This window comes from Notamacropus eugenii, chromosome 5 (genome assembly GCF_028372415.1).
Source record: "Notamacropus eugenii isolate mMacEug1 chromosome 5, mMacEug1.pri_v2, whole genome shotgun sequence".
In the NCBI taxonomy this organism is placed as follows: domain Eukaryota; kingdom Metazoa; phylum Chordata; class Mammalia; order Diprotodontia; family Macropodidae; genus Notamacropus; species Notamacropus eugenii.
In genome coordinates, this window is record NC_092876.1 from 18934757 (window position 1) to 19078935 (window position 144179).

The 144179-nt window shown below is 41.4% G+C and overlaps 4 protein-coding genes across 6 annotated transcripts; 2 read left to right on the plus strand and 2 right to left on the minus strand.

Moving 5' to 3' along the window:
* Nucleotides 1-1372: 1372 nt before the first annotated feature.
* On the minus strand, nt 1373-38641 carry LOC140508285 (uncharacterized). 2 transcript variants are annotated; one of them, XM_072616084.1, is made up of 9 exons: nt 38513-38641; nt 32872-32959; nt 30907-30949; nt 30617-30733; nt 29486-29581; nt 26112-26194; nt 22238-22432; nt 14605-14731; nt 1373-11486 (listed from the first exon to the last, which is right to left on the minus strand). In XM_072616084.1, exons 7-9 carry the CDS (start codon nt 22337-22339, stop codon nt 8521-8523), a joined length of 3195 nt encoding a protein of 1064 aa, XP_072472185.1. In that variant the 5' UTR covers nt 22340-22432; nt 26112-26194; nt 29486-29581; nt 30617-30733; nt 30907-30949; nt 32872-32959; nt 38513-38641; the 3' UTR covers nt 1373-8520. The 2 variants fall into 2 exon arrangements, with proteins under 2 accessions (XP_072472185.1, XP_072472186.1); XM_072616085.1 differs by lacking the exon at nt 22238-22432 and having other exon boundaries at nt 38513-38640.
* An 11500-nt stretch (nt 38642-50141) lies between these two features.
* Nucleotides 50142-82721, plus strand: LOC140508283 (uncharacterized). Its single transcript, XM_072616082.1, is given in 8 exon segments — nt 50142-50254; nt 53926-54039; nt 64161-64248; nt 66179-73391; nt 74592-74674; nt 76992-77118; nt 79500-82433; nt 82436-82721. Coding segments are annotated over 5 exon segments (3402 nt in total). The 5' UTR covers nt 50142-50254; nt 53926-54039; nt 64161-64248; nt 66179-73222; the 3' UTR covers nt 82525-82721.
* Nucleotides 82722-115168: 32447 nt separating this feature from the next.
* Nucleotides 115169-118070, minus strand: LOC140508315 (uncharacterized). Its single transcript, XM_072616135.1, has one exon. The coding sequence runs from the start codon at nt 116662-116664 to the stop codon at nt 115927-115929; it is 738 nt and encodes a 245-aa protein (XP_072472236.1). The 5' UTR covers nt 116665-118070; the 3' UTR covers nt 115169-115926.
* A 3073-nt stretch (nt 118071-121143) lies between these two features.
* LOC140508301 (uncharacterized) lies at nt 121144-139907 on the plus strand. 2 transcript variants are annotated; one of them, XM_072616114.1, is made up of 7 exons: nt 121144-121266; nt 124499-124550; nt 125959-126020; nt 129483-129565; nt 132859-133003; nt 133893-134019; nt 134787-139907. In XM_072616114.1, exon 7 carries the CDS (start codon nt 134866-134868, stop codon nt 136687-136689), a length of 1824 nt encoding a protein of 607 aa, XP_072472215.1. In that variant the 5' UTR covers nt 121144-121266; nt 124499-124550; nt 125959-126020; nt 129483-129565; nt 132859-133003; nt 133893-134019; nt 134787-134865; the 3' UTR covers nt 136690-139907. The 2 variants fall into 2 exon arrangements, with proteins under 2 accessions (XP_072472215.1, XP_072472216.1); XM_072616115.1 differs by having other exon boundaries at nt 132859-132990.
* Nucleotides 139908-144179: the final 4272 nt, after the last annotated feature.

Sequence of the window (144179 nt, forward strand, 5' to 3'; positions counted from 1 at the left end):
TTTTTCATGTAATTCCAAATTATTATTGTCCAGAAAGTTTGGACAAATATAAGGTTTTACCAATCATCTATTAGTTCATCTTCCAGTCTGACCATAGTACCTTTAACATGGTTAGTTTCCAGTATTTTTATTAGCATTTTGACAAGCTGCTGGGTATGAGACAGAGGTGAATTTTTAAAAAATGTTCAGATTTCTCTTATTAGTAAATGATCATTTTGATAAGGTTATTGATCATGTCCATTTCTTCTTCAAACTGTTCAATTCACTTACCCAATATTTATAAATGGTTTTGGGGCATAAAAATGTGAATCATTTCTCAATATATCTGTCACATCAAGCTCTTGGGGCATTTTGTACAAATTTTTTTTTTCCTCAATTAGCAGTATGATTTTTTTAAGCAACTGAGTTAATTTTGTTTCTATGAAAACTTTTTAAAAATTTTACATACTTAAAGCTGTCTCAGCTTCTACGATTTTCCCTTTATTACTTAAGAATTCTCCCCTCAAAGCTCCTCGGAAATGAAAAAAAATAGATATGATCAGGAAGGATGAGAAACAGCTGAACTAAACAAATACAGTGTTTCATGAACCTGAGAGCAGAACTTCCTTGAAAAACAATTTCTTATCTGATAAAAATTGCTGGTAAATCAAGAAAGAGGCTTAGGAGAAAACAGGTTCCTACTAGCATCTTATATTACATAGGACAACGAAATCAAAGTAAGTCCATGAGAGGGGAAAAAAAGCAGCAAGATCTGAATTTAAGGAATACAATATGGAATGTTGAAAAAGGCCAGATAAGATCACTTTCACTACTTTGACCAAGAAAAGCATTTTCAACCTTCAAAAAAAAGGTACAAAGGTACAAAGAAAAAGTCGTTTCAAATGCACCAAACCAAAACGATTTCACACAGATAAAAACAGCAATACAAGGAGGATGAGGACTTAAACAAATAGGCCAAAACAAAAACAACAAACCCAGAAAAGCGAACATTTGCATTAAATATTTCAAATTAGGCTCTGCTCTCCAACAATATCTGGGTAACCAACAGAAAGACTTAATAGCAAAAATCATTACCCAGTGAATAAGGTGGTCAAAGGTTATGTCCAAGATTCCAAGGGTCCCGCCACTTAAATGACTTACGGTAAATCCCATCAGCCTCCTTGTCAATCACTCACCTGGACAAGGGCAACTTGGAGCCCTGGTTTCTGGGATGCATGGTGCTTCTGTTCTCCCCAGCTGGGAGAGGACAGCTATTTTGGGAACTGGAAAGCCTGCTCATGGGAATAGAAATGGGAAACCATTGGGAAAGAAATCCATTTCAATTCAATCAGCCTGTAACTCACAGATTGTGAATCACAAGTGAAGAAATTAATAGATGAATAAGGCTTTATTAATAATTATTACTTCTTAGTGGATAATTTCAACTATACAAGTATCTTTGTAGGAATACTCATTGCATTAAGCTCAATACTAGAATGCTTTTTCTAAAGGCTAAGTTCCTTTCTTTTAAGTGGGTAAGTTCCTCTTTCCAGTAACTGTAGAAATTGACATGTATCAAAAAACTAGCATCCCTAAATATGTCTTTCTCCAGAACAAGATTTCTAAGGCAATCTCGCCTTGGCAGGAAGAATGATAGACCGTAACACCAATCATGACAGTACATCTGAAAACTGCTGCAGTGAGTAATTTCAAGGATCTACTCGCGTCATATAAAGAACTCTATTCAGCAATAAACTAAACATTGTTCAACAAAGCATAACATTCATAGCAACATCCTTAATCAATACCAAGTATCCAAGTAAAGTCCGCATCATCCACCCCTAGGTCATGCTAAGAACAATCTTCTTAATCCGCACCAAGTGTCCAAGTAAAATCCTCTTTCATCTTAACTCCTGCTTGACTTCCAAGTCCCATGGCTCTTCCTCTGTGGGCTGACCACTCCTGACTCTCGCCTGGATTCACAGGTAGGCAGCTCTCTGCTCCTGTTCCATGTCTCAACTCAGGGAAACTGCTCCACTCCACAGCTTCTGCCTCTGGGAAAACAGAGCTTAACAGGACAACAAAAATATTGACACACACCACCAGCACCGTCGTCTCAATTCAACTCCAAAGTCCAGAACAGCTCTCAAAAGAGGCTTAGCCTCATGGGCATACTTCTGCCCTACAGCTGAATTCACTTTCAAAGTTCCCAGGCTCCTTCAGTAAGTCTGCCCCCAGAGGTCTCTCTCAGCCCAGAGGTCTCCACCAGCTCTCTTGTTCTCTCCTTCTCATCTACTGCTCACCCCTTCAAAGCTGGTTCTCTGCTTGTTTGCTTTCTCAACACCAGCTCTCTCTTTATATACAGTTCTACTCAGTATCTGATTGGCTAGAACCCACATGTACATATCTGATTGGTTAAAACTCAAGCCAGAAAAACATCAAAGATCCTACTTAGCTTGCCTTTACGTAGACCTTTACAGGTCCTAATCCCAAAGAATCCTAGTTTTTATAGTTGTTACACCCTAGAAATATCCCATATGCCCCCCAAATACCCACATTCCAAATACTGGCTATGATCCCAAGGTACACTCAACTTGCTTCAGGAGGAACCTGCCCATGAATAAATGACATTTTCCCAAATATTTAGATCTAACTTTATTTGTATAAAAAAGTGTTTTGCAATTGTGTTCACAGTTCCTGGGTTTCTCTTGGCACATAAACCCCCAAATATTTTATATAGTCTAGTTATTTCAAATGGAATTTCTCTATCTCTTGCTGCTGAGCTTTACTGGTAACATAGTAATGCTGATGATTTCTGTGGATTTTATATTCTGCAAATTAACAAACTAATTGTTTCAAGTCAGTTCTCAGTTGATTCTCTAAGTATGTCATATCATCTGCAAAAAATGAGTTTTGTTTCTTCACTGCCTATTCTAATTCCTTCGATTCCTTCTTCTTATTGCTAAAGTTAACATTTTTAGTACAACATTGGATAAGAGCATCCTTTCTTTACCCTTGGCCTTACTGGGAATGCTTCTAGCTTATCCCCATTACATACAATTCTTTTCATTTTAAGGCCAACTCCCATTTATTCCTATGCTTTCTAGTGTTTTGAATAGGAATGGGTGCCGAATTTTGTCAAAAGCTTTTTCTGAATCTATTGCCATAATCCTATGATTTGTTAGTTTTATACTGACAGTTTTCTTAATATTGAACCCCTGCATTTCTGCTAAAATCCCACCTGGCCACGGTGTAATTCCTGATGATAAATTGTTGCAATTTCTCTGTTAATGTTTTATTTAAAATTTTTGCATCAATATTCATTAGGGAAGCTGCTGCATAATTTTTTTTCTCTGTTTCGGCTCTTCCCAGTTTTGGCATCAGCACCTTATTTGTATCACAAAAGGAGCCTGGCAGGACTCCTATACCTATTTTCCCAAATAGTTTACATAGTATTGGAATTAACTATTCTTTAAATGTGTGGGAGAATTACTTGTAATCCATCTGGCCTTGGAGATTTTTTTCTAAGGGAGTTCATTAATGACTTGCTTGATTTTTTTCTAAAATGGGATTATTTCTTCCTCTTTTAATTTGAGCAATTTATATTTTGTAAATATTCATTCATTTCATTAAATTGCTATAGAGTTGGGTAAAATGGCTACTAATCATGGCTTTAATTTCCTCGTCATTGGTGGCATATTCGCTCTTTTCATTTTTTGATACTGGTCATTTGGTTTTCTTCTTTTTTGTAATCACATTAACCAAAGGTTTATCTTTTATTTTTTTTCCTGAAAACCAGCTCCTAATTCTATTTATTACTGTAGCATGCGTTCAGGGAAGACTAGTACCTCTGCTGTGAAAGCTCCCAAGCCCTTCTCGGCAGGGCTTTCCACCTTTTGTGTCCACTTGTATCTAACTTACACCTGTGACTCCAAGAAGCGGTAGCATGCGCAGTAGCCACAACTGGGAAATCATTTGGCACATGAGCTAAATGAGGCTGACATTAACCAAGGAGTCTCAAAACCACTGGTGAATGAAGATGTCCACTCCAAACATGTGAAGAATTCTCCTGGTGGAATGGGTGGATGAGAACAATTTGTTTCTACAGCCATGAAGGCAGCTGAAGCAGGTGCTGTGAACAACCCAGAGCTTGATTAAGCCAAGATATACCAAGATCATTCACTGGCCATCTTAAGCTAAACCAGTCATCTTGATTCAGTCCTGTCACTCGACTGTGATGACTGGAGGAGAGAGGAGGCCAATGACTCTCTGTACAAGTCTGCCTCACTTAAATCCAATTTACCCACAAATCAAGGTATCACCCATGCCATTTTGCCAATCTCAAATTCCTGTGGTGACAAGCAGGTGTGGATACACTGAGAGCTCTAGTCACAATCCTGAATACAGGGGGCCCAGGTCATATGCTTGTTGTCTCACTGGAAGCAGCAGTGGGATTTGCCAGCCCCCCCAGGTAACTGAACAGTCTATTAAGGATCGTATTGCTCATCTCTTGGTGTGAGGAAGTGGCTAGAAAGAGTGCCATAAAGTCAATGCAACTAAGATTAAGAGGGAAGCAGAAAGCAGGGAAAGAATTTTAACAACCAGTGCCTCTGATATAGGTCTCATTTCTAAAATATACAGAGAATTGAGTCAAATTTATCAGAATACAGGTCATTCTCTAACTGATAAATGGTCAAAGGATATGAACAGGCAGTTTTCAGATAAAAAAAATTAAAGCTATATATAGTAACATGAAAACAGGCTCTAAATCACTATTAGAGAAATGCAAATAACTCTGAGGTACCATATTACATCTATTAGACTGGCTAACATGACAAAACACAGAAATGATAAATGTTGGAGAAGCTATGGGAAAATTGGAACAGTAATGCATTGTTGGTGGAGTTGTAAACTACCCAAACATTCTGGAGAGCAATTCAGAACTATGCCAAAAGGGCTATAAAAATATGTGTAACCCTTTGACCTGCAATACCATATTTAGGGATCTATCCTAAAGAAATCATAAAAATGAGGGAAAAAACTCACATGTAAAAAAATATTTACAACAGCTCTTTTTGTGGTAGCCAAGAATTACAAATTGAGGGGATGGCCATCAATTGAGGAACGCCTGAACAAGTTGTGGTATACCAATATAATGGAATACTGTTGTGCCATAAGAAATGATGAGCAGGTGGAATTCAGAAAAACTTGGAAGGACTTAAAGGAATTGATTCTGAGTGAAGTGAGCAGAACCAGAAGAACACTGTACACAGTAGCAGCCACACTGGGTGATGACATGGCTCTTCTCAGCAACAGAAGGATCTAAGGCAAGTCCAAAAGGCTCAGAATGGAAAATGGTATCTATGCACATTCAGAGGAAGAACTATGGAATCTGAATGCAGATCAAGGCAAACCATCCGTTCTCTAGGTTTTCTGTGTTTATTTGGGTTTGTCCTTCCTTTTTCGTGGTTTGTACCATTGGTTCTAATTCTTCTTTGCAACATTACTAAGATGAAAATGTTTAATATGAATATATCAGATTGCACAGTGTCTTGGAGAGGGGAAGGAAGAAAATTTAACACTCAAAAGTTTATGGAAACGAATGAGGAAAACTAAAAATGAATTTTTTAAAAAGGGGGAAAAAAAAGGAAATGTACCCTAAAAATCATCTGCTTACCAACCCTGGCCTGACTACCATGGAAGATAGGGAATACCACTCCATGGTCAAAACATACACAAAAATGTACAATAATGTTTGCAAAAAAAGATTCCACTTTAAATCAGTACATGGAATGCGTGCACTAAAAGTCATTTTCCTAAAGCCCAGCTCTGACCATATCATGCCCCTCTCCCACTTAATAAACTCCGGTGGCTGCCTACTGTTTCTAGGAGCAAATACAAAATGCAGTAGGGCATTCAAAACCCTGCATAACTAGGCCCTCTCCTATCTTTCCATTCTTCTTACACCTTTCTCCCCATTTCCTCTTCCATTCAGTGACACTGGCCTCTGGGAGATTTCACTGACAAGACCCTCCAGCTCTCAGCATTTTCTCTGTCTCTCCCCCATGCCTGGGATAATCACCACCCTCTGCTCTGATCACTGACCTGCCTAGCTTCCTTTAAGGCCCTGGTAAAATCCCGCCTTTGGGAGCAAGTCTTCTCCAAGCCCTCTTAATGCCAGTCTCTTCAATGCTATCTATGCCCCATCTGTCCTGTCTATACCTCACTTTGTACAGATTTGTAGGTTGTCTCCCCCTACATTGTAAGCTCCCTGAGGCCAGGGACTGTCACTTTTTCTATCTTCAGTGCTTAGCATAGAGCCTGGTACATATTGGGGTTGCTCTGGTGTTCACTCCTGTCTGACACTTCCAAGGACCACTGGCCAGAGGCTTCATTTGACATCATTTGATGACCTTGCTGAAGTCTGCTGGGATTTAGAAACATCTGATTAACAAGTGGCACCCCTTTCACTGGTTGAGGGTTCAGTTATGACATTCATGCAATACATGTGACAATCATTTGCCTTTGATCATTTCCCCATTTCCTTTAAAAAGGCACATTACCTTAAAAAAATCAATAGGTCTCAAATAAAAGAGTATGATTTACAACATCCAATGCAACTGGTTGAAGAAAATGGGTTTCCTCTGAGTATTAAGCAATGTGAGCAAATTTCCCGTGGGTAAGATCTGGCATTCTGTGTCTCTGTGTCTTTCTCTTTTTTATCTCTCTCTCTCTCTCTCTCTCTCTCTCTCTCAGTTGAGCTATACATGATTTAGCCAACTAACTTTACTATGAGACTAAGGATCCAAGGAATGACAGGCATGAAAATAGTCAGTATGTCCATACTGATTTAATATTTGCAAAGCACTTAACAAATATTGTTTAATTAAATCCTCATTTCAACTCTGAGAGCTAAGATGCCCTTATTGTCCCCATTTACAGAAGGGGAAACTCAGGCAGGATCAGATGACATAACTTGTCCAGGGACATGCAACTAGGAAGTACCACAGGCTTAATTGGAATTCATGTAGCCCCTTAAAGAAAGCATTACAGAATTAAAGTCCAAAAGATACTAAGACATTTAAAGAAAGAATTTTTCTGCCAGCAAAGAACAGGAAACAGTATGAGTAGCAATTGATGGGGGAGTGGCTAAAGAAATGAAGTCTATGAATGTCATGAAATAAAGAGGAGGGATGGCAAATAATAGGATTGCAGAGAAAAAAGCTTAAACGTATATGGTTTTATGTACAGGATGAAATTTGGGGATGTTTAATGAGGTCTCTTTTGGTGGAAGGTCTAATGAAGTCTGTGCTGCAGCAGGAGGCTTTCCCTTGGTAATCCAATCCCAAAGCTTTTTCTCCAGCATGATTTCTCCAAAGTACAGTTAAGTAGAATCTCACGTGGAAGCCCTTTCACACCCCCTGCCTTTATCCGCCTTCATTCCACTAGGAACAAGGTTGTCTACTGATCACCATCCTGCAGAGAAAAGCATGACCATTTAAGCACATTGGTGAGGCTTCTCTCCACAATGAATCCTCTGATAGAAAGTTAAGAGGTGATCTCTAGCTAAAAGCCTTCCCACAATGAGACCAAAGGGAATTGCTCCTCAGAATAGTTTCTCTAATTCTCAAGAACCTCTGAACTCCATTTGAATGCCTTTTCTTCTTCATGACAATGATCAGATTTCTATCCCGTAAGACTTCTGAGAAGGGAAATGATATGATTGTTGCCTAAAGCCATCACCACCTTGATTATATTCATAAGGTTTCTCCCAAGACTGGAAGCTCGTGATACATATGTTAAGAGTGGTAATTAAAAGCTGTGACACATTCATGACAGTCATGAGGGTCACTTCCAGTGGGGAGTCTATGATGTTTCACTAAATCTGAGATCAGTGGAAATCATTCCACATTTATTACATTCCTAAGACTTCTGTTTACACTACACATTTTCTGGTGAATAGCAAGACTGGAGGCCTATCTAAAAGTCTTTCCACATTGATTACATCCATAAGGCTTCTTGACTGTGTAGATTCTCTGATGTGCAGCAAGAATGTATCTGTGCAAAATCATTTCCATGCTGATGACATTCAGAAGGCTTCTCTGAAATGTGGATTATCTGATGCACAGCAAGATACCACCTCATTATGAAAGGTTTCCACATGGATTACATTAAAAAAAGTATCTCTCCGTTGTGGATTGTCTAATGTGCAGCAAAATGGAGATCTTTTACGAAAGTCATTCCATCCACTGTGGATTCTCTAATGGTTATGCAGCCAGACTCTGCCTCTTTGTAAAAGTTTTTCCACATTGATTATACTCATAAGGCTTCTCCCCAGTGTGGATTCTCTGATGGTTACAAAGATGGCACCTCTGTAAGAAAGTCTCTCCACACTGATTACATTCAAAACATTTCTCTCCATCCTGGATTGTCTGATGGTAAGGAAGAGGGAGCTCTTTCTGAAGCGTTTTCCAAATTGATTATACTGAAAAGGTTTCTCTGCACTGTGGATTACCTGCTGGGCAGCAAGATACAGTTTAATTATGAAACCCTTTCCACATTGATTTCATTCATATGGTTTCTTTCCAATGTGGATTCTCTGATATGCAGCAAGATGGGCGCTCTTTCTGACAGCTTTTGCACACTGATTACATTAAAAGATTTCTCTCCACTGTGGATTCTCTGATGGGCATCAAGACTCTGCCTCCTTTTGAAACGCTTTCCACATTGATTACATTCAAAAGGTTTCTCTCCACTGTGGATTCTCTGATGTGCAGTAAGACTGGATCTCGTTCTGAAACTCTTTCCACACTGATTACATTCAAAAGGTTTCTCTCCACTGTGGATTCTCTGATGGCCAGCAAGAATACTCCGCTCTCTGAAAGCTTTTCCACATAGATTACATACGTAGGGTTTCTCTCCAGTATGGATTCTCTGGTGTACAGCAAGATTGCCCTTGTCTGTGAAAGCCTTTCCACAGTGATTACATTGATAAGGTTTCTCTCCAGTGTGGATTCTCTGATGAGCACTAAGTTTGCTTCTGCTAGTGAAAGCCTTTCCACACTGATTACACTGATAAGGTTTCTCGCCAGTGTGGATTCTCTGATGTGCAGCAAGATGGTACCTCTCTATGAAAGTCTTTCCACACTGATTACATTCAAAAGGTTTCTCTCCACTGTGGATTCTCTGATGAACAACAAGACGGGAGCTCGTTCTGAAACTCTTTCCACATTGATTACATTCAAAAGGTTTCTCTCCACTGTGGATTCTGTGATGGACAGCAAGACTGCCCCTATTTGTGAAAGTCTTTCCACAGTGATTACATTCATATGGCTTCTCTCCAGTGTGGATTCTCTGATGTCCAGCAAGACTGAACCTATCTCTAAAAGCCTTTCCACATTGATTACATTCAAAAGGTTTCTCTCCAGTGTGGATTCTCTGATGTCCAGCAAGACTGCCCCTGTCTCTGAAAGCATTTCCACAGTGATTACACTCAAAAGGTTTCTCTCCAGTGTGAATTCTCTGATGAACAACAAGACGGGAGCTCGTTATGAAAGTCTTTCCACATTGATTACATTCAAAAGGTTTCTCTCCACTGTGGATTCTATGATGGACACAAAGACTCTCCAGTCTTGTGAAAGCCTTTCCACATTGATTACACTCATAAGGCTTTTCTCCAGTATGGATTCTCTGATGTACAGCAAGACTTCCGCTGTCTGTGAAAGCCTTTTCACAATGATTACATTCAAAAGGTTTCTCACCACTGTGGATTCTATGATGGGAAATAAGACTCTCCCTCCTCGTGAAAGCCTTTCCACATTGATTACATTCATAAGGCTTCTCTCCAGTGTGGATTCGTTGATGTGCAGCAAGATTGCCCCTGTCTCTGAAAGCCTTTCCACAGTGATTGCATTCATAAGGTTTCTCTCCAGTATGGATTCTCTGATGGGCAGCAAGATGGCACCTCTGCAAGAAAGTTTTTCCACACTGACTACACTCAAAAGGTTTCTCTCCGTTGTGGATTCTCTGATGGGTATCAAGACTCTCCCTCTTTGGGAAAGTCTTTCCACAGTGACTACCTTCATAAGGCTTCTTTCCAGTGTGGATTCTCTGATGTGCATTAAGACTGGAGCTCTGTGTGAAAGCTTTTCCACACTGATTACATTCAAAAGGTTTCTCTCCACTGTGGATTCTCTGATGGGCAATAAGACTCCGCTTTGTTGTGAAAGCCTTTCCACATAGATTACATACATAAGGTTTCTCTCCAGTATGGATTCTCTGATGTACAGCAAGATTGCCCTTGTCTGTGAAAGCCTTTCCACAGTGATTACATTGATAAGGTTTCTCTCCAGTGTGGATTCTCTGATGGGCACCAAGTTTGCTCCTGCTAGCAAAAGCCTTTCCACATTGATTACACTCATAAGGTTTCTCTCCAGTATGAATTCGCTGATGTCCAGAAAGCTGGGAGCTCGTTCTGAAATTCTTTCCACACTGATTACATTCAAAAGGTTTCTCTCCACTGTGGATTCTGTAATGGGCAACAAGATTCTGTCTCTTTGTGTAAGCTTTTCCACATTGATTACATTCATAAGGCTTCTCTCCGGTGTGAATTCTCTGATGGGCAGTAAGATTGGAACTCTGCGTGAAAGTTTTTCCACACTGATTACATTCAAAAGGTTTTTCTCCACTGTGGATTCTATGATGAGCAACAAGACTCTCCCTCCTTGTGAAAGCCTTTCCACACTGATTACATTCAAGAGGGTTCCCTTCCCTGTGGTTTCTCTGATGACCAATAAGGAGAGATCTGTAGCAGACAGTCTCCTCACATTCATGGTATTCATAAAACTTCTCCTCAGTATGAACCTTATGAGATTTATTAAAATCTGAGTTACAACTGACGGCCTTCCAGCACTGAGGACATGCATAACTTTTCATTCCAGGGTGAAATCTAGTATAACAAGGAAAAGAGGAGTGACAGGATGAATCTCCTTCCCATCCATTATATTCACTAGGCTCCTCTCCAATAGGAATTTGCTGATGAGTAATGAGCGCAGAGTTCTGACCCAAGGCCTTCCCAGCTTCATTTCTTACACAAAGCATTTCTCCAGTCTCACTTTTCTGACGTCTCATAAGGTCTGAACTCCAGTTCCAGGCCATTTCCCATTGATTACCTGGATACAGTGACATTTCAGGAGCCTTCTCATAGGACTGAAAAAGCTCTACCTCTTCAGTAAAGCATTTGCTGTATTCACAGTCCTGAACACAGTCATTCCCTGAGGTTATTTTCTTGTAATCATTTAGGATACAAGACTGTCTGAATCTCTTTCCAATTTCATCAATTTCACAGTCACTCTTTGGATTTTTATCTAACTTGACATCAGAGTCACAGATTTCTCTCAGCTTGAAGTCCCAGGGACCATCACTCATGAATCTGTGCAGACCATGTTTTTGCAGAAAAATTTCAAGATTTCTAGTTACTTCATCTTCTTCAAACCTGCTCTCTGAATCTGAAGAAAACAAACAATCAAACATATATACACCAAAAGATATACACATATAAGTATATGCAATAGCAATGGTTACTGGAGACTTAGGTGGATCATGACCTTCTCATTAACAGCCTAAATGCAATAAAACTTTGTGCACTCTCAGAGCAAACACTAGCATTTAATAGACTGTATCAGCGTAAGGAGAAGAGACAGATTCTGAGGGTGACAAAGCAGGTGTACACCACAGAGTTCTGGACCCATCAGACGCTCATTTACTCCAAGCTAACATTCACTTTCAACAAAAGCAACAGCCACAAGGCAAGATGGTGACCAGACTTAATTTCAACATTTTAGGGTGATTCTCCATAGGACAAACATTTGTTGGAGAGAAACTTGGAGAGAAAACTGAGCCAATACAGGGTCTGCAACCTTCCAACACAAAGGTGAGGAGCTTTCAGAGATTTGCTGAATAGCACCACACTTATGCATCTAGGCCAGAACACCTGTAAACATTCAAAGCGGTTTGATGACAATGGTGAGGAAATGCAAAACCTAATAAAGAAATAATGAAAATGCTATAGGGCCTACGAGTCCCTGGGTTTGTTCTTGCAGCTGTTCTCCCAGGAATCACATACGATGCAGAGTTTTTCAAATGGGGTTATCGCTTACTATCTCTTCCTGCATGGTTTTGTTGGTGATATAGAGGAATGCTGGTGATTTACATAGGTTTAAATTATACCCTGCTTCTTTGCTAAAATTATTCAGTGCTTTAATAAACTTTTTGATTGAGTCTTTGGGATTTTCTAAGTATATCACCATATCATCTGCCACAAAAATTGAGTTGTATAAGCTCATTCCCCATTCTGATTACTTCTATCTCCCCTTGTCTTCCTACTGTATTTCCAATATAATAGTGAATAGTGGAGGTGACAGTGGGCATCCTTGTTTCACCCCTGATCTTCCTGGAAGGCTTCCAGTTTATCCCCAATGCAAATAATGCTTGATGATACGTTTAGTTAAATGCTTTTCTTTTTTAAATCAATTTCAGGAAAAATCTATGAATGCTTATAGTTTCAAGGATTTGTAATTGAAATGAAGGTTGCATTTGATTGAAAGCTTATACTTCAGTTATTAATATAACCCATGATTTTTTGTTACTTCAATTGATATAATCAATTATGAGAAATTTATCAGTAAGCTTAAGCAGCCCCCTCCATTCTCTGTATAAATCCAACTCAGGCTGAACTTGCAATCTTTGCAATATATTGTGGTAATTCTCTCTCTGGTACCTTACTCAGGATTCTGGCATTCATATTCATTCATGACACTGGTCTATTATTTTCTCTTTTTTATTCTTCCTGATGTGAGTATCAATACCATATTTCATAAAAGGAGTTTGACGTACCCCTTCTTTGCCTAGTTTTTCAAATCACTGATTAAATATTGGAATTAATCTTCAATGTTGGGTAAAATTCCCTTTCAAATCCCCCTGCTACTGAGGGCTTTTTCTCAGAAGATTCATTTATGGCCTGTTTGATTTCTTTTTCTAAAATAGGTTTACTTAGATGTTCTATTTCCTCTTCTGTTAATACCAAGAGAATAGGGTTCCAGCACTAAATGCCTGCACTCCCAGCAAATTCCAACAGGATTAATTTTTATGTGATAATTGCTCCATTTTACCTCTTCCTACCTAATTTTACTTTATTTTTTTACCTCTTCAAACATCTATTAATGTGCAATATATCCTCCTTTTGGGGTGATTCCTGGGGTTTTGTTCTTTTTTTATGTTAACATATATTAGCATTCAGTTCATATACTTTGAAACATATTCCATAAATTGTCATGAAAACACAGTTTCCTCATATCAGTTATTAATCATGCCTTAGACAAACTGTCCATTTGGCCTACACTAGTGTTGCTTATACTCCATCATAGGCTTGCAAAATGCTTAGGTCATATGAATTCACAGACCACTGAAATAAACTATTTTCACCACTTTGACAAATTATTTTTTAATTTTTTTCAATTTATGTAATAAAACAAGGATTTCTGTACTATAAATAGTACTATAAAAATGATGATTGTACATGAAACTGCAAATCCACTATGGATAACATCCTATTTTTTGCAAATTTAGAAGAGAATTATCATATAAATTTTTTTTCTCCCTCCCTTCAGTGTTGACTACAATGACATAAAAATAGGGACGTATGTGTCTGTGCAGGCATTTGTGTGTGCATGTACTTAGTTCCAGACACGTGGCTTTACAGTTTTCCCAACAATGATTTTTTACCAAATAATGAATTGTTATCTCAAATGTTTTTATACTTCTCAAATACAGGGTTATTAAGTTTATTTGCTGCTGTATCCATACGCTACTCCACACTAATCTATCTTTTTCTATTTCTTATCAAGAACAAGAGAGTTTTGATATTTATTGACTTACAATAAAGCATTTACTGCTAAACATCCTTTACTGACATTTTTCTTATTGTTTCCTATATTTTTGACTTTTTGCTTTTCTCAAATGAATGTTCTCATTACTTTTTCTGAGTAAAAAACACTTTGGGTATTTCAGTGGAATGGTATCAAATATCAGTTTGGATAAAATTGTAATTTTTACTATATTGGCCCTGCCTACCCATGAACAATTAATAGTTCTATAATTATTTAAATATGATTTTATTTGTATATAAAGGTTTTTATAGTTTGGTTTACATAATTGCTGTTTTTGTTCTGGCAGTTGGAATTCCAGGTATTTTATACTGACTAGAGTTGGGGGTAATTTGTTTTCTCCTTTAAGGAGATTCTTAGAGAGCCAAGTACTTCCTGTCCTGTTCTGCCACACTGCCAGAATCTCCTCCCATTCTATGTAGCACAACATTTTCAGTGAAGTTATTAGACATCTTCACTGAGGACGAATATGGCATTAAGGTCAGACACCTGACTGGTGGTAAATTATTTAACTTAAAAGGTGACAAGCCAAGACCAGTGGAGAGGTGGTACACACAGAAGAGTGTGCACTCAATGAAGCTTCTGAGGCTGAGAGGCATCAGAATAGGGATCCATTCTCTGCCACTTGTGAAAATTTTGGCCTGACAAGTAACATCAAGAAAGGAAAGAAAATGGTCCTTACCCAGAGACAGCAGGTTCTGGACATTCTCCAGCGTGACTTCCTTGTACAGCTCTTTCTGAAAATGGTCCAAGAGGCCCCACTCCTCAGTAGTGAAGTCCACAACCACATCCTTGAATGTCACCAACTCCTAAACCATCAAAAGTCACACAATTTAGAGTTGAGAGAATCCAGAAAGCAGCTAGGCCAACCTTCATCAACTAGTAAGAGAAAATTGAAGCCCAGACAAGGAATCTGCCTAACACTTGTATAACCTTTATGAGCGTCAGAGCCAACACTTGAAATCAGTTACTAAGAGCACAATGGAATATGGAAAAAGCATTTTACATTTGAAGGGAGAATCATGATGGAATAATCAAAATGAGAAAAATGTTTTAGTACACAATGCTTCTCCTGAAGGAATTAGGAACAATAAATGTGCTTTATTGGTGATATACAACAACCTGTACATAAGATAGTGGAGTCATATATAATTTCCCTCTGTCCTAAGTGACATATTAAGAATATTCTAGAGGTGGAGTCAAGATGGTGGAGTGAGAGCAATGACTCACCTAAGCTCTTGGACAAACTCCTTCGGATACCTCTGAAAGGAGAATCTGACTAAATTTTGGAGGTGTGGAATCCAGTGGGAGATAGACGGTGACGGATTCGGAGCCCAGGTTAGACTGGAAGGTCCATGGGAAGGATCTGTTCTGTGGAGGCGAGCCCTCAGCGCACAGTGCAGCACGGTCAGCGCAGCAGAGCGGAAGGGACACAAGAAACCTGAGAGCAGCAGGCAGAACCAGCGGAGCAGCACCGAGGGCGGGAGACAAGCCAAAATGAACCAGTGAGAGCCACTGAGCACCGGATATCAGCGCAGCAGCTCCTGAGACCTTCAGCCCGAAGATTAAACTTCGGTAAGTCACCTACTTGAACTTCCGGGAGCCAGGATGGCGGAGTGATCAGTAAATGCTCTCTCCTCCCCCCTTGATGACCATGAAAGAACCATAAAGTATTTCCCTAGAAAAATCTTGGATCAGCAGGAACAGCAGAAGGGGGCAAATAGTCTCATAACACTTGAGGCTAGGAAAATAGCTAAGGGGGATTCCGCCTACTGTGGAGGAGGCAAACTGGAAGGACAGAGGACCCAGGGCAGAGAAAACTCGCACATGGACCCAGGCAAGCCTCAGCACCAGGAGAGGAGCCCCGGGGGGGGGGGGGGGGGGTTGGAACAGGCATTAGCATCTAGGCGTGCCTCAGCCCTCCAGGGGAAACAGGAAGACAATAGGGCAGCTGGGATCACCATCCCCTGAGCTTGTCTTTGCCTCAGTTCAGCTGAGGAGATCTCCTGTGACCAGACCACTCCTCCCCCACACTTAACAAGCCAACCCCAAGGCTGATCAGAGAAACACAAAACAAAAACCTGCTCTTAGCTTTTTCACACATCAGCTCAACACAAAGTTCTGTAGCTTCTGACTGAAAGAACCAGAAGCCACAACACTCAGTCAACATCATGAACAAGAAAAAGCAGATGAAGTGTGAAGAAATCATAGAATCTTTCTACAGGGATAAGGACCAAAACACAAACACCAAGGAGGTCAGAGCTGAGACTGTACTTCCATCTGAAACTTCAGAAGGGACTATGAACTGCTCACAAGCACAAGCAGCTCTCCTGGAACAGCTGAAGAAGGAAATAGAAGAAAAACTGGCCAATGATTTTAAAATTATAAAAAAAGAATTCACTGATGAGAACATCTCTTTGAAAAGGAAAATTGAACAAATGGAAAAGGAAGTTCAAAAATTAACTGGAGAAAATAACTCCCTAAAAGGAATAGTTGATCATACAGAAAAGGAAACCCAAAAGGGAAAATTGGTCAAATGGAAAAGGAAGCACAAAACCTAAATGGGAAAATTGGTCTAATGGAAAAGGAAGTACAAAAATTAACTGGAGAAAATAGCTCCTTAAAAGGAAAAATTAGTCAGATGGAAAAGGAGATGCAAAAGTTAACTGAAGAAAACAATTTGATAAAGATCAGAATTGGGAAATAAAGGGCAGAACAGTTAAAAAAAAAAGATTAGAATTGGGCAAGTAGAAACTAATGACTCAATGAGACAGCAAGAATCAGTGAAACAAAATCTAAAGAATGAAAAGATAGAAGAAAATGTAAAATATTGAATTGGAAAAACAACTGACCTGGAAAATAGATCCAGGAGAGAAAATCTAAGAATTATTGGCCTGCCAGAAACCCATGATGAAGAACAGAGTCTGGACAATATCTTCCAGGAAATCATCAAGGAAAACTGCCCAGAAGTGCTAGATTCAGAGGGCAAAACAGTCATCGAAAGAATCCATTGTTCCCCTCCTGAAAGGGATCCCAAACTCAAAACCCCAAGAAATATCGTTGCCAAATTCCAGAGCTATCAAGTGAAGGAGAAAATACTACAAGCAGCCAGAAAGAAACAATTCAAATATCAAGGACATACAGTCAGGATCACACAGGACCTTGCAGCTTCTACATTAAAAGATCGAAAGAATTGGAACCCAATATTCCGTAAGGCAAAGGAGTTGGGACTACAGCCAAGGATCAACTACCCAGCAAAGTTCAGCATAACATTTCATTCAAGGAGAAAGTCATTCAATGAAATAAGGGATTTCCAGAGCTTCCTGACCAGAACTCAATAGATAATTTGATCTTCAAATGCAGGTCTCAAGAGAATCATAAAAACGTAAACGGGGGAAAAAACAAAAACAAAAACTTGTTACTCAATTGAGGCAAACTGCTTACCTCCCTATAAGGGAAGATGATACCTGTTAATCTTGAGAATTGTGCAGCTATTATGATAAAAGAGATATACATAGAGGGTATAAAGTAAATGATGTCATGTAAAAATATGATTTAAGTATGAGAAGGCATTGTAATAGGAGGTGTAAAAAGGAGGAAGCAGAAAACGGCAAATTACATCACAGGAAGAAAAAATTATAGTAGAGGGAAAGAGGGGAGGGAGATAAGCATTGTTTGAGAGGTACTCTCACCCGATTTGTTTAAAGGAGGGAACAATAAACTTAAGTAGATAATCCCACCTAGCTCTATAGGCAGTAGCAGGGGAAGGGGGAAGAAAGAGGAGGGAGGCTAAGAGGGAGGGAAGAAGCAATAAGAGTAAAGGGGAGTAAAAGGGAGGGGGGCTAAAAGAAGGAGGGGAAGGCTGCAGGAGGAGGTGGTGAAAAGTGAATATTATTGAGGAGGGGAAGGGAGACGGGAGAGATAAAAGCACAAATGGTGGGAAAGAGGATGGAGGGAAATATACAGATTGTAATCATAACTGTGAATGTGAATGGAATGAATTCTCCCATAAAACGGAGACTGATAGCAGAATGGATTAAAAGCCATAATCCAACAATATGCTGCTTACAAGAAACACATTTGAAATGGGGGGATACACATAGGATAAAGGTCAAAGATGGAGCAGAATATATTGTGCTTCAGCTGATGTAAGAAAGGCAGGAATAGCAATCCTAATCTCAGACAAAGCAAAAGCAGAAATAGATCTAATCAAAAGGGATAAGGATGGAAACTATATCCTGCTAAAAGGCACCATAGACAATGAAGCAATATCATTACTAAACATGTATGCTCCAAGTGGTATAGCATCCAGATTCTTAAAGAAGAGGCTGGGAGAGTTCAAGGAAGAAATTGACAGCAAAACTATACTAGTGGGGGACCTCAACCTCCCCCTCTCTGAACTTGATAAAACTAACCTCAGAATAAACAAGAAAGAGGTTAAGGAGGTAAATAAAACTCTGGATAAGGTAGTTATGATAGATCTTTGGAGAAAACTGAATGGGAATAGAAAGGAATATACCTTTTTCTCAGCAGTACATGGAACATTTACAAAAACTGACCATGTACTAGGACATAAAAATCTCACAACCCAGTGCAGAAAGGCAGAGATAATCAATGCATCCTTCTCAGATCATAATGCAATAAAAATTGTAATAAAAGGCCATGGAAAGATAACCAAAAATCAATTGGAAACTAAATAATCTAATCCTAAAGAAGGAATGGGTTAAAGAAGAAATCACAGAAACAATCAACAATTTCATTCAAGAGAATGACTATAATGAGACAACATACCAAATCTTATGGGATACTGCAAAAGCAGTTCTTAGGGAAGTTTTATATCTTTGAATGCCTATGTAAATAAAATAGAGAAAGAGGAGATCAATGACTTGGGCATGCAGCTGAAAAAGCTAGAAAAAGAACAAATTGAAAATCCCCAAGTAAATACCAAATTAGAAATACTGAAAACCAAAGGAGAGATTAATAAAATTGAAATTAAGAAAACTATTGAATTAATAAATAAAACCAATAGTTGGTTTTATGAAAAAACTAATAAAATTGATAAACCTTTGGTCAATTTGACTAAAAAAAAGAAAGAAGAAAATCAAATTACTAATATTAAAAATGAAAGGGGTGAACTCACCTCCAATGAGGAGGAAATTAAAACAATAATTAGAAACTACTTTGCCCAACTTTATACCCACAAATTAGATAATCTAAATGAGATGGATGAATATTTTAAAAAATACAAATTGCCCAGATTAATAGAAGAGGAAGTTGAATACTTAAACAACCCCATCTCAGAAAAAGAAATTGAACAAGCCATCAATGAACTCCCTAGGAAAAAACCTCCAGGGCGAGATGGATTCACAAGTGAATTTTATCAAACATTTAAAGAACAGTTAATTCCAATACTATATAGACTATTTTTGAAAATTGGGGAAGAAGGAGTCCTCCCAAATTCTTTCTATGATACAAACCAGGAAGAGGCAAAACAGAGAAAGAAAATTATAGACCAATTTCCCTAATGAATATAGATGCAAAAATTTTAAATAAGATTTTAGCAAAATGAATACAGCATCTTATCACGAGATTAATACATTATGATCAAGTAGGATTCATACCAGGAATGCAGGGATTGTTCGATATTATGAAAACTATTAGCATTGTTGATCGTATCAACAACAAAACTAACAAAAACCACATGATTATCTCAATAGATGCAGAAAAAGCTTTCCACAAAACACAACACCCATTCCTATTAAAAACACTGGAGAACACAGGAATAAAGGGAACTTTCCATAAAATAATAAGCAGTATCTATCTAAAACCTTCAGCAAGCATTGTATGCAATGGGGATAAGCTAGATACATTTCCAGTAAGATCAGGGGTGAAACAAGGATGTCCATTATCACCACTATTATTCAATATGGTACTAGAAATGTTAGCTGTAGCAATTAGACAAGATAAAGATATTGAAGGAATAAGAATAGCCAAAGAAGAAACTAAGTTATCACTCTTTGCAGATGATAAGATGATATACTCAGAGAATCCCAGAGACTCAAGTAAAAAACTACTTGAAATAATAAACAACTTTGGCAAAGTTGCAGGTTACAAAATAAACCCACACAAATCTTCTGCATTCCTATATATTAGCAACAAAGTCCAACAGCAAGAGATAGAAAGAGAAATCCCATGTAAAGCTAGGGTAGACACTATAAAATACTTAAGAGTTTACCTGCCAAAACAAACCCAGGGATTATATGAACACAATTACAAGACACTTTTTGCACAAATAAAGTCAGATTTAAGTATGTGGAAAAACATCAGTTGCTCATGGGTAGGCCGTGCTAATATAATAAAAATGACAATTCTACCTAAATTAATTTACTTATTTAGTGCCATACCAATTAAACTATCAGATAATTATTTTCTAGAGCTGCATAAAATAATATCAAAATTCATCTGGAAGAACAAAAGGTCCGGAATATCAAAGGGACTAATGAAAAGAAATGCTTGGGAAGGTGGCCTAGCACTACCAGACCTCAAATTATCAAAACCGCTTGGTATTGGCTAAGAAACAGAGAGGTAGACAAGTGGAATAGACTTGGCACTCAAGACACAGTAGGCAAGGAATATAGCAACCTCCTGTTTGATAAACCCAAAGACCCCAGCTTCTGGGATAAGAACTCACTGTTCAACAAAAATTGCTGGGAAAACTGGATAACAGCGTGGCGGAAATTAGGCATAGACCCATGCCTGACACCATACACAAGAATAAAGTCCAAATGGGTACATGATTTAGGTATAAAGATTGATACGATGAATAAACTGGAGGAGCAAGGAATAGTGTATTTATCAGATTTATAGAGAAGGGAAGAATTTTTTACTAAAGGAAGAGATAGAAAGCATTATGAAATGCCAAATGGATAATTTTGATTACATTAAACTGAAAAGTTTTTGAACAACCAAACCCAATGCAACCAAAATTCAGAGGGATGTAGTAAATTGGGAAAGAATTTTTACGGCTAAGCTCAGGGATAAAGGCCTCATTTCTAGAATATATAGAGAACTGACCCAAATGTATAATCATACAAGTCATTCCCCAATTGATAAATGGTCAAAGGATATGAACAGGCAATTTTCAGAGGAAGAAATTAAAGATATCTATAATCACATGAAAAAATGCTCTAAATCACTATTGATTAGAGAGATGCAAATCAAAACAACTGTGAGGTACCATATCACACCTATAAGATTGGCAAACATGACAGAACAAAAAAATGATAAATGCTAGAGAGGATGTGGCAGAGTTGGAACACTAATTCATTGCTGGTGGAGCTGTGAGCTCATCCAACCATTCTGGAGAGCAGTTTGGAACTATGCCCAAAAGGCTACAAAAATGTGCATACCCTTTGACCCAACAATATCGCTACTAGGACTGTATCCCCAAGAGATCATAAAAATGGGAAAGGGTCCCACGTGCACAAAAATATTTATAGCAGCACTCTTTGTAGTTGCCAGAAACTGCAAGTCAAGGGGATGCCCATCAATTGGGGAATGGCTGAATAAAGTATGGTATATGAATGTAATGGAGCCATAAGAAATGATGAACAAGACTTCAGAGAGGCGTGGAAGGACTTATATGACCTGATGCTGAGTGAAAGGAGCAGAACCAGGAGAACTTTGTGCACAGCAACGACCACAGTGTGTGAGAGTTTTTTCTGGTAGACTTGGAATTTCGTAATAATGCAAGAACTTCTTAAAAAAAAAAAAATCCGAACCGTGGTTCTCTAAGGCAAAATGCCTTCCACACTCAGAGAAAGAAATATGGAAGTCATTCGCAGAATGTAGCAGATCATGTTTGTGTATGTGTATGTTTTTGTGTATTATGTTTTGATTTGTTATATGATTTCTTCCATTTATTTTAGTTTGACTACACAGCATGACTATAGTGAAAATGTACTTAATAGGAAAATATATGTAGCACCTATACAGAATTGTATGCGGTCGTGGGGAGGGAGCGGGGTAGTGGGGATAGGTGTGGGGGGGATAAAATCTTAATTTTCTGGCAGTGATTGTAAAACATTAAAACAAATAATAATAAAATTAAATTAAAAAAAAAAGAATATTCTATCAAGAGTTTGTGAGAAGTTGGTTACTACCGTGTATTCTGGGAGGAAAAACAAAACAACTTAACCGTGATCTCTCAGGAGTCAACGAAGAACTTCTCAAATAAATCTGCTAAATGTCTGTAAAAGTAAGTAGAGAAAAGTAGGAAACGAATTATGAAGAGATTATTCACAAGATGGCCTGACCTGAACGTTATGAGACTGTTTCTGGCCAAATGAGGAAGAGTTCTCCGTTTTTATACAGAAGGGCTGAGATTTCCCTGGGTGTGATGAGTCATACTTAAACATCTTCTGTCTTTGCTTTATGATAGCTTTCAATTGTTCATGGAATAAATGTACTGATTCATTTTAATATTCAATTATGGAGACATAAGAGTAAATCTGTGGGGAAAGAAGGGTTCCTTCATTAAAAATTAAAATTTTATCAAATGGCGTTAGAGATTATATATTAGTATAAAAAAGATAGTGACAATCTATGAAGAATAGATTATTTCATGATGGTGCCACAACTCTAGACCACTGGGCTTACGTTTAGGGAGTTAAGAAGCAGACTGATGGAGAAGATACAAGAAAGTGATGGCTTCTTCAATTGTTTTGATGCTTGGGAGGGCACATCTATTGTCACAAACTGGTACATACAAAACGTGTGTTTAGCCAAGGCACTTGGAGTTTAATGCATCTCATTTCCAGCAGAATGGTGGGTCTCACTGGTTAAGAAGTTGTATTGTTGTAGGGCAATTCTCTTTCTTGCAGACAAAAATCTCTTCACCTTTTTGTCATTTTGATTTCAGTGACAACATCTGATTTATCTTGTTCATATATTTCACTTAGAGCTTCCTTTATTTCTATTTTTGAACTTCTAAGCAATTAAGGAATTTTTTAGTCTTTTCCTGATTTTTTAGACTCCCAAAAATTTACAATTCTTTTCATTAGGTCTTCTGACTCCTGACTCTTCAGTGCATCTTATTCATTCTGACTGTGAACAATCACTAGAGGAAGGCCATGCTTTTCTTCACTCACCATTCATCTCTGGAATCCCTAACTTGTTCTCATCAGAGGCTCTTTCCTTCCCCATCCTATCACCTTCTCTCTTCATGGGGTGAGCTCATGTCCTCCAAACACCTACATGTGAAGTGTCCAGATCACACATCTCCACATTTCCACCTGGGTGACTTTACTTTGGAACATCTCACTGACTTTTCCACCCTGTCCTACTGCCTTTTGCCCAAAATCTCTTCCTTTGGTGTGTTGTCTTTCCATTCAAAGCATAATCTCTATGGGAACAGGACAGTTTTCATCATTTCTGTTGGAATCACCAGGCCTTAACACAGTGCATGGCATTACTCAGTTGGTTCAGTTGTGCCTGACTGTTCTAGACCCCACTTGACATCTTCTGAGCAAAGATACAGGAGAGGTTTGTCATTTCCCATTCATAACAAAAATGATGACCTGAGGTGAACAGTTAAGTGACTTCAGTGACTGAGGCCAGATTGGAACTCATGCACATGAGTCTCCCTGATTCCAAGCGCAGTTCTCTACTCATTACTTAACCCTTTACCCAATTGAGCTTTCATCCTGCCTTTTTTGAAAGGGCCCTGTGCAAACTTAGCATGGAAGCTTAATTGCCAAATCTGACAAACTTGTTCTGTAAAATTGGATTTAGTCAAAAAACCGCACTTAGGGATCCAGAAGTCACATGTGGCCTTAACTCCTGCAGGCTCCCCACCCCTGCTCTAGATGGATTGTATTCAGATCCCAGGATAGTGTCATTTTAAAGCAATGATGGTCTTCACTCTTATCTTATAATTTCTGAACATATGGCCTTTTTACCAAATGTTAAGAGTATGTTTGGTGAATTTATGACCCACTGATAGAGGGTGAAACATCACAAGTATCCTTGTGACTTCAGAGGTGAAAGACCACATCATAATTTAGTTTAGGACACACTCAGCTCCATTTGCAGCCAGGACCTCATAGTAGAGGGCTCACTCCTTTGAATTAGTCTCCTGTCAGAGTTTTAATGTGGCAGTCTTTCCCCTCAGAAGCAGAAGGGACTCAGCCCCAAAATAGAGTGAAGGAGGGAGAATGGGAGCTGATAGACAGATGAGGGAACAGGAGCTCTCAGGAGGAACCAGTGTTTTACATTGTGGCCCAGGCACAATGTCAGCCTTAGAGAGGAAGTGGGTGCACCAGGACAGGGTCAAGGAAGAAGAGGGGCCATGGCACTGCAGCTGATGGAGACCAGGAAGAGGAATAAAGAAGTAGGCAGGGGCCTGAGTTTCTGGCCATGAGTGTGAATGGACTAAGAAGATGATCCTGGGGCTTCAAGACTGAAGAAGAAAGGCGTTCTTCTGCTTTCCGTATGGCCCACATTTCTAGACAAATTCTGCCTTGGACTCCTCCTCCTGACAGACTCCCTGGCTGGCAGAAGCCTTGTCTTTCTTGACATAAAGATGTCTCCTAAAACTCCTGTGCTGGGCTTGCAGTTCCCAGGAAGGTCTGAGCTAGGAGGTCAGATGGCCTACCTGTAATCTAACTGACTAGGCTTCAGAGACCAAGAAGTGGTCTTTGATGCCACCTTCAGCCTCACTCAGCCCTCTAGAGCCCACCCCCAGAAGCCCTGTCTCCTAATTGGAGAGAGTTCACCTCACTCAGCCCAACCTGTATCCTATGACTACTATGACTACTGCTCTCTGGTCACCCCACACCTCCCCTCCCAATCCCTTTCTTTCATTAAGAAGGCAAAGCACACTCACACCTTTGGCACTAATATCCCCCAAATCTCACCACTAAGAATTTCCCGCAGAAAGGTGTAATGGTTTTTAACAATGAATTTTGGAGAAACCATAACTGACTCCATTTGATTCCACACTGATGTTCTGAGGTATGTCAATATCCCCTTCAGTACCGCCCTTTCCCCAATCTCTTTGAGAAAACTCAGGACTCATTTCCAAGTCACAAAGGGCTTAGAAAATGTTCATGAACTACCTGACAAATCAAGCAGCTACCATTTTTTTTGGACTGGCCTAAGCAGCTATGGTAAAGACCTTTGTAACACACCTTTCTAACTCTAAATCTACACTTTGATCTTTTCCTAAAACTGTTCCTTTCCGTCTCTCTGTCCCCTATCTTGATCTTACCCAAAACTTCATTGTAAGCCTGCCTAAAAGAGCTCAGAGATCCTACCCACAAGATGGGTCATGTATACCTCAGGATAGGTCATGTACCTGTTTCTATGTCCTCTGTGGAAATGAGAGACATGCATGTCCATCAGGGAGTGTGGCACACTCTTGAGTGGATAAATAAACCACACTACACTGTCTGTGTGTAACCTGTACTCCCATATTCTGCCTGTCCCTAGCAAGGATCCTGACAATTCTCACAAAAGAATCAAGTGAGATAATACTGATATGGCTCCTGGCACATAGCACACACCATGTAACCCTTTCCAGCCTTCTTCCACCTTGGTCCTCTTCTCTCTGACCCAGGGACACTAGTCTCCTGGCTGATCCTGGACCAACAACTTCCATCCCCTGACCCTGTGCCTTCCCAATGGCTGTCTCTTATGCTAGGAATGTCTGTCCTCTCACCTGGGCCTCCTGGCTTCCTTCACATCTCAGCTAATATCTCCCCTTCTGAAAACAACGTATTTCTGGTCCCTTCCCTCCCACAGTGCCTCCCATCCATGCCCTACAGAGCTTGTTTGCACACAGATGCTTACATGTTTTCTCCCAATCAGACTGAACTCATGGAGAACAAGGATTGTTCGTTTTATAAATTTTCTTTGCACAACCAATAAGTTAGCGCAGTGCTTGGCAGAGGAACCACTTTCTGAAGGCTAACTGATGTGACCTAAGAAATGGTAATTGGGAAGGATTCAGGGAGACCTGGGAAGACTTGTGTGACCTGAGACAGGAGGACATGAGGAGAACCTGCAGGACAATTTCTCCTTGGCTGTCAGCACCTCTAACAGGGCACCTCTAACAGGATAAAGTTTCTTTGGCTCTCTTAGATTCCCCTTTGCTAGTAGTGATCAGGTCTGTGGATGGACTGCACTCACCTGGGATGAGGGTTTCTGGGCCATAGGAATCATTCTCCTTGGTCTCTCTTCCAAGAATAGGCTGTGATCCTCTGCAAGTTAACCTGTGGAGCGAGAAGAACCTCAGGGTGGGCGAGACCTTGACTTTGCCTTCTCCTTCCAGGGTGGATGCTGACTTACCAAGAATGCTAGAGGGAAAGCTCCCAGAATGGTTACAAAGGTCCTGCTCTGCCCTCAGCGGAGAGACTCCACCTCAGGAGGAGGGCAGCAGGGAGTTTTTTTTCCCAAAATAAAATGAAAAGAGATTGCACACCAAGGGAAGAGGGTAGAGACATCTCCATTCCAGGAGACCTCAACTTGAGGGAACATGAAGGGTTCTCTGCTCTGAATGCAGAATACAGAGACCTTAGCTACAAAGGAAGAAGGCAAAAAGACCTTAGCTCCAAAGAAGGTAGAGATCTCACTTCCTAGTGCATCTCTTCCCAGCCAACCTGCTCTAGCAGGGTCTTCCTAATGCCAAGAGTCCTACTGAGCCCTGCTGTCCATCTTCTAGGTTGACCCCTCTTCTCCCCTGCCCTCCTCCCAGGGTTCCAAACATCACCCCAGGGAGAGAATTCCACCAGGGCCCTCACCCACCTGGCTGATCACCTGAGCTCCCCTCTCCCATTTCTCTACCACCTCCTTCCTTCCCCCTTCTCTGGGACTCCAGACCTCATCAGCAGAATATCCTGGACTTCCAGCTCTCCTCCCACTACCCTCAACTTCCCCACAAGGATATGTGCAGCCTAAATCCATGCTGGTTCCCTCCCCTCTCACATACCGCCCCCTCCCCCAACTTTTTCTCTACAGCCTGGGCCCAGACCTGCCCACCCCCACTGAGCTCTCCTCCAAAGTGGAGACATCTGCCATCTTGGCCCATCTCCATTCCTGACCATCCATATTCCAATGGTAACACCAAGGGGCCCTTTCCTTCTGTAATGTTTTCATCTGCCAAGAGATCTTTTCTCATAGGAATATAGGTGGATCCTAATGAGGAGTTGAGGCCAGGACATTAGAATGCCTGTGTTCCAAGTCTTATGTTACAGCTCATTTTATATAAACTTTATCTACTGATATAAACCTTCCCACCTTCCTCTAAGTCTAAGGGTTTGGCTGTTACCAGATTTAGTAATTTGATTAGGCCTGGGAGGCCTAACTTTCTCCCACCCCCCCACCTCCAAAACTTGAATTCTAATAGTAAAGGGAGAGGTGCAGGAAGCAGGACATGTTGATCCTGCAGCACAAGGACAGCAGGAAATTAGGAAGGAGACCAGAGAGGGATTGCTGTTGGGGATGAGGGGAGCACATGAAGCCAGCACTGAATCCTCAATGATCCTTCTGGTACCTTTTTGTTTCTTACAAAAGTAAAGCCAGTCCCACCCTGAGGGACCTTGTCTGGCAATGGGGAGTGCTGCGCAGGGAGGGGCTCTGTGGTAGAAAACATTACAGGGCTGGGCAGTGAGGCCTTAGGAATATATCTTACCTACCTACAGATTTATATATTCACATACTTACATATATATCTATAAACTTACTTGACTTGGTGATAAAACTGACTACTCAGTTGAGAATTAAGAGCTTTTTCAGAGCTTTCAAGGGAACTCAGAGAATTTAAGAGCATTATAACAATGCCCATTCTAACCGTGGGAACCGCCAGGAAAAAGAAAACACCTGGGATGGAGCATCACCAGGGGGGAAAAGCCAAAAGGCCAGTTTGGCTACTCAGTGCTGTGTGAAGAGGAACTCTGTGTAACGAACTTGGAGAGGTGGCTGGGGCCCAGTTCTGTAGAACTCTTAAAGAGTAAACAGATGCATCTTTAATGACACATAGATATTATGGGAGGCACTAGAATTTACTGAGAGAAAGTGATGTGGGGAGGACTGAACTTTAGACATATAGATATCTGTCACCTTCAGAGTAGATTGCCCCTTCTCCTACCCCCCAATGCCTACTAAGGTAGTTAATTAAGTTAATTAATCCAGTTAATTAAGTTCACAGTCAGGTCTTTTGAATGGAGGTGGCTCACATGGGCAGTTTTGTTTACTTGGCCCAATTACAGAGAATTCTTCCTGTAGTCAGTATTGCAAAGGAGTTCAGTAAAATAGTAGAAGGGAGAGAGACAGATAATTCTCCAAAGTAGAAAATGAAAGGCAAAAATAGACAGTAAAACTGTAATACTTGGAGATAACAACATACCACATTCAGACTCAGACAAATTAAAAGGACAATCAAAACGATTTAGTAACTAATGCTCTATGGGGAAAGAGAGCCAAGACAGAGGAAAGAATTAGGGATGGCTTCTAGGTTGCTAATGTGGAAGAAATAAACTGAATTTGGGGGACACAGCTTCTCTCCACAAAATTACCTTGGATGTCAAAGAAACTGAGCTTCCTTATAGGGTTATGAAAATGGAGACAGACCCTCAGTTGTGCTGTTTTTTCCACAGCCTAAGCACCTCCTGTGCAGACCCCACTAAGATAGTGTGACCACACATTCTGGGAAAGGGAAAACATCCCCACTGAAACAAACTTTGCAAGTTCTGAGACCAAGGTTAACATTCTCCCCAAACCCAAATCACCTGACTTCCTGTTTCTATTACCCAACCACCCCAATGAGGAAAGTGGCTGCCCAGCCTCCCCAAATGGACTGAGGCTGGGAGAACCCCTAATTATGCCTCTACTTGCCCTTCTACCCTTGAGGTACTAACCACAGGGTAATTACCAGGGGGCTGAGGCTACTTTATCTTCTGGGAGGAATTCCAAGTAGTTGGAACAGGGGAGGGAGGCCTGAGCCTGGAGTCAGAAGAACCAAGGGTTCACATTTGACCTCAGACTGTGTGATTGTTGGCAAGTCACTAGACCTGTTTGTCTCACTTTCCTCAATTATAAAGTGGGGAGAACAATGGCACCTCCCCTCAAAGGCTGCTCTACAGATTCCACTGATGAAGTGCTTGGCAGTTCCGGTCACATGGGTGTGATAAAAAGGTGAGCTATTATTATTTTGATTTCTGTCTAGGAGGTTCTTAGGACCTCTAGGCTGAGGAATAACCCAAAACTAACTTCAATGTGCTTAAGACAAGACACTGTTTCTCCTCTGCTCCCCAGTGCAGTGTCTCAAACATACAGATGAGGAAACTGAGGCTAAGAGATTGAGTGACCTGACACAGCTGACAGGTATCTGAGGGAGGGTATGAATGCAGGTCTACCTGAGGTCCAGCACAACAAACTGTTCTACCCAGCCAGTTAGCATCATGCAGAAGACTGATAGCTACAAAAAGGCAGAACCAGAATGGAGGGAAGGGAAGAAGGCGGGCAGGGAGTAAAGGAGACCAGGTCAGATCAGAGGAAGGACTTACTGAGGATTTATGTGCCACAGGCAGGGGGAGAACCAGGACCGGAATCTCCAAGGTCGTGTTTATCCAACAGGTGAAGATGGGGGACAATAATAAATTCTAAAGAGAAGTCAGGAAAAAGCCAATGAAGGGGCTACACCTGGGTCTAATCAAATCAGGCTGCATTCAAGAAACCTCAATTAGATATACTTAGAAATGTACGTTTTCTTGTAAAAGTCTAACTACTATGAATAATTTCAAAAACTGAAAACTATTTGTTAATTTTAAAGGAACAAAGGTCACAGGTTCCCCACCCCTGGGCTAGGGTCTTCACAAATAAGGACACCATTGCCTTTAGCTGTCAAAATGGTTTGCAGGTGTTGGAGATGGGAATAGAGGGTGGAAAAAGGAGAGACCATCCAGTAGAGGAAGCTTTGTCTGAGAAGTGACCAGTGAAAAGGAGGAATGTGTGTTTGTCTGTTGTTGATAAAGACATGACTTGCACTTCACTTTGTTGTGAGTGAGGGAGGGCTGTGCAGGTCACCAGCCTTACTTCTCCCCCAGAGCCATCTGAATCCAGTGACCAGATACTCATCAGGATGACTGGAGATGACCCAGGACGAGGCAGTTGGGGTTAAGTGACTTGCCCAAGGTGCAGAATGATCAGTGATTGGCCTAAGGCTGACAAAGGCATTAAGGCACAACCAGGATTCCAGCCTGGGTCACAGATTTACACCAGCAGGAAATTCCAAGATCATTTTATGGCATCCTTCCAATTCCAAAATCCCTTAGTTTTGGGGTTTTTTTCCTGAGCTGATTTCCAGATCACAAAAAGGCATATATATTCAAATCCTGAAAGGGGCTTAGTTCCAGGTTATCAAGTCCAGCCCCCTCATTTTACAGAGGACACTGAGGTTCAGTGACTTAGCAGGCAAGGCTAAGTGGCTAGAGTCCTGGGCATGGAGGTCAGTTAGAACCGAGTGAAGAACCCTCCCCTTGACCTGTCCTAGCTAAGTCTCTGGGAAAGTCACTGCACCTCTCACTCTCAGGTTTTTATCTGTGAAATGGGGATACTAGCCCCTACCTGGCAGGGCTGCTCTGAGGATCCAATGGGATCACACCTGTAACCCACTTTATAGACTCTAATAGTGGTACCTGGGAATCTGGATTCAAATACAGGTCCTTCCTCATTCCAAATGCAGAGCTCTTCCCCACCTCTGACAGGCAGCCTCCCAGCAAGGGGGAGGGCACAGGCCAGTGGGGACTTCTTTCCTGGTTGGAAGGGAAAAGGATTCTTGGGAGGGGGACTGAAAGAATTCAGAAAAAATGCTTCCTTACCTGGTCAATCTACTTAAGGAGGTAGGGGGAGGGTAGATACCTGAGGGGCTCAAGAGAGGGTCTGGGAGGACTTAGGGGGAGGGAGGGCACCTGAGACACAGACTTACTTTCTCTAGCCAAAGACTCCAGGTTCTTTGATGTCTTCTCAGTCTGGATAGAGAGGTAAATGAAGAAAGTTAGTAAATGCTCCCACAAATGTGCCCTATAACCTTCCATAACTCCCATAATGTCTCTCTCTTCTCTCTCCACCCTTTGGCTTTCTTAGCCAGACAAGGTTCAACTTGACTCCACCCTGGCCCACCTCCTCCCAGCCCAGGGGTGTGTGTGTGCTCCAGGTAGGGGGAGGGCCAAGTGGCCAAAGCTCCCTTTACCCAGCCCCAATAATGCAGAGATGTCTCCAAGCAAAGACCCTTCCTTCCTTGAGTCAGAGGATCTGTTCCCAGACCTCCCCCAGGTTGAATTAGGTGGAGGACTCCCCAGAGATCTATTATTCTTCTATGCCCATGGGGAGGAGTCAAAGCCATATAACCTGCTACCTTCCATCTGGACCCGGGTCCTCTTTTCTATCAAATGATAATGAACTAGAGTCATTCACATTTATTCTCCACACTAAGGTTTCTCAATCAGCTTTCAACAAAACACCATCACCTCACCCCTGGACTATCACAACAGCTGCTGAGGGAAGGGTTCTGCCTGCCTTAAGTCTCTCCCCATTCTGCCCCAGCCCCAGAGTCTAAAGTGTAAGTCTGACTATGTCACCCCATCTCCTACTCAGTAAACTCCAGTGTCTCCCCATTGCTTCCAGAAGCAAATACAAAACTCTCTGCTTGGCATCCAGAGCCCTGCATATTGGCCCTCTGCTACCTTTCCAGTCTTGTGACACCTTTCTCCCCTACCTGTCCTCCTGCATCCAGTGAAAATGGGCTCCTGATGGTTTCCCTCAGAAGACTCTCCATCTCTCTGGCCATCTCTCTTGCCTGGGACATGCCCCCTCCTCTACTCAGACCACTGCCTTTCCTGCCTTCCTTTTAAGACCCAACTAAAATCTTCCCTTTCCAGCCCCTCCTCACTGCAGTCTCAGCTATTTCCTATTTATACCCAATATAGCTCACTTTGTAAGCATCTTTATGTTGTCTCCCCCAGGTGACTGTGAGCTCCCTGAGGGCAGGGACTGTCTTCTGCCTCCCTTTGCATCCCCATGGTCAGCATGGGGCCTGGCACTTCCTTGTTGGTCAATCTTCTTTCACTTTCCCTATCCTTCTGGACCACACCACACATCTCCAAGGGATTTCCTTGGCAACTATTCTCAGAAGGTTTCCATTTCTTTCTCCAAGGGCTAAGTGACTTCCCAGGGTCACGCAGCTGGGAAGTATCTGAGGCCAAATTTGAAGTCAGGAAGACTCCAGGCCCACAAGTCTATCCACTGCACCAGCTACTTGCCACTAAGAATTAGAGAAATCCAAATCCACACAATCAGAACAAAGATGATGGGAAAAGTAGAAGCTGAAAGGACTGTGGAAATCCAGGCCCACTAAGACACTGTTGGTGAAGTGAATTATTCCAAGCACACTTTAAAAAAATGGAAATACATGAAGGGATTAACTAAAACATCTCTACACTGGGAGTCAGAGATTCCACTGGTGGCCATATGTTACAGGAAGGTCAGTGACAGAAGCAAGGACCCCCACATGTGCCCAGAAATTATGGCCGTTGTTTTTCTAGAAATAAAGACCTGAAAACAAAGCAGATGCCCATCAAGTTTGGAACTGGTGCAGTGGATATGGTGCTCTACCTGGAATCAGGAGGACTTAAGTTCCAAACCTATCTCAGACATTTACTGGCTGTGTGGCCCTGGGCAAGTCATTTAACACTATTTGCCTCAATCCAATCTTTGGTGAAGAAAACCCCAAATGGAATCATGAAGAGTCACAAAGGTCCCTACTGAAATGACTAACAACAAAGAAAGCTTTATTACATGAATGCAATGGAATAGGTTACTGTGCCCCAAGAAAAGTGCAACACAGGGACTCCTGGGAAGGCTCCCAAGTGGCAAAGTGGATAGAAGGCTGTACCTGGAGTCAGGAAGGCACGAGTTCAAATCCAACCTCTGACACTTGCTGGTTTTAACTCTTAAACCTGTGTCTGCCTCAGTTTCTGCATCTGTAAAATGGGAATAATGATAACAGCATGAATCTTCCAGGGTGCTGTGAAGGTCAAATGAAATACTAGTTATAAGGTGCTTTGCAAATCTTGCAATCCTGTATACATGCAAGCTGTTATTACTGCTGTCATTACAGTTACTGCTCTGACATATAAAGTAACGACTTTAAACAGAACCAGAAACAAGACAAAGCACAGCTCCAATGGAACTGGAAAAGAGAACCAGGACAACATGCTGTGATATCATCCTGCCCAACCTTGGCCTGAACCTGGAGATGTGAGAATGCCCTCTCCCTTCCCCATTTCTTTGCAGAACTCCACCAGCTTCAGTGGAGCCCCAGGGAAACACAGAAAACCCACCTGGCCTCAGCACATCCCAGTCACCACCACTAGGACCCCACCTCAGCACCAGGTAAGCTGCCATAGCCCTATAGCCTCCAGAGATCAACACTACGTCAGGCCTCAGCTCACAAAGCTAGTGACCATGCTAGTGACCATACGCTGTGCATGGCAGACTCTGGTACACTTAGCTGTCATAAGCAATGCAATCATCCAAGACAATTCCAAATGACTCAGGATGGAAAACGCTGTCCACATCCAGACAAAGAACTGTGGAGCGACAAATCCATGTTCAGTGGAGTACTGCAGGGTCAGAATTCCTCTCCTGCTCTGGGTCTTATCCCCCATAGAGCTGTCTTTCTGGCCCATACCCACCATCACACCCTGATGCCTGGGGTGCCCCATAATGGAAGGGAAGACCAGCCAAGGGGCACTGTCTCCTGCAAAGCCAGCTTTGCACAATCTGGAGCAATTGTCCACCATGGGGGCAGCAATATCATCTTCCAGGGTGAACTTTGAAGTTGCAAGTTTAAACCTTTGAGACAGAGGAGGTGGGATGGTACCCAGAGGCAGGGGGAGGCAAGTGCAGGCTGGGTGCAAGACCTCACAGCTCTCAGAAATTCTTTGGGAGAAAAGCCAGGCATGTGGTACATAATCTAGAAATAAACTATTATGACTCCTTGAATTGACTATACTTACCCACAGTAAATACTGAGTTAACATATGTAGGCTTAACAGAAGAAGAAATAGAACAACTAGATAATCTTTTTTACAAAAAGAAATTCAACTGGCCATGAATGAGCTTCCAAAGTTGAGAGGATCAGGGTCAGGTGGATTTCCAAGGGAATTCTACAAACACTGAAACATCACCTCATTCTAATATGCAATAAATGCTTTGAAAAAATTAGGCAAAAAGGGGTACTGCCCAACTCCTTTTAGGAAACAAACATGGTATTGATTTCAAATCAATAAGAAACAAGACAAGGAAAATTACAGACCATATTCATTAGTGTATAGGGATGCAAAAATTCCAAATAAAATACCAGTTAGGGGATGACAACAAGAGAATCCAAAATAGCACATTGGGATCAACTGGGATTTATGCCAGGAAGGCAGGGAAATTATGTATGTGACTTACATCAATTAAAAGAAACCCCCAAATCATATGAAAATATCAACTGCTGAAGAATTTGCTTTCGATAAACAATACTCATTTCTATTAAAAAACCGTGGCAAGTACAGGCAAAAACGGATTGTATCTTAAATAGGTGAAAAGCATTTACCTAAATCAATCAGCAAGCATCCCTTGTAATGGTGTTTACCTAGAAGTCTTCCCAGTACAACCTGATGTGCAAGGAGGGCCACTGTCACCAGTGATATTCAATACTGTATTGGAAATCCCAGAATAGCTATACGAGAAGAAAAAGAAGCACAAAGAATAGGGAAGGAGGAAAAAGAAATACAAAGACTAGAGAAGGAGGTAATAAAAATGTCTCTTTTTGTGGATGATATGATGATATCCATGGAAAATTCCAAAGATGCAACTAAAAAGTTACAATAGTTTTAGCAAAGTAGTAGGATATAATGTAAACTCCCCTAAATCACCAGCATTCCCATATATCACCAATGAAAGCTTGCAAGAAGAGACAGGGAGAGATACCCCATTTAAAATAACTCCAAACACTATCAAATTCCTGGTGGCACACATTCAAGAACAAAGCCCAGAACTACATTCATGTACAAATGAAACTAGATTTAAATAATTAGACTGATATTAACTCTTCATGGCAAATAGAATAATAATGCCAACTTTACCAGAGACTGAAGATACAAGTATCTTCAAGACTATCCCAATTAAATTATGAAAACCTTATTTGATGTGTTTGAAAAAAATTATAGCCAAAATCATTTGGAGGAACAAAAGGTCAAGAATATAAAAGGAACTAACAAAAATGAAATGTAAAGGAAAAAGGCTGAGCAGAGTCTGATATTAAAACTGTCTTATAAGGCAATAATCATCAAAACTACCTGGTACTGGTGAAGAACAGGAAAGGTAGGTCAATGGACCACAGGAGACATGCAATTTACAGCAGCAGATAAAGAAACCTTGTATTTGACAAGTAAAAAGACTTCAGATTTGAGGACAGGAATTCACTGTCTGGTAAAAATTGTTGGGAAAACCAGAAAGAAATGTGGGCAGAAATTATCCAGAGGCCAATATTTTAAATTATTTATCGAGATGAGGTCAAAATGGATACATCAGCTATATCTAAAGAGAGATACAAGAAAATCCGAAGATCATGGAACATGGTACTTACTAGACTTACGGACACCAGAACAATTTATGGATAAACAAGACAGAAGGAACAGAGTGAGATGTGAAAAAGATCACTTGGATTACATAAAATTAAAAAGGTTTTGTACAAATAAAAGCAATGTAATGAAGATCAGAAGGAAAGCAGGGAATTGGTGGGGGGATATCCATACACTTTATCAGATAAAGTTCTCATATCTCAAACACGCAATAGAGACAAAGATCTCTGTAAAATCCATAACAATATGAATCATTCCCCAACTGATAAATGGTCAAAGGATATGGACAGAAAATTTTCCAGTGGAGAAATCCAAATAATTTACACTCAAATAAAAAATGCTCTAAATCATTATTGAGAGGAGAAGTGCAAATGAAAACAGTCTTGAGATGTCATTTCACACCTATCAGGTTGGCTAAAATGATTGAAAAGGAAAGATACAAATGTTGGAGGGGAACTTGAGATATGAATTCATTGTTGGTGGAACTGTGATTCTGGTGCCCAGAAGCTCTCTTCCAACCATCCTTCTTACATATGGAATCCACAAAACTACCATCAACTCAATCATGAAGTGTGAAGTTGACATCTGTAAGGATTTGTAAGCCATTACAGTATGGTCTGGAGATACCACCATGGACAGAGACAATGCTGACAGGATGCACAGAGAGATTTCAGCCCTAGCCTCAGTACAATGAAAATGAAGACTTCTGCCCCACCTGAGCACCAATGTCCTGTCCACTTTGGAGTCTCCATCCTGGCCTCTCTCCAACTTCTAACACATGTAGATCAACAAGCAGGGCTATGATGAATCTGGGCCCACCACTGTCCAAAGACAAATGCTTCTGAAGGGACTGTGTGGTTTTTAATGGGGTTTTTCTTGTAGTCAGAGAGTGAGACATCATCAACGGGCCTCCAATAAAAATGAGATTGGCATGGCTTTTGGAAGGGAGGGCACTTGACTAAGCATTTCACAACTGGAAAGGTGAAGGTGATGAGGACTCTAAGTGTGCTGGAGGTAAACATCCTCAAAGTTCTGCTGTGGTCATAAGGAGTCTGACTGTACATTTTTACAATCATCACTCCAAACGCTGTGTGATACATTGTTATAGAATTATTTCCCTCTAGGAAGGCTGTCATGCTCCGCAAAAAAGGACAAAATGAGCCACTTAAGATAAACCCAGAGCAGGGAGAGGAGAATGGGGCTGGGAAGATACTAGTATACATGCTTTACCTGTAACCTTGGGGGAAAACAAAACACTTTGTATCTTCTGCCTTAATACTTGTCCTTTTTTTCAATTGTGGAAAATTATGTTAAAATTTGGTTGCATGGAGAAGTTCATTAATATTGCACGTCAACTTCATGATGGCATGTTTGCCCGGATTCTGACAATGCTCTCCTGCCTTCCCAGTCACCCATGGAGTGAAACAGGGCTGTGTGCTTGCTCCCATGCTTTTCACCACGATGTTCTCAGCCATGTTGACAAATACTTTCAATGAGGATGAACACGGCATCAAGGTCAACTACCATACTGATGGCAAGTTCTTCAGTTTTTCATTGTCAGAAGCTAAGTGAATGCCCTCAACACAGAGAGAAAGGAAGACTTTACAGTCTCCCCAAGAGTATTATGAGGTTGATGGCAGTATTTGGGGCAGAGAGGAGTTGTACTTGTTCACTGATCTAAGATCAGGTCAAATAAAAGCAGGCACTTTAAAGAAACTTAAAAGAACTTTAGAGACCTGCTTCCTATAGAACTTTAGAATGTTTCCCTTTGATTTCTCACTCATTCCTTGAACTACTTGCTAACTAACTTATCTCACATCATAGGGTGGTCATAAATACTAAGTCTGAAGTCTTTCCTGTCAAGGGGCTAGTTTAGAGGAAAATATAATCCATTTATTTAAGTAGCATTTAAAAAAAAATCTTGTTGTTTTTAGCAGTCCATTTCATAAGACATTAACCTGACTTTTGCCGAAGAACAACAATTTAGTCCATCTCAAAGCAACCTGACCCAAGCAGAGCTAGAAAATTTAAACCACATCTCCTTTTATTGGCTTAGAAGAACTGAAGGCAAAAGGCACTTCATTACTAGTTTCTAAAAGATGTTACCACGTTCATTTTAAAACCCAACAGGCCACCGGCTGCCCTGACAGCGTTCTGCACTATCCAACAAAAATCCGACAGAACAGCCTGTTTTTAAAAGCATTTTCACACGTCTAAGAATGTGCCTCAGACTGCTCCCAAACTCCACAAGAAAACTCTTAGTCTGAAGAATATCGTTTGTTGTTAAACACGAGCCTTTCTCACGTCCAATCTCCCCCACTGAGTCAGACAGAACGTGACCGTCCCGGCCGTCCTGTACTCCAAGGTCCAGCCACTGCACCCAGCCCTTCTCCGGGCTCCTCCGCCCAGCACGTTAGGATGACGTCACTCCTCCAACGCCCCCGGGGGGAGGGGCCGTCACCCTCACTGTCATCCCCTGCACGTTCTAAGGCTGGCCGGATCTTCTGCGTTCTAGAGTCACAACGTCCCTTCCAGACACAACGCTCCCTCGGACCGGGGCTTGGCCGTTAGGAACGAGCGGCCATAACTAGACTCCTTTGTTCACAAGGGTCCCGGGCCCCCGGAGGCTCATTCTCAAAGAATCCCCGGGTTTTATGCTCATAGGGACAAGCTCCTCTCCCCCCGCACAACCGGGTCTGCCCCCCCCTCCCCTCACACCTGGTTCTGCCCCCCTCCCCCTTCCCCCCACATCCGGGTCTCCCGCTCCTTGTCTCCGGGTCTCCCTGGGCTCCTCCCCCTCCCCTCCCTCTCCCGGTACAAGTTCCCGGGTGCCCCGCTCCGGCGGAGGAAATCTCGCGGGATTTCCCTTCGGGGCTCCCCCCGCTGGGCCCCGACTCTCACCTGGTCCCGGTTCCGGGTCCGCCCGAACCTGCTCTTTATCTCTAGGGCGGAGGAAAATCTGGAGAGCTTCAAGCTCGCCGACCTACGCCGCCATCTTCCCAGAATCCTCTGCGGGACGTGGTCTCCTAGGCAACGGCAGACGCTCTTTACGAGCCGGAAGCGGAAGGAGTCACGTGGAAAGGATTCCTGCCTCCAGAAAGCCCGAGAAACCTGAAGGATTAAATAGGGCCAAGTGTCAGGAATGCGAGAGGCAGAGGCGGGGTGGTTAGAAAGACCAAAGAAAGAAGAGAAGTCGGGAAAAGACTTGGAGGGAAAGGCCCAGGAAATGAGAATTTAAAACAGGGATTGCACGTGACAGGGAACTGAGGGGAAGAGGAAGAGGAAGGTTAAATACTTGGAGTGAAAAATTAAAAGGGATGAAGGAGCCAAAATCTGAGTCTAGGACTCACTTTAACGTGAGAGGAGGCGAGAAAGAGAAACCAGACTCAGGACTTTGAAGGAAAGTTAAAAATAACCCAACACCCGCGGGGGAGGGGTCAGAAAACAAAACCCTGCGTTTCTTGTTGACACCAAACACGTTTAAAGATTTTAAAACGGCAATGAATAAAAATAAACGTCTGATAAAACGTGTTCCACTTCTTGGGTGAAACCAGACCAGCAGGATCCCAGTCTTGCTGTCAGACTCAGCAAAAACCATCCTGACAAACACGGGAAGGGATAAGCTAGGAAAAGAAGATTCTGCAGCATCCACAGAGAGCCAAGCAAGAGCCACACGGACATGCCAGGCTCCCCAGCCTTGGCCTTTCCCTTGGACCCAGAACCATAGAAGGACAACACTTTACCAGTCCTGTCACCTCTGGATTAAGTCTCTCATGCAGATGAGAAAAGCAAAGCAGACCTGAACAGGAGGCCTGAGAGATGAAAGCAAGGAGACTTATGTGTCTGCTGAATGGGGACTGATCAATAGACATATTTCTCAACAATATGTAGAACTGATACAAATATATTTTTGGGACAGACAGTAGAGGAATGTTGCCCTTGCTTACACATATTTTCCATGGGAGTTTTTTTTTCTTTCTCCATTTGAGGTGGGTGAGAGGGGCACATGAAATTTGTTTCTGATGAAAAAATATTATTTAAATATTTAATATTGAAATATGTATTTCAAAATACAAGTAACATACTCAGTAAGTAAGCACTAGGTTAATTTCACAACTGTGGCTGGGTAGATCTAGGTAAAAATATAAAATTGCAACCACATAGTACTTAAATATTTTAATAAAATAAATGCAGACCAAATTAGAAGAGAACAATGTAGCATGCAGAATATATCAAATATTATATAATTAACTACCCCAATAAGTCATTTATATCCATGGTAGGGAGAGAACTGATATCCATATCTATCAAGGAACCAATGCCAATACACAACTGCTGAAAGGACAGGAAGTTTTCCAAAGTTCTAACAGCCATAAATGACACATGAAAACATGCTCCAAAGCATTGATTAAAAGAGAAAGTCTCCCTTGCCTTGGCGGGCAGTCGCCATGGCAAGGAGTAATAGCGGCCAACCTGAACATGGCGAGGGAGACCGTGGACGTTCTGCTTGAGATTTCAAGAATATTGAATACTCGCTTGGATGTGGAAACACTATTTATGTACATCTGTGTGAGCAAGGGATAAACCTAGAGGCCTTATCTCCATCATTAAAGAACTTCACAAAGCCACAGAAGGACTAAAGGCTGCTGAAAATATGAGAAGCTGACTTCATGGAGGGATATCTTGACGAGATGAGCATGAAGATCTGGAAGATTTGAAGTTCACATACAGGAATGAAATTACTTTTTACAGTAATGTAAAATTACAAATAGTGGAAAGGAGCTTAAAGAAATATTATCAGATAAGTGTTTAGTTCAATCTTTATGTTTTTTTAACAGTCCTAATGGTTAGAAATAATATGTTATTTATGTATTCTTTATCTATAGCTTTAAAAGTTTTTATTTTGTAAAGTCTTTCAAATACTGCACATTTGCTGTGCCCAGTTGGAAGTATAGTGGAAACTATCAACACTGGTGTAATAGTTATGACTTGTTGACATTTCCATTATAAACTCTAATTTTGAATTATTTATGTATAACTGCATGGTTTTACTTTTCACTGGGCTGGAAGTTGGCAGAATTTCCGAGATCCTTTGAGTGTGTCAGTTTTTATTTAAATCCATCGTGTATGTCAATTTTGTTTCGTACAAAAGCATGTCAATTTCTTATAGTCTCTACTATTGTAACTAAAAGACTTAGTTTTTTATACACAGTTTAGCTGACATTGAATAATGTGAACTAGATCACTTTTTTATTAAAAATAAAACTTTTGGAAACAGCTTTTAGTTTCTGTTTGAATCATCAAAAGCTAATGAGAGTATTTTAGTTATGTTTTGCTTTTTAAGATTTATACTCTCATCATTCAAAGACTTCAGTGATAATGTATTTATGATGAACTAATGTGACCAACATGCAGAATCTCTTTTATTTAGTAAAAATAGTTTGGTTGCTGAATAAGAAATCATCAAATCTATTCATTGTGTGAAAATTCTTTTAAAGTTTAAATTTAACTTTTTTTAAGGAAAAAAGATTTCAAGTCATTGTACAAAGATTAAATAAAATAGGCCAAATATCAATGGTTAAACTGTGCCTTTTTAAAATCACTTTTGTAATCTTATTTGGTTCTGATAATTCTGTTTCTGAGTAAAGCAGTATTTTTAGAAAGGATAGAGTATAGAAATAAAGAACTAGTGTAACTGATTCTCTCTGTATCATTACTTATTTTTATGGCATGCTAATATACTTCTTAAAAAGGTTTCTGCTTCCTCCACTATTGTTTTAAAAACATAAGCATAATTTTTTTTCATCATTTTATCATTCAAACACATGTGAAATTCAACTGGAAAATTTCTTGTGTATAGGAGGAATAAGTAGCCAAATCTGTTCTACAGTTTCTAAAGTTGTCCAGAGAATGGGAGGTGAAGGAAAGCAGGGATTAATAATTTTCAATATCAAGGACATAAAAACTGCATGTTAATATTTTTAGACTCCTAACATCTATAGAAAATGAACTCTTTTGGTTTGCTTTTAGATAAAAAATTTGTATCCAGCACTTAGACCTGAAAATGAAAAACAATTTAGTGCATTTCAGTCTTATTTTTTTCTTCTCTTGTAACAGCTCAGATTCAGTTTATAAAATTATAATGTCATAAATTAAGTTATATGGGAAATACAGGAAAAATATGTGGGAAGAGGTCTATGTTTACAGAGGGCTTCCTGAATGTGTTACATTTCTGAAATGTAAATCTGTTTTTTTAATGCATATTCATACTCTTTCAAAGGATATTTAAGGAAATGAAACAAACGATAACTATGAAATTACAATCTTGTGCAAGTCATCACTGACAATAAAACTAAATATTCTTGAAAGGTAAAAAAAAAAAAGAGAAAGTCATGTAAAATTATTTTATTATTTGTTGTCATGCCTCCAAAATTGGAGAAAATGACAAACAGGAAACCACTGATATCTGATTTTTTTTTAATTTTGAAAATCACAACATGACATAAAATGAACATTCTATATACAGCTTAAAAACAGAAAAAGAGAATGAGTGAAACTAATATGGTTAGCTTGAATTTCTTTTTGAGTAATAATGAATTCAAAATCATATTTTTCAAGCATTCCTTTTAGCCTTCTTTCTGTTCTATTACATGTATTATTACATCAATTTCCTTCCTTAATATTTTGGGGTATGAAGGATCAGGGGCAGGACCAACCTAATGCTAGTACCCCTCCCACTGCCATCTTCTCCTACCCAAAACTGGAAAAACAAAACCATCCACCAAAATATTTGTAATGAAAGCTCATAGTGAAGGAACACAAACTGCCACACTCTCCATTTCTCAAACGTGCTTTTTATTCCACATCTTTTCTCCATCATCCCTTGTTAAGGAGGCAGGTTGCACAGATACATCCCTGATATACGGGTTAACCATTACAATGATAAGAGGTGGAACTTCCTGCCAAGTTGTTGCCCTTCACTCTGTTGTGTGCTAACAAATATTCCCTGTAGGCTGCATTAGCCCACCCAACTGTTTCATGTTTCACTGAAATTGCCTGGGTTTCATGGCATGTGACTGGTGCATAATATTCATGCACCTGAATTTGCTCAGTTTTGCCTTTTTAATTGTAGGACATCACATCTTACTTTCCAGGTCTTGGACATACCGAAAGGATGGGATCAATATCCTTATACACTTGTGTTCCTTTCCCATCTTGAAAGGTATATGTGTTCTAGTGGTATCACTGAGTCAATGGTTTTGTGATTTGGGTGAACGTCACAGTTTCAACAGGAAACTGACTATTGTCTTTTCTGTTCATGTTTTCACTTGGATAGGGGTTGAGTAGAGCCTGAGAGTTGATTTAATTTCCATTTAATTAATTATTGATTTGGACCATTTTTGCTCAGGAAGTGGCATTTATTCCTTTTCCAGTGATTTCCCATTTGTGGCAGAAAAATAATACAAAGCTTTTGTAACAAGTACATAATTAAGGAAAACAATTCCAATTACAGAATTTCTGATGCTCATTTTCTTACCACCTTTACCCATCTGAAAATCTTTCTAATTATTAGTAATTTAGATTAGTGAATATAGATGTAGGGTTTGTGCTTATAATTACTGATTACTGGCATTTCTTCCTTTGAAAACTGGTTCTTCACAGCTTTGGACCACAGAAACTGTAGTCCTTCTTTATATGCTTGTATAATCCCAGTCTCTGTCCTTCACAGACACTAGACCTTTGGAGGGAAACACATCATGCACTGTGGGTTTTTTATGGGATGAATTGCCCACTTAAGTTCTTTGTGATCTTTTTCTTCCTGAGTGTGCAAGTCAGCTCTACCACTACCCAATAATGAATTTTCCTCAAGGTTCCTCTAAGTCTTTTGTGGTGACCTTTTCTAAGTCACATACTCATCAGGAGTTTATCTTGGTCTACAGTGGTAACCATGTCTATTTTCTGCCAGACTACTTAGCACTGTTTTCAAGATTTTGTAGTGCTTAGTAAGTACAGGCAGTGTAATGGAGGTCTTTGGAATGTCTGAACGCAAGGTTTCTCTACTAACCTTCTTTTCTACATGACATAGGTGATCTTGTCAAGTTCTCAAACTCTATTTCTAAGGAGTCTGGTATAAATGGAGATTTGGTCCTCCTAGACATCCTTGTAGAATATAACAAGAAGTTACAAGAAGAAGACATATGAATGTACTTTTGATGGGAAGACGTAGCTAGAGTTGGAAGGTACCATCAAAGGCACTGACTCTAACCACCTCATTTCAGAGATCAGCAAAGTGAGGCACAGAGAGGTTGTTCCTTGTTCAGAATTATAGAAGTAGGGAGCATCTGAGTCAGGATTGGAACTCAGGTTTTCCCTTATTCTAACCCCTATGCCCTATCCATTAGAAGTTATGGCTTCCTGAACTCTGTTTTGAATTTCAATGGGAATGAAAAGAAATGTGACTAAACAGTCCATATGTTTTAGCCAACTGACTTTACTATGAAGATGAATGATCCAACGAATGATAATTAAAAGTAGCCAGTACTCCTATGGTGATTTAATGTTGGTGAAGTATTTGGCAAATACTGTTCAATTTAATCCTTACCTCAGGGCTGGGAGCTGGATGCTCTTATTATCCCCATTCTCCAGATGGGGAAACTCAGGCAGGATTGAGTGATATGACTTATCTAGGGACATACAGCTATGAAGTGCCAGAGACTGAATTGGAGATCAGGCCTTGTGATTTCAAGCACAAAACCTCATCCACCATGCCACAAACTTGTTAAAAAAATCCTTTTAAAAAAATGAACATCCAACAATAACCAAAACATTTACACATGGAATTTTGTTGCCTATAAAAAACAGGAAAAAAAATGAGTCTCAATTAATCGGCTAATGACTGAAGAAATGATACTCTGAATGCCAGCAAATATTGAGAAGTAATGACAGACATTAGTCTTGCAGAGAAAAATCATTACATTTATAGGGTTTTATGGAATTTGGGATGTTTAATGAGGTCTCTTGTTGGGAGGTGTGATGAAGTCTGTGCGGCAGCAGGAGGCCTTCCCTTGGGAGTTAGATTCCAAAGCTTTGTCTCCAGCATGATTTCTCCAAAATACAGACAAGTTGGAGCTCTAGGGGAATCCCTTCCCACATTTGTTGCATTTATCCACCTTCATTCCTGGAGGAATAAATTTGTTTACTGATCAGCCTCCTCCAGAGCAAAGTACGTCTAACCCCTCTCCTCCCAGCACCTTTGTAAATCTTCTTACCACATTGTTGTGACTGTGTACAATGTTCTTCTGGTTCTGCTCTCTTGACTAAGCATCAGTTCATGGAAGTCTTTCTACGTTTTTCTGAAATCTATCTGTTCATCATATCTTACAGCACAAGTATACCCCCTTGCATTCATATTCCACAATTTATTCTGTCATTCACCAACTGATGGCCATTCCTTCAATTTGCGTTCTTTGCCACCAGAGAGTTGCTATAAATATTTTTGTCCATATAGGTCCTTTTCCCTTTTTTAATGATATTTTTGGGATACAGAAATAGTACTACTGGTATTGCTAGATCAAAGGATAATCACAGTGTTTAGCCCTTTGGGCATAGATCCAAACTGCTCTGCAAACTGGTTGGATCAGTTCACAACTCAATCATTATTGTTCTTCTCCAGCATTTATCATTTTCCTTTTCTCTTATAATAGTCAAACAGATAGGTATCAATTGGTACATGACAGTTGTTTTAAATTGCATTTCCCTAATCCATAGTGATTTAGCCATAATCATTTGCCTATAGATAGCTTTAATTTTTTCATCTGAAAATTGTCTTGATATCCTTTGATCATTTATTAATTGGGGAATGACTTGTGTTCTTATAGATTTTATAAAGATCTTTGTATATTTGAGATATGTGAGACCTTTATCTGAGAAATTGTCTATATTTTTTTTTACCCAATTTGCTGCTTTCTTTCTGGACCTTGATTACATTTGTTTTATTTGTAAAAGATCTTTTTTTTTTAATTTAATGTCATCAAAGCGATCCACTTTATATGTAACTGCTTTCTATCTCAAGTTGATTCATAAATTATATCCTTTTCATAAGTATGATAGGTAATATGTTCCGTGTCTTTCAAATGTCCTTTTAAAATCTCTGTTTATAATAAATTATGGTATATGAATGTAATGGAATACTATTGCGCTATAAGAAATGATGAACAGGAAGACCTCAGAGAAGCCTGGAAGGTCTTATATGAACTGATGCTGAGTGAAAGGAGCAGAGCCAGGAGAACCTTGTGCACAGCAACAACCTCAGTGTGTGAGAGTTTTTTCTGGTAGACTTGGAACTTCGTAGCAATACAAGGACTTAAAAAAATTCCCAATAGTCTTTTAAGGCAAAATGCCTTCAACATCCAGAGAAAGAACTATGAAATTCAATCACAGAATATAGCAGATCATTTTTGTGTGTGTGTGTGTGTATTACGTTTTGGTTGGTTATATGATTTCTCCCATTCATTATAATTTTTCTATACAGAATAACTATAGGGAAAATGTATTTAATAGGAATGTATGTGTAGAACCTATATAAAATTGTATGCTGTCTAGGGGAGGGAGGGGGGAGAGAGGGGAAAAAAAGTCTAAGTTATATGATAGTGATTGTAGAACACTGAAAATAAATAAAATTAATATGTAAAAATAAAATCTCTCTTTATCTCGATCATTTATCCATTTTGACGTTATTTTGTTAAATAGTGTAAGGTATTGGTTTATGCCAATTTCTGTTTTCCCAACAATTTTTACCGGATGATGAATTCTGATCCCCAAACCTTGAGCCTTTATATTTATGAAATCCAAGGTAACTATATTTATTTGCTATTTTAAATTGTATGTCTACTCTGTTCCATTGCTTTACCTTTCTATTTCCTATCTAGTACCAGATAGTTTCAATAATTACTGCCTTATAATAGAGTTTAAGATCTGGTACTACAAAATCTCCTTCCCTTACATTTCTTTTCCATTGGTTACTTTGATATTCTGAACTTTTTGTCCTTCCAAATGAATTTTTTTTTCCAGCTCAGTAAAATAATTTGTTGGTAGTTTCATTTGGATGCCATTGAATCCATGTATTAGTTTAGGTAAAATTGTCATTTTTATTATATCGACTCTTCCCATGCACAAACAATGAATATTTCTTTATTTAAATCTGATTTTATTTCTAAAGGAGTTTTTTTTTTTAATGTTCCTGTAGTTCTGGGTTTGTTGTGGCAGCTCTAGTTCCATGAGTTTTATACTGTCCAGAGCTATTTTTAATTGCGTGTGTCTTCTTCCAGGGATGTGTTGGTAATATAGAAGAATGCTGTGGATTAATGTGGGTTTAATTTATCTCCTAATTATTTGTGAAAATTATTAACTGTTTCAATGAACTTTTTGAGTCTTTGGATTTTTCCAAGCATATCCTCCTGTCATCTACCCCCCTCCCCAAGTTAGTTTTATTATCTCATCTCTATTCTGATTCCTGCCATATCTTTTTCTTCTCTTACTGGTAGGATTTCCAATACAATATTGAATAATATTGGTGACAGCAGGCATCCTTGTTGAACACTGGATCTTCCTGAGAAGACTTCTACCTTACTCATGTTACAAATAATGCCTGCTGATGGTTTTAGGAAAAATTAAAAATCAGTTTAAGGAGAAATCCATTTCTACATTTACTTTCAACTGTTTTTAATAGAAATGAGTGTTGTAATTTTCATAAATTTTTTCTACACTGCGATATAATCATATGGTTTTTGTTACTTTTATTACTGCTATAATCAACTAAATGAATAATTTTTCTTATGTTAGTAAGATATTGTGGTAATCTCCTAAGTAGTATTTTATTTAGGATTTTTGCATCCATATCCATTAATGAAATTGATCTATAATTTTTTGTTTCTTTTTTACTCTTCCAGGTTTGAGCATCAATATCATATTTGTTTTATAAAAGGAATTTGGTAGTACCCCTTTTTTGCCTATTATTCCAAATCATTCCTTTATATAATTTTGGCATTAGTTGACCTGTAAATGTTTGGTAGCATTCCCTTGTAAATCTGACTGATCCTGGTGCTTTTTCCTTAAGAAACCCAATCATGGCCAGTTCAATTTCTCTTTCAAAGAAAGGATTATTTAGGTATTCTATTTCCTCTTCTGTTCAGCCAATGAGAATAAGGTTCCAGCCCTCAATTCCTACCTGTTTCCTCATCTCAGTTTTTCCTTTCAGGATTTGTTTGTTTGTAATAACTGCTCCATCTTCCCTCTCCCTACCCAATTTTTTTTTTTTTGGTATCAAGCCATCAGTCAACTAAGCTTAAGCTGTTCTTTCAAACTACCCAAGTAATAACATTTTTAAAAGAGTAATGAAAACATTTGCACATGGAAAAAGTAAACAGCTTGACCTAATTGAGTCCCTTACAACTGCTCTTTAATATTTACTTATGTTTCCCCTGGATCTTCTATGTCTAATTTTCCACTGAGTTCTGATCTTTCATCATAGATAACTGAATGTCTTTCAGTTTATTACATGTCATTTTTTCCCATTTGGGATTATATTCAGAGTTGTTGGGCAAGTTATATTTGGTCAGAACCCAGCTCCCTTGCTCTGTGAAATATGATGTCCTAAGCCCTGTGGTCTTTAAATGTAGAAGCTGCTTGGCCTCGTGTAATCTTGATTGTAGCACCCCACAGTATTTAAATGTTTTTTTTTTTTTTGTTGTTGTTGCTTCTAGTATTTTCTCCTTAATCTGGGAGCTTCGAAAACCTTGCTATGATACTCCTGTAAGTTTTTATCTTGAGATCTCTTTTAGGTGGTGCAATGTAGATTTTTCTTTCTCTTTTACTAAATTGTTCTTGAACTTCAGGGAAATTCAGGGCCCAGTCCTGGTTTTTAATTATCTCATAACAAAAAGACCTGTTTCTTCCAACCATGGGATCTGCCAGGAAAAGGATTCCAAGGCAGAATTTTCCTAGTAAGGTAGGCCATATGGCTTCAATGAGTCAACCCTTTTCTGGTAGGGTCTAGGAGGTCCTCTCTGCCTGGTCCTGGGTCCTCAAGATGGGAATGACCCCTCTTCTGCCTTGGCCATCTCTTAAGTCCACCAACTTCCACCCCAGGGCTCAAATTCCACCTGGGCCAAAATGGAAAGGGCTGGTTCCCTCTGAAAGCTCCTCCTCCCTCATCCGTCCATCCCCTCCCACTCTCCCTCCATCTTACTGTGGGACTCAGTCCCTTCTCCTTCTGAGTAGAAAGACTGTCACAAGAAAACTTTGGCAGTAGAGTCACCAAAAGGAGTGGGCTCTGTATCTTGGTGTGGGGCAGGGAATGTCTCCTGGGAAAATTGAAATTCTGTATGATACCACCTGTAGCAATAAATCCAGGTTTCATGGGACAGAGTTTGTCCTAAACTAACTTATAATGAGGTCTGATTCAAAGTTACATGTGTTCTCCTAGAAGGATAATTGTGATGTTTGACCCTGTATATATGGATCATATATAAATGACGAATACTCTCAAAATTTGGCAGTAAGGCTGTACGTTTAGAAATTATAAAGATAAGAATTAAGAACATCTTTAGATCAAAATGACTGTCCTGGTGCCTGCATGCAATGAGTCTAGAGTATCAAACTGGTAAATGGATAAAGTGACTTTTTGTAACATAATTCAGAGATGTATTCAGCTGAATTGATGTAATTTGATTAGCAAGCAGGTTACAAGATTTCTATTACCCTTCTGATGTAACTTTTATTGCGGAAAAAGTATGTGGTTACAATGTTTAAAAACTTAGAGATGCAATTGTATCTACTTTGCTTTAAAATCACTTACAATAATGGTAACTTTCATTTTGGGAAAATTACAAAGGAGCTTGTAAATTGTCCTTGTCTGGGAAGGTCTTTAGGGACTCAGCAGGTAGGTCCCTGGGGACTTTCTTTTGGGAAAGGTCATCAAATCTTATCAGCCTTGGAAAGATGTTGCCTAAGGAAGGTAGCGAAGTGATTTAGGAAAACTATTGAGATTCCACCTGGAGGATCATGTTTGACAGTTACATATTGGATCCAAATCAGAAGCCAGGAGGTGTAGTGGGTAGAGTTGTTGGCTTGGAGAAGGGAAAGCCTGAGTTCAAATGTGCCCTGAGACACATCCTAGAGAGTTAGTGGCAAGTAGACCTACATAACAGGTAGTGTGAGGATCAGATAAAGAATATTCATAAAGTTCTTGTGCCTGGCACATAGCAGGCACTTAAGAAATGACGTGTTTCTTTACAAGTGAGGTTCAATGACTTGCCCGCCTTCACATAGCTAGTCAGTTTCACCTGCCTCAGGTCACAAGTGAACACAGCGCCTTCTAGTGCTCTATCCACTGCGCCACCTAGCGGCCGCTCCTTGTCTCTACACACAAAATACACACAAGGCCTTTCAGGGGGCGGGAATCCTTTCCACGTGACTTTTTCCTCTTCCGGCTTGTAAAGCGCGTCTGCCGTTGCCTTAGAGACCACGTCCCGCAGAGGATTCTGGGAAGATGGTGGTGTAGGTCGTTCCTCCTTTGGCTCTCCAGATTTTCCTCCGCCCCAGAGATCAAAGAGTAGGTTCGGGCGGACCCGGAACCCGGACCAGGTCAGAGTTGGGGTTCAGCGCGGGGGAGCCTCGAAGGGAAATCCCGCGAGATGTCCTCCGCCAGGCCGGGTCCCCCCGGGAACTTGTACCGGGAGAGGGAGGGGAGGGGGGAGGAGCCCGGGGAGACTCCGGGGGACAAGGAGCGGGAAACTCGGCTGTGCTGGGGGAGGGGGCAGACCCGGCGGTGCGGGGGGACCGGGGGGCCTCGCTTTGGGGAGCGGGCTGTCCAGGGGACCTTCGTCACCAAAGGCAGGGTCCGAGGTCGCGCGGCATCATGGGAAGGCGTGAGAGGCAGGAAGGGCCCGCGCGGGGATCGGGGGCTGCTCAGACCCCAGGGGGTCCAGTGCCCGGGAGCCCGGGACCCTTGTGAACAAAGGAGTCTAGTTATGGCCGCTCGTTCCTAACGGCCAAGCCCCGGTCCGAGGGAGCGTTGTGTCTGGAAGGGACGTTGTGACTCTAGAACGCAGAAGATCCGGCCAGCCTTAGAACGTGCAGGGGATGACAGTGAGGGTGACGGCCCCTCCCCCCGGGGGCGTTGGAGGAGTGACGTCATCCTAACGTGCTGGGCGGAGGAGCCCGGAGAAGGGCTGGGTGCAGTGGCTGGACCTTGGAGTACAGGACGGCCGGGACGGTCACGTTCTGTCTGACTCAGTGGGGGAGATTGGACGTGAGAAAGGCTCGTGTTTAACAACAAACGATATTCTTCAGACTAAGAGTTTTCTTGTGGAGTTTGGGAGCAGTCTGAGGCACATTCTTAGACGTGTGAAAATGCTTTTAAAAACAGGCTGTTCTGTCGGATTTTTGTTGGATAGTGCAGAACGCTGTCAGGGCAGCCGGTGGCCTGTTGGGTTTTAAAATGAACGTGGTAACATCTTTTAGAAACTAGTAATGAAGTGCCTTTTGCCTTCAGTTCTTCTAAGCCAATAAAAGGAGATGTGGTTTAAATTTTCTAGCTCTGCTTGGGTCAGGTTGCTTTGAGATGGACTAAATTGTTGTTCTTCGGCAAAAGTCAGGTTAATGTCTTATGAAATGGACTGCTAAAAACAACAAGATTTTTTTTTAAATGCTACTTAAATAAATGGATTATATTTTCCTCTAAACTAGCCCCTTGACAGGAAAGACTTCAGACTTAGTATTTATGACCACCCTATGATGTGAGATAAGTTAGTTAGCAAGTAGTTCAAGGAATGAGTGAGAAATCAAAGGGAAACATTCTAAAGTTCTATAGGAAGCAGGTCTCTAAAGTTCTTTTAAGTTTCTTTAAAGTGCCTGCTTTTATTTGACCTGATCTTAGATCAGTGAACAAGTACAACTCCTCTCTGCCCCAAATACTGCCATCAACCTCATAATACTCTTGGGGAGACTGTAAAGTCTTCCTTTCTCTCTGTGTTGAGGGCATTCACTTAGCTTCTGACAATGAAAAACTGAAGAACTTGCCATCAGTATGGTAGTTGACCTTGATGCCGTGTTCATCCTCATTGAAAGTATTTGTCAACATGGCTGAGAACATCGTGGTGAAAAGCATGGGAGCAAGCACACAGCCCTGTTTCACTCCATGGGTGACTGGGAAGGCAGGAGAGCATTGTCAGAATCCGGGCAAACATGCCATCATGAAGTTGACGTGCAATATTAATGAACTTCTCCATGCAACCAAATTTTAACATAATTTTCCACAATTGAAAAAAAGGACAAGTATTAAGGCAGAAGATACAAAGTGTTTTGTTTTCCCCCAAGGTTACAGGTAAGGCATGTATACCAGTACCTTCCCAGCCCCATTCTCCTCTCCCTGCTCTGGGTTTATCTTAAACAGCTCATGTTGTCCTTTTTTGTAGAGCATGACAGCCTTCCTAGAGGGAAATAATTCTATAACAATGTATCACACAGCGTTTGGAGTGATGATTGTAAAAATGTACAGTCAGACTCCTTATGACCACAGTAGAACTTTGAGGATATGTACCTCCAGCACACTTAGAGTCCTCATCACCTTCACCTTTCCAGTTGTGAAATGCTTAGTCAAGTGCCCTCCCTTCCAAAAGCCATGCCAATTCTCATTTTTATTGGAGGCCCGTTGATGATGTCTCACTCTCTGACTACAAGAAAAACCCCATTAAAAACCACACAGTCCCTTCAGAAGCATTTGTCTTGGACAGTGGTGGGCCCAGATTCATCATAGCCCTGCTTGTTGATCTACATGTGTTAGAAGTTGGAGAGAGGCCAGGATGGAGACTCCAAAGTGGACAGGACATTGGTGCTCAGGTGGGGCAGAAGTCTTCATTTTCATTGTACTGAGGCTAGGGCTGAAATCTCTCTGTGCATCCTGTCAGCATTGTCTCTGTCCATGGTGGTATCTCCAGACCATACTGTAATGGCTTACAAATCCTTACAGATGTCAACTTCACACTTCATGATTGAGTTGATGGTAGGTTTGTGGATTCCAAATGTAGGAAGGGTGGTTGGAAGAGAGCTTCTGGGCACCAGAATCACAGTTCCACCAACAATGAATTCATATCTCAAGTTCCCCTCCAACATTTGTATCTTTCCTTTTCAATCATTTTAGCCAACCTGATAGGTGTGAAATGACATCTCAAGACTGTTTTCATTTGTACTTCTCTCAATAATGATTTAGAGCATTTTTTATTTGAGTGTAAATTATTTGGATTTCTCCACTGGAAAATTTTCTGTCCATATCCTTTGACCATTTATCAGTTGGGGAATGATTCATATTGTTATGGATTTTACAGAGATCTTTGTCTCTATTGCGTGTTTGAGATATGAGACCTTTGTCTGATAAAGTGTATAGATATCCCCCCACCAATTCCCTGCTTTCCTTCTGATCTTCATTACATTGCTTTTATTTGTACAAAACCTTTTTAATTTTATGTAATCCAAGTGATCTTTTTCACATCTCACTCTGTTCCTTCTGTCTTGTTTATCCATAAATTGTTCTGGTGTCCGTAAGTCTAGTAAGTACCATGTTCCATGATCTTCAGATTAACTTATATCTCTCTTTAGATATAGCTCATGTATCCATTTTGACCTCATCTTGATAAATAATGTAAAATGTTGGCCTCTGCATAATTTCTGCCACATTTCCTTCTGGTTTTCCCAACAATTTTTACAAGATAATGAATTCCTATCCCCAAATCTTAATTCTTTCTACTTGTGAAATACAAAATTCCTTTATCTGCTACTGAATTTGGCTTTGATTTTTTTCCAACTCATATCAAATAAGGTTTTGATAATTTTATTGGGATAGGAATCAGGTAAAATTGGAATTATTGTTCTATTTGCCATGCCAACCCATGAAGACTTAATATCAGTCTAATTATTTAAATCTAATTTTATTTGTAGAAATTGTTTTATATTTATGTGAATGTAGTTCTGGGCTTTGTTCTTGAATGTGTGCCTCCAGGAATTTGATAGTGTTTGGAGTTATTTTAAATGGGGTGTCTCTCCCTGTCTCTTCTTGCAAGCTTTCATTGGTGATAGATGGGAATGCTGGTGATTTAGGGGAGTTTACATTATATCCTACTACTTTGCTAAAACTATTGTAACTTTTTAGTTGCATCTTTGGAATTTTCCATGGATATCATCATATCATCCACAAAAAGAGACATTTTTATTACTTCCTTCCCTAGTCTGATTCCTTGTGTTTTTTTCTTCTCATATAGCTATTCTAAGATTTCCAATATCCAGTGTGACAGTGGCCCTCCTTGGACATCAGGTTGTGCTGGGAAGACTTCTAGGTAAACACCATTTCAAGGGATGCTTGCTGATTGATTTAGGTAAATACTTTTCATCTATTTAAGATACAATCCGTTTTTGCCTGTACTTGCCATGGTTTTTTAATAGAAACGAGTATTGTTTATCAAAAGCAAATTCTTCAGCAATTGATATTTTCATATGATTTGGGGGTTTCTTTTAATTGATGTAAGTCACATACATAATTTCCCTGCCTTCCTGGCATAAATCCCAGTTGATCCCAATGTACTATTTTGGATTCTCTTGTTGCCATCCCCTAACTGGTATTTTATTTAGAATTTTTGCATCCATATACACTAATGAATATGGTCTGTAATTTTCCTTGTCTTCTTTCTTTATTGATTTGAAATCAATACCATGTTTGTTTCCTAAAAGGAGTTGGGCAGTACCCCTTTTTGCCTAATTTTTTCAAAGCATTTATTGCATATTAGAATGAGGTGATGTTTCAGTGTTTGTAGAATTCCCTTGGAAATCCACCTGACCCTGATCCTCTCACCTTTGGAAGCTCATTCATGGCCAGTTGAATTTCTTTTTGTAAAAAAGCTTATCTAGATGTTCTATTTCTTCTTCTGTTAAGCCTACATATGTTAACTCAGTATTTACTGTGGGTAAGTATAGTCAATTCCAGGAGTCACAATAGTTTATTTCTAGACTGTGTACCACATGCCTGGCTTTTCTCCTACAGAATTTCTGAGAGCTGTGAGTTCTTCCACCCAGCCCTGCACTTTCCTCCCCTTGCCTCTGGGTGCCATCCCACCTCCTCTGTCTCAAAGGTTTAAACTTGCAACTTCAGAGTTCACCCTGGAAGATGATATTGCTGCCCCCATGGTGGACAGTTGCTCCAGAATGTGCAAAGCTGGCTTTGCAAGAGACAGGGCCCTTTGGCTGGTCTTCCCTTCCATTATGGGGCACCCCAGGCATCAGGGTGTGATGGTGGGTATGGGCCAGAAAGACAGCTCTATGGGGGATAGGACCCAGAGCAGGAGAGGAATTCTGACCCTGCAGTACTCCACTGAACATGGAATTGTCGCTCCACGGTTCTTTGTCTGGATGTGGACAGTGTTTTCCATCTTGAGTCATTTGGAATTGTCTTGGATGATTGCATTGCTTACAACAGCTAAGTGTACCAGAGTCTGTCATGCACAGCGTAGCTGTTATCATGGACAATGTTCTCCTGATTCTGCTCACTTCAAAAAAACCTTTCCAGGTTTTTCTGAAGTCCCTTAGGGAATAACAGTATTCCATGACATTCATATACCACAACTTGATTCAACCTTTCCCAGTCCGTGGGCATCCCTTCAAAAGGAAAGGCAATCCTCACACTCCTGAACTTAATCTTGCAATGGGGAGTGGTGGAGTGGGAGGGGCTCAATGGTTGAGAAAGTTACTAGGCTGTGGTGTGGGGCATTAGGGCATAGATTGGCACTCATCAACCAGGTCTTGGAGCAGAGTGGGGATTGATCTTGGTTCTTGTTAGCTGAATTGGAAAGGAGAGGGAAAGTTTGGGGATGAAAAATTAAAGTAACAGAAGGAATACACACACATACACACACAAAAGCATATACCTACCTTCATATGTGCATATACATATGATACAGGTTGGGGTTGCTGGGAACCCTGAAATGTCATTGTATGGGACCAGTCTGCCTCGAAAGTATTCAAGCACATCAGTCATAGTGTCAAGGTTTACTGTAATGCCAGTGAAGGGGCTAGAATATCTGTGAATCTTTTCTTTAATGAGGATTAAAGATTGATACAGTATATTAAAAAAAAGCAACAGTGAAAAGATCTGGATAGGATTCAGGCTTTGTAAATAACCTGGGGTGGCCCAGGTTCATCAGTGGTCTGAACTTCTGTGCCTGTGATGGGTGTGAGAGCCACAGTGAAAGGTGAGCTGAACTGGACCAGATGTCTCAGGAGGTCAGATGCCTCCTGAGTTGTGGGGGTAACTCAGGGTATAGGTCACTTCACCCCTCATTACCTCCCCAAACAAGTGGGACCCAAAATGTTTTGGGGTAAGGGGCAAAGTTCTTAGCTTCTGTGATACCAAGTAAAGTAGGATCAGGTGGCTCTGAATCATGCCTTTATCTACCTGGAGTCCTTACTAGGGAGTAAAGTGTAGAAACAAGAGTTTCTTTAAGTAAAAAGGCATGCATTTGTAATTTTAATTATTTTCTGGTGACTATAAAGATCTTCCCCCCCACATTAATGGGCCTGTGCTTTAAGGGAAGTTTGATTAGGGAAGATTTCTAGGAAGGCCCACACCTTTTGGTAAGTTTCTAACGAGGCACTGGGTTCTCTCGGGTTGTGGTGGCCTCTGCCTCCAAAACTTGTACAGTTATTCTGAGGGTGAGGTTTTACTTTGGGGCTTCCTGGCTGGTAGTGTTTTGTTTGGCCAGACAAGGCTCTGGGAAGCCCCTAAGGATCTCCTGCACCCCCATCCCTACCCCTTTGAACACCCAGATGTTGGTGCTCTAATCAGGCAGTTGCATCTGTCTTTCGACTTGTGACATATGTATTGCTTACTGTCAGACGGTTTAGAAGCTCTGTCTGATGATTTTGACTTCTCTATGTTTTCTCTGAAGTTCAGGGTGCTGCCTTTTCTCCTGAGCTAAGTGAATGATATATGTGCTTGATTAAAGTGATTGTTCACCCCTCAAAGGCTGCTTTCCTTTTAGAGGTACAGACCTAAGAACCTGTGATTACAGGTTCCCCTGTGTATGTCAGGATGCTTACAAGTACAGTTTCTAAAAGTGCTTTCTGCTGGTCAAGGGCTGTCCTTGTTGAAGGAGTCCCTGGGAGGAGGTTGACTTGAACCAAGCCCAGGTTGCATCCAGGGGAAGATGGGGGCACATGGGCTATACCCTCTGTTTACTCCCAGCTGTTGGTGAATGCGCTATAGTCTGGAAGACAAAATCCTGACAAGCACATTGGATATGTGGGGCCAGATGTAAAGTAAGTGTAGTGAAGAAAGTGATGTAAAAGTAAAGATGATTTGAGAGTGGGTGGAACAGAGAAAGAAGGAGCCCCATTAGAATCCTTCCACTGGACATAGAGTATTATGTGACTCCAGTTCCTTTAGGAGGATCAGATGCTATTGGGAAGTGACAACAGTTCTGCAGGTAGAAGTTTTCCATCCTTTATTGTAAGTGTTATCGTTACTGTTATCATCACTGTTACTACAATGATATGTAAACTAATGGATTACTTAGAACCAGAAAACAAGATACACCATAACTCCAATGGAACTGGAAAAAATGAGCAGGACAAAACATCTGCAGCTGAATGATGTCATATTATCATGCCCAACCTTGGCCTTGAACTGGAGACACGAAAAAGCCCTTCCCCTCTCCTGCCCCTTTCTTTGCAGAGGCAGGAAGGAGATTCTGAGCATGGAACACTGGATCTAGCGCCTGAAGGACTGAAATGGTGGCTAGTTCTCCTGACTTTTCCTCTTTTGTTATTCTGTTTGATATGGGACCTATTAGAGAGGGGAGTCTTGAGACAGAGAGACCCTTAGGAGGTCTTCACAGTAGTCCCTGGGAGAGGGATAAGGCAGTATTAGGATCCGGAGACGAGGTAGATGAACTACTGGAGAATGGCTCTACTTGGCCAATGATTGAATGAGGAGGGAAGGGAGGAGTTGAGGATGACTTCAAGATGCTGACCTGGAATGATGAGAAGATTGGTGGTTCCAAAATTGGAACTAGGGAAGTTCTGAAGAGGATGGGGCTGGGTAGAGAAGGGAGTTCATGCTTCCTATGCCATCTCTGGCTCTATTTAGCTCAGATTTGGAAATAGTATCTTGCTGGGCCCATCTGTACCCAGAGTCCTGGTCCAGGTGCCCAGCCATCTTACAAAGCTGACTGTCTGAAGGAGAAGTATTAAGGAAGACCACAACTGGTCCCTCAAGAGTTAACATTTGGATTCATTTTCTCCCCTCTAGCATGGGACACTAATGTGTGTCCAACTAAAATGAGAAACAGAGTCAGAAAGTTTGTTTCCATGTGACTCGCCAGCAGGTTCTCCTTTCTGGTTCTGAATTGGATGATTGGAAAGAAATTCAGCCTCTCCCAAGGCTCAGTAACAAGTAAGAGCTGTCATTGGATTGGGGTGCAGTACTGAGATGGAAGAGGCAGGGAGGCCCAGCTCTGAAAGTCTCTTCCAGAGAACAGTTGCCAGAGGCTTCATATGACTTTTGGGTTTAATCACCTTTCAGATGTCCCTTGGGATATGGAAACATCTGATTACCTGGGACTATCTCTCCCAATGACTGGGGGTCCAGGGGGTCAATAATTACATAGTCACACACATGATATATGTGTATATTGTGATCATAAGAGTTTGATCATTTCTCCATTTCATTTTGAAGCAGAAACCCCCCCCCCGCCACTTACATGAAAAATGCCAGAAACATTTTTCTTTTTTTTTTTTATTTAACTTTTAACATTTATTTTCACAAAATTTTGGGTTACAAATTTTCTCCCCTTTTATCCCCTCCCCCCGCCAAACCCAAGCATTCTAATTGCCCCTGTGACCAATCTGCTCTCTCCTCTATCCTCTCTCCCCGTCTATGTCTCCGTCTTCTCTTTTGTCCTGTAGGGCCAGATAGCTTTCTTGACCCCTTAACCTGTATTTCTTGTTACCCAGTGGTAAGAACATTACATTTGGTCCTAACACTTTGAGTTCCAACTTCTTTAGCTCCCTCCCTCTCCACCCCTTCCCCTTGGAAGACAAGCAATTCAATATAGGCCAAATCTGTTTAGTTTTGCAAATGATTTCCATACTAGTTGTGTTGTATAGGACTAACTATATTTCCCTCCATCCTATCCTGTCCCCCATTACTTCTCTTTTCTTATGGTCCTTTCCCTCCCCATGAGTGTCGACCTCGGATTGCATTCTCCTCCCCATGCCCTCCCCTCCATCCTCCCCCCCACCCTGCTTGTGCCCCTGTCCCCCACTCTCCTGTATTATGAGATAGGTTTTCCTATCAAAATGAGTGTGCATTATATTCTTTCCTTTAGTGGAATGTGATGAGAGTAGACCTCATGTTTTTCTCTTGCCTCCCCTCTTTATCCCACCACTAATAAGTCTTTTGCATGCCTCTTTTATGAGAGATAATTTGCCCCATATAACTTCTCTCTTTCTCCTCCCAATATTTCTCTCTCACTGCTTGATTTCATTTTTTTTTTTAAGATATGATCCCATCCTCTTCAATTCACTCTGTGCACTCTGTCTCTATGTATGTGTGCGTGTGTGCATGTGTGTGTGTGTGTGTGTACTCCCACCCAGTACCCAGATACTGAAATCAGAAACATTTTTCAAAACTTCAAAACAATTGCAATGGCAAGTTAATGAAAGGAAAAGCGTTCATGTGTGTAGTTAACTCAGACTGTTTACAGTGACAGAAGAGGCTTATGCTCACTTGTACTTCTAACTTTCTACGGGATTATTACTTATTCCCAACAATGCAGTTACTCTTGTGTGAGGATTTGTTTTTAATAACTCTCCCAACATTTGTACTTAGGGATCAAACACCAAAGAAAAATGGGAAATGTTCTCAAGCCCAGAAAGAACTCATGAAAGAGCTCAAAAAGGAATTAGAAGTCATTTCAGATAAGTAGAAGAAGAAAAAGTGGGAAGAGAGAGTGATGCAAGAGAATAATGAAAAAAAGAGACAAAAACTTGTATATGTTTTTATGTTTTCACATGTATAATTGACATATTTGTTGACTTAACAGGAGATCATGGAATGGAAGGGGAAGAGAGAATTTAGAATTCAAAATTCTTTTTTCTTCTAGTTTCCTATTTTAATTCATTCTTTTTTCATTTAACTAAAATTTTCCTTTTTCACAATTATGTCTTTTTTAGATTTTTTTATTATTTTAATTTTCAAGTAACAAGTATTTTGAAAATCAGACTGTTGTCCCAGTATCCTCTATTCCATTAAGTAAATGAAATTTTTAAAAATAAAAACCAAAACACCCACACAAAACAAATTATTCTCTCCAAAACTGCATAGTCTGTGTGAAAATATTCCTATGTTAGCCATAGTGGAAAATGCTTTCCTCTTTTTGCATTTTAAATTCATTATGTTTCTTGGAAGAGGTGAGTGCCACATTCTTCCTTTTTTTTGGACTCATGGTTTATCAAGGCATTGATCAGAGTTCTAAAGTCTTTCAAATCATGCACCCATTTTGGCCTTATCTTGCTGTACAATATAAGATGTTGATCTGTGCTTACTTTCTGCCATGCTGTTTTCTAGTTTTCCCAGCAGTTTTTGTCAGACAGTGAGTTCTTATCCCAGAAGCTGAGGTCTTTTGGTTTATCAAACGCTGGATTCCTATAGTCATTGCGTACTGTGTCTTCTATACCTAACCTATTCCAGTGATGTTCCACACTATTTCCAAGTAGTTTTGATGATTGCTGCTTTATGATACAGTTTTAGATCTGGTACAGCTAGGCCAACTTCTGTTGCATTTCTTTTCATGAATTCCCTTGATATTCGGAACCTTTTGTTCTTCCAGGAGAATTGTGTCATTATTGTTTCTAGTGCTGTAAAATAGCTTTTTGGTAGTTTGATAAGTTAATTTTGGTAGAATTGTCATTTCTGTTACATTAGTTCATCCTACCCATGAGCAACTAATATGTTTCCAGTTATTTAGATCTGACTTTGTGTGGAAGTGTTTTGTAATTATGTTCATATAGTTCTTGATTTTGCCTTGTTCTGTAGATGCCCAAATATTTTATAATTATATTGTCTACAGTCACATTAAATGGAATTTCTCTTTCCATCTCTTACTGCTGGGTTTTGTTAGGAATTACAGAGAAATGAGAATGATCTATTTGGCTTATTTTGTGTCCTGCATTTTGGCTTAAGTTGTTCATTATCTCAGGAAGTTTTTAATTGGTTCTTTAGGATTCTCCCAGTATCCCCTCCTATCACTTTGCAAAGGGTGATAGCTTTATTTCTTCATTGCCTGTTCTAATTCCTTTCATTTTGTTTTCATTCTCTTATAGCTAAAGCCAACATTTCCAGTGCAGCCTTAAAGGTAGTGGTGATAACAAGCATCCTTCTTTCCCCTTCATCTTCCTGGAAACCCTTCTAGCTTATCTACATTGCATAGAACGCTTGCTGTTGGTTTTAGACAGGTGTTCCTTATCCGTTTAAGGAGAACTCCACTATTTCCTGTGCTCTCATGTTTTTGATAGGAAAGGGTGGTGTTTTTTGGTGAAAACCTTTATCTGTATCTATTGAGATAATCACATGGTTTCTGTTAGTTTTGTTATTGATGTGTTCAGTGAGGCTGATCGTTTTCCCAATATTGAACAAGCCATGCATTATTCCTGGTATAAATCTCACCTCATCCTGGAATCTTAGAATTGTGAAAAGTTGCTGTAAACTCTTTGCTCATATTTTATCTAAAATGTTTTCATCTGTATTCGTTAGGGAGCTTGGTCTGTAATTTTCTTTTGTCTGTTTTGGGTTTTCCTGCTTTCAGGATCAACACCTTATTTGTACCATAAGAAGAATTTGGTAGGACTCTTTCTTTACCTGTTTTTCCAAATAATTTATATAGTATTGGAATTAATTGTTCTTTAAATGTTTGGTAGACTTCACTTGTAATTCTCTCTGGCCCTGGAGATTTTTTATTAGGCCGTTCATTGATGGCTTATTCAACTTCTTTTTCTGAAAAGGGGTTATTTCAGTGTTGTAGTTCCCCTTCTGTTAATTTGGGTAATTTATATTTTTTATAAATATTCGTCCATTTCATTTAGTTTGTCAGATTTACTGGCATAGAGTTGGGGAAATCGCTCCTAATTACTGCTTTAATTTCTTCTTCATTGGTGGTGAATTCGTCCTTTTCATCTTTGATACTGGTAATTTAGTTTTCTTCTCTCTTTTAATCAAATTAAACAAAAGTTTTTCCATTTTGTTGGTTTTTTCATAAAACCAGTTCTTAGTTTTATTTATTAGTTCAATAGTTTTCTTAAATTCCATTTCATTAATCCTTTGATTTTCAGAATTTCTTATTTGGTATTTAATTGGGGGTTTTAATTTGTTCTTTTTCTAGCATTTTGAGTTGCCTGTCCAATTCATTGACCTCCTCTTTCTCTATTTTATTCAACTAAGCATTTGGAGATAGAAAGCTTCTCCTAAGACCCGATTTTGCTGTATCCTCTAAGTTTTGCTCTGTTGTCTCATTTTTGTCATTCTCTTGTTTGAAGTTATTGATTATTTTTACGATTTGATGTTTGACCCACTCATTCTTTAGGAGTAGATTATATAGTTTTCAATTAATTTCTAGTCTCTCTTTCCATGGCCCTTTTTTGCAGGTAATTTTTAATGCATCATAATTTGAAAAGGATACATTTAAGAATCCTGCCTTTTTGCCTTAGAATGGGAGCCTTTTCATGCCCTAGTACATGGTCAGTTTTTGTGTAGGTGCCATGTACTTTCCTCTCCCCATTCAGTTTTCTCTACCGTAATAGACCATTTCACCTCTTCCTGTGATACAGTTGATCATTTTCTGCCATCTCCTTTCTTCTTCTCCTAGTGCAATCTTGTTTTCACTACTTAATGAATTAATTTTTTAATCATCTTAGCAAACTCAACTTATGCTCATGCCCTCTTGTCTGTGTTTACCCCCTTGAAATACCGTCATTAAGATACATTTTAACTTTATTGAACAACATCTTTTTTCTTTCCTGTTCACCTTTTTATGCTTCTTTTATCTGAAGATTGAATTTTCTGTTCAGTTCTGGTTTTGTTTATTTTTTAGTCAAGAATAATTGAAAATCCCCTGTTTCATTGAATCTTTTCACCTGAAAGATTATACTCAATTTTTCTGTATAATTGATTCTCAGTTTTTATCCAACCTCCTTTGCCTTCCACAATAACATATTCCAGGCCCTCTGATCCTTTAAGGCAGGAGCTGCTAAATTCTACCCAAAGCTGTCTGTGGTTCCATGATATTTGAATTGTTTCTTTCTGGCTGCTTGCAGTATTTCTCCTTAACCTGATAATTCTGGATTTGAGTACAACATTCCATGGAATTTTCATTTGGGGATCTGGTTCTGGAGGTGATTGATTGGTGGATTCTTTCAGTGACTATTTTGCTGTCTGGTTCTAGGACCTCAGGGCACTTTTCCTTCATCATTTGGAAAGATGCTGTTCAAGCTCCTTTTTTGATCATGGCTTTCAGGTACTTGTATCATTCCCAGGTTATCTCTCCTGGATCTGTTTTCCAGGTCAGTTGTTTTTCTGGTGAGGTATTTTACATTTTCTGCCATTTTCTTCTTCTTTGTATTTTGTCTGGCTGAAACTTCCCATTGTCTGATTCTCATTTTTAAGAAGCAATTTCCTTCAGTTTGCTTTTGTGCCTCCTTTTGTATTGGGCCAATTTTACTTTTAAGGAGTTGTTTTCTTCAGCCAACTTTTCTCTTTCCTTTTCCCAGCTGTTGACTCTCTCTTGCTCCCCTCTCATTTCTTTTCCCAGCCTTTTTTCCAGCTCTCTTATTACAATCCTTCTTGAGCTCTTCCAAGGAGACTTCTTTTGCTTGAGACCAGTTCATAATATGGCCAGTTGTCATCTTCTGAGTTTGTATTTTGATCTTCCCTGTCACCATAAAAACTGTCAGTGGTCTGTGTTCACTTCTGCTTCTTTCACCTCTTGTTTTGCCTATTTCCTGGCTTTTGAAGATGAGCTGACCTGTTGGAGCACAGGAGGCACTCTCCCCAGCTTCTTGTGCTGGTGGCCAAGGGCCTGGTCATTGAGGTGAGTTGGGTTTTCTGTGTTTCCCTGGGACTCCACTGAAGCTGGTGGAGTTCTGCAAAGAAATGGGGAAGGGAGAGGGCATTCTCACATCTCCAGGTTCAGGCCAAGGTTGGGCAGGATGATATCACAGCATGTTGTCCTGGTTCTCTTTTCCAGTTCCATTGGAGCTGTGCTGTGTCTTGTTTCTGGTTCTGTTTAAAGTCGTTACTTTATATGTCAGAGCAGTAACTGTAATGACAGCAGTAATAACAGCTTGCATGTATACAGGACTGTAAGATTTGCAAAGCACCTTATAACTAGTATTTCATTTGACCTTCACAGCACCCTGCAAGATTCATGCTGTTATCATTATTCCCATTTTACAGATGCAGAAACTGAGGCAGACACAGGTTTAAGAGTTAGAACCAGCAAGTGTCAGAGGCTGGATTTGAACTTGTGCCTTCCTGACTCCAGGTACAGCCTTCTATCCACTTTGCCACTTGGGAGCCTTCCCAGGAGTCCCTGTGTTGCACTTTTCTTGGGGCACAGTAACCTATTCCATTGCATCCATGTAATAAAGCTTTCTTTGTTGTTAGTCATTTCAGTAGGGACCTTTGTGACTCTTCATGATTCCATTTGGGGTTTTCTTCACCAAAGATTGGATTGAGGCAAATAGTGTTAAATGACTTGCCCAGGGCCACACAGCCAGTAAATGTCTGAGATAGGTTTAGAACTTAAGTCCTCCTGATTCCAGGTAGAGCACCATATCCACTGCACCAGTTCCAAACTTGATGGGCATCTGCTTTGTTTTCAGGTCTTTATTTCTAGAAAAACAACGGCCATAAATTCTGGGCACATGTGGGGGTCCTTGCTTCTGTCACTGACCTTCCTGTAACATATGGCCACCAGTGGAATCTCTGACTCCCAGTGTAGAGATGTTTTAGTTAATCCCTTCATGTATTTCCATTTTTTTAAAGTGTGCTTGGAATAATTCACTTCACCAACAGTGTCATAGTGGGCCTGGATTTCCACAGTCCTTTCACCTTCTACTTTTCCCATCATCTTTGTTCTGATTGTGTGGATTTGGATTTCTCTAATTCTTAGTGGCAAGTAGCTGGTGCAGTGGATAGACTTGTGGGCATGGAGTCTTCCTGACTTCAAATCTGGCCTCAGACACTTCCCAGCTGCGTGACCCTGGGAAGTCACTTAGCCCTTTGACCTTAACTCATTGGAGAAAGAAATGGCAAACCATCTGAGAATAGTTGAAATCCCTTGTAGTGGTGTGGTGTGGTCCAGAAGGATAGGGAGAGTGAAAGAAGATTGACCAACAAGAAAGTGCCAGGCCCCATGCTGACCAGGCAAAGAGAGGCAGAAGACAGTCCCTGCCCTCAGGGAGCTCACAGTCACCTGCGGGAGACAACATAGAGATGCTTACAAAGTGAGCTATGTGGGATATAAATAGGACATAACTGAGACTGCAGTGAGGAGGGGTTGGAAAGGGAGGATTTTAGTTGGGTCTTAAAAGGAAGCTAGGAAGGGCAGTGGTCTGAGTAGAGGAGGGGGCTTGTTCTAGGCAAGGGGGATGGCCAGAGAGATGGAGAATCTCCTGAGGGAAACCTCCAGGAGCCCAGTGTCACTGGATGCAGGAGGACAGGTGGGGAGAAAGGTGTCACAAGACTGGAAAGGTAGCAGAGGGCCAAGCTATGCAGGGCTCTGGATGCCAAGCAGAGAGTTTTGTATTTGCTTCTGGAAGCAATGGGGAGGCACTGAAATTTACTGAGTGGAGGGGGGGGTGTGACATGGTCAGACCTGCACTTTAGACTGTGGGGCTGGAGCAGAATGGGGAGAGACTTGAGGCAGGCAGAACCCTTCCCTCAGCAGCTGTTGTGATAGTCCAGGGGTGAGGTGATGGTGTTTTGTTAAAAGCTGATTGAGAAACCTTAATGTAGAGAATAAATGTGAATAACTCTAGTTCATTATCATTTGATAGAAAAGAGGACCCGGGTCCAGATGGAAGGTAGCAGGTTATATGGCTTTGACTCCTCCCCATGGGCATAGAAGAATAATAGATCTCTGGGGAGTCCTCCATCTAATTCAACCTGGGGGAGGTCTGAGAACAGATCCTCTGACTCCCAGGAAGGAGGGGTCTTTGCTTGGAGACATCTCTGCATTATTGGGGCTGGGTAAAGGGAGCTTTGGCCACTTGGCCCTCCCCCTACCTGGAGCATACACACACCCCTGGGCTGGGAGGAGGTGGGCCAGGGTGGAGTCAAGTTGAACCTTGTCTGGCTAAGAAAGCCAAAGGGTGGAGAGAGAAGAGAGAGACATTATGGGAGTTATGGAAGGTTATAGGGCACATTTGTGGGAGCATTTACTAACTTTCTTCATTTACCTCTCTATCCAGACTGAGAAGACATCAAAGAACCTGGAGTCTTTGGCCAGAGAAAGTAAGTCTGTGTCTCAGGTGCCCTCCCTCCCCCCAAGTCCTCCCAGACCCTCTCTTTAGTCACTCAGGTATCTGCCCTCCCCCTACCTCCTTAAGTAGATTGACTAGGTAAGGAAGCATTTTTTCTGAATTCTTTTAGTTCCCCCTCCCAAAAATCCTCCCTTCCAGCCAGGAGAGAAGTCTCCACTGGCCTGTGCCCTCCCCCATGCTGGGAGGCTGCCTGTCAGAAGTGGGGAAGAGCTCTGCATTTGGAATGAGGAAGGACCTGGATTTGAATGCAGATTCCCAGGTCCCACTATTTAGAGTCTATGAAGTGGGTTACAGTTGTGATCTCATTGGATCCTCAGAGCAACCCTGCCAGGTAGGGGCTAGTATCCCCATTTCACAGATAAAAACCTGAGAGTCAGAGGTGCAGTAACTTTCCCAGAGACTTAGCTAGGACAGGCTGGACTTGATGACCTGGAACTAAGCCCCTTTCAGGATCTGAATATACATGCCTTTTTGTAACCTCAAAATCAGCTCAGGAAAAAATCCCCAAAACTCATGGATTTTGGAGTTGGAAGGATGCCTTAAAATGATCTTGGAATTTCCTGCTGGTGTAAATGTATGAATAGGCTGGAATCCTGGTTGTACCTTAATGCCTCTGTCAGCCTGGGCCAATCATTGATCATTCTGCACCTTGTTCCTCCAGGCAAAATGAGTGCCTGGAGCTCTGAGGTCCCCTCTGGCTCTAGCCTACATTCATTTGGGATCTGTCTGTCCCCTTGAACTGTAGACTTAAGCCTATGAAACCATCTCTGTCTCCACTCAGTTATCTGGTTCTCTGATAGTTTCCTACCTTGGATCACACCCCAGTCCTGCTGGAACCCTGGCTCAAGTGGGAGAATCCTTAAATCACATTTTGGGCACCTGAATGAATCCTCATCCAACTACCAGCTTTGTCCCCTGCTTCAGTTGTCCCAGGCTAATTAGAATCCTGTGGGATCTTTTTATTTTCGACCCCTCTGTGCTCTGCCCTTCTCTCAGGGACAGTCTGTGGCTCCTGGTCATTCTCTCATCTCATCTTTACATGAACAAATATAAAATGCCCTCCTTCCCACCCCATCAACTGGCCCATTTTCAAAAATTGTTCTAAGTAGCCTTGTTGGCATGAGCACAGTGTCTGGCACATGGAAGATGCAGGTGTGTTTTTTCTGGTTTTGTCATTTTAGAGGTTTTCAGTGCTGTCTGCCTCTGAGACTTGTGGGTTTTCTTGGAAAAAACACTAGAGTGATTTGCCATCTCCTCCTCCTTATTTTATAAAACAGGAAAACGGAGACCAGTAGGGTTGGGTGACTTACCTAGGGTCACACAGCTAGCATCTAAGGTGAGATTTGAACTTAGGTCTTCCTGACTCCAGACCAGGCACTTTGTACACTGCTTAATTGCTATTTATTGATTTTTCCTGTTCAGTCTTATTGGCTGAGGGGGGCATGGAGGATGGTGATCTCTGGGTTTTCCCCTTCATCTAAGAACGCAGGAGCCTTGGTGCTGTGACCCCTTTCTGCCCCAGCTCAGTGGGCAGGGACTGGGGTCCCCAGACCAAGGGACTTTGTGGCTGCCCCTTTCATGACTCGGTTACTGGAAGTTGGTTCTCAGTTTCTCTTAACTCTCCCAGTGAATGAAAAAATGAATGAATGAAAAGTCATTTATTCAGGTCGTCATTAATACATGCCAGGATCTGCACTACGTTCTATAGACTCTAGGACCAGGTTGCAGATCTGCCCTCCATTAGCCCACCTAATTAGAGGCACAGCCTTTGGAAAGCCTTTTCTGAGTCCTTTTAATTAATGAGACCCAGACTGCAGATGGAATGGGAGTGTGATGGTTGGGTTATCACCCCTCCTCCCACCTCAGACCTTCCTCCTTTGTGGGATAAAAAGACTCTTACTCAAAATCTTAAATAAATGAAGAGGCTTCTCAATAAGAACAGAAAGAAAAGGATTTATTACAATTCTCGAGAAAGGGACGTCCTTCCACCAGGTCATGGAATCTGATGGAAAGAGGCAACTTACAGAAATTGAAGCACAATTTTTATACCCTAACACAGAGAATCCCACCTTCCCACTATTCTACCTCTCCATTGTCTAGGAGGAGGGCTCACAATCTAAGCACAAAAAACTAGGTTAATCCTGGGAAATTTAACCCTATCCCAACACAATTACCTCATTTAATACCTAACTTAACTGCTGATGTGGCTTTAGAAAAGAGGGCAGGGGGAGAAGCGGGAGCTGCTAGCATTAATGTGGCAATAGTACAACAAACAACAGGGAGATGTGAGTAACTTCCAAGTTTCAGCTACAGCCCACAGCACTTTCAGGAATAAAGCTGGTAGCTGGGGGGGGGGGGCAACCGACCGTCCACAAGCCCTGGATACCTGAAACTCAGGTATCCAGGGAGAGAGGCCTTATGGGAGATAAATTTTATTTAGAAAATTCAATATTCCCCATATTTTTATTATGAAAAGTCTTCACAATCTCCTCATCTCACTCATTCCATTCTCTTTATTAGCATTTGTTACTCCCTCACCCCGACCTGCCAACTCATGCATTCTGGAATTCCATGTTCCTCCTCCCTTTCTCTGGGTCTTCCTTCCTCCTCCCTCTCACCGTTCCCCTTCCTCTCAGATCCCAACCTTGTACTTCTTAGTGGATGGACCATCACGGTGATGACATCTCAGTCCTCTTGGAGAAGGAAGGACCAACCAGCCAGGCTGGACCAGAAGGAATTGGGGATGCTTCTGACCACTGAGACTCCCCCAGGTTCTTGGGCTGCCCCCAACCTTCACCCAAGTTCTTTCTAGTCCAGAAAGCCCAGATTCCCTCTGTTGTCTTTGTTTTCTTCTGTGAGAAGCCAAGAGCCCCTCCCTTTTCCTTCTAGTTTTGTTGGGGGATCTCATGGGAAGATGAATTTCAAAAACTTTAGAAATGCTAACATTTCTCCACAGCATTTATTCAGACCCAGATTCCCCCCCATCTCTGAGTTTTTCGATTTGTGTGGGGTTAATAGCCCAGTTGAAGTCTTTCTCAGTCAGTATTCCCCACCTCAGACAATACCTGGACAAAACAAAATAAAAGCACTCCTTGCCCTTGGGGAGATTACACTCTAATGGATTGGTGTGGGGGTTGCCTTGTGATTTATGAATGTTGGGGAGATTTCTGTGGGTGGAAATGATTCCAGATCTCTGAACATCAGAGCTAGACTGGATGTTGGAAATGTTCCAGGCCATTCATCTCTCCTCAGTGACCTGCTGAAGGTGTCCCGTCCAGCCTGTGTCTGAGACCAGGCTTGGACCCAGGTCTTCCTGATTTTGAGTCTGGCTCTCTGTTCCTAACCTGTAAATGATTCCTTAGCTTAAGCTGAGAGAGAGAAATGACAAATGAAAGGTCATCTCTCAGAGGAGAGCACTATCGGCGGGGGATGGAGGAGAAAACCAGGGCAGGCCTGCAGAAGGGAGGATTTGAGCACCATCTTGAAGGACACTAAGTCCCAGAAGAGAAGTAAAGATACTTCCAGGCTGCAGGTAGCAGAGTGTGGGGATAGGCCAGTGAGTGGAGCCTGTGCCTGGAAGGGGTATAATCTAAGGAGAATGCAGAGGTCTGCAGCTCACTTGAATTCTGTCTTAAGGCCTCATCATCTAATGAGTGGAATTATGGGGTTGGATTAGATGACATAAGGTGCCATTTACATAGCTCATAGTGTAAGAAGGGATATTGTGGTATCTTGTTTTGCTCCCAGAAATGTTCTTGAAAAAGAGTAAAACTCCTGGGCAGCTGGGAGCTTGTGACAAGGTAAGCATGGATAACCTGCTTTGCAAGTGATGGTCAGGCACATCCTGGCTTCAGGGGGGATGACAAACAGCCTAGACCCTAGACGTCATGCCCAGGTCACAAGTGTCCTCATTACCATGCCTTTGCAATCTGCATAAGGGAGGAATGTAGGAAAATAAAGAGGGAGGAATTTAAACAAACACTAACTCTTAACAGGCTGGAGAGAACTGTGTAACGTCATTCCTGCTTCTGTACCCGCTTTCCTAGTGAGCCCCACACCCCCTTCCTCTTGAGAAGCTTAAAAAAAACCAAGTCTTCCTCTGCCCACTGTCTCTAACTTCTTTCAGTTAGTCTATCCCGTGGGTATTCCATAGGGCAATCTGGGAAGGGAAGCAGTGGGCAGCAGCAGCTCCTCTTGGGCTAACTCCCTGATGTTGCCTGGGAGGTCCTGTGATCCCCGAGTCATGTTTCTCACAATTGAGTTTTTAAAACATTGTTTCTGGGACAAAGACCATATTACTACAGGGAGTATCTTATCTATTCCAGTACCTTTGCCCAAGAAAACCTCTGAATAGGATCAGTACGTGTGGGACCCTACTGAAAATAATGAACCACAACTTCCATTCAGCACTCTGTCCATTGAAGTGCTTGCTCCAAACATGAAATGCCCAGGTCTGCCCCACTTTGAAAAGACCTTCCCTTAACCTTCTTATCCTTCAGCTAGCCTCTTTCCTCCTTGTCACAGGTAACCTCTTAGAAAAAGCTTCCTCTACTGGATGGTCTCTCCTTGTCCCACCCTCTGCTCCCTTCTCCAACACCTGCAAATCATTCAGGCAGCTAAAAGCAATGATGTCCTTATTTATAAAGACCCTAGCCTGGGGTGGTGAACCTGTGGCCTTTGTTTTAAAGTTAAAAAACAGTTTTCATTTTTCAAAATTATTCATAGTAGTTAGATTTTTACAAAACAATGTGCATTTTTAAATATATCTAATTGAAGCTCCTTGAATGCCACCTGTTTTGATTGGACCTAAATTAATAACATGGAAAGGTTCCCCACCCCAGCTACAGCCCCTTCATTGACTTTTTCCTGACTTCTTTTTAGCATTCATTGTTGTCACCCATCCTCACCTGTTGGATAAACACATCTTTGGAGATTCTCTCCTGTCCTGGTTCTCCTACTGCCTCTGGGACTGATACCCAAGGGATCAATTAATCCTTAGTAAGGCCTTCCTCTGATCTGACCTGATCTCCTTTGCTCCCTGCCCACCTTCTTCCCTTCCCATGTGAGAAAGTTTCCCTCAATCCTGGGCCTGCTTTTTTGTAGCTGACTATCAGTATTCTGCATGATGTGAACTGACTGGGTGGAACAGTGGGTTGTGCCGGACCTCAGTTAGGTCCACCTGAGTTCAAACACTGCCTCAGATACCTATCAGCTGTGTCAGGTCACTCAATCTCTTAGCCTCAGTTTCCTCATCTGTATGTTTGAGACACTGCACTGGGGAGCAGAGGAGAAACAGTGTCTTGTCTTAAGCACATTGAAGTTAGTGTTGGGTTATTCCTCAGCCTAGAGGTCCTAAGAACCTCCTAGACAGAAATCAAAATAATAATAGCTCACCTTTTTATCACACCCATGTGACAGGAACTGCCAAGCACTTGACCAGTGGAATCTGTAGAGCAGCCTTTGATGGGAGGTGCCATTATTCTCCCCACTTTATAATTGAGGAAAGTGAGACAAACAGGTCTAGTGACTTGCCAACAGTCACACAGAGGCTGAGGTCAAATGTGAACCCTTGGTTCTTCTGACTCCAGGCCCAGGCCTCTCTGCCCTGTTCCAACTAGCTGGAATTCCTCCCAGAAGATAAAGTAGCCTCAGCCCCCTGGTAATTACCCTGTGGTTAGAATCTCAAGGGAAGGTCAAATAGAGACATAAATAGGGGTTCTCCCAGCCTCAGTCCATTTGGGGAGGCTGGGCAGCCACTTTCCTCATTGGGGTGGTTGGGTGATAGAGACAGGAAGTCAGAGGATTTGGGTTTGGGGAGAATGTTAACCTTGGTCTCAGAACTTGCAAAGTTTGTTTTAGTGGGGATGTTTTCCCTTTGTCAGAATGTGTGGTGGGGTCAGGGGAGGTATGTCTCTAGTTAATTCTGTCAGCATATCTTGGTGGGAATTGCCCAGTTGTTCAGGTCTCCTTCAAGATAGAATCAGTGGGGTCATGTTGTGAAGAAAAGCACAACTGAGGGTCTGTCTCTGTTTTCATAACCCTGTAGGGAAGCTCAGTTTCTTTGACATTCAAGGTAACTTTCTGGAGAGATGCTTTGCCCCCCAAATTCAGTTTATTTCTTCCACATTAGCAACCTAGAAGCTATCCCTGATTCTTTCCTCTGTCTTGGCTCCCTTTCCCCATAGAGCATTAGTTACTAAATTTTCTTGATTATCTTTTTAATTTGTCAGAGTCTGAATATGGTATATTATTGTCTCCAAATGTTAACAGTTTTACTCTCTATTTTTCCCTTTCATTTTTTTCTTCCCACAACTGTATGTCCTTCTCCTTTTCACTATTTTGCTGACCCACTTTAGAGTACTGGCTACAGAAAGAATTCTCTCTAATTGGGCCAAGTAAACAAAACTGCCCATGTGAGTCACCTCCACTCAAAAGACCTGGCTATAAACTTGACTGGATTGACTTAACTAATTTAATAAGCACTGGTGGGAAAATTATGCTCTGGAAGTGACAGATCTCTCTATGTCTAAAGTTCAGTCTTCCCCATATCTCTTCCTCTCAGTAAACTCTAGTGCCTCCCACGATATCTTTGTGCAATTAAAGATGTAACTCTTTGCTCTTTAAGAGCTCTACAGAACTGGGCCCCAGCCACCTCTCCAAGTTGGTTACACACAGCTCCTCTTCACGCAGCACTGAGGTGCCAAACTGGTCTTTTGGCTTCTCCTCCTTGGTGATGCTTTATCCCAGGCGTTGTCTTTATCCTGGTGGTTCCCATGGTTAGAAAGCCACTGTTAGGATGCTCTTAAATTCTCTGAATTCACTTGAAAGCTCTGAAAAGACCTTAATTCTCAACTGAATAGTCAGTTTTACCACCAGGTCAAGTAAGTTTTATAGATATATATGTAAGTATGTGAATATATAAATCTGTAGGTAGGTAGATATATTCCTAAGGCCTCACTGCCCAGCCCTGTAATGTTTTCTACCACAGAGCCCCTCCCTGCCCACCACTCCCCATTGCCAGACAAGGTCCCTCAGGGTGGGACTGGCTTTACTTTTGTGAGAAACGAAAAGGTACCAGAAGGATCACTGAGGATTCAGTGCTGGCTTCATGTGCTCCCCTCATCCCCAACAGCAATCCCAGGTCAGTCCCTCTCTGGTCTCCTTCCTAATTTCCTGCTGTCCTTGTGCTCCAGGATCAACATGTCCTGCTTCCTGCACCTCTCCCTTTACTATTAGAATTCAAGTTTTGGGGGTGGGGGGGTGGGAGAAAGTTAGGCCTCCCAGGCCTAATCAAATTACTAAATCAGGTGACAGCCAAACCCCTAGACTTAGAGGAAGGTGGGGAGGTTTATATCAATAGATAAAGTTTATATGAAATGAGCTGTAACATAGGACTTGGGACCCAGGCATTCTAATGTCCTGGCCTCAACTCCTCATTAGGATCCACCTATATTCCTATGAGAAAAGATCTCTCGGCAGATGAAAACATTACAGAAGGAAAGGGCCCTTTGGTGTTACCATTGGAATATGGATGGTCAGGAATGGAGATGAGCCAAGATGGCAGATGTCTCCACTTTGGAGAAGAGCTTAGTGGGGGTGGGCAGGTCTGGGCCCAGGCTGTAGAGAAAAAGGTGGGTGTGAGAGGGGAGGAAATCAGGAGGGGAATGGCTGGGAGAACCAGGAGGGATTTAGGCTAGGCATATCCTTGTGGGGAAGTTGAGTGTAGTCTGGGGAGAGCTGGAAGACCAGGAGATTCTGTTAAGGAGGTCTGGAGTCCCAGAGAAGATGGAGGGAGGAAGATGGTAGAGAAATGGGAGAGGGGAGCTCAGATGACCAGCCAGGTGGGTGGGGGCCCTGGTGGAATTCGATCCCTGGGCTAACATTTGGAAACCTGGGAGGAGGGCAGGGGAGAAGAGGGGTCAACCCAGAAGATGGACAGCAGGGCTCGGCAGGACTGTTGGCATTAGGAAGACCCAGCCAGAGCAGGTTAGCTGGGAACAGATGCACTAGAAAGTGAGATCTCTGCCTTCTTTGGAGCTAAGGTCTCTGCATTCTTTATTCAGAACAGAGAACCCTTCTTCATGTTCCCTGGAACTAAGGTCTCTCTGAAATGGAGATGTCTCTACCCTATTCCCTTGGTGTGAAATCTCTTTCCATTTTACTTTGAAAAAAAAAACTCCCTGCTGCCCTTCTCCTGAGGTGGAGTCTCCCCACAGAGGGCTGAGCAGGGCCTTTGTAACCACTCTGGGAGCTTTCCCTCTAGCATTCTTGGCAAGTCTGCATCTATGGTGGGAGGAGAAGGCAAAGTCTCTCCCACCCTGAGGTTCTTCTCCCTCCCCAGGTCACCTTACAGAGGACCACAGCCTATTCCTAGGTGAGAGACCAAGGAGAATGATTCCTATGGCCCAGAAACCCTCATCCCAGGTGAGTGCAGTCCATCCACAGACCTGATCACCACCAGCAAAGGGGGAATCCAAGAGAGCCAAGGAAGCTTTATCCTGTTAGAGGTGTCTTGGCAGTGCTGATAGCCAAGGAGAAATTGTCCTGCTGGTTCTCCTCCTGTCCTCCTGCCTCATTGCATTAAGATGGCACTATCCTGGGATCTGAATGCAGTCTGTCTAGAGCAGGGGTGGGGAACCCGCAGGGTTCAAGGCCACATGTGACTTCTGGATCCCTAAGTGTGGTTTTTTTGACGAAATTCAATTTTACAGAACAAGTTTGTCAGATTTGGCAATTAAGCTTCCATGCTAAGTTTGCACAGGGCCCTTTCAGAAAAGGCAAGATGAAAGCTCAGTTGGGTAAAGGGTTAAGTAATGAGTAGAGAACTGCAAGGTGGCCCAGTGCATAGAGCACTGGGCTTGGAATCAGAAAGACTCATGTGCATGAGTTCCAATCTGGCCTCAGTCACTGAAGTCACTTAACTGTTCACCTCAGGTCATCATTTTTGTTATGAATGGGAAATGACAAACCTCTCCTGTATCTTTGCTCAGAAGATGTCAAGTGGGGTCTAGAACAGTCAGGCATAACTGAACCAACTGAGTAATGCCATGCACTGTGTTAAGGCCTGGTGATTCCGACAGAAATGATGAAAACTGTCCTGTTCCCATAGAGATTATGCTTTGAATGGAAAGACAACACACCAAAGGAAGAGATTTTGGGCAAAAGGCAGTGGGACAGGGTGGGAAAGTCAATGAGATGTTCCAGAGTAAAGTCACCCAGGTGGAAATGTGGAGATGTGTGATCTGGACACTTCACATGTAGGTGTTTGGAGGACATGAGCTCACCCCATGAAGAGAGAAGGTGGCAGGATGGGGAAGGAAAGAGCCTCTGATGAGAACAAGTCAGGGATTCCAGAGATGAGTTATCAGTGAAGAAAAGCATGGCCTTCCTCTAGTGATTATTCACAGTAAGAATGAATAGAATGCACTGAAGAGTCAGGAGTTAGATCACCTAGTGGAAAGAAAAGAATTGTAAATTCTTGGGAATCTACAAAACCAGGAAAAGACTAAAGAATTCTTTAACTGCTCAGAAGTTCAATAATAGAAATAAAGGAAGCTATAAGCCAGATATACAAATACAAGATAAATCCAACGTTTTAAAGAAAATCAAAATGATAAAAAGGTGAAGAGATTTTTACGTACAAGAAACAGAATTGCTCCACAATAATAAAACTTAAACACTGAATCATACTGTCCTGTTAGAAATGAGAAGCATCAAATGCCAAATGCTTTGGCTAAATACCTGATTTGCATGTTCCAGATTGTGACAGTAGATGGGCCCTCGTAAGCATCTAAGGATTTCCAAGAGTGGCCACTTGATTGTGTGATCTCCCTTAGTCTGGCTCTTGACTCATTCTTTTGCCTTCCTAAACCTAACCCTAATGGTGTATAGTTGTAGCAGCATAAGGAAATAACTTATTTTTCATAAATTGGCACTGTCTTCCTTATACATTAGCTCAGTCTGTAACCCCATTTGATAAAATTTTATGTTTAACAAGGGAAGTAACACTCCTTTCCTCATGAAGTTACTCTTATTTTTCTGTAATTAAATATTAAAATGAATTAATATATTTATTCCATGAGCAATTGAAAGCAGAGGTGTTTAAGTATGATTCATCATACCCAGGGCCATCTCAACCCTTCACTATGAGAGTAGAGAACTGTTTTTCCTTTGGCTGGAAACAGTCTCATACCACTGAGCCCAGATTGCGAGTAATCTCTCTTTAGAATTCTTTTAATACTTTTCTCTGCTTCATATTTTATTACAAACTTTTAGCAAATGGACTTTGTTTACCCCTGTGTTTACCCCTGGGAGATCACTGCTGTTTCTTTTTCCCCCCCAGAATATACAGTACTTAGCAACTTCTCACAAAACCTTCATATAATATTCTTAATATGCCATTTAGGATGGAGGAGGAATTACCCATGACTCCAGTGTCTCCTGTACAGATTCTTGTGTATCACTGATAGAGCACATATCTTGTTCCTCTTTCCATCAGGAGAAGCATTATCCAGTAAAACATTTTTCTAGCTTTGTTATTCCTTCATGATTCTCACTTCACATGTAAAATGCTTCTCTCTGTAATCCATTGTGCTCTTAATAACTGATTACAAGTGTTGGCTCTGACACTCATAAAGATTACATGAGTGTTAAGCAAATCCCTTCCCTATGTTGATGAGGGTTTGACTAGATAAATTCTGCAGTCTCTCAGCTCTAAATTATGTGTCTTTTGATGGTTTAGGAGTGGGTGACATTCAAGGATGTGGTTGTGGATTTCACTGAGGAGGAGTGGGGCCTCTTGGACAATTCTCAGAAAGAGCTGTACAAGGAGGTCATGCTGGAGAATATCCAGAACCTGCTGTCTCTGGGTAAGGATCATTTCCTTTCTTCATGTTACTTGTCATGCCAAAATTTTCATAGGTGGCAGAGAATGGATGTATATTCTGGTGCATCTCAGCCTCAGAAGCTTCACTGAGTGCACACTCTTCTGTGTGTACCAACTATCCATTGGTCTTGGCTTGTCACTTTTTCAAGTTAAATAATTTACCATATTCCTCCTATGTGAAGATGTCTAACAGCTTCACTGAAAATGTCCTGCTCGAAAGAGTAGGAAGGGATTCTGGCAAAGTGGCAGAGTAGGACAGGAAATACTTGAGTCTCCAAGAAAGTCTCCTTAAAGGAATTTGCCCCAAAGCACTATAAAATACCTGGAAGTCCAACTGCCAGAACAAAAACAGGAGCTATGTAAACCAAAGTATGAAAACTTTTATATACAAGTAAGATCAGATTTAAGTAATTGGAGAACTATTAATTGTTCATGGGTAGACAGGGCTAATAAAATAAAAATGACAATTTTATCCAAACTCTTTTATATACTCAGTACCATTCCAGTGAAATTACCCAAATTATTTTTTATTCAGTTAGAGAAGGCGATGAGAATATTCATTTGGAAAAAGAAAAAGTCAAGACTATCATAGGAAACAATAAGAAAAATGTCAAGGAAGGAGGTTTAGCAGTAAATGCTCTATTGTAAGGCAGTATCAAAGCTCTCTGGTACTGGGTAAGAAACAGAAAGATCATTGAAATAGTTTACACATATAGCAGCAAATTAAAAAAAAAGCCTTGTATTTGAGAAGGGTAAAACCTTAATATTTTGGTGTAAGAATTCACTATTTAGTAAAAAAACATAAAGCCATGTGTCTGAAACTGTGTATACATACACACACACGCACACAAGCACATACATACCTATTTTTATGTAATGGTAGCCAACTCTGAGGGAAGGGAGAAAATAAAGAAATTTATATGATAATTCTGTTCTGAACATGAAAGGAATGGAAATTGTGCTTAGTAGATTTGCAGTTTCATGTGTAATATCATTTTTATAGTACTGTGTTACTGAAATGCTTATTTCATTACAGAAATTCAAAAAAATATTAAAAATAATTTGTCAAAGAGTTGGAAATAATTTATTTCAGTGACCTATGAATTCATGTGATCTAAGCACCATTGTAAACGGAGTTACATTTATACAGGAAATGGGGGGGATGCGCAGACTTTCAGATAGTTATTCACATAATTGATTATAACAGTAGTAAAAAAAAAAATCATATGGTTATATCCATAGATGAAGAGTCAGCTTTTGATCAAATTCAACATTCCTTTCAATGAAAAATTGTTGAAACTATAGGTATTTATCAATTTTTCATGAAATGAATTTTTAAAAAAAACCCAAAATTTACCTAAACACATCATCAAGTATTATTTGTTTTTGGAATAAGCTAGAAGCTTTCTCACTAAGATCAGGATGAAACAAGGATGCCCACTGTCACCTGTACTATTCACTATGGTATTGGAAATACTCCCAATGAGAGGAACAGAAGAAAGAAGTAGTTAGAATGGAGAATGAGGTAATAAAAGTCAATTTTTTGGGCAGGTAATGGGATAATATACTTGGAAAATCCCAAAGACTCAATCAAAAAGTTTATTAAAGCAGTTTATAATTTTAGCGAAGTAGCGGGCTATAATTTAAACCTGTATGTATCATTAGCATTCATATATATCACCGTGTATAAAACGATGCAGGAAGCAATAGTAAGAGATACCCCATTTAAAAAACTCTGTGTGGTATGTGATTCCTACGAGTACAGCTGTGAAAACAAACCCAGGGACTGGTGGGCCCTATAGAGTTTTCATTAGTTTCTTATTAGGCTTTGCATTTCCCCATCATTTTCATCAAACCAGTTTGACTGTTTACAAGTGTTCTGCCACAGATGCGTAAGGGTGGTGCTGTTCAACAAATCTCTTGACAGTTCCTCACTTCTTTTCTGCTGCAATGCTGCAAACCCTGTGCTGACTCAGTTTTCTCTCCAAGTTAGCAACAAGCTGTTGTGCTATGGAGAATCCCTCTGAAATGTTTATATTAAGTCTGGTAGCCATCTTGCCTTGTGGTTGCTGCTTTTGTTGCATGTGAATGTTTAGCTTGGAGTAAATGAGTCTCTGATGGGTCCAGCACTCTCTGGTTTACACCTCCTTTGTCACTCTCAGAGCCTGTCTGTCTTTTCTGCTTATGCTGATGCAGTCTATTGAATGCCAGTGTTTGCTCTGAGAGTGCACAAAGTTTTGTTACATTTAGGCTGTTAATGAGAAGGTCATGAGCCACAGAAGTCTCCAGTAACCATTGCTGTTGCATATACTTTTATGTGTATATCTTTTTGCGTATATATGTTTGATTGTTTGTTTTCTTCAGATTCAGAGACCAAGTTTGAAGAAAAAGAAGTGACTAGAAATCTTGGAATTTTTCTGGAAAAATGTGACCTGCACAGAATCATGAGCTGTGGTCCTTGGAACTTCAAGTTGAGAGAAATCCATGACTCTAATATCAAGTTAGATAAAAATTCAAATAGTGGCTGTGAAATTGATGCAATTGGAAAGAAATTGAGACAGTCTTGGATCCTAAATCACTGTAAGAACATGACCTCAGGGAATGACTGTGTTTCAGATAGTGAATGTAAGAAATACTTCACTCAAGAGGTAGAGCTTTTTCAGTCCCATAAGGAGGATCCTGAAATGCCAGAGTATCCAGGTAGTCAGTGGGAAATGGCATGGAACTGGAGTTCAGACTTCATGAGACATCAGAAAAGTGATACTGGAAAAATGCTTTGTCTTAGTAATGAAAGTGGGAAGGCCTTGGGCCAGAACTCTGACCTCGTTACTCATCAGCCAATTCCTATTGGAGAGGAGCCTGGTGAATATAATGAATGGGAAGGAGACTCATCCTGTCACTCATCTTTTCCTTGTGATAATAGATTTCACCCTGGAATGAAGAATTATGCATGTCCTAAGTGTTGGAAGGTCTTCAGTTGCAACTCAGATCTTAATAGTTTTCATAAGATTCATAGTGAGGAGAAATTTTATGAATGTCATGAATGTGAGGAGGCTGTTTGCTACAGATCTCTCTTTATTGGTCATCATGGGATCCACAGTGGAGAGAAACCCCTTGAAAGTAATCAAAGTGGAAATACTTTTAGGACAAGCTCTCAGCTTTCTGGACATCAAAGAATTCACACTGGAGAGAAAACTTATGAATGTAATCAATGTGGAAAGGCTTTCACATACAAAGGCAATCTTACTGTACATCAGAGAATCCACACTGGAGAGAAACCTTATGAATGTAATCACTGTGGAAAGGCTTTCACATACAAAGGCAATCTTACTGTACATCAGAGAATCCATACTGGAGAGAAACCTTATGAATGTAATTTATGTGGAAAGGCTTTCACAACAAAGCGGAATCTTGTTGCCCATCAGAGAATCCACAGTGGAGAGAAACCTTTTGAATGTAATCAGTGTGGAAAGGCCTTCACAAGGAGGGATAGTCTTTGTGTCCATCATAGAATTCATAGTGGAGAGAAACTTTTGGAATGTAATCAGTGTGGAAAGACTTTCAGAACGAGATCCATTCTTACTGCACATCAGAGAATCCACAGTGGAGAGAAGCCTTTTGAATGTAATCAATGTGGAAAGAGTTTCAGAACGAGCTCCCGTTTTGTTGTTCATCAGAGAATCCACACTGGAGAGAAACCTTTTGAATGCTATCAGTGTGGAAAGACTTTCATAGAGAGGTACCATCTTGCTGCACATCAGAGAATCCACCCTGGTGAAAAACCTTTTCAATGCAATCAATGTGGAAAGGCTTTCCCTAGCAGGAGCAAACTTGGTGCCCATCAGAGAATCCACACTGGAGAGAAACCTTTTCAATGTAATCACTGTGGAAAGGCTTTTTCAAACAGGGGTAACCTTGCTGCACATCAGAGAATCCACACTGGAGAGAAACCTTACGAATGTAATCACTGTGGAAAGGCTTTCAGAGAGCGGAGCAGTCTTCTTGACCATCAGAGAATCCACAGTGGAGAGAAACCTTTTGAATGTAAACAATGTGGAAAGACTTTCAGAACAAGATCTATTCTTACTGCACATCAGAGAATCCACACTGGAGAGAAACCTTTTGAATGTAATCAGTGTGGAAAGACTTTCATAAAGAGGTACCAACTTGCTGCCCATCAGAGAATCCACACTGCAGTCAAACCTTATGAATGTAATCAGTGTGGAAAGGCTTTCAGAAACAGGGGCAATCTTGCTGTACATCAGAGAATCCACACTGGAGACAAACCCTATGAATGTAATCAATGTGGAAAGACTTTCGTAGAGAGGTACCATCTTACTGCACATCAGAGAATCCACACTGGAGACAAACCCTATGAATGTAATCAATGTGGAAAGACTTTCATAGAGAGGTACCACCTTGCTGCACATCAGAGAATCCACCCTGGCGAGAAACCTTATCAATGTAATCAATGTGGAAAGGCATTCACTAGCAGGAGCAAACTTGATGCCCATCAGAGAATCCACACTGGAGAGAAACCTTATGAATGTAATCACTGTGGAAAGGCTTTCACATACAAGGGCAATCTTACTGTACATCAGAGAATCCACACTGGAGAGAAGCCTTATGAATGTAATCACTGTGGAAAAGCTTTCACAAACAGGGGCAGTCTTGCTTTCCATCAGAGAATCCATACAGGAGAGAAACCTTTTGAATGTAATCAATGTGGAAAGACTTTCAGAACAAGATCCAGTCTTACTGCACATCAGAGAATCCACACTGGAGAAAAACCTTATCAATGTAATCAATGTGGAAAGGCTTTTATAAAGAGGTACCAACTTGCTGCACATCAGAGAACTCACACTGGAGAAAAACCTTATCAGTGTAATCAATGTGGAAAGGCTTTTGCTAGCAGGAGCAAACTTGGTGCCCATCAGAGAATCCACACTGAAGAGAAACCTTTTCAATGTAATCACTGTGGAAAGGCTTTCTCAGACAGGGGCAATCTTGCTGTACATCAGAGAATCCACACTGGAGAGAAACCTTATCAATGTAATGTATGTGGAAAGGCTTTCAGAGACAGAGGCAGTCTTGCTGGACATCAAAGAATCCACAGTGGAGAGAAACCATTTGAATGTAATCAGTGTGGAAAGACTTTCAGAACGAGATCCATTCTTTCTGCACATCAGAGAATCCACAGTGGAGAAAAACCTTTTGAATGTAATCAATGTGAAAAGCGTTTCAAAAGGAGGCAGAGTCTTGATGCCCATCAGAGAGCCCACAGTGGAGAAAAACCTTTTAATGTAATCAGTGTGCAAAAGCTGTCAGAAAGAGTGCCCATCTTGCTGCATATCAGAGAATCCACATTGGAAAGAGACCGTATGAATGAAATCAATGTGGAAAGGGTTTCATAATGATTCTCCTGCCCAACAGATAATCCACAGTACAGAGAAGCCTTTTCAGTGTAATCAGTTTGGAAAACCTTTCAGAAAGAGTGCCATCTTCCTTACCATGGGGGAATCCACAGTGGAGAGAAACGTTTTGAATGTAATCAATGTGGAGAGACTTTCTTACACAGGTGTCATCTTTCTGCCAGAATCCACACTGGAGAGAAGCCTTATGAATATAATCAGTGTGAACAGTCTTTCACAGTGAGGCAGTTTTGCTTCACCACCATCAGAGAATCCACAGTGGATGGAATGACTTTCAGAAAGAGTTCCCATCTCGCTGCACATTAGACAATCCACAATGAAGAAAAACCTTTTGAATATAATCAATGTGGAAACCTTTTATAATGAGGTGGTACATCAAGATAATCCACACTGCATAGAACCCTTCTGAATGTCAACAGCATGGAAATGATTGTGCACAGATGCATTTTTGCTACACAGGCAAGCCTTGTGGATGTAATCAATGTCAAAAGACTTTTAGATACTCCTCCAGTCTTTCTACTCAAAGTCAGTTGGCTAAATCATGGATAGTTCTTGAGAAGTACGGAGACGAAGAGAAAGAGACAGAGAGACAGAGAATTCCCAGATCTTACCCAAGGGAAATTGCTTAATACCACAGAGGAAACCCATTTTCTTCAACTCACTGCTTTGGATGTTGTAAAACATACTCTTTTATTTGAGACCTATTGATATTTTTTTAAGGTGGTGGGCCATTTTAGAAAAGGAAATGGAGAAATGATCAAAAGCAAATGATTATCATATATATTATTTGAATGTAAGGTCTGATCCCCCAGCCAGTGGAGGGAGTAATCCTAGTTAATCAGATGTTTCCATATCCCAGGGGAACTCAACAAGGTTATCAAACAAGATGCCGAATGAAGCTTCTGGCAAATGTTCCTTGGAAGAGTCAGACAGGACTGAACACCAGAGCAACCACAATATGTTCCAGGCTCTATGCTAAGCACTGGAGATTCAAAAAGTGACAAAGAGTCCCTGGCCTTGGAGCTTACAATGTAGGGGGAGACAGCCTACTAATCTGTACAAAGTGAGATATAGACAGGATAGATGAGGCATAGGTAACAGTGAAGACACTGGAATTAAGAGGGTTTCAAGAAGACTTGCTTCCAAAGGCAGGATTTTAGCAGGACCTTAAAGGAAGCCAGTCAGGTCAGTGGTCAGAGCAGTGGGTGGTGAGTATTCCAGGCATGGGGGAGAGACAGAAAATGGTGAGAGCTAGAGGGTCTTGTCAGTGAAAGGTCCCAGAGGCCAGTGTCGCTGGATGGAAGAGGAAATGGGGAGAAAGGTATAAGAAGAATGGAAAGATAGGAGAGGGCCTAATTATGCAGGGTTTTGAATGCCATGCTAAGCATTTTCTGTTTGCTCCTACAACCAGTAGGCATCCACTGGGGTTTACTACATGGCAGAGTGGCATGATATGGTCAGAGGTGGACTTTAGGAAAATGACTTTGGGTGCACACATTCTATGTAATGATGGAGAGTGGAATCTTTGCAAACATTATTGCACATTTTTGTGGTAAGCAGCCAGTTTTTAGGATACTTTTTCTTGTTTATCACTTCATTCACTTCCATAAATTTTTGAATTCTCGGTTTTCTCCCCCTGCTTCCACTCTCCAAGACACTGTGCAGTCTGATATATTCATATTAAACAAATTTTTATCTTAGTAATATTGTAAAGAAGAATTAGAACCAATGGTACAAACCACAAAAAAGAAAGTACAAGTCCAAAGAAACACAGAAAACAGTACAAATAGTTTGCCTTGATCAGCCTTCGGATTCCATATCTCTTTCTCTGGATGTGTTTAGCATTTTCCATTCAGTCATCACACAGTATGCCTGTTACTGTGTACAGCGTTCTTCTAATTCTGCTCACTTCATTTAGAATCAGTTCATCCAAGTCCTTCCAAGTTTATCTGAAGTCCACCTGCTCATCATTTCTTACAGCACAATAGTATTCCATTATATTGCTATACCTCAACTTCTTCAGGCATTCCTCAATAGATGACCATCCCCTCAATTTGCAGTTCTTGGCCACCACAAAAAGAGCTGCTAATTATTTTTTTACATGGGGTTTTTCTCCCCATTTTTATGATCTCTTTAGGATAGGGCCCTAGAAATGGTATTGCTGGGTCAAAGGGTTAAGCATATTTTTATAGCCCTTTTGGCATAGTTCCAAATTGCTGTCCAGAATGTTCGGATAGTTCACAATTCCACCAACAGTGCATTACTGTTCCAATTTTCCCACGACTCCAACAGTTAGCATTTTCCTGTTTTTTATATATGTATTTACATACGTACATATAGCTGTATATTGAATGAATATATTGTATTGAATATATTGAATGTTTTACTTCAGGACGTTGCTATAAATGTAGTGATTTATCTTAATGAACAGAGTCTGTTGCTGATTAGAGAGTTCATTATACTACATGATGAGACCCTTGAAATTATTCATAGGAGCAGTCCTTGGGTGTGCTGCCTTGATTGACTTTATACACTCCTTTCTGGCCCACTGCTGGGAGAAGGGTGATTAGGGAATGCTGTAGGAGTTAGTGCTTCCATTAACAGCAGTCTTTCTGAGAATAGACAGGAATAAAAATTATTAAGCCCTCCAAAGTGCTTTGCCTGTCTGACCAGATCAAGAGGGAACCTGAAGCTGGAGACCAAAAACTCCAGTGCCTCCTGTGTGTTATCTGTGAAACGCAAGATCAGTCAGTAAATATGAGATAAAGCATCTGGGAATGAGGAAGACTGGCTCACTGCAGGCTTTCTCCATCAAACATGCTTATTCTGTGTCCAGTGTATGTGCCTGGTAAAGTAACTCATGGAAAATGGACATATTAACCTCAGGAGAACTTCTCATCAGGCAAGTTCAAACTTGAGAAGAACTTGGGGGACTGAATCATGGGCACTGGTGGTATTTTCCAGATTCTGTGACCCCAAATGCTGAGAACAAATTGTAAAATCAGTGGAAAACACCTGTGGGACCTGTGTGAAGGAATAGAGTGGATGGGGCTCAGGCTCAGCCTCAGCGTGGCGGAGGGGGTGGAGGAGCCCATGGTGGCAGTAGCAGCAGTGACTGTTGTTGGAGCTCTGGGCCCACAGATTGTGGGGGGATCAGGCAGCTGCCAGTACACCCTCCACTACCACTGGAAGCAGAAAACTATCTTGAGAGAGAGCTTGAGTCAAGTAAATGGTTGAAGAAATGAGCAAAAACAGGACAAAGTGCTGAGAAGGAGATCAGTTTATGGCTTAAGCCTGAAGAGCTGGTGGACTATGTCTAGTGCTCATGACTGGATCTATGAATACGGATTTTAAAAGTGGACATAGACTGGACCATGACTGGATCTATGAATAAGGATTTTAAAAATGGACATAGACTGGACCTACTCTTTTTAGTAGCTGTAGTATGCATGTGTATGTCTTCATCACTGAGTATGAGTGTGTATGTATGTATGTATGTCTCCATCCCTGAATACCACATTTCATGCCAGAGGATTGAAAAGAATTGAACCATCACTTTCTAAAACAACCCTGTAATTCTGTTCAATAAAGCCTTGGAAATCAGGGGCAAAAAAGCCCTGTAATCCTGCAATATGTTGTTTACGAGAAACACATCTGAAACGGGAATACACACAGGGTAAAGGGTAAAAAGCTGGAGTAGAATATATTACGTTTCAGTAGAAGTAAAACGGGTAGCAATCCTAATGTCAGACAAAGAAATGCGAAAATATAATTAAAATAGATAAGGAAGAAAGCTATATCTTGCTAAAAGGAACCATAGACAGTGAAGTAACATCATTATTAAACATATGCACCAAGTGGTGTAGCATACAGATTCTTAGAGAAGTTAAGGGACTTACAAAAAGAAATAGCAAAACTATACTACTGGGGGATCTTCCCCTCCTCCCCCCGAACTTGATAAATCTAACCTCAAAATAAGAAGTTAAGGAAGTAAATAGAATGTTAGAAAAGGTAGATATGGCAGACTTATGGATAAAATTGAATGGGGCTAGAAAGGAATATACCTTTTCCTCAGTGATAAATGGCACGTACACAAAAATTGACCATGTACCAGGGCGTTAAAAACCTCACAATTCAATGCAGAAAGACAGAAATATTAAATACATCCTTTTTAGATCATGATGCAACAAAAATTATATGTGATAAGGGGCCATGGAAACAATAACTTTGTTCAAAATATTGCAATAATGAGAACACACCAAAACCTATGGGATGCAACAAAAGCAGTTCTTAGGGGAAGTTTTATATCTCAATGTGTACATGAATAAAACAGAGAAAGAGGAGATCACTGAATTAGGCGTGCAACTGAAAAAGCTAGATAAAGAAAAAATTAAAAATCCTCAAATACAAAATTGGAACTAGTAAAAAGCAAAAGAGATTAATAAAATTTAAATTAAGAAAAATCTTGTACTTATCAATAAAACCAAGAGCTGATTTTATGGAAAAAAAACTCATAAAATAGATAAACTTTTGGCTAATGTGATTTAAAAAAAGACAACCCAATTACCAGTATCAAAAATGAGAAGGGTAAATTAACCACTAATGAAGAGGAAACTAAATAATTAGAAACTATTTTGCCCAACTGTATGCCAATAAATTTGACCATGTTAGTGAAATGGATGTATATTTACAAAAAATATTAATTGCCCAAATTAACAGTAAGTAAAATAAAATAACCCCGTCTCAGAAAAAAGAAATTGAACAAGCCATGAATGAACTCCCTAGGAAAGAGTCTCCAGGACCAGAAGGATTTACAAATGAATTCTACCAAACATTTAAAGAACAATTGATTCCAACACAATGTAGATTATTTGGGAAAACAGGTGAAGAAGGAATCCTGTCAAATTCATTTCATGATACAGACGTGGTACTGATAGATAAACCAGGAATGGTCAGAACTGAGAAAATTATAGACCAATTTCCCTAATGAATATAGATGCAAAAACATTAAATAAAATACTAGCAAAAAGATTAAAGCAACTTATGAGAATAATACACTTTGATCAATTAGGATTTATACCAAGAATTCAGGGTTGGATTAATATTAAGAAAACTATCAGAAAAATTGATCATTTTCAACAAGAAAACCAACAGAAATTATATGGTTATCTCAATAGATGCAGAAAAAAAAACTTGACAAAATACAACACCCATTCTTGTAAAAATACTAGATAGCATAGGATTAAATGGAGCCCTCCTTGACATGATAAATTAGCATCTATCTAAACCCATCAACAAGCATTATATGTAATGGGGATAAGCTAGATGCATTTCCAGTAAGATCAGGGATGAAACAAAGATGTCCATTATCACCACTGTTATTCAGTTTTGTACTAGAAACATAAGCTTTAAAAATAACAAAAGAAAAAAAATTGAACTAGAATAGGCAAAGAAGAAACTAAGTTATCACTCTTTGTAGATGACATCATGATGTACGTAGAGAATCAAGTAAAAAACTACTTGAAATAAGAAAACTACAGCAAAGTTAAAGAATACAAAATAAACATAAATCATCTGCATTTGTATATATCACTAACAAGGCCCAACAGCAAGAGATAGAGAAATTCTAGTTACTGAAGACATTATAAAATATTTGGCAGTCTACCTGTCAAAACCCAGGAAGCGTATGAACACAATTACAAAACACTTTTCACACAAATAATGTATCTAAATAATTGAAAAAACATCAGTTGCTCATGAGTAGGCTAGGTTAATATAATAAAAATGATAATTCTACCTAAATTATTAATCAGTGCCATACCAATCAAACTACCAAAAATTATTTTAGAGGGCTAAAAAAATAATAAAAATATTCATCTGGAAGAACAAAAGATTCAGAATATCAAGGGAATGAAAAGAAATGCTGGGGAAGATGGCCTAGCCACACCAGATTTTAAAATGTATTATAAAGCAGCAACCATAAAACCTACTTGGTATTGGCTAAGAAATACAATGGCAGATCAGTGAAATAAATCAGGTAGAGAAGATGCAGTAGTCAATGACTATAATGATCTACTGTTTGATAAACTCAAAGATCCTCGCTTCTGGGATACGAACTCACTGTATGACAAAAACTGCTGGAAATACTGGAAAATAATATGGTAGAAAGTGGGCATAGACCAACGTCTGACAGTGTATAACAAAATACAGTCCAGATGGGCACACAATTTAGATATAAAGACTGATTCTATAAGCAAATTAGGGGAACAAGGAATAGTTTATCTGTCATTTTTATGGAGATTAGAAGTATTTATGACCAATCAAGAGATAGAGAACATTATGAAATGCAAAATGGATAATTTTGATTACATTAAATTGAAAAGTCTTTGCACAAAGCCAATGCAGCCAAGATTAGGAGAGAAGCAGAAAACTGGGAAAGAATTTTTATAATCAGTGTCTGTGATAAAGGCCTCATTTCTAACATATATAGAGAACTGGGTGAAATTTACAAGAATACAAGTCATTCCTCAATTGATAAATGGTCAAAGGATATAAACAGGCAGTTTTCAGAGGAAGAAAATAAAGCTGTCTATAGTCATATGAAAAAATGCTATAAATCACTACTAATTAGAAAAATGCATATCAAAACAACTCTGAGGTACCACATACCACCTATCAGTTTGACTAACATGACAAAACAGAAGAATGATAAATGTTGGAGAAGATGTGAGAAAATTGGAATACTAATTCATTGTTGGTGGATCCAACCATTCTGGAGAACAATTTGGAAGCATGCCCAAAAGGCTATAAAAATGTGCATACCCTTTGACCCAGCAATGTCACTTTGAGGGCTGTATCCCAAAGAAATCATAAAAATGGGGAAAATGTACAAAAATATTTATAGCAGCTCTTTTTGTGGTAGCCAAAAACTGGAAATTGAGGGAATGCCCATCAATTGGGGGATGGCTGAACAAGTTGTGGTATATGAGTGTAATGGGATACTATTGTGCTATAAGAAATGATGAACAAGTGGACTTCAGAAAAACCTGGAAAGAGTTATATGATGCTGAGTGAAACTAGTGGAACCAGGAGAACGTTATACACAGTAACAGCCACAGTGTGTGAGGACTGTTTCTGATAGACTTCGCCCTTCACAGCAATGTGAAGACTTAAAACATTTCCAAAGGACTCTTGATGCAAAATGCCATACACATCTAGAGAAAGAAGTATAGAATCAGAACACAGAATGAAGCAGATTCTTTTCTTTTTTGTTGTTTTGTTTTGTTTTTTTTTCTCGTGGTTTCTCCCATTCATTTTAATTCATGCAACATGACTAATGTGAAAAAGTGTTGAATAAGAATATATATGTATAGTTCATATAGGATCACATGCCATCTTGGGGACAGGGGGGAAGAAAATTTAAATTGGTTGTTGAAAACTTAAAATTGTAAACAAGTAAATTATTAATAATTTAAAAAAAGAAAAATGTGCATACCCTTTGACCCAACAATATTACTTCTAGTGCTGTATGCCAACAAGATTATGAAAATGATGAAAGGACCCACATATACAAAACTGTTTATAGCAGCTGTTTTTGTGGTGGCCAGGAACTGGAAACTGAGGGGATGCTCACCAATTGGGGAATGGCTGAACAAGTTGCGGTATCTTAAAGTAATGGAATACTATTGTGCTATAAGAAATGATGAACAGGAGATGGCCAAGATGGCAGAGGAAAAGCAGGGACTTGCTAGAGCTCTCCCCACAAACCCAGCCAAAGATTTATAAAAAATGACTCTAAACAAATTGTGGAGATGCAGAACCCACAGAATGATGGAGCGAAGCAAATCTCCAGCCTATAACAGCTTTGAAAATCAAAGGGAAGCATCTGTTGCACTGGGCTGGGAGTACAGTGCAATCCAATGTGGGTTGCCACTGGCATAAATGGGATCTGAGCATGCCTTGGGGAAGGGGGAACTGAATAACTAGTACCTGTGGTGATTTCCAGACTTCATGACTCCTACACACCAGGGATAAATTGGAAGGTCAGTGGAAAAACCTTTTGGACCTATGTGAGAAAGTAGAGTGGTCTGACCAGCCCCAGGGAGAAGACTATGGCAGCTGCAGCAGCAGCAGAGGCAGTAGCTGTTTCTGCATATCTAGGCCCATTGTGGGGGGACAAGATACTCTCCACCCCTACTGGAAGCAGAGAACTACCTTGACAAAGAGCTCAAAAGTCAAGTAATTGACTGAAAAATGAGAAAAAACAGGAAAAAAATTAGACTATAGGATCTTACTTTGGTGACAAGGAACATGAAAACAAGCAAACAGAAGCCAACAAAGTCAAATCTCCATCCAAAGCCTCCAAGAAAAACATGAGTTGGTCTCAGACCATGGAAGAGCTCAAAAAGAATTTTGAAAGTGAAGTAAGTGAAGTGGAGCAAAAACTGGGAAGAGAAATGAGACTGATGCAAGAAAATCATGAAAAATGAGTCAACTGCTTCTTAAAGAACTCCCCCCAAAAAAATCACCTTAAAAAATAGATTAATCCAAATGTCAAAAGAGATCCAAAAAACCAATGAGGAGGAGAATGCCTTAAAAAGCAGGATTGGCGAAATAGAAAAGGGGGTCCAAAATCTCACTGAAGGAAAAAATTGCTTAAAAATTAGAATGGAAGCTAAATTACTATAAAAAATCAAGAAATTAAAAAAAAATCAAAAGAATGAAAAATAGAAGACAATGTGACATATCTCATTGGACAAACAATTCACCTGAAAAATAGATTCAGGAGAGACAATTTAAAAATTATGGGATTACCTGAAAGTCATGACCAAAAAACGAGACTAGATATCATCTTTCGAGAAATTATCAAAGAAAACTGCCCTGATATTCTGGAACCTGGAGTAAAATAGATATTGAAAGAATCCACTGATCACCTCCTGAAAGATCCCAAAAGGAAAATTCCTAGGAATATTATAACCAAATTCCAGAGTTACCAAGTCAAGGAGAAAATATTGCAAGCAGCCAGAAAGAAACAATTTGAGTGTTATATAATCAAGAGAAACATGAACAGGTAAACAGGAAAAAGAAGTCATAAGGGACTTACTAAAGTTGAACTGTTTACATTACTACATGGAAAGATAATATTTGTAACTCTTCAGTCTTTTTTCAGTGTTAGGGTAGTTGGAGGGAATATACACATGTAGACAGAGGGAACAGGGTGAGTTGAAGAGGAAGGGATGACATCTTAAAAAATAAAATTAAGGGGTGAGAGGAATATATTGGGAGGAGAAAGAGAGAAATAGAATGGGGTAAATTATCTCTCACATAAAAGAGGCATGAAAAAGCTATTTCAGTGGAGGGGAATAGGGGGGAGGTGAGAGGGAAAAAGTGAACTTACTCTCATCACATTTGACTTAAGGAAGGAATAACTTGCGCACTCAGTTTGCTATGAAAACCTATCTTACAAGAGGGCAGAGTCAAGTTGGTGGAGTGAGAGCAACTACTCACCTAAGCTCTAAGAAACTCCTTCAGAGATCTCTAAAAGAGAATCTGAATGGATTTTGGAGGGGCAGAATCCAATAGGATAAAGATGGTGGCAGATTTCCAGCCCAGGACAGACTGGAAGGTCGATGGGAAGGATCTGTTGTGTGGAGCTGGAGGAACACACAGTGCACAGGCTGCACCAGCATGGTCCCTGCCACGGCAGGGCCGAACAAGAAGCCCTGGGCAGTCTGAGGCAGTGGCCACACTATGGAATCTCAGGCATATGAGATCAGGGTGGGAGTCCAGTGGAACTGAAGACTGAGAGCTGCAGAGGCCCAGGTAAATGCAGCAACTGTTGCCGAGACTATCAGCTCGCAGATTAAATGTCCATAAGTCACCTACTTGAACTTCTTTCAGCCAAGATGGAGGAGTGATCAGTAAATGCTCTACTCTTCCCTTTGTTGACCTTGAAAAACCCATAAAATATTTCCCCAGGAAAAATCCTGGAACACAAACCAGGAGGAGATCCTGAGCTCCAGGGGAGTGGAGCCTGTAATCATCAACAGCAAGACCCCAGACAGCACCCCAGGGGAAATTGGGAAGATACTAGTACAGACAGGTTCACCAACCGCTGATCTTGCCTATGCTATAGCTCAGCAGAGGACACCTCCTGTGGCCAGACCACCCTTCCCTCAAACTAAATGTAGCTAGCTCCAGGGTAAATCCAGGGAACCCCAGAAAGACTTCACCTGGCCTCTACTTTCGCATACCAGCAAGCTCAGCACCAGGTAACCTGCAGCATATTAGCTTCTAGTTGAAAGAATCAGAGATTCCCAACACACAGAGCCTCAAGTTCTAGGCATAAGAACTGTGGGACAGAGCCCCTGTGCCCCAGAAACAGAGATCTACTTTAAAACCTATTAAAAGAGTGATCATCACGAGTAAGAAGCAAACCAGAAAAGACCATACAATCTTTCTATGGGGACAAGGACTAAAGCACTAATGCCAAAGAGGTCAACACTGAGACTATACTCCCATCTGAAACTTCAGAAGGAAATATGAACTGGTCTCAAGCCCAAAGGGCATTCTTGGAAGAGCTCAAGAAGGATTTTAAAAGTCAAATTAGAGAAACAGAAGGAAAACTGACTAATGATTTTAAAAATATGAAAAAAGAATTCACTGAAGAGAACAGCTCCTTAAAAAGGAAAATTGGAAAAATGGCAAAGGAAGCACAAAACTTAACTGGGAAAATTGGACAAATGGAAAAGGAAATACAAAAACTAACTGGAAAAAATAACTCCTTAAAAGGAACAATTGGACAGACGGAAAAGGAGATGCAAAAGCTAACTGGAGAAAACAATTTGATAAAAGTTAGCATCAGGCAAATTGAAGCTAATGACTCTATGAGACATCAAGAATCAGTCACACAGAATTTAAAGATTGAAAAGACAGGAGAAAATTTAAAATATCTAATTGGAAAAACAACTGATGTGGCAAATAGAACCAGGAGATAAAATCTAAGAATTACTGATCTACCAAGAACCTGGACAATATCTTCCAAGAAACCATCAGGGAAAACTGCACAAAGGTCCTAGATCCAGAGGGCAAAATAGTCAATGAAAGAATCTACCTTTCACCTCCTAAAAGGGATCCCAAACTAAAAACACCAAGGAATATCGTTGCCAAATTCCAGAACTATCCAGTGAAGGAGAAAATACTGCAGGCAGCCAGAAAGAAACAATTCAAATATCAAGGAGCTACAGTAAGGATCACACAGGACCTGGCAGCTTCTACATTAAAAGATCTGAGGAGTTGGAATATGATATTCTGTAAGGCAAAGGAGCTGGGACTACAGCCAAGGATTAGTTACTCAGCTAAGTTTAACATAATATTTCAGACAAGGAGATGGACAATCAGTGAAATAAGGGATTTCCAGACCTTCCTGATGAGAAGGCCATAGCTCAATAGAAAATTTGACCTTCAAACACAAGTCTCAAGGGAGACATAAAAAGGTAAACAGGAAAAAAAAACTTGTTCAATATAGGCTGTATCCCAAAGAGATCATAGGAAAAAGTCCCACATGTTCAAAAATATTTATAGCAGCTCTGGTTGTGGTGGTCAAAAACTGGAAATCTAGGGGATGCCCATCAATTGGGGAATCACAGAACAAGTTGTGGTATATGAATGTAATGGAATACTATTGTGCTATGAGAAACCATGAACAGGAAGACTTCAGAGAGGCCTATAAAAGCTTATATGAACTGATAGTGAGTGAAAGGAGCAGAACTAGGAGAATTTTGTACACAGCCACAACCACAGTGTGTGAGGAATTTTTCTGATAGACTTAGTTCTGCATTGCAAGGACTTAAAAAATTTCCAGTGGACTCTTGAGGTAAAGCACCTTCTATACCTAAAGAAAGAAGTATGGAATTAGACCTCACAACGAAGTAGACCATTTATTTTTGTATTATGTTTTGTTTTGTTTTGTCTTGTTCTATGGTTTTTCCCATTCTTTTTGATTCTTCTATTCAACATGATTAAGGTGAAAATGTATTTAATAGGCACATATGTATAGAACCTATATAAGATGACATGCCACCTAGGGTAAGGTGTGAGGAGGGAGGGGGTAAGGAATGGGAGGAAGAGGAAAAATCTAAGATATATGGAAGTGATTGTAGAACACTGAAAAGAAATAAAATCATTTCAAAAAACTAAAAAGAAAAAGAAAAGAAAATCTATCTTACACTATAGGAAAGTAGGGGAGATGGGGATAAGCGGGGTGTGGGGGGATGATAGAAGCGAGGGCAAATGAGAGGAGGGAGCAATTAGAAGTAAAAACTTTTGAGAAGGAATAGGGTGAAAAGACAATAGAATAAATGAAGGGCAAGATAGAATGGAGGAAAATACAGTTCCTCTTTCACAACATGACTTTTATGGAAGTGTTTTGCATGACTACATATTAATAACCTATATGGAATTGCTTGCCTTTGCAGTGGAGATGGGTGGGGAGGGAGGGAGGGAGAGAAGTTGGAACTCAAAGTTTTAAAAACAAATGTTAAAAATTGTTTTTACATGCAACTGGGAAATAAAGTATACAGTTAATGGGATATAGAAATCTATCTTGTCCTACAAGAAAATAGAGGGGGATGGGGATAAGAGAAGGGAGGGATGTGATAGAAGGGAAGTCAGATTAGGGAAAGTGGTAAACAGAAAGCTCACTGTCTTGGGATGGGCAGAGGGAGAGATGGGGAGAAAATTTGGAACTCAAAATCTAGGGGAAATGAAATGTTGAAAACTAAAAATAAATTAAAAGTTTTTTGAAAAGAAAGTAAATCCTTAAGGATTACAATGTGATGGAAGTTAATGACTTTATGAAAGATCAAGGCATTATAAAGCAAAGGCAAAGGAATGAAAAAATAGCAGACAATGTGAAATATCTCCTTGGAAAAAGAACTGGCCTGGAAAATAGATCCAGGAGAGACAATTTAAAAATTATTAGAGTACTTAAAAGCAATGATTAAAAAATGAGCCTAGATATCATCTTTCAAGAAATTATCAAGGAAAACTGCCCTGATATTGTAGAACCAGAGGGTAACCCTGAAAGAGATCCTAAAAGGAGAACTCCTAGGAATATTGTAGCCAAATTCCAGAGTTCCCAGGTCAAGGAGAAAACATTTCAAGCAGCCGGAAAGAAACAAATCAAGTATTGTGGAAATACATCCAGGATAACAAAAGATCTAGCAGCTTCTACATTAAGGATCAAAGGAGTTTGAATATGATATTCCAGAGGCTGAAGGAATTAGGATTAAAACCAAGAATCTCCTAAGCAGCAAAACTTAATACAGTACTTCAGGGGAAAAATGGAATTTCCATGAAACAGAGGACTTTCAAGCATTCTTGCTAAAAAGACCAGAGCTGAATAGAAAATTTGACTTTCAGATACAAGAATCAAGAAAAGCATGAAAAAGTAATCAGGAAAGAGAAATCACAAGGGACTTATTAAAGTTGAACTGTTTACATTCATCCATGGAAAAATGATATATACATACATGTATATATATGTAAGGGGCGCTGACCACCACACCATCTGGGACGCCACACTGATGGACATCAGGTAAACTGAGTCCGGTGCAGGGAAGGGTGAACAAAATGGTGCTGGAAGGGACAGCCCCACCCCTGGTTTGTGTTTGTTACTATAGTTCCAGCTTGTGTTCATTACTATAGTTTCAGGTTTGTTTGTGTGTGTTACCATGGTTCATTGGGCTGGCTGGCAGAGACTATATAATCAGAGTGCTTGCTTGAATAAATCAGAGTTGCTTCATGACCCGCTCTCCCGCCTCATTCTTTTACTCGCGAGCTCCACAGGAGGACGAGCAGCCTGCTGGTCAGGCATAAGACTTGTTCCTCTCGGTAAGCTATGCTGTCACCATAGCATATTTATACACACACACACGCGCACACACACATACATACACTCATATATATGCAGATAGAGAGATGGCACAGGACAAGTTGAATATGAAGGGATGATATCTAAAAAACAAAATTACGGGATGAGAAAGGAATATATTGGGAGAAGGAAAAAGAAAAATAGGATGGGGTAAATTATCTCACGTAAAAGGTGCAGAAAAAGTTTTCACAATAGAGGGGAGGTGAGAGGGAATGAATGAACCTTACTCATCATATTTGGCTCGAGGAAGGAATAATATATACTTGATTAGGTGTTTTACCTACTGGAAAATAAGGGGGAAGGAGATTGGGGGGGAGATGACAGAGGGGAGGACAGATTGGGGAAGGGGGTAGTCAGAAGCCAACACTTTTATAAAGCAACAAAGTCAAAGGTGAAAATTCAATTATTGGGGGATGGGATAGAATGGAAAGAAATATAGTTAATCTTTCACCTCTTGACTACTATGGAAGTGTTTTGCATAACTCTACATGTATAATCTATATTGGATTGCTTGCCTTCTCAATGGGGGTGGATGGGGAGGGAAAAAGAGAATTTGGAACTCAAAGTTTTAGAAACAAAGGTTAAAAATTGTTTTTACGTGCAACAGTGAAATAAGCTATATAGGCAATGGGGAATAGAAATCTATATGTCCCTACAAGAAAATAAAGAGGAAGGGGGCAGGGTGATAAAAGAGAGGGCAGACTGAGGGAAGGGTTAATCAGAATGCATGCCATCTTGGTTTGGGGGTAGGGGAGAGATAAATTTTGGAACTCAAAATCTTGTGGAAATGAATGTTGAAGACTAAAAATAAATTAATAAAACAAAAAATAATAATAAAATGGAGAGAATAAAGGCACCTCCCCCCAAATACTTCTCTGAGGATTCCACTGATAAAATGCTTGTCAGCACCACACACAGGTGTGATATAAATACCTCATTTTATTTTTATTTCTTTTAAGGGCTTCTTCCTCTAGACTGAGGATTTACCTGACAATCACTTCAATTTGATTAAGACAAGACACTGTTTCTTGTTTGTACCTGTTGACCTGAAAACTTGGTTAGAGAAAAGGCAACAGGCTAAATGCATACATTTTATGATTTAATTAATTAAACAATTCCCTATAAAGATAATGGTTACATAGCACTATGGAGCCAGGATCAGAACTCTCTCCTTTTGTACAGAAGGTGACTGTCTTAAGTACCTTTTACCATGAGAAAGGAGCTCTCTTAGATAAACACATTGTAAATTTGGTAAGACAACAAAGTAGTGTCAATTGGGTTTTATAATCGCAAGTGTGGGGATCTTTCTGTAGCATGTCTTCTGTGACTTAAGATAAGGAGAAAGTCTCACCACTGTGATGACAGATATCCTGTCCTAAACAGGCCTTTGAAGTTGTGGTATCTTAACAGAGTTGACAACCCAGGCCTTATCACTAAGATGCCAGAAGAAGGGTCTGGTAAGGAAGTCCCATTTGCTTGCTTGACATGAAAAGGCATTCTCTGAGTTTAACAAAGGAGACTATTAGGTCCAGGCTCTTCTTAATTCAAACTTTGGCCCTTATTAAAGTCTAAAATTTATGTTAAATATTATCATTCCCTCCTTTTGGTCAAAGGCAAGCCAAAAGGCTTCGCCTGTAGACCAACAAAGATATGAAAAACTAAATCTTCATGTAGGTCTTGGGAAAGCTGTCTCTGTCTGATGTCATCTTCTTCAGGCCTTTTCAGACTTGGAGGACATAGTCCAATCAGGAGCAGGGGCAATGGAGGTGACAGATGGATCCAAGAGTCTATACAGAAAACTTGACAGGGTCTCCCAGAAAACATGGTTTGATAGTTGAGATCAAACAGCACAACATAGTTAACATGGCTAAAGGCACTTAGCAATAATTCAGTTTCCCAGCCATGAAGGGCTAGGTTCAGACAACACAATGAAGTTTTTTTCAGTTCACAAAATTGCATTTTTACATTGTCAGGTACAGATGGCTCACAATAGACTAGTTTTGAAAGGGAGATTTACATGTCACCAATATAAAAAAAGAAAACTTAAACATGAACCGTAGAAATACTTGCAATCGTTAATTAACATTAAGTTCATGATATCTCAGTAATCCATCCTTGATTTTCATTCAAGCATCACTTTTTGAATCCCAGATTTCTCATGTAGTTATCTGATACCTAGATATCTTTTCTTTGACAATAGGTTTTATTCTTGGGATAGTTTAAAAAGAGAATTCTGCTTTTCTAGTTCAGATCTTAAGTTCCCAGATAATTTTGACAATATAAATTAGTACAATCACTTAAAATTTGTTCTCCATTTTTGAAATTTCAGAAAATTTCAGTTTATCCTATTTGCTGTTTCAGTTTTTACCTAAATCTTCTACCTGCAATAAGAATCTTTTAAAATGTGAGGGTTCAACCATAAAATGAACTCATCTGCCTTTTAAATGATTGGACAGGTACTTTAACAGAGAAGAAATAATTTACCACTATCTTATACAATCTTGTGCAAAAATCCAGATTTGTGATCTTATTATCAAAATCATGATAAATTGTAGAAGCCAATCATATACTCCTGTATACAATTCTTAGAGGAATCAGTCTGATCCTGTTGCTTTTCCTCAAAATTTGCTCTTATTACTTGGTCTAATCATTTCCTTGATGTTATCTCTATATTATATTTATTTTTATTTGGCCAGGAATGTAGGTTAAAATTGTAAGCTATTTATTCCTGCATCCCATTTTAGTAACTCAGAGATGTTCCAATTTCCATTTATTATTTGATAGACTTAGTATTGTACTTACAGAACTGCTTAATTACAAAGATTTGCTATAAAGAAAAAGAGAGGCACAATGTTAAAAGAAAGAAAGGATTTCCTTAGTTCTGGTTGATTCCAGGAATAAGCCATTATCTGACATGTAATCGTGAGGTCACCAGGTGCTGAAAGCAGGGCTTAGAGGTAATCAGGTGGGGAATTTCCTTTTCAAGAAAGGAAATAGCACATTTGGGAAATAAAGTTAGGAAGATCCTACCTAGGCTGTGTCCAAGGTCGTCTTCAAAACCTTTCCAAGCATCCACCATTAGCCTGCAGCACATGTCAATTGGCTTTATGATAACTTAGACAAGTATTCCTGTAATCAGAACTTCAAACAATAGTAAATTGCAGTCCCAGTCTTATATAGCAAATCAATATTGGCTGGTATCCCTCAGATAAAATACTTCCTCACTCTTTAAACCATCTGAAACTGACACAAAAGTATCCAGAACAACTATCTAGGATCAAGAGGGGTTTGGTTAACCCATATTTATTCCCAAATCTTATCTACCTTTCATAGTTTCAAGCAGAACTTAATTTATCTTTCCAAATCTCTCAATCCTATTATCCAAATTAGTCCATTTGCTTTTACATTTTTACCATAAGACAAGATAGCTCATAAATTTTTACTTTTTACTAGCATAACTGTACTGGAATCCTATTCCGGCTTAAACAAAGCAAAGAGGTTAATGACTAACCTTATAGTTTGATGGAATTATGTCTCTGTTTCACAAGTTTGTTATTTTTCCCTAATTATACTCACTCTGGAAGAATGAGATACTTCAGGAATTAAATCTTTTACATGAAATAAATTCAAATGCAAATTTTAACTCTGACTTAGGCCATAGAATAACTATAAATTCAGATCAAACAGCAAGATCTCTTCTGCTTTACAGCTTAATTTAACAATAAATTATCTTGAAATTTTAGTAGGCCTTCAAAGAATCACATAATTTTTCAAAACATTTCTTCTAAAAGTATTTCCCTTGCTTTAAAAACAGTTTACAATTTACTCTGATGTTCACTAAACTTTTACGAAGAAAACTAGTTGGAAACTTTTAAAATGTTTGATATCTTTTTTTTCTTAAGCAAAAATGAACCTTTAAAACTGGAATTCATTAAAGCTGAGTTGTTACAAAAATGTTCTTAAGTAATATGAATTTCCAAAGTATTATAACAAACTAAATTCTTAATTATTGCAGTATTCCTAGATATGAGACTGACACAGAAAAACAGTTGCTTTTTGAAATTCTTTTAAACAATGGGAACCTCTTAAAGTGAGTCTTAAGCAGTTTACATAAATTTCTGCACATGTTCCAATTTCAGATAAAAATAATATTAGATTTCCCAGTAAGATTACACAAAAGGCTCACATGTTTTGCTGGTCACTTGTTATTGATCACAGAAATTTGCCATAGAAGGAAAAAGCAGGGACATGTGACATACCAAATATGACAGGACAAAACATCCTTTACTCTGAATTCAGATAGGAGTGAAATTCTCCAAATCATGCACTATCTGTTTCATAGCCAGACTCAGGAATAGTCAGGTGAGAAACATTCCTTTTTAAAGGAGCACAATAGGGAAACTGAGCCAGGGGGATCCGATCCTAGACTGAGTCTAGAATTGTCCCCTCGGTGTTTCCTTTCCAGATACAAACTTCACCTGTTAACAGCACAGGATCACATTCCCTCTGAGTAGCTTGTGACATTTGTCTCAGACACTGATTTAATGCAGACAACTATACCCAAATTCAAACTCAAAACAAAAATAATTATGGTCCCAAATGCCTTTACCTTAAACAGCAAGTCTCACCAACCACAACTTAGAGTCAGATAACAGTTATTTCCACTCTCTTGGAGTTACAATAAACAATAAAGATTTACCAGGACACACACACATAAGGGATTCCATTTAACATCTTTCCTTCTCAGATTTAAAACTTGTCCTGATGTAAAAGCCAATTGTTAAAAATTCTCTCTATCTATTACAACTTCTGAGCAAGTCATGTTCATTGTTAGGAGCTACCTAAAACAAGTTCCTTTTCTAGGGCTGATGATCTTACCCACAGGAATGGGAGGACTGTTCTGAATGGGCAGAGGGAATCTAAATAAAGTTTTCACTCTATTCCCTCCTTTCCATGCATAGGAATTACTTAACAATGTTAGGGTTCAACATTCAAACAGTAATCCCAAATAACTTAGTTAACAATCCTGCAACTTCATAGAAGAGAGTCAAATTCTTTAGCTTTAACTTTTTTAACAGACAAGGGTTGTCTAAACGGCAATTACAAAACATTAAAAGACAAGGTTAGCAGGACTGATAAAGTAACACAACTGGTATTACACAATTTATCCAACATCTTTTAGTTGCAACAAAATTCAGATTAAAAATTGCTTTGTCTAACACCATTTCTGAATTACAGTGGTCACTCAGTTTTCACAATCTAAGAGAAATTCAGAAATACAATCTTAGAAATAACACAACAATAAATTCAGATGGTATCATTTGCATTTCCAGAAATTGTTGATCTTATTACTTTTAGCAGGTGAAACCTCTTCAAAGGTAACAATTACATTAGAGAAATAATAATACTGTGATATATACCAGTCATTATGTTAAGCATTTCACAATCATTTTATCATTTCGATCCCATAACAACAACCATAATTATTTTTACTTTTACAAATCAGAAAACGGGTCAAACAGAGATAAAATACTTTTTGCAAGTGGAACAGACAAGTGAAGCTTACCACGAGCAGAGAAACTGATGTCCCAGAGGTGGTGATTTTTGTAGGCAGAGTTTAGAGAATGCTTGAAACAAGCCTGATTCTTCCATGTTTCCCAGCCCCCCATAGCAGCAGCAGAATTTACTGAGCCCCTAAGGCTATGCAGCTGCTGGGACAGGATGGGTGGAATGTCTAGAACCTAGGTGGCATTTCCAAGCTTTACCTAGAAAAGTGGGCTACCCACAATCTTAGGAGTTATTTCAAATGATCAGTTCCCGAAATGTTTTATGATTAATCTCACAACATATAAATCTGCTAAAATGATTTTATCTCAGATGATCTAACTTTCCATTGTAATTCCAGGTTGGCCAGACCAGAATGACAAGGAAAAGTTTCAAAGTTTTGTTTGTTTATTTCCCTAGCTGCAGCCGCTGAAGTCTGGCTGCTTGCATGTAAATCTTACAAGATAACACACTCATACACAGCACACACGATAGGGACAGGGAAATATACCAACAGACAAACTGACAACAGGACAAATACAAACGTAGCTCACAAACAGAGAGAGAGAGAGCAATTAGAAGCTTGTTAGAAATCCCCATCATGAATTGGCTTTTATCATTCTGAGAAAAGGGGGTTGCAAGAATTCATGACCTGATAGTAAAGGGGAATCCTGCAGCCTTTGCTCAGAGCACCCCTGCGGTCTTTGGAGGGGTGGGGAGCCTTGGTGCCCCGAAGTTTCTGACTGTCTTAAAGGAACAGGCCCCATGGGAGTAGGTTCAGGCCTCTAGTTCTTAGGTGGATTGTAACTGTCCTCTTCAGGACCAGAGCCCTTAAGGGGAAGCAGGGAGGAGAAATGGGGAGGAGGAATGGGGAGGAGGGAGGCAATGGAGGCTTGAACTGAGGCTGCCTTCCTCAGGTCTAAGGTAGGGGAAGGTGAGGGGGAAAGATTGCATCTAGGTGCCATCAGTTTCCCCAGATCAGAGGCCTTCAAGGGGAAGGAGAGAGAGGAAAGGGGTGAGGAATAGGGTGGAGGGAGTGAAGGGAATGACAGACTGGAGCCCTTGAAGAAGAAAGGATTTTTGCCAGGACATGGCTAGGTGCTGAAGCAGCTCCCAGCCCTACAGGGAAGAGGCTACCTGTCTTTTGTTCTCGCTCAATCAAGTCAGCAAGCCCAGGATGAAACGTTCTCGCTGTTGGCTAGTTGTGTTGTTGGCCTTTGGTTGTAAGATAAAGTAACTTTGACCATTCCAAAAGGGCCCTATGGTGGCCAACATCATTTAGGGCTGTCTTTAGTTGATTGACACTAGTGCTAGCAATATCTGTACTAAGTTTCCTGAGATCAATCTTCAGAGGAGACCTAATTAATACAGAGCGATTTAACGCAGAGTGGTCTCTGTCTTGCAGTTATCTTTAAAGGGAATTTTTGAGTCCTTTGGAAGCTGGGAATGGAAGGACTTACCCCGACCCTGTTAAGGCCCAGGACTCTAGGAAAAACAGTTCCTATTGGCACCTGAGTCCTGGTGTTGGTGAGATGAGGAAATGTCCATTCGGTTCCTCGGTTCCAATCCACGTTTGGGCACCATAACTGTTGACCTGAAAACTTGGTTAAAGAAAAGGCAACAGGCTAAATGCATACATTTTATGATTTAATTAATTAAGCAATTCCCTATAAAGATAATGGTTACATAGCACTATGGAGCCAGGATCAGAACTCTCTCCTTTTGTACAGAAGGTGACTGTCTTAAGTACCTTTTACCATGAGAAAGGAGCTCTCTTAGATAAATACATTATAAATTTGGTAAGACAATTAACAAAGTAATGTCAATTGGGTTTTATGATCCCAAGTGTGGGAATCTTTCTGTAGCATGTCTGTGTGACTTAAGATAAGGAGAAAGTCTCACCACTGTGATGACAGATATCCTGTCCTAAACAGGCCTTTGAAGTTGTGGTATCTTAACAGAGTCGACAAAGCTGAGGTTACAACCCAGGCCTTATCACTAAGATGCCAGAAAAAGGGTCTGGTAAGGAAGTCCCATTTGCTTGCTTGACATGAAAAGGCATTCTCTGAGTTTAACAAAGGAGACTATTAGGTCAAGGCTCTTCTTAATTCAAACTTTGGCCCTTATTAAAGTCTAAAATTTGTATTAAATATTATCATACCCTAGAACATACAGATGAGGAAACTGAGGCTAAGAGATCACATGACCTGATAGATGTATTGGAGGCAGGGTTTGAACTAAGTTCCAGCTGAGATCTAGCACTACCCACTGCACTGCCCAGTTAGTTCCCTTTACAGAGATGACTGAGAGGTACAAAAAAGCAGGCCCAGGAATGAAGGAAAGTTACCCACATGGGGAAGGAAGGAGGTGGACAGGGATAATAGGAGATTAGGTCAGATCAGGGGAAGAATTTACTGAGGACTTACGGATTTCTTGGTTATCTGTCCCACAGGTAGCAGGAGAATCAGGACAGGAGAGAATCTCCAAGGATGTGTTTATCCAACAGGTGAGGATGGGTGACAATAATAAATGCTACAGAGAAGTCAGGAAAAACCTGGTGAAGGGGTGGGGAAACTAGGGGTAGGGAACCTTTTCATGTTACTAATTTAGCTATGATCAAATCAAGCTGCATTCAAGAAACTTCAATCAGATATACTTAAAAATGGACGTTCTTTTGTAAAAATCTAACTACTCCTAGTAATATCAAAAAATGAGAACTATTTGTTAATTTTAAAGTGACAAAGGCTACAGGTTCCCCACCCTTGGGCTAGGGTCTTTACAAATAAGGACACCATTGTTTTTATTTGCTTGAATGGTTTTCTGGACGTAGAGAAGGCAGCAGAGGGTGGGAAAAAGAGAGACCATCCAGTAAAGGGAGCTTTTTTCTAGGAAATGACCTGTGAAAAGAAGGAAAGAGGATATCTTAAGAAGAGAAGGTTAAGTGAAGGTCTTCTAAAGGTGGGGGACATCTGGGCATTTCATGTTTTGAATTAGCAGTTCAGTGCATTGAGGGCTGAAAGAAGGTTGTAGTTCAGATATTTTCAGTTGAGTTGGACTCTTCTTGACCTCATCTGGGGTTTTCTTGGGCAAAGGTACTGTAGTATTAGGGTCTTTGTCACAGAAACAATGTTTTTAAAAAATCAACCCCTCTAATTCTTTGAAAATGAGGCCTTAAGACTGAGTACAAGTGAGCTTCAGACCTCTCCATTCTTCTCAGATTATGCCCCTTCCAGGCACATGCTCCACTCACTGGCCTTGCTGCCCCTTCCCCACTCTGAAACAAACAAAACTACCCCCAAGTTCTACTCCCTCCAGCCTGAAAGCCTCTCTCTTCCTTCTCCCATGGACCTTAGTGTCTTTCAAGATGGCGCTCAAATTCTCCTTTCTGTAGGTCTACCCTGGTTTTCTTCTCGCATCTTCAGCTTCTAGTGCCCTCTGCTCAGAGATGACCTTCCATCTGTCTCCTTTCAAGAAGCTTGATCTCAGGAATGGTTATGAATGGAGACCCAGACTCAAAATCAGGAAGACCTGGATCCAAGCCTGGTTTTAGACCCAGGCTGGAAGGGACACCTTCAGCAAGTCACTGAGAGGAGATTAATGATCTTCAGAGATCTGGGATCGTCTGCCAGGATCATCTGGCACTCTACCCCCAGATATCTCACAATATTGATAAATTATGCGGTGACCCCCACATTAGTGAATTAGAGAGTAAACTCCCCATGGCCAAGGAATGTTCTGGTATGTCCAGGAATGGACTGACACTGGGACTAGTGATAGAATATAGATCTTCTGGGCCATTAACCCCACACAAAATGAAACACTCAGAGCTGGGGGAGGGGAGGGGAGACTGGGCCTGCATAAATTCTGGGGAGAAACATTAGCATTTCTAAAGTTTTTGAAATTCATTATCCCATCAGATCCCCCAATAAAACTCAAAGCCAATAGGAAGGGGCTCCTTTGCATCTCACTGAAGAAAACATAGACACCAGAGGGAATCTGGGCTTTCAGGACTATGAAGAACTTGGGTGAATGTTGGGGGGAACCGAAGGACCTGGGGGAGTCTCAGTGGTCAGGAGTAGCCCCAGCCCCTTCTGGTCCATCCTGGCTGGTTGGTGGTTGTCCTTCCTTCTCCAAGAGGATGAAGATGACATCATTATACTGATCTATCCATCAAGAAGAGAAGAATGGGGTCTGACAGGAAGGAGGATGGTGAGAGGGTGAAGGAAGGAAGGCCCAGAAAAAGGGAGGGGAACATGGAATTGCAGATTCCATGAATTGGTAGGTAGGGGTGAAGGAGTAACAAATGCTAGTCCAAGTGAGTGGTGGGAGGTCAGAGGTACAAGGAGGGGGGATGACCCAAAGCCTACTCTCCCATTCCATCTGCATTCTGTGGCTCAGTTATCAAAAAGACTTGGATTTCAGGAAAGAGTTTCCAAAGTCCAGCACCTGTAATCAGACTAATGGGGGGACAGATCTGCAATCTGGGCCTACATTGTATAGTATTTACTGCAAATCCTGGTATGGATTTAATGAAGTGCTAAATAAATGACTTTTCATGCATTCATTCATTCATTCATTCATTCACTTGGAGAGGTAAGAGGAATTGAGAACAAAGTATCAGTTCCCCAGTTATTTAAGAGGTAGCCAGAGAGTCCCTTGGTCTAGGGACCCCAGTCTCGGCCCACTGGGTACTTAGAAGTAAAGCTGAGCTTGGTCAGAAAGGGTCACAGCACCGAGGCTCCTAAGACCTTAGATAAAGAGGACCTTAGAGATCACCAACTTCTATGCCCCCCTCAGCCAATAAGGCTGAACAGGCCAATCAATCAATAAGCATTAATTAAGCAGTGAACTGAGTGCCTGGTCTGGTCAAATCCAACCTCAGACACTAGTTGTGTGACCCTGGGTAAGTCACGTAACCTTATTTGCCTGGTTTTTCTGGTTTGTAAAATGAGCTGGAGGAGAAGGGAAATCACTCTAGTATCTTTTCCAAGACAAGTCCCAAAGAGGCAGATGACTGAAGATGTCTAAAATTATTTTTAAAAAATCCAGCACCTTCTATGTGTCTGGTACATAGTTAAGGCTAACAAGGCTTCTTGGACCAATTTTTGAAAATGGGCTAGTGCTGGAGGGATGGTAGGAGGGTATAATTTTATGTTTATTCATTTAAGGAAGAGATAAGGGAAAGACTAGGAGGCCAGAAACTGTTCCTAAGAGAAGTGCAGAGATTGAGTGGAGAATAAAAAAACATCACATCAAAGTGTGGGAAACAAAACAAGGTATTCTGTTTTCCACAGGATTAAAACTCCTCCCAGCTTTGGGTGATCTCAGCTAATCAGGGTTGCGACCCGGCAGAAACAGGCTCCTGATCAGGGAAAAGGCCAAAAACTTGTTCCCAGGCTTGATGAGGGGAAGCTTGTCACGGAGAACATGAAGGGAGGTGTTCAGGCTTCTTCTAGCCAATGGATGGCAGGGCGGGTGATTCGAACTGAGAACACTATAAAAGGACTTGCCTTGGTCTACATAACTGTAGTAGTCATCCCTTAGGAGCTAACCTGAAATGAACATCACAGTTAATAAAATCTTTCCTTATTTCACTCATATTGTTCTTTGTTTATAATGGCCATGTTTCTCACAAATGTAATTAGCCTGGGAAGATTGGAGGAGGGGAGAGAGTTTATGGTTGGATTAGGATTCATTCCTGGTTGGTCCTCAAAATGTGTTTGAAGGATTTTCCCAATTGAGCCTGGGTCCCAACAGGGCTGGGGTGCTGTCCCAGGTAGGAAAGTAGTAGGGAACCAGGAAAGTGAGCAGGGACGGAGATGGTGTCATAGGCTGGAGTCCACTTTTCAAGTGGCCAGCTCTCCAAGGACCCTGAATGAGAGCCAGAGGGACATCAGAGCTCCAGGCCCTCACTTTGCCTGGAGGAAAAAGGCTCAGAATGACTAAAGACTGGCCCAGTGTCACAGGAGCATGAAAGAACAACCAGGATTCCAGCCTGGACCATAGATTTACAAACAGGTGTTTTCAAGATCATTTTCTGACATCCTTCCAACTCTAAACATACCTGAGTTATTTGTTTTCCTGAGCTGATGTCCAGATCACAGAAATGCAGGCATATGTGATACCCGAAAGGAGCTTAGTTTGAGGTCACCAAGTCCAGTTCCCTCATTTTACAGAGGAGAACACTGAGGCTCAGTGAGTTACCAGACAAGGCTATGTGGAGAAAGCCTAGAGTTAGAGAAGAGAGAATGCTCGCTCTGATATTTCCTGGCTGAGATTCTAGATAAGTCACTGCACCTATCAGCCTCAGCTTACTCATCTGTGAAATGGGAATAACAGCCCCCACCTGCCAGGGTTATTCTGAGGATATCAGGAGATCCCACCTGTAAATTACTGTATGATTGGTAGAGTCTAGTAGTGGGACCTGGGGCAGTTGTATTCGAACTCAGGTCCTGATTCCAAATACAGAGCTCTTCCCCACCTCTACCAGGCAGCCTTCCAGCATGGGGAAGGGGTCAAGGTTGATGGAGAGTTCTTTCTTGGGAGGAAAGGAGAAGGTTTCTTGGGAAAGAAGAACAGGAGACTAAAAAGATTCTGAAAAATGCTTCATTTCCTGTCCCAAGGGGGTCTCTCTTCCAAAGGAGGGAAGAAAGAGGGCAGACAGCTGTGGGACTGTATGGATCAGGGTTTTGGACAGTTTGTGGGGGGACACCTGAGACTCAGACTTGCTCTCTCTGGCCAAAGACTCCTGGTCCTTTGATGTCTTCTTCTTTATCTGGCTACAGTGTTCAATGAAGACAGAGAAGGACTGCTCCCTGGAATCTGTCCTCCAACCTTCCAGAACTCCTAATATTTATATTTCTTCTCCTTCTGCCCCTTTGCCTTCCTAGTCAGGGAAAGTTAAACTTGGGTTCACCCTGCCCTGCCTCCTCCTAGCCCAGGTGTGTGGGGTGAGTTGGGAGGAGAAAAGAAAGTTCAAACCTTGATTTCCCCATGCTGGGTTAGTTGAGTGGCCATGGGTCAGTGCTACCACCCCTGCCTCAATAATGCAGAGATGTCTCCAAGCAAAGATCCCTCCTTCCTTTGAGCTGGGAGATCTGATCCTATACCTTCCCCTGCCCCCCAGACTGAGTCAGATTTAGGATGCCCCAGAGATTCTTCTGTGCCTGAGGAGAGGAGACAAAGACTTTTAGCCTGCCTCAAGTCTCTTCCCATTCCAGTCTAGCCCCAAAGTGCAGGTCTTCTCATGTCACCCCCCTCTCCCACTCAATGAACTGCAGTGTCTCCCTATTGCTTCCAGGAGCAAATACAAAATGTTCAGTTTGACATCCAAAGCCCTGCATAGCTTGGCCCTCTCCAACCTTAACAGTCTTCTTAAACGTCTCTGTCCCACATATCCTCCTCCATCCAGTGTCACTGGTCTCCTGGAGGTTTCACCCACGAGACCCTCCAGCTTACAGACCTCAGAGAATTCACATTGACCGATATCTTATGAATGTAATCAGTGTGAAAAGACTTTCACAGAGAGGCCCCATCAGAAAATCCAGAGAAAGAGGCTTTTTGAATGTAATCAGTGTGGAAAGGTTTTCCCACACAGGAACCATCTTTCTTCACATCAGAGAATCCACACAGGACAGCCTTATAGATGTAATCAATGTGGAAAGGCTTTCACACAGAAGGGCCATGTTGTGCCACATAAAAAACTCCACACTGGAGAGGCACCTTTTGAATGTAATCAGTGTGGAAAGGCTTCACAATAAGGCAGAGTCTTGCTGCTCATCAGAGAATACACAGTGGAGAGAAGCCTTATGAGTATAATCCATGTGAAAAGGTTTTCAGACAGAGTTCCAATCTTGCTAAATATCAGAGAATCCACAGAGAACCATTATGGAAGAACATCAGAAAATGCATGGTCAAGTGAAGCTTTCTGGATATTATCAGTGTGTAAAGGCTTTCAGATTCACCTCCAGCCTTGCTTTACATCAGAGAATTCACACTAGGAAGAAACCCTAGGAACTTCATTCACCTTGGGTTGTAATTACTGTGCTCATGTGACCATAATCCTTAACAGTGTTGGTTCACATCCACGTAGAGGCCCAGAACCAGAGAGATATTCTGACCCTGAGGTACCCATTGAACATGGAATTGTCACTCCATAGCTGTTCTCTGGATGTGGACAGCATTTTCCATGATGAGTCATTTCAAATTGTCTTGGATCGATGCATTGCTGGAACAACTAAGTGTAATAAAATTGATCATTGCGTTGCACAATGTTGCTTTTACTGTGTACAATGTTTTCCTATTTCTGCTCACTTCATCAGTTCATGCAAGCCTTTCCAGATTTTTCTGAATTCTGCCTGCTCATCACTTTTTAAAATTAAATTATTTTATTTGTTTTCAGTGTTCGATAATCACTTCCATATATCTTAGATTATTTTCTCCTTCCTCTACCTCATTCCCCCCTCCCTCCCTCCTTCTTCCCTAAGACAGTGTATAATCTTATATAGGTTCCACAAGTACATTCGTATTAAATACATGTCGCATAGAAGAATTAAAATGTATGGGAGAAACCATAAAACAAAACAAAACGTAATACAAAAGAAAGTGGTCTGTTTCTATCTGAGATCCAATTCCATAGTTCTTTCTCTGGATGTGGAAGGTGTTTTGCCTCAAGAGTCCATTGGAAATTTTTTAAGTCCATGCATTTCAATGAAATACTAATTCTACCAGAAAAATTCCTCACACACTGTGGTTGTTGCTGTGTACAAAGTTCTTCTGGTTCTGCTCCTTTCACTCAGCATCTGTTCATATAAGTCTTTCCAGGCTTCTCTGAAGTCTTACTGTTCATCAATTCTCATCTGCTCATCATTTCTTATGGAACCATGGTATCTGATTACATTCATGTACTAGACTTTGTTCAGCCATTCCCCAGTTGATGGGCATGCCCTCAAAAGTAAAGTCCCTGCCCTCCTGGACATAATCTGGCAATGGGGAATGGTGGAGAGGGTGGGGCTCAATGGATGAAAAGGTGGGGCCTTAGTCACAGATTGACACTCACCAACTAGGTACTGGAGCAGAGTGGGTATTGATCTTGATTCTTGCTAGTTGAATTGGAAAGGAGAGGGAAAGTTTGGGGATGAAAATGAAGGCAAAAGAAGGAATACACATATACACGTAGGCATATATGTAATATATATGTCTATACCAATACGTACATATGCATACACATATACATATGTATAATACATGTATATATTTATTGTAGGTATAACATTTTGGAGTTGCTTGGAAGCCAGAAATGTCAGTGTACAGTGTGAGTCTGCCTGGAAAGAATTCGCATGCTTCTTTCAGTTAAAGTGGCAAGGTTTATTGTAATGCCAACAGACGTGTGCTAGATTCCTAGTTAACTAGCCCCTTAATGGGGATTAAAGAGTGATTCTTATATAGGAAAAAGGAACAGTGAAATCTGGATGGGATTAAGGATGGTAAATAGCCTGGGGTGACCCAGATAAAACGGGGATCTGAGGTGGGTCAGAGAACTGAAATGAAAGACCTACTGTCTAAGAGGGCTGAGCTGGGCCAGATGCTAGGGACTGAGTTCCTGAAATGCTTGGGAAAATTCAGGATCCAGGTTCCATCACCCATCATTACCCACTGAAAAAAAATAGGACCCCAAATCTCTTGGGTCTGGGCTTCTGAACCTGCTTCCTGCTCGCCAGGGTCATAGAGCCATCCCTGCTTTGTCACAGGGAGGAGGCTGACTTCTTCTGGGGGAAGGGAGGGCATGGGCTGGTACCCACTGTTTGCTATGAATGGTAGGTGAATGGCCTGGAGTCTGGAAGACACAAATCTCATAAGCAGGACTCACAAGTCAGTTCAATATGAAGAGACAGATGTAGAGAAAATTAAAAGTGATGTCAGAATTGGAGAAAACAAAGAAAGAAAACAAGAGTCCCATTGGAATCATTCACATTTGACATACAGGGTTATCCGATCTTGTTACTTCCCCAGGCTTCCACTCTGATTCCACTTGCCTTAAGAGGATGAGATGCTATTGGGAAGCAACAACAATTTTGCAGATAGCAGGGTTTTTTTAATAATAAAAGACTTGGGAGGATACAATAAAATTGATTGCTCCGAAATTGGATTCCTAAAAGCAAACTGAAGATATTTCTAGCTTAATTTCAGGAATTAATAGCAATACCTAATTACAAAGTTGTTTAGGATACAGAAAGGAATATAATTTCAGGCTGAACAGTTCAGAGCTCCAGTCCCCTTCTGAAATGTTTTTCAGAAGGATATTCCTGATAATGAGATTGCATTGGAAGCTGCCCAGGGTGGAGACAGATTCTTCTGCCTAAATAGTCCAAGGTCGGGAGTGGTCTGGTACTGTAATTCCCATGTGATGCATGTCAAGGCAGCTAGAGAGGAATAAAAATGTGGCCCCCACCTAATCTAGTTTGTCTTTCTTAGATTAAACTCTAGATTTGGGGGGCTGACAAACTATAAATGAAAGTAGATGGACCCTCAGAAACAAAGGGGTATTCAAAACATTCCTAGAAAGAAAACCAGACTGGGAGAAATTATTTGTTTCTCAAACCACTGAGGCAACCAAGTACAACCAAATTAGAGTACTGATCAAGAGAATTTTTTCTTAATGTACAATATGGACACCAAGGTGAAAGCAAAGATAATAAAGAAGGGAAAGTGGGAGAAATAGAATGAAAAGATCATGAACTAATCATTGTACCATCTTCCTTTAATGTTTTTCAGGAACTAAATCACAGAATGTAAAGAAGTATAAATGAGAAGGAAAGAAGCTCATAATGGGGCATCTGGGATGAACCTTAATCAAGTTAAAGGGTAACAAGGAAAGGAAGGTTAATCCTGTAGCCTGCTAGGAATAAAACGACCTACAGGAGAATGGATAAAAAGAAAAAGGGAAAGATAGAAAATGGGAGAAAGAAAATAGATAAATCTTGCTTCAAAGTTTGAATGGGGTGCCACTGATTAATGTCCCTATGGAATTAATGACTTATTTTCTCTTTTTCTTTTAAACGGTATTATATTTTCCCCAAATACTTGTAAAGATAATTTTTTTTGGTGCAACAAATCAGGACTTTATTGTTTTGTTGATTGTCTATTCTTTTCTTTTGAAATAGTATTTTATTTTTTCAAATTACAGGTAAAGATAGTTTTCAGCATTTACTTTTTATAAAATGTTTAGTTCTAAATTTTTTCTCCCTCCATTCCTTCCATCTTCCCCAAGATAGAAAACTTGATATGTTATACATATACAAACATGTAAACATTTCCACATTTGCCATGTTGTAAAAGAAGAAACAGAGCAAAGGGGGAAAATCATTTTTAAAAAGTGAAAGTAATATACTTTGATCCGCATTCAGACTCCAAAGTTCTTTCTCTGGATGTGGATAGCATTTTCCATCCTGAGTCTTTTGGGAATTCACTGAATGGGTGTTACCTCACTCAAACTGAAAAGACCTTAGACTCAAAGGGTCAGGGTTTCCCATTGCATCCTGGGCCATTTCCAGTCATCCTAATGAATATCTGGCCACTGGACCCAGATGACTCTGGAGGAGAAAGTGAGGCTGATAACCTTGCACAGCTATACCTCAGTCAAATCAAAGTCAGCTGCAAATCATGGTGATGTCATGGTCCTCTTTGAAGACGAAGGACAGATACAAGAACTCTAGAACATTGAGGATCAGGATTCAAGAGAATGACTCAAGAGGAAGACTGATGGTTATCAAGACCACAAGGAACTCTTTCTCTGAATGGTTTCTCTAATCCTGAAGAAGCTCTAAAACTCCATCTGAATGCCTTTCCTTTTTCTTGACAATGATTAAATTTTTATCTCATGTGAATTCTGAGATGGAAATTGGAGATAATTGTTGCTTGGAAACATCACCACCTGGATTATATTCATAAGGTTTCTCCCAAGTATGGAAGCTCTTGTAACATATGGTAAGAACAGTAACTAAAAGCTCTGACACATTCATGACATTCATGAGGTTTGTCTCCACTGGGGATTCCCTAATGTTTAGCAAAATCTGAGCTCAGTGGGAAATGATTCCATGTTGATTTCATTCATAAGACTTCTCTTCAGTATCAGTTCGTTGATATCTAACAATACTGGATCTCTGTGTGAAAGATATTCCGTATTAATTACATTCTTAGGTTTTCCCCCATTGTGAATTATCTGATGTAAAGTAAGATGGTAGCTATGTATGAAAGACTTTTCATATTGATTATTTTTAGAAGGTACCACTTCAGTGTGGATTTTCTGGGGAGTAGCAAGATTGGAGGAGTATATAAAAGTCTTTCTACAATTGATTACATCCATAAGACTTCTCTTCAGTGTGGATTCTCTGATGTGCATCAAGAATGTGTCTCTGTACATTACTTCCCTTGCTATTCTAGACATTTTATTCTTTCAGATGAATTTTGATATTATTTTTTCTAGCTCTAGAAAATAATTATCTGGTAGTTTGATTGGTATGGCACTGAACAAGTCAATTAATTTAGGTATAATTGAATTATATTATCTTGGTCTACCCATGAGCAACTGTTTTTCCACTTACTTAGACCTGACTTTATATGTGTGAAAAGTGTTTTTTAATTGTGCTCATATAGCCCCTGGATTTTTTTTTTGGCAGGCAGACTCCCAGATATTTTATAGTATCTACCGTATCTTTAAAGGGGATTTCTCTTTCTCTCTCTTGCTGTTGGGTTTTGTTAGTAATATATAAAAATGCAGATGATTTATGTGGGTTTATTTTGTACCTTGCAACTTTGCCAAAGTTATTTATTATTTCAAGTAGTTTTTCACATGATTTTCTTGGATTCTCTAAGTACATCAGCAGCAGAGGGTGGTAACTTAGTTTCTTCTTTGCCTATTGTAATTCCCTCATTTCTTTTTTCTTTTTTTTTTAACTTTAAGAGCAGCATGTTGAATTTATTATATACTTTTAAAAAGTAAATTGTATGTATTTAGATGGTTCTACTTCGTATACAGAATTTGGGGGGGCGTTAAATTCAGAATATGAAATAATTTACAGAAATATTTTGTCTAAAAAATTGTTTTTATTCCAAATCTTGTCTGGTTGCACAAATGGCCAATGAGTAGGTCTCGCCTGAAAGATACATGGCAGCTTGTTGGGACATACCATCCCTAGAGTAGTTAAGGTAGGAATCTGGATGGAGTACCCAAAACATTTAGTTACAGGAAGGTCCAAGGGACTCTCTGCATCATGAAGTGTTATGTGATGTACGCAGCTTGGTCTGATTGTTTTTATGCCTTTTGCCAGCATGGTAGTGTCCAGTTCTAGGATCTGCTAATAATGAGATCCTAAGCAGAAGTTAATGAGGGTGCATGAGACTTCAACAGCCCAAAGGCCAGTCTTTGGCTCTGCAAAAATGGGCACCATGAAGAAACATTCAGGATTATCCTTTCTCAGTGGATATCTACTTATCCTCCTGGCTTGTAGAGGGAGTGAGAAGTCTCTGTGATGGTGGTGGGTGAGGAGGAAAGAGAGCAAGTCCAAGAAAACTTAAAAAAAGACAATTATTTTGCTTTACTCACTTTGGCGAGGAGAGGCTGAGGAAAACCTAGGGAGGAGTATGAGAAAGATGCCCCAGTGGGGAATTGGATGGCCTGATGAGGCCACTTTCTCTGTCCTGTTTGAAGACGAAGTATGCAAGCCCAGCAGAGCTCCTCTAGGTGGCTCAGGGTCTTGGCCAAGTAAGGGTTTCAGGGATGCCTAGTGCAGAGTCTCCTTGGCATGGGTCCTCAAGTATCTCATCAGATGAGAATTGTGGCTAAAGCTCCGCCCACATTGGCTACAGGTATAGGGTCTGGCACCTATGTGGACGACTTGATGCCTAAGCAGGTTACAACCCTGGCTGAAGCTCTTTCCACACTGTTGACACTGCTGAGGAGCCTCCTTGACTGAGCCCTCCAAGTCTTCAATGCCTTTGCCTGCTTCTGGAGTATCAGTTGCTGGATGGGTCCCAAGGTGACGCTGAAGGTGGGCATTCTGGCAGAAGCCCCTTCCACAGGTTTTGCAGTGGTAGGGCCTCTCTCCTGTATGGGTCTGAATGTGCTGTACCAAGTTGCAGCTGTTGCAGAAGCAATGGCCACATGTGTCACAGGGGTGAGGTTTTCTCCTGTATGTATATGCTGGTGACGAGCCAAGTGAGCACTCTGGCTGAAGAGCTCCCCACACTCAGAACAGGCATAGGGCTTTTCGCTAGTATGCACACAGCGATGACTAGCTAGTTGGGAGCTCTGGCTAAAGGCACGTCCACAATCCTGGCAGGAGAAGGGCTGTTCTCCTGTATATATCTGCTGGTGAGTGACCAGGTGCTCATTCCTCTGGAAGTCTTTGCTACATTCACCACAGATATGAGGCTTCTGCTCAATGGGAGGTTGCTGCTGCTGGTGGTTGCTGGTACCCTGAAGAAAACTTTTGCCATATTCAACACCATGGAGGGGCTTCTCCTCAGCATGGAGACCCAGGTGGTGTTGGAAACTGGCATGCCGCTGGAAACCCTGACCACAAATGGAGCACAGGAAGGCTAGTTTGATGTCCCACTCCATTTCCCTGGCATGGGCATGTAAATGTCACAGAGGCTGGACCATTGTTGGAAACCCTGACCACAGTCAGCACACAAGAAGGCCATCTCTGCAGAATGGATCTGCTGGTGTTTCCTCAGGTGACCACTCTGCCAGAAGCATTCCCCACACTCAGAACACACATGTGGATGACCATCTGTTTATGTCCTCAGATGTAGCCTGAGGATGGAGCTATGAGCAAAGTTTTTCCCACAACATGGGCACTGGTAGGGCTTAAGGGAATCATGGGTTCTTCTGTGTGCCTGAAGGCATGACAACTGGGGAAAGCTTATTCCACACTCAGGGCAGGTTTGGTATCTCCTCAGGCTCAGGCTTCTCTTGGACATCACAGATTTTTATTTCTCAAACTTCACTTTTACTAGGAGAGGATATTCTTTTACTCTCTGAAGCAGTAGGACCCCATTGCCTTCCCCCACTGAGTCTCTAGTATATCTTCTCTGCTGGGCATCAAGGAGATACCCTTGCCTACTTTTTCTGGAATTGTTGTAGGTTTTTCTGAACCTTCTTGCTTTAATTTTTCCCTATTCTGTGTCCCAATTCCGAGTTCTAGAGGTGGTGCAGATCAAACTTTCTCTACTATGACACCCTCAAATGTCAATGATTCCAGCACAGTTGCCAACTCCAGGTCTCTGGATCTCTCTTCCTGGGAAGGGGAAGGGCCTTGAGGAACAGCTGAGCCTCTCTCTTGGTAGAGATGGAATTCCCTTTGTAGGCCAAGAATTAGCTGTTGCTTGGACCTAGCTAGAAGACTCCATTTCCCTTCCTTTGAAGGCTTAGCTGGTTCTGATTGGGGTTTCTGGGGCTCCTCTCCAGTGGTCAGGGCTGTTGGCTTCTCTGAGGGCACTATTCATGTGGGGGTGTGGCCAAAGACTGTTGGCCTTGCTTTGCTAGGCTTGGTTTGCAAATCCTCCACAAGGGTCACCTCTTCTTCGCCACTCTTGGGATACTTCCCATGCACCCAGGCTTGAATGTTTCCAGGAAGGATGAGAAGGAACTGCTCAAGCACCAGCAACTCCAGGATCTGATTTTTGGTGTGGGCCTCTGACCTTAGCCACTGGCAGCAAAGCTCCCGGAGTCGGCTGAGAGCCTCCTTTGAGCCAGCTGCCTCCTCATAGCAGAAGTGCTAGAAACACTGTCAGCAGGCTTTGTGTTTCGGCAGACCTGCATGGATGGATTCCTGCTCCCAAGAAAACCCTTCAAGTTTCACTATTGGTAGTTCTTGATTCAGGGGAGTTTGGGACTGTGGGGCTACCACACTTGGTCTTGGAGACATCACTTTCTTTGGGTTCTGGAGGATGGAGCCTCACTTCAGTTGAGATCAATGCAATATCCAGTCCACAATCTACAAGTCTCTTCTCCACACTTTAACAGGATACCTGGGGGAAGAAAGTTTCTACCAGAGGTTGGGTGTGGATACTGCCCCTTCAATTTCTTTTTCTTCTCTTATTGCTACAGCTAACATTTCTAGTACCATACTGAATACAGTGGTGATAATGGACATCCTTGTTTCACCCCTGATCTTATTCGAAATGCATCCCCATGACATATAATGCTTGCTGATGGTTTTAGGTAGACACTGCTTATTATTTTATAAAAATCTCCATTTATTCCTATATTCTCCTGTGTTTTCAATAGGAATGGGTGTGGTATTTTGTCAAAACCTTTTTCTAAAGAAAGCATTAGAAGACCATGGCTAACTTTCTCACATTGAAAGCAGGGCCAGTCTTGATTGAGATGCCCAGCGATTTGACAGCTGAGTTTCAGTTTTACAAGGGCTGCTCTGGCAATATTCCTAAACGATTAACCCAGAAAGGAGCATTCCAGCTAAGGACGGATCACTTGGTAATTAGGATTACTTCTCTTGAAGGCTTTTGACCACATTGTCAGGTTTTACTGAGTTAGAAAACAATCATAACAAAATTCATTTGGATGACCAAAAGGTCCAGAACATGGAAGGAACTAATAAAAAAATTAATGTAAAGAGAAAAAGTTCAACAGAACTTGATCTTAAAAACTGTGTATCATAAGGCAGTAAATATCAAAACAGTGAAATGAGGACATTGTGAAGATTTTTCATAATAAAAAATAAGGGAAATATTGTGTTTTCTAAATAAAATTTCTTTTCCAAAAGAACTCTTTTTCTGGATACTTGATTTCCAGGAATCCAGCCTTGTAGGCAGTAGGACCCCTCCCTTCTTTTCCCTTCTCTCTGTGAAAGTGCTGTGTAGTGGAAACTTGGACTCAAATCTCCTTTTTGTTTGTTACAGCACCAGTTCACTCTTCCTCCTCCCCTTCTTTTTACTTTATAGGATAGCCATAACAGTTAGGTATTCATTATAAGGAAGTGTGTTGGATAGGTGAATATTTCCTGGGGTTTGTCTAGTTTTTCGTGCTTAGACTGTACGGGGAGGTGGGATAGTGGGGAGGTGGGATTCTCTGTTGTAGGGTATACAATGGTGTTCTTATCCTCTGTAAGTTGCCTCCTTCTATCAGCCCAGTCCTGGTGGAGAGACGCCCCTTTCTCATAAGAATTGAATAAATCATTTTCTGTTCTTATCGAGAAGCCTGTTTGTTTATTTAAAATTTTGGGTAAGGGTCTTTTAACCCACACAGAAATATCTGGTACTGGCTAAGAACTAGAAAGGTAGATCAATAGATCTCAACTTGTGTAGAAACACAATTTACAACAGCAAATAAAGGAAACTTGCATTTGGCAAGTGTAAAAATTTAAGATTGTTGGATAGGAATTCAGTATCTGGTAAAAATTGTTGAAAAAACCACAAGGAAATATGACAGAAATTATACACAGACCAACATTTTACATTAGTTACCAAGATAGGATCAAATTGTATACACGAGCTATGTATATCTAAGGAGAGACAGAAGAAAATTTGAAGATCATGAAACATATTACTTATTAGAGCTAAGGACAGGAGAACAATTTATGGATAAACAAGTGATAAGAAAGAGCGTGAGGTTTGAAAAAGATAATTTTGATTAGGTTAAATTAAAAAGGTTTTGTACAAATAAAAGGAATGTAATGAAGATCAGAAGGACACCAGAAAATTGATGGAGGGGCTATCAAAAAAGGTTTGAGTTGAATTCAGTTAGCAGGACCCAGCTGTATTTTAGGGTTCCAAACACTTGAAACCTCAACATTTTGGTTCGGACCTCATCATATATATTGCTGAGAAATATATCTATTGATCAATTCCCATTCAGCAGACACCTTAAGTCTTTTTGCTGTAGTCTCTCAGGACTCCTGTTCAGGTCTCCTTGGATGTGAAACTTAATCCAGAGTTGATAGGACTGGTAAAGTATTGTCTTTTCGTGGTTCTGGGTCTCCTTGTACTTCACTTATTGCTCTCTTTACCAATGGAAAGTTCAAGGCATGGGAATGATGTAGATAGAAACAGTGCCCTAAGTGTTAAAATAATATTGATTGACTTTGCGAAGCCCTGGTGCCCTAAAGGCTCCCCTTACCACAAAATTTCCCCTTATCCTGGACTATATAATTCCTTGTCCCCACCCCTCAGCCTGCGAAATGAGATTTCCTTATCTTGGGTCATTCATAGTTCTCACCTTGTGCCTTTACCTTGCAAGACTTACCCTTGATCTCCAACCGCCACAAGGAAACTCTAAAATCATCCTGTATAAGTTTGACCCTTTAATCCTATATCAAGGGCTTTGTTTAGCTCCTTGCTATATCTCAGGCTTGCTACTTTTGCCTCAAGAAGGCTCCCAATGGCTACAGGGAAGGTCTAAGTGAATTCTTTCACATTTTGAACCACCTGTCCCACCTGTCTCTACAACAGGGAGCCTGGCATGTCCGTGTGGCTCTTGCTTGGCTCTCTGTGGATGCTGCAGAATCTTCTTTTCCTAGCTTATCCCTTCCCGTGTTTGTCAGGATGGTTTTTGCTGAGTCTGACAGCAAGACTGGGATCCTGCTGGTCTGGTTTCCCCCAAGAAGTGGAACACGTTTTATCAGATGTTTATTTCTATTCGTTGCCTTTTTAAAATCTTTAAACGTGTCTCCTGTAAACAAGAGACTCAGGGTTTTGTTTTCTGACCCCTCCCCCGCGGGTGTTGGGTTATTTTTAACTTTCCCTCAAAGTCCTGAGTCTGGTTTCTCTTTCTCGCCTCCTCTCACGTTAAAGTGAGTCCTAGACTCAGATTTTGGCTCCTTCATCCCTTTTTATTTTTCACTCTAAGTATTTAACCTTCCTCTTCCTCTTCCCCTCAGTTCCCTGTCACGGGCAATCCCTGTTTTAAATTCTCATTTCCGGGGCCTTTCCCTCCACCTCTTTTCCCAACTTCTCTTCTTTCTTAGGTCTTTCTGACCACCCCGCCTCTGCCTCTCGCATTCCTGACACTTGCCCCCAGTTAATCATTGTGGATTCTCGGGCTTCCGGCTCGTAGAGAGCGTCTGCCGTTGCCTAGGAGACCACGTCCCGCAGAGGATTCTGGGAAGATGGTGGCGTAGGTGAGATAGCGTCAAGCTCTCCAGATTTTCCTGCGCCACAGACATCAAAGAGCAGGTTCGGGCGGACCCGGAGCTGGGAGCAGGTGAGAGTCGGGGCCCAGCGGGAGGAGCCCCGAAGGGAAATCCCGCGAGATTTCGTCCTTTGGGCCGGGGGCCCTTTAACAGCAGCGGCGAGGCCTGGGGTCGAGAGGCGGCCTCTGCCCCGCCACGGGGACTCGTACCGGGAGGGCGAGGGGAGCGCGGGGTGTGAGCCTGGGAAGGCCCCGGGGACCAGGAACGGGAGACCCGGATGTAGGGGGGAGGGGGAGAGGGCAGACCCGAATGTGGAGGGGGAGGGGCAGACCCGGATGTGGGGGGGAGGGGGCAGATCCGAATGTGGAGGGGGAAGGGCAGGCCCGAAAGTGGGGGGAAAGGGCAGACCCGGATGTGGGGGAGGGGCAGACCCGAATGTGGGGGGAAAGGGCAGACCCGGATGTGGAGGGGGAAGGGCAGGCCCGAAAGTGGGGGGAAAGGGCAGACCCGGATGTGGGGGAGGGGCAGACCCGAATGTGGGGGGAAAGGGCAGACCCGGATGTGGAGGGGGAAGGGCAGGCCCGAATGTGGGGGGAAAGGGCAGACCCGGATGTGGGGGGGAAGGGGAGGGGCAGACCCAAATGTGGGGGGGGGGAAGGGCAGATCCGGATGTGGGGGAGGGGGAGGGGCAGAGCTGGCGGTGCGGGGTTGGAGGGGGCGAGGCCTCGCTTTGGGGGGCAGGCTGTCCGGGGCACCTTAGTCACCAAAAGCAGGGTCCGAGGTCGCGGGGCATCATGGGAAGGCGTGAGAGGCAGGAAGGGCCCGCGCAGGGATCGGGGGCTGCTCGGTGCCCGGAGCCCGGGCCGGGATTCCGCGAGGACGGGCCGGAGTCTGCCCGCGGCCTCGGACGTGCCCGCCTCCTTCACGGCCCGAGGAAGCCTCGAGGACGTCGGATCCCCGCGGCCGAAGCCCCCGCGCGTGGGCATCTCTCGGTCCCGGGGGGTCACTAGGGGAGTCCACGGTCCGTGCGTGGGACGGGACTCCGGTCCTGTGGGGTCCGTGGGATCCCGCTTTGTGGAAGGAGAATTCGGTGAGAAATGGCCGGAGCCGCCGGGTCAGGGTCGGTCCGAGCGCACGGACCGGACCGGGCTCCGCAGGGACTGGGCCTGCGGGGAGACCCCGGAGGAGAGGAGGGGGGATGGCCGCGGGTTCTGACGGTCCGGCGCCGGTTGGAGGGAGAGTCGTGTCCGGAAGGGACGCGGTGGTTCCGGGGTGTTGGGCATCCTGGAGGTGTCAGGGCTGTCTGCCTCTTGGGGGCTCGGTCTGGGTTTTCTTGGGAAAAACAAAGGGGATTGGCCATCTGCTCGTGTTGTAAAAGAGGAAAAGTGAGGCCAGGAGGGTCAGGTGACGTGTCCAGGGTCTCACGGCTGGTGTCTGAGGCGGAATTTGAACCTAGGTCTTCCTGACTCCAGACCAGGCGTGTTCGGTGCTTAATGGATGTTGATCGATTGTCCTGATCAGCCTTATTGGCTGAAGGCAGCTTGGAGAGCCCAGGAGCCTTGGTGCCGTGAGCCCCTTCTGCCCCAGCTCAGCTTTACTTCTCAGTACCCAGTGGGCAGGGACTGGGGTCCCCAGAGCCAGGGAATTGGTGCCTACCTCTTAAAAGACTGAGGACCTGGAACTTGGTTCTCAATTCCTCTTACCTCTCCCAGTGAATGAAGGAAGGAAGGAAGGAAGGAAGGAAGGAAGGAAGGAAGGAAGGGGAAAAGTCATTTATCCAGCTCTTCATTAATACATGCCAGGATCTGCAGTAAGTGCTATAGACTTTAGGACCAGAGGACAGATCTGTCCCCATTAGCCCAGCTAATTACAGATGCTGGCCTTTGGAAAGCCTTTCTTGAAATCCAAGTATTTTTGATTCCTGAGTCCCTGACCAAAGGTGGCATGGGAGTGTGGGGGTTGGCTTATCACCCCTCCTCCCACCTCTGACCTTCCTCCATTCTCTTTATTAGCATTTGTTACTCCCTCACCCCTACCTACCAACTCATGCATTCTGGAATTCCATGCTTCCCTTCCCTTTTTATGGGCCTTCCTTCTTCCTCCCTCTCACCATCCCCCTTCCTCTCACATCCCACCCTTGTACGTCTTAGTGGATGGACCATCATGGTGATGACATCTCAGTCCTCTTGGAGAAGGAAGACAACCACCAACCAGCCAGACTGGACCAGAAGGCCTTGGGGCTACTCCTGACCACTAACACTGCCCCAGGTCCATGGGCTGCCCCCAACATTCACCCAAGTTCTTTCTAGTCCAGAAAGCCCAGATTCCCTCTGTTGTCTTTGTTTTCTTCTGTGAGAAGCCAAGAGCCCCTCCCTTTTGCCTTCTAGTTTTGTTGGGGGAATCTCATGGGATGATGAATTTTAGAAATGCTACTGTTTCTCTGAAAAATTTACCCAGACCCAGTTTCCCCCCACCCCCAATCTCCAAATTTTTCCCTTTGTGTGAGGTTAATAGCCTAATTGATTTATTTCTCAATTAATAATCTAGTTCTTAGACAATTCCTGGACATACTCAAACAAAAGCCCTCCTTGCCCTTGGGGAGTTTACACTCTGTTGGATTGATGTGCAGGTTACCACATAATAGGTGAATGTTGGGGAGATCTCTGGGAGTCCAGGATTTGGTCTCTTGGGAGATGATTCGAGATCTCTCAACATAAGAGCTAGCCTGGATCTTGGAAATGTTCCAAGCCATTAATCTCTCCTCAGTGACTTTCTGAAGGTGTCCCTTTAAGCCTGGGGCTGAGACCAGGCTTGGAACCAGGTCTTCTGATTTTTAGTTTGGCTCTCTATTCATAACCTGTAAATGAATCTTGTAAATGATCAAGCTTCTCTGAGAGAGGAGACTGATGTAAAGTCATCTGTGAGAGGAGGGCACTAGCAGCTGGGGAGGGAGGAAGAAAATCAAGGCAGGCCTGCAGAAGGGCAGGTTTGAGCACCATCTATAAGGACACTAAAGCCCATGGGAGAAGGGACAAGCCCTCCAGGCTTTAGGGAGCACACCTTGGCAATAGTTTTCTGTTTGTCTGAGGGTGGGGAAGGGGCAGAAAGGTCAATGAGTGGAGCCTGTGCCTGGAAGGGGTATAATCTAAGAAGAATGCAGAGGTCTGCAGCTCACTTGGATTCTGTCTTATGACCTCATTATCTAATGAGTGGAATTATGGGTTTGGATTAGATAACATAACATGCCATTTACACAGCTCATAGTGTAAGAAGGGATATTGTGGTGTCTTGTTTTGCTTCCAGAAATGTTCTTGAAAAAGAGTAAACTCCTGGGCTGCTGGGAGCTTGTGACAAGGTAAGCATGGGTAACCTGCTTTGTAAGTGATGGTCCAGCACATCCTGGCTTGGGGGGGGGGGGTGACAAACAGCCCCAAACTTAGAGGTCATGCCCAGGTCACAAGTATCCTACTACCAAGCCTTCCCAATCTGCATAAGGAGGGAATGTAGGGAAATAAAAAGGGAGGAATGTAAATTAACCCTAACTCTAAGAGGAAGGACAGAACTGTGTACCCTCACTCCTGCTTCTATGTCAGCATTCCTAGTGACCCCACGCCTACTGCCTCCTGAGAAGCTAAAAAAAAACAAGACTTCCTCTGTTCACTGTCTCTGACTTCTTTCAGTGAAAATAGGTCTATCCCGTGGGTGTTCCAGAGGGCACTCTGGGAAGGGAAGCAGTGGGCAGCACCAGCTCCTCCTGGGCTAAGTCCCTGACCTTGCCTGGGAGTTCCTGTGGTCCCCAAACCATTTCTCTCACAATTGCCTTTTTTAAAAAACATTTCTGGGACAAAGAACAAATTAGTACAAAGGAGTGTCTAACTACTCCAGTACCTTTGCCTAAGAAAACCCCCAATGGGGTCAGGAAGAATGCGACCCAACTGAAAATAACTGAACTCCAACTTACTTTCAGTACTCTATCCACTGAACTGCTAACTCCAAACATGAAATGCCCAGGTCTCCCCCACTTTGAAATGACCCTCCCTTAACCTCATCCTTCAGCTAGCCTCTTTCCTCCTTTTCAGGGGCAGCTAGGTGGTGCAGTGGATAGAGTACCAGTGCAGGAGTCAGGAGGACCTGAGTTCAAATCTCACCTCAGACACTTGCCACTCACTAGCTGTGTGACCTTGGGCAAGTCACTTAACCCCAGTTGCCTCATCCTGGGTCATCTCCAGTCATCCTAATGAATATCTGGTCACTGGATTCAGATGGCTCTGGAGGAGAAGTGAGGCTGATGATCTGCACAGCCCTCCCTCACTCAAAACAAAGTCAAGTGCAGGTCCTGTCTTTATTGACAACGGACAAACACACGTTCCTCCTTTTCACGGGTAACCTCTTAGACAAAGCTCCCTTTACTGGATGGTCTCTCCTTTTCCCACCCTCTGCTCCCTTCTCCAACCCCTGCAAATCACTGAGGCAGCTAGAAGCAATGGTGTCCTTATATGTAAGGACTTTAGCCCAGGGGTAGGGAATCTGTGGCCATTGTTACTTTAAAATTAAAAAATAGTTTTCATGTTTTGAAGTTATTCATAGTAGTTAGATTTTTACAAACGAGTGTACATTTTCAGGTATATCCAATTGAAGTTTCTTGAATGCAGCCTGATTTGATTAGACCTAGGTGTAGCTCCTTCATTGTCTTTTTCCTGACTTTTCTGTATCATTCATTATTGTCACCCATCCTGACCTGTTGGATAAACACATCCTTGAAGATTCCTGTCCTGGTTCTCTTGCTGCTTGTGGGACTGATACCCAAGGGATCCATAAGTCTTCAGTAAGTCCTTCCTCTGATCTGACCTGGTCTCCTTTGCTCCCTGCCCACCTTCTTCCCTTCCCATGTGAGTGACTGTCCCTCAATCCTGGGCCTGCTTTTTGTAGCTGTCAGTCTTCTGCATGATGGGAACTGGCTGGGTGGAACTGTGGGTTGTGCTGAACCTTAGGTAGACCAGAGTTCGAACCCTGCCTCAGATACCTGTCAGCTGTGTCAGGTCACTCAATCTCTTAGCCTCACTTGCCTCATCTGTATATTTGAGACACTGCACTGGGGAGCAGAGGAGAAACAGTGACTTGTCTTAAGTACATTGAAGTTACTGTTGGGTTATTCCTCAGCCTAGAGGTCCTAAGAACCTCCTAGACAGAAATAAAAATAATAATAGCTCACCTTTTTATCACACCCATGTTACAGGAACTGCCAGGCACTTGACCAATGGAATCTGTAGAGCAGCCTTTGAGGGGAGGTGCCATTATTCTCCCCACTTCATAATTGAGGAAAGTGAGACAAGCAGGTGTAGTGACTTGCCAACAGTCACACAGAGGCTGAGGTCAAATGTGAACCCTTGGTTCTTCTGACTCCAGGCCCAGGCCTCTCTCCTCTGTTCCAACTAGCTGGAATTCCTCCCAGAAGATAAAGTAGCATCATCCCCCTGGTAATTACCTTGTGGTTAGAACCTCAAGGGAAGAAAGGCAAGTAGAGACATAAATAGGGATTCTCCCAGCCTCAGTCCATTTGGGGAGGCTGGGCAGCCACTTTCCTCATTGGGATGGTTGGGTGATAGAGACAGGAAGTCAGAGGATTTGGGTTTGGGGAGAATGTTAACCTTGGTCTCAGAACTTGCAAAGTTTGTTTTAGTGGGGATGTTTTCCCTTTGTCAGAATGTGTGGTGGGGTCAGGGGAGGTATGTCTCTAGTTAATTCTGTCAGCATATCTTGGTGGGAATTGCCCAGTTGTTCAGGTCTCCTTCAAGAGAGAATCAGTGGGCTTCAGCTGTGAAAAACTGCACAACTGAGGATGTCTCTGTTTTCATAACCCTGTAAGGAAGCTCAGTTTCTTTGACATCTAAGGTAACTTTCTGAGGAGAAGCTGTGTACCCCAAATTCAGTTTGTTTCTTCCACGTTAGCCTAGAAGCCATCCCTGATTCTTTCCTCTGTCTTGGCTCTCTTTCCCCATAGAGCATTAGTTACTAAATCTTCTTGATTATCCTTTTAATTTGTCTGAGTCTGAATGTGGTATATTGTTATCTCCAAGTATTACAGTTTTACTGTCTGTTTTTGCCTTTCATTTCTTTTCTTTTCAGAACTATATGTCTGTCTTGCACTATTTTGCTGAACCACTTTGGAATACTGGATACAGAAGGAATTCTCTCTAATTGGGCTAAGTAAACAGAACTGCCCATGTGAGCCACCTCCACTCAAAAGACCTGACTGAATTTAACTGCATTGACATAACTAACTCTGTAGGCACTGGGGGGGAAAGTCTGCTCTGAAGGTGACAGATCTCTATATGCCTAAAGTTCTGTCCTCCCCACATCACTTCCTTTCATTAAATTCTAGCACCTCCCGTAATATCTGTGTGTAATTAAAAATGCATCTGTTAGCTATTTAAGAGCCCTACAAAGCTGGGCTCCAGCCACCTCTCCAAGTTGGTTACACACAGCTCTTCCTCACACAGCACTGAGCAGCCAAACTGGCCTTTTGCCTTCTCCTCCTTGGTGATGCTCCATCCCAGGCGTTGTCTTTATCCTGGTGATTCCCAGGGTTAGAGTGCATCGCTCTGTTAAAATCTTTGAGTTTCCTGGAATGTCTCTAAAAAAGCTTTTCATTCTCACCTGAGCAGTCAGTTTTACCACCAAGACAAGTAAGTTTATAGATATCTCTGTAAATATGTGAATATATAAATCAGTAGGTAGCTAGGTATACTCCTTCATATGGCTTTACTTTTCATCCCCAACCTTTCCCTTTCTTCTCCAGTTGAGGAAATGAGACCCTAGGTGCTCTCCTCCTCTGCTCCAGGCTCTGAAGGATGAGTGTCAGTCTGTGTCTCAAGGTGTCACTGCCTAGCTGAGAAAAGTTTTCTACCACAGAGCCCCTCCCTGCCCACCACTCCCTATTGCCAGATAAGGTCCCTGAGGGTGGAGACTTGCTTTAATTTTGTAAGAAACAAAGAAAACAAAAAAAGGACGTAAAGTATCTTTAAGGATTCTGTGCTGGGGTATTGTGCTCCCCTTACCCCCAACTGCAATGCTAGGTCTGTCCCTCTATGGTCTCCTTCTTAGTTTCGTGCCATCCTTGTGCCCTAGGACTAACATGTCCTGCTTCCTGCCCCTCTCCCATTACTATTAGAGTTCAGGTTTTGAGGGGGGAAAGAGAAAGAGTTGGGCTTCCCAGGGCATGGAATCAAATTATTAAATCAGGTAACAGCCAAACCTCTAGACTTAGAGGGAGATGAGAAGGTTTATATCAGTAGATAAAGTTTATAAAGTGAGCTGTAACAGGAGTTGGGACCCAGGGGTCCTGATGTCCTGGCCTCAGCTCCCCATTAGGATTCACCTATATTGCCATGAGAGAAGATCTCTTGGTAGATGAAAACAAGACAGAAGTTAAGCTCCCTCAGTGTTAAAATGGGGGATGGAAGGTCAGGAATGGAGATATGGGCCAAGGTGGCAAATGTCTCCAGTTTGGAGGAGAGCTTAATGGGGGTGGGCAGGTGTGGGCCCAGGCTGCATAGAAAAAGGGTGTGTGTGTGTGTGTGAGGGGAGGAAATCAGGGGAGGTGAATGGCTGGGAGAACCAGGAGGGATTTAGGCTGGGCATATCCTTGTAGAGGAGATGAATGTATTGGGGGGAGAGCTGGAAGACCAGAAGATTCTGCTCAGAACATCTGGAGTCCCAGAGAGAGGGAGCGAGGGAGGGAAGGGGTAGGGAAATGGTGGAGGGGAGCTCAGATATGACTAGCCGGGTGGGTAGGTGCCCTGGTGGAATTCTTTCCTGGGGTGCTGTTTGGAACCCTGAGAGGAGGGCAGGGAAGAAGAGGGATCAATTTAGAAGATGGACAGCAGGGCTGGGCAGGACACTTGGGATTAGATCAGAACAGATTGGCTGGGAAAAGAAGCAGTAGGAGGTGAGATCTCTGCCTTCTTTGGAGCTAAAGTCTCTATGCATTCTTCATTCAGAACAGAGAACCCTTCATGTTCCCTGGAGCTGAGGTCTCTCAGACCTTCCCTTGGAAGGGAGATGTTTCTGCCCCATTCCCTTGGTGGTGAATTCTCTTTGTCTTTTACTTTGGAAAAAAACCTCTCTGCTGTCCTCTTCCTGAGGTGGAGTCTCTCCCCTAAGGGCAGGGCCTTTGTAACCATTCTGAGAGCTCTCCCTCCCTCATTCTTGGCAAGTCAGCATCCACCCTGGGAGGAGAAGGCAAAGCCAATGTCTCTCCCACCCTGAGGTTCTTCTCCCTCTCCAGGTCACCTTGCAGAGGACCACAGCCTATTCCTAGGCAAGATACCAAGGAGAATGATTCCTATTTCTGAGAAACCCTCATCCCAGGTGAGTGCAGTCCATCCACATATCTGATGAGCATCAGCAAGGTGGAATCCAAGAGAGCCAAAGAAGCTTTATCCTGTTAGAGGTGGGTTGTCCTTTGCACTGCTGACAGCAGAGAAGAAATTCTCCTGGTTCTGCTGATGTCCTCCTGCCTCATCCCACACAAGTCTTCCCAGGTCTCTCTGAATCCTTCCCAATTAGATTTATTAGGTCAAGTCCATTAGCCTTCAGAAAGTGGCTCCTGTGTGCCAAGCACTGTGCTAAAGTTTTGGTTGTGCAAAGAAAGTTGAAAAAATTAACAATCCCTGCTTTCCATGAGCTCAGTCTAATTGGAAGAAAACATGTCAGCATCTGTGTGAAAACAGACTTTGTAGGGCATGGATGGGAGGCAATCTGAGAGGGAAGGACCCAGAAATAACTTGTTTTGAGGAGGGGAAATGTTATTTGAGATGTGAAAGATGCCAGGAGGCCCAGGCGAGAGGGGAGGACAATCCAAGCATCAGACATGGCCATTGGGAAGGCACAGAATCGGGATGGAGGGTCTTGGTCAAGGATCAGCCAGGACGCCAGTGTCCCTGGGTCAGAGAGAATAGGACCAAGGTGTAAGAAGGCTGGAAAGCGTTGAGGGGCTGGTTACATGTTGTGTGCTACGTGCCAGGAGCCATATCAATATTATCTCATTTGATCCTTTTGTGAGAATTGCCAGGGTCCTTGCTAGGGACAGGCAGAATATGGGAGTGCATGTTACACACAGGCAGTGCACTGTGGTTTATTTATCCACTTAACAGTGTGACACACTCTGTGATGGACATGTGTTTCTCCCAGTTCCACCAGGGACATAGAGACCAGCTTTCCTCCTGAGATACATGACCCATCCTGTGAGTAAGATCCCTGAGGTCTTGTAGGCAAACTTATCAAGATGTTTTGGGTCGCATCATGTTAGGAGGCAGAGAGAGGGAAAGGAATATTTTTAGGAAAAGGAAGTGTGGATTTAGAGTTAGAGTTAGGAAGGTCTGTCAGAGGGTCTTTAGCATGGCAACTTATACCAGTCCAAAGAAAATGGTAACTGCTTGATTAGTCAGGTGGTTAATCAACATTTGCTAAGCCCTTTGTGTCTTCTTAGACAGAATAACAGGACAGGAAGTGAGTCCTGAGTTTTCTCAAAGAGATTGGGGGAAGGGAGGTACTGAAAGGGCCATTGACGTACCTCAGGACATCCAGTATAGCATCCAATGGAGTGAGTTACAGTTTCTCCAAAATTCATTTTTAAAAACCATTACCAGTTTGCTTAGTGAAAGCCTCAGTGGTTAGATTTAGGGAATATTAATGTAAAAGTGCTTTTGAGAGGTAAAGAAGGAAAGGGATTTGGGGAGTGGGGTGAGTAGAGAGCAGCAGTCACAGGATAGAAGTTGGGCTCATTGAATTGAACTCTTTCCAGTCAGGAGACAGGGCCTCTGGGGGAGGGCTCTGGAGGGCTGAGTGAGGCAGAAATCATGGCATAAAGGTGGCATCAAAGACCACTTCTTAGTCTCTGTAGCCTAGTCAGACCTTCCCAGGAACTGCAAGCCCAGCACAGGGTTTTTAGGAGATATCTTCATGTCAAGAAAGAGGGCTGCTTCTGCCAGGCAGGGAGTCTTCCAGGAGGAGGGGTCCAAGGCAGAATTTGCCTAGAAATGTGGGCCATATGGAAAGCAGAAGAAGGCCTTTCTGAGGGCATCCACCACTCTCTTCTGCCTCAGTCCTGAATCCCCAGAATCATCAGAAATTCAGGTCTCTGCCTTCTCTGCTCCCATTCCTGGTCTCCATCAGCTGTAATGCCATGGCCATGGCAATGACCCTTCTTCTTATTTGACCCTATCCTAGAGCACCCACTTCGTCTCCCAGGCTCACGTTGTGCCTGGGCCAAAATGTAATATACTGGTTCCTCTTGAGAGCTCCTGTTCCCTCATTTGTGCATCAACTCCCATTCTCCCTCCTCCATCCTATTTTGGGACTGAGTCCCTTCTGCTTCTGAGGAGAAAGACTGCCACATTAAAACTCTGGCAGTAGACTAATCCAAAGAAGTGAGCCCTCTTCTTTGAGGTCCTGGCTGCAAATGGAACTGTGTCCTAAACTAAATTATGATATGGTCTCCTCAGAAGTCACATGGGTACTTGTGATGTTTTACCCTCTATGGGTAAAGACCTTTAGTGGGTCAGACCTTCATAGAACATACTCTTAACATTTGGTAGAAAGGCCATATCTTCAGAAATTATAAAGAAAAGAGTGAAGAACATCACTGCATTAAAATCTGAAGGCAATCCATCTAGAGCAGGGGTGGGGAACCTGCAGCATTCAAGAACACATGTGACTTCTGGATCCAAAAGTCCAGCTTTTCAACCAAATCCCATTTTACAGGACAAATTTGTCAGATTTGGTAATTAAAACATCAATGCTAAATTTGCAGAGGGCCCTTTCAGGAAAGGAAGGATGAAAGCTAAGTAAGTTCAAAGGTTAAGGAGTGAATAGAGGGCAGCAAGGTGGCCCAGTGCATAGAACCCTGGGCTTGGAATCAGGAAGATGCATGTCATGAGTTCTAATCTGAAATCAAACACTTTCTAGCAGTGTGATGTGGTTTAGGTCACTTAACTGTGTTTGCCTCAGTTCATGACCCAGACCATCTAGTGAGAAGAATTGTAAAATCTTGGGAATCTACAAAAATTAGGAAGAGAATAAAAAATTCTTCAGTTGCTCAGAAATTCTGTAACAAATATAAAGGAAGCCATATGTGAAATATATGAATGCAAGATAAATGAGATGTTTTAAATGAAATCAAAATGATAAAAAGGTGAAGAGATTTTTATCTCCAAGAAAGAGAATTGCTCCACCGTAATACAACGTCTTAACCAGTGAATCCTAGCATTCTGCTATAAATGAGAAGCATCAAATGGCAAGTGCCTTGGCTAAACACGTGTTTTGTATGTACCAGATTGTGACAATAGATGGGCCCTCCCAAGCATCAGAGGATTTGAAGAAGCAGTAACTGTCTTGTACAATCTTCATCAGGCTTCTTGACTCATTCTTTTTACTTGCTAAACAACCCAAGCCCAGTGGTCCAGAGTTGTAGCAGCATGATGAAATAATTTATTTTTCATGAATTTGCAATATCTTTCTTATACATTAGTTTAGTCTCTAACCCCACTTGATAAAATTTTACATTTTTAATGAAGGAAGGAACCCTCCTTTCCCCATATAGTTATTCTTGTTTCTCTGTAATTAAATATTAAAATGAATGAATGTATTTATTCCTTGAATAGTTGAAAGCAATCATAAAGCAAAGAGAGAAGATGCTTAAGTATGACTCATCATACCCAGGGCCATCTCAACCCTTCAGTATGAGAGTAGAGAATTCTTCATCATTTGACGGGAAACAGTCTCATACCACTCCGGTGAGGCCATACTGTGAGTAATCTCTCTTTAGAATTCTTTTCATACTTTTCTCTACTTCATACTTTATTACACACCTTTACCAAACTGACTTCATAATTTCTTTGTTTACTCCTGAGAGATCACTGCCATGTGGTTGTTTTTATTTTCCTCCCAGAATACATAGTACAACCAACTTTTCACAAACTCTTCATAGAATATTCTTAATATACCACTTAGAACACAGGTGGAATTACACATGTTCCCACTGTCTCCCATACAGATTCTTGTGCTTCACTAATAGAGCATGTATCTTGTTTCTTAGGGGCACCTAAATGGTGCAGTGGATAGAGCACCAGTGCAGGATTCAGGAGGACCTGAGTTCAAATCTCACCTCAGACACTTGACACTCACTAGCTGTGTGACCCTGGGCAAGTCACTTAACCCCAATTGTCTCATCCAAGGTCATCTCCAGTCATTCTGATGAATATCTGGTCACTGAATTCAGATGGCCCTGGAGGAGAAGTGAGGCTGGTGACCTGCCCAGCCCTCCCTCACTCAAAATAAAGTCAAGTGCAAGTCATGTCATCATTTCTCTGATGGCATGGTCTTCTTTGGTAATGAAGGATGAACACATATCTTGTTCCTAATCCCATCAGGAGAAGCATTGCCTAGTAAAGCATTTTACTTGCTTTGATTATTCCATTATGATTCTCATTTCAAATGTAAAATGCTTTTTACCATATTCCATTGTGGTCTTAATAACTGATTTCAAGTGTTGGCTCTGATGCTCATAAAAGTTATATGAGTGATAGAGAAATCCTTTCACTGGCCTTCAATTTCCTGTTTGAAGTGGATGAGAGTTGGACTAGAGGAATTTTGGAGCCTCTTTGAGCTCTAAATCATGTGACTTTTGATTGTTCAGGAGTTGGTGACATTCAAGGATGTGGTTGTAGACTTCACTAAGGAGGAGTGGGGCCTCTTGGACCATTCTCAGAAAGAACTGTACAAGGAGGTCATGCTGGAGAATGTCCAGAACCTGCTGTCTCTGGGTAAGGACCATTTCCTTTCTTTTCTTAATGTTGCTTGTCAGGCCTAAATTTTCACAAGTGGCAGAGAATGGATGCATATTCTGGTGTATTTCAGCTTCAGAAGCTTCATTGAGTGCACACTCTTTTGTGTGTACCAATTCTCCATTGGTCTTGGCTTGTCACCTTTTCAAGTTAAATAATTACCACCTCTCAGACCTAAATGCCAGATTCCTCCTCTGGGAAGATTTCTGACAACTTCAGTGAAAATGTCATACCAGAAAGAGTCGAAGGGGATTCTGGTATGGTGGCAGAGTAGGACAAGAAATCCTTGTCTTTCCAAAAATCTCCTTAAAGAAAAAAAACAAATTGCCCCAAACTCTGGACAGTAAAAAATACCAGGGAGTCCATCTGCCAAAATAGAAACAGAAACTGAACTGTTCTCCCATGGAGAATCACTCCAATCTGTTGATATTAAATCTGGTCGCCATCTTGAGTTGTGGCTGTTGCTTTTGTTCAATGTGAATGGTTAGCTTGGAGTAAATAAGTCTAATGTATCCAGCCCTCTGTGTTGTACAACTGCTTTGTCACTCTCACAACCTGTTTGTCTCCTTCTTATGCTGATACAGTCTCTTTAATGCATGTGTTTGGTATCAGAGTACACAAGTTGCATTTCACCTGGTACTGACAAGGTCATGAGCCAGATAAACCTCCAGTAACCATTGCTATTGCATATGCTTATATGTGTATATCTTTTGCTGTATAGATATTTGATGGTTTGTTTTCTTCAGATTTAGAGAGCAGGTTCAAGAAAATGAGGTGACTAGAAATCTTGGAAGTTTTCTGGAAAAACATGTCCTGCACAGATTGATGAGGGATGGTCCCTGGGACTTCAAGTTGAGAGAAATCCATGACACTAATATCAAGTTAGATGAAAGTCCCAAAAGTGACCGTGAATTTGATGAAATTGGAAAGAGATTCAGACAGTCTTGTATCCTAAATCACTGTAAGAATATGACCTCAGGGAATGACTGTGTTCAGAGTGGCACCAGCAGGAGCAAACTTGGTGCCCATCGAAGAGTCCACAGTAGAGAGAAACCTTTTGAATGTCATCACTGTGGAAAGACTTTCAGAACAAGCTCCTATCTTGTGGCTCATCAGAGAAGCCATACTGGAGAGAAACCTTTTCAACGTAATAAGCGTGGAAAGCCTTTCAGAATACACTCCCATCCACGTCAGAGAATTCACACTGGAGAGAAACCTTTTGAATGTCATCAGTGTGGAAAGGCTTTCAGATTCAGGGTCAATCTTGCTAAACATCAGAGAATCCACACTGGAGAGAAACTTTATCAGTGTATTCATTGTGAAAAGATTTTCACTACCAGGAGTAAACGTGGGGCCCAGCAGAGAATCCAAACTGGAGAGAAACCTTATGGATGCAATCATTGTGGAAAGGCTTACAAAGACAGGAAGAGTCTTGTTAGACATCAGAGAATCCATACTGGAGAGAAGCCTTTTGAATGTCATCAGTGTGGAAAGACTTTCAGATACAGGGTAGGTCTTGCTAAACATCAGAGAATCCACACTGGAGAGAAACTTTATCAGTGTATTCATTGTGAAAAGATTTTCACTACCAGGAGTAAACGTGGGGCCCAGCAGAGAATCCAGACTGGAGAGAAACCTTATGGATGCAATCATTGTGGAAAGGCTTACAAAGACAGGAAGAGTCTTGTTAGACATCAGAGAATCCATACTGGAGAGAAGCCTTTTGAATGTCATCAGTGTGGAAAGACTTTCAGATACAGGGCCAGTCTTGCTAAACATCAGAGAATCCACACTGGAGAGAAACTTTATCAGTGTATTCATTGTGATAAGATTTTCACTACCAGGAGTAAACGTGGGGCCCAGCAGAGAATCCAAACTGGAGAGAAACCTTATGGATGCAATCATTGTGGAAAGGCTTACAAAGACAGGAAGAGTCTTGTTAGACATCAGAGAATCCATACTGGAGAGAAGCCTTTTGAATGTCATCAGTGTGGAAAGACTTTCAGATACAGGGCCAATCTTGCTAAACATCAGAGAATCCACACTGGAGAGAAACTTTATCAGTGTATTTATTGTGAAAAGATTTTCACTACCAGGAGTAAACGTGGGGCCCAGCAGAGAATCCAAACTGGAGAGAAACCTTATGGATGCAATCATTGTGGAAAGGCTTACAAAGACAGGAAGAGTCTTGTTAGACATCAGAGAATCCATACTGGAGAGAAGCCTTTTGAATGTCATCAGTGTGGAAAGACTTTCAGATACAGGGTCAGTCTTGCTAAACATCAGAGAATCCACACTGGAGAGAAACTTTGTCAGTGTATTCATTGTGAAAAGATTTTCACTACCAGGAGTAAACTTGGGACCCAACAGAGAATCCAAACTGGAGAGAAACCTTATGGATGCAATCATTGTGGAAAGGCTTACAAAGACAGGAAGAGTCTTGTTAGACATCAGAGAATCCATACTGGAGAGAAGCCTTTTGAATGTCATCAGTGTGGAAAGACTTTCAGATACAGGGCCAATCTTGCTAAACATCAGAGAATCCACACTGGAGAGAAACTTTATCAGTGTATTCATTGTGAAAAGATTTTCACTACCAGGAGTAAACTTGGGACCCAACAGAGAATCCAAACTGGAGAGAAACCTTAAGGATGCAGTCATTGTGGAAAGGCTTATAAAGACAGGAGCAGTCTTGCTAGACATCGTAGAATCCATGTTGGAGAGAAACCTTTTGAGTGACATCATTGTGGAAAGTCTTTCACAAGAAGTTTCAGTCTTGTTGCTTATCAGAAAATCCATACTGGAGAGAAACCGTATGAATGTCATCCATGTGGAAAGGCTTTCACTATGAGGAGTAAACTTAGGACTCATCAGAGAATCTACACTGGAGAAAACCCTTATGAATGCAATCCATGTTGAAAGGCTTTCCTAGGGAGGCCAAATCTTGTTATGCATCAGAGAATCCACAGTAGAGAGAAATCTTTTGATTGTCATCAGTGTGGAAAGACTTTCAGAATGAGATCCAGTCTTACAACACATCAGAGAATCCACTAGAGAGAAACCTTTTGAATTCAATCATTTTGGAAAGGATTTCAGAGACAGGTACAATCTTGCTTTCCATCAAGGAATCCACACTGGGCAGAAGCCTTATGAATATAATAAATGGGGAAAGGCTTCTCCAGTGAGGTAGAGTCTTGACTGACTTTCAGAAAGAGCTCCCATCAGAAAGAGCTCCTTTTGAGTATCGTTGGGGAGAAATGATTTTGCACAGAGTTTCATTCTTCCTACAAAGTTAAGAATTCTATGGGATGTAAGCAGTGTGGAAAGACTTTTAGATACTCCTCCCATCTTGCTACTCACCTTGTAATATAATACAGTGTAATCAATGTGGAAAATCTTTCACACAGAACTATCATCTGCTTTACATCAGAGAATTCACACTGGGGAGAAACCTTAGAATGTAATTAGTCTGAAAATGTTTCACACAGTGATCCACCATTGTTATATATGAAACAAAAGATACTGCAGAGAGAAGTCTTATCAATGTATCAAATGTGGAATGATTTCTCACTGCTCTCAGATTTAGCTTAACCATCAGAGAATCCCCACTAGAGGTAAACCTCATGACTGTCATGAATGTATCAAAGCTTTTAGTTACCACTCTTAACATATGTAACAAGAGTTTCCACACTTGGGAGAAACCTCATGACTAATCAAGGTGGTGATGCCTTTAGGCAACAATCATGTCCTGTTTCCCTTTTCAGAATTCTTATGAGATAGAAGTCTGATCATTGTCATGAAGAAGGAAAGGCATTCAAATGAAGTTAAAAGGATTAGAGAAAACATTCTGAGGAGCAGTTCCCTGTGGTCTCAGGATCACTTCTTACTTTCTCTCAGAGGATTCATCGTGGAGAGAAGCCTCACCAATGTGCCCAGGTGTCATGCTTTTCTCTGGAGGATGGTGATCAGTAGACAACCTTGTTCCTACTGGAATGAAGGTGGGAAGGACTTCCTCTAGAGATTCTACTTGACTGTACTTTGGAGAAATCATGCTGGAGACATAGCTTTGGATCTAATTAACAAGGGAAGGCCTCTTGCTGCAGCACAGACTGCGTTAGACCTCCCACCAAAAGAGACCTCATTAAACATCCTCAGATTCTATCCTATACATAAAACCCTATACATGTAATGGTTTTTCTCTGAAATCCTCCTATTTGCCATCTCTCCTCAATATTTCATGCTATTCATAAACTTCATTTCTTCAGTTGTTCCTCCAATAATTGGTACTCACAGTGTTTCCTGTTCTTTGCCGGCAGAAAAATTCTTTATGTGTCTTGGTACCTGTTGGACATCAGTTTCTGTAATGCTTTCTTTAGGGGATTATGTGAATTCCACTTCAGCCTGTGGTACTTCCTAGTTGTATATCACTGAGCAAGTCATATCACGGGATCCTGCCTGAATTTCCCCATCTGTAGAATGGGGATGATAAGGGCATGTACCTCCCAGAGTTGAGGTGAAGATTTAATTAAGCAATATTTGTTAAGTGTTTTGCGAACATTAAATCAGAATGGAAATACTACTTGTATGGCTATCATTCCTTGGATCCTTAGTCTCGTCATGTGTGGCTCAAGTGAGAGAGAGGGGAGACAGAAAGAGATAGACACAGAGAGACAGTGAATTCCTAATCTTAGCCAAGGGAAATTTGCTTATGTTGCTTAATACTAGAAAAGAAACCCATTTTCTTCACCCAATTGTATTGGATATTGTAAAACATACTCTTTTATTTGAGACCTACTGATATTTTTTAAGCTAGTGGACCATTTTGGTTTTTTTTTATTATTAATTTGTTTTCAGTTTTCTTCAGTCATTTCCGTAAGTCTTAGTTTTTCTCCCCCTCCCAACCACCTCCCTCTCCTAGATGACGTGTAATCTTATATGGGTTCTTCACATACATTCTTATTAAACCCATTTTTACATTAGTCATTTTGCATAGAAGAATTAAAATGAATTGGACAAACCATGAGAAAAGCCAAAAGAAAAGATTCTGCTTCATTCTGTGATTCAATTCCATAGTTCTTTCTCTGGATTTGAATGACATTTTGCTTCAGGAGTCCATTGGGAATGTTTTAGGTCCTTGAATTGCTGTAAAGGGCTAAGTCAACCAGAAAAATCCCTCTTACACTGTGGTTGTTACTGTGTACAATGTTCTCCTGGTTCTGCTCCTTTTGCTCAGCATCAGTTCATATAAGTCCAGGCCTCTCTGAAGTCTTCCTGTTTATCATTTCTTATAGTACAATACCATTTCATTATGTTCATATACCACAAGTTGTTCAGCCACTGCCCAACTGATGGACATCCCTTCACTTTCCAGTTTTTGGCTGCCATAAAGAGAGCTGGTATAGATATTTTTGTACATGTGGTACCCTTTCCCATTTTTATGGTCTCTTGGGGATACAGTCCTAGAAGCGATATTGCTGGATGAAAGGGTATGCATATTTTTGTCATCCTTTTGGACCTTCCAAATTGCTCTCCAGAATGGTTGGATCAGCTCACAGCTCCACCAACAATGAATTAGTGTTCCAACTCTCCCACATTTTCTCCAACATTTGTCATCTTCCTATTTTGTCATGTTAGCCAATCTGATAGGTGTGATGTGGTACCTCAGAGTTGTTTTGATTTGCATATCTCTAATGAACATGATTTAGAGCACTTTTTCATATGACTATTGATACCTTTCATTTCTTCCTCTGAGAACTGTTTGTTCATATCCTTTGCTCATTTCTTCATTAGGGAATGACTTGTATTCTTGTAAATTTGACTCCGTTCTCTATGTATTTTAGAAATAAAGCCTTTATCACAGACATTAATTGCAGAAAATCTTTCCCATTTTTCTTGCTTCCCTCCTAATCTTTGTTGCCTTGGCTTTAGGACACCTTTTCTAGCCACTTCCTCACACCAGGAGATGAACAGTGCCATTCTTAATAGGATGTTCAGACACCCAGGGGGTTGCTGAAATCCCACTGCTGCTTCCAGTGACACAATAGCCCTAGGACCTGACCCTGCTGTTTGCAGGACTGTGACTGCAGTTCCCATTGCATCTACACTACTGCTTCATCACTTGCTTGTCCTCATAGGACTTTGAGATTAGTAAAATGGCATGGATGATGTCTTCTGATTTGTGGGTAAATTGGATTTAAGTGAGGCATAGTTGTACAAAGTCATTGGCCCTACTCTGTCCTCAAGTCATCACAGTCCAATGGCAGGACAGAATCAAGGCTGATTTTGGTTCAAGATCAGTGAATGGTCTTGGTGTCTTTGATGGTCAGCCCAGCTCTAAGTGGTTCACAGCAGCTGCGTCAGCTGCTTTCATGGCCCTTTGAACAAATTGTTCTCATCCATCCATTTCACTAGGAGAAGTCTTCACATGTTTGGAATAGACACCTCCCTAATTCACCAATGGGTTTGAGACTCCTTGGTTATCCTCAACCTGGTTTATCCCATCTGCCCAAATAATTTACCAGGGTGTGACTGCTGCACATGTTACTGCTTCTTGGAGGAACAGGTAGACATCAAAGGTGGAAAGCCACTGAGAAGGGGTTGGGACCCTTCACACCTGAGGTACCAGTCTTCCCTGAATGCACTCTACACCAGTAAATAAATTAAGAGCTGGTCTTAGGGAAAAATCAATAAAAGAGGTAAACCTTTCGTTTGTTAGATTACAAAAAGAAAGAAGAAAACCAAATCACCAGTATTAAAAATGAAAAGAGTGAATATGCCACCAATGAGGAAGAAATTAAAGCCTTAATTAGTAGCTATTTTACCCAATTCTATAGAAATCCAGTGAAATGTGTGAATATTTGCAAAAATATAAGTTGCCCAAGTGAACAGAGGAAGAAATAAAATAAATAATCCCATTATAGGAAAGGAAATCAAGCAAGTCAACAATCATTCCCTTAGAAAAATATCTCCAAGGCCAGATGGCTTTGATCTAGTGAACAATTAATTCCAATACTATGCAACCTATTGGGAATATAGGCATAGAAGGAGTCTTATCAAATTCCTTTTATGACACAAACAAGGTGCTGATACCTAAACTGGGAGGAGCCAAAACAGAAAGAAAAGTAGAGCTCAATTTCCCTAATGAATATTGATGGAAAATTTTTAAATATTAACAAAGAGATTGCAGTGATTTATCACCAGGATATATACTGTGATCAGGTGGGATTTATACCAGAAATCTAGGGTTTGTTTAGTATTAGGAAAACTATCCAACCTCCACACTCCCATTTCCTCTGCAGTCTGGGCTAATGGGGGCAGATCTGGGCTCTGGTCCTAGACTCTACAGCTCTTACTGCAAATTCTGGCATGGATTAATGAAGAGCTGAAGAAATAACAATTCGTTCATCAGGGGATATAAGAGTAATTGAGAAGCAATTGAAGTAATTGAGAAGCAAAACAGAAGACTGGTCCCCAGTCTTTAAAGAGGCAGCAACAGATTCCTTCACTCTGGGGACCTCAATCTGTCCACTGGGCACTTAGAAATAATGCTGAGCTGAGACAGTAAAGGGTCACATAACCAAGGTTCCTAGGTTCCTAGATTAAGAAGAAACCTTAAGAGATCACCAACTTCCATGCCCCCCTCAGGCAATAAGTCTGAACAGGTTAATCAATCAATAAGCATTAATCAATCAGTGGACTCAGTACCTGGTCTGGAATCAGGAAGATCTAACTTCAAATCCAACCTCATACACTGGCTGTGTGACCCTGGGTAAGTCACTTAACCCTGTTTGCCTGGTTTTTCTGGTTTGTGAAATGAACTGAAGGAGACGGGAAATCACTCTAGTATTTTTACCAAGAATACCCAAAAATAAGTCCCCAAAAGGTAGAAAGGACTGAAAATCTGTAAAGCGATTAAAAAAAAAAATCCAGCATCTTCTATGTGCCTGGCCCTGTGTTAAGGCCAACAAGGCTTTTTGGAACAATTTTTGAAAATAGGCCAGTTCTTGAGAGAGGGGAGGAGGGTATAATTTTGTTTTTTCATTTAAGGTTGACATGAGAGAATGACTAGGAGGCCAGGGACTGTCCTTGAGAGAAGAGCAGGGACCGAGGAGTGGAGAATAAAAAGACCTCACAGCAATGTGTGGGAAATTGTGTTTCCACAGGATTAAAACTCTTCCCAGCTTTGGATGATCCCAGCTAATCAGAATTGTAACCTAGCAGAAATAGCCTCCTGATCAGGTAAAAGGTCAGAAACTTGTTCCCAGGCTTGATGAGCTCTTTGAGAAAGTCAAGTGAGGTGTTCAGGAGGCTCCTTTTAGCCAAGGAGATAGATGGTGAGGTGGGAGATTAGAATTTAGAACTGTACAATGGGACTTAAATTGGTCGAAGTAATGGTTAGTAGTCATCACATAGGAGCTAATGAATGTAAAAGTTAAAGTTAATAAACTCTTTCCTTATTTCACACGTATTGTTCTTTGTTTATAACAAGTATGTTTCTCACAAATGTAATTAGCCTGGGAAAACTGGAGCAAGGGAGAGAGTTCATGGTTGGAGTAGGATTCATTCAGGTCCCAAAAATGTGTTCGAAGGATACTCGCAATTGAGCCTGGGCCCCAGCAGGGCTGGGGTGCTGTCCAAGGTAGGACAGTATCAGGGAACCAGGAAACTGAGCAGGGACAGAGGTGGTTTCACAACCTGGAGTCCACTTTTCAAGTGACCAGCCCTCAAAGGACCATGGGCTATAGACAGAGGGAACCTCAGAGCTCCAGGCTTTCTTTTGCCTGGAGGAACAAGGCTCAGAATGATCAATGACTGACCCAGTGTCATAGGGGCATTAAGGAACAGCCAGGATTCCAGCCTGGACCTTAGATTTACAAACAGGTGATTCCAAGATCATTTTCTGACATCCTTCCAACTCTAAACATACCTGAGTTATTTGTTTTCCTGAGCTGATGTCCAGATCACAGAAATGCACATATATTTGAAACCTGAAAGGGGCTTAGTGTGAGTTCACCAAGTCCAGCCCCCTCATTTTACAGAGGACAACGCTGAGACTCAGTGAGTTACGAGACAAGGTTAAGTGGAGAGAGCCTGGAGTCAGAGAACAAAGAATCTTCCCTCTGATATGTCTTAGCTAAAACTCTGGGAAAGTCACTGCACCTATCAGCATGAGCATTCTCATCTGTGAAATGGGGATAACACCCCCTACCTGCCTGGACTATTGTGAGGATATCACAATATAATGTAAATTACCGTATGATTGGTGAGTCTAGTGGTGCGACCTGGGGCAGTTGCATTCGAACCCAGGTCCTGATTCCAAATAAAGAGCTCTTCAGCATGGGGGAAGGATCAGGGTGATGGAGAGTTCTCTCTTAGGAGGAAAGGAGAAGGATTCTTAGGGAGGAGGGACAGGAGACTGAAAGGATTCTGAAAAATGTTTCATTTCCTGTCCCAAGGTACTCTCTCTTCCAAAGGAAGGGAGGAGGGCAGATAGCTGTGGGGTTACCTGGATCACAGTTTCAGACAGTTTTGGGGGGACACCTGAGACCCAGACTTAGTCTCTCTGGCCAAAGACTCCTGGCCCTTTGATGTCTTCTCCATCTGGCTACCGTGTTCAACGAAGACCGTGAGGGACTGCTCCCTGGAATCTGTCCTCCAACCTTCCATAACTCCCAATGTTGATATTTCTTCTCCCTCTGCCCCTTTGCCTTCCTAGTCAGGGAAAGTTAAACTTGGGTTCACCCTGCCCTGCCTCCTCCCAGCCCAGGTGTGTGTGGGGGTGTTGGGGGGGAGGGTAGAAAGTCCAAACCTTGGTTTCCCCATGCTGGGTTAGTCGAGTGGCCTGGGGTCTGTGCTACCACCCCTGACACAATAATTCAGAGATGTCTCCAAGCAAAGATCCCTTCTTCCTTTCATCTGGGGGATCTGATCCCAGATCTGCCCCTGCCCTCCAGAATGAGTCAGATTTAGGACTCCTCTGAGATCTTAGTTATTCTTCTGTGTCTGAGGGGAGGAGACAAAAACTTTTAGCCTACCTCTAGTCTCTCCACATTCCAGTCCAGCCCCAAAGTGTAGGTCTTCTCATGTCAGCCCCCTCTCCCACTCAATAAACTGCAGTGGCTCCCTATTGCTTCCAGGAG

Bases quoted from the DNA above. Each gene is read 5' to 3' on its own strand.
- LOC140508285 (XM_072616084.1), bottom strand. From the start codon at position 22,339: ATGTTTAAGTATGACTCATCACACCCAGGGAAATCTCAGCCCTTCTGT. The intron at 14,732-22,237 runs GTCAGGCCATCT...TTGATGGTTTAG, and splicing joins AACAGTCTCATAACGTTCAG to GAGTTGGTGACATTCAAGGA. The intron at 11,487-14,604 runs GTAAGGACCATT...TGTTTTCTTCAG, and splicing joins CCAGAACCTGCTGTCTCTGG to ATTCAGAGAGCAGGTTTGAA.
- LOC140508315 (XM_072616135.1), bottom strand. From the start codon at position 116,664: ATGGAGTGGGACATCAAACTAGCCTTCCTGTGCTCCATTTGTGGTCAG.
- LOC140508301 (XM_072616114.1), top strand. From the start codon at position 134,866: ATGAGGGATGGTCCCTGGGACTTCAAGTTGAGAGAAATCCATGACACT.